We start from the raw sequence: 144,179 nt of genomic DNA on the forward strand, positions 1-144,179 counted from the left end.
TCTTGGGTAGATGCTACAATCTTGGCACACCTGCATTTAGGGAGTTTATCCCTTTCTTTTCTGCAGATCCTCTCAAGCTCTGTCAGGTTGGATGGGGAGCGTTGCTGCACAGCTATTTTCAGGTCTCTTCAGAGATGTTCGATCGGGTTCAAGTCCCCAGGCTCTGGCTGGGCCACTCAAGGACATTCAGAGACTTGTCCCAAAGCCACTCATGCGTTGTCTTGGTTGTGTACTTTGGGTTGTTGTCCTGTTGGAAGGTTGAATTTTCGCTCCAGTCTGAGGAGTGGCTTCCGTCTGACCACTACCATAAAGGCCTGATTGGTGGAGTGCTGCAGAGATGGTTGTCCTTCTGGAAGGGTCTCCCATCTCCACAGAGGAACTCTAAAGCTCTGTCAGAGTGACCATCAGGCAAAACGGGGCAAGCAAACTTGATGGAATAATGAGTAAGTCATATTGCCATTTAGAGTGATTTACATTGCTGATGTTACTGTATCACATATACACACTGTTAACCTTAGATCTGTAATTTTTTACTGACAACTCACAGGTGTTGGTTTTGAGATTATCTGTATTATTGATGCTGCAAGTTACAGGGCTAAAATTGTTTTTGCACACTTCGACACTGTGAAGAGGACTGAAAATGTCGCCCTCTGTAGTCTACTACTTGTACTTCTTCTCTACATGAGGTTTGAACCTGATAGTCACAACGATTCAACAATGTGTGGAGTTAGACCATGAAATAAGGTGGCTCATATATGATTACTCAAGTTCATAGGCAAATATGTCTCACCGCCATGGGATTTACTGCAAATAGGCCAAGTGAGCTCAGACCTGTTCTGCAGACCTGGGTCAAATACATGTAATATACTTTCAAATATAGAAAGTATTTGAGGTGTGCTTGATTTAGCTCACTCATTTAATTAGACTATTCCCTTGGTTCCATTGAACAGGTCAAACTAAATAAACTACTCATGTACAGTTATTATACTGATTGATGATGAATAACTTTTTTGTAGATGCATGCATACAAATGAAATGACCTGGCTTCTGTGGCCTCATGAAAGTTAGCAAACTCATATCAAAGGTAAAATGAAATATGTGTTTGCATATATGACAGTAAATTATAGCTTTGTATAAATAACAGAGAAATAGTCAAGTTCAGACAATATTTATGTCGTTTTTTTTCTAGTGGTGTATAGCCTTGAAGAAAAGGGCTATAGGTGCAGTGAAAGGTGTTGTTTTACAGAGTCAGCCATAGTAGTACAGTATGACGAGACAATCAGCTTCACCTACAAGTGAGGGCACCTTTTAAAAATGTAAACATAAGAACAAGACAAATTATGAGCTTTCAGAGAAATTAAGAGGCACTGTTGCAGAGTGCCCACACCCTTAACAGCTCAGGCTAATAGCTTAATGTTCCAGTATTCACCATTTTTTTTACAAAACATATTTGACCACTGTCAAATTCATTTTTGACCCCATTCAACCCTCATCATAACTACATTCTCCCAGACAGTACATAGGATCATAATTTGACCTATATTGTCACAGCAAAATAATCCTGCAGCAACAGGATTTGAATGTTTAGTCCACAATGTTGCTTGATCAGTGGTTAGGCTATTAGCTGGCCAAAAGTAGTCTACATGAAAGTGCTGTTAATATAACCATGTGTTATAGTATGGGTTTTCAGTGAATTTATGGGTTTCACTAAGCTCATCTGCATTTCCTGCTATGCAGGCAGATCTCAAAAGAGTGATCAAATTCATCCCAATTCACATAACTGTACTGTGTAGTGTGTTAAATGCTCAAGTAAAAGAATCAACAAATACTAACCAAAAGCACCTACTCCTGGTAGGTACAATATATCATTTCTTCATGATTTATTAATCCAGCAACAGAGTAATTCCTGTACCTTCTGCCTTGATCTAATTTCAGAGACATTTTCTTTTCAAGTTTGAAATGTTATTTCACAGTTGTATACCTGTATATGATGTTTTAAGTATACAGTATTCCATCATCATATGTCCAGTCTTTGTTTATACTATATACAGTGTATTTAGCTTTATGTTACTGGAAAATAATGATAGTGACATTATAATAAGGGTTCAATATATGGGCATGTGTATGTGTATTGTACAAATAATGCTGTTATTATTAGCATATATACCATCAAATAAGTATTATATTGGGAATAACAGCTATGGTTGGGGGAGTATAGGCTCATTCAACTATTATGGCTGAATAGGCCCCAAAATAAAATAAATGTTCCCATCATAACAGAAGATTTTAATTAGTCTCACAACACAAAACAACTTCCTGAATTGTCACACATTAAAGCCTTAATAAAAGTAATGAAAACAGTTTGAATATATCTGATTCAATTCCGGATTAGTTGCATGCGCGAAATTTGTATGTTGTCACTTCTTTTCTGACCTTAAGTAGGGATGATCACTTTCTGCATTGAAAGCCATAAAGGATTTTCTGAAATTAACTGGCTAGAGAATTTTTGGTCTTGCTTCCATTCGCAAGTAAACTACTTTTCAAATGACCTACCAGACTCTATATGCTGACTGGCGCAGATAAAACTGAGCTGGACCTGGACTCTCGTGTTTTGCGTGTGGGTATGGTAACGACACAGCATGAGATGCCAACTGTAGCCTCTGGCAACTCATCGTCCTCAGTCCATTCATTGAGGTCAGGGTTATACACCTGGATGCATTTCTTGTACTTCTTCTCAATCTCGTTCCAGCCTCCAAGAAGATAGATCTTATTATTCATGCTGACGATACCAGCAGTGCTCACTCCTGTGTTCAGGGGGGCAGAGTAGCTCCACTGCCCATTGTGAGGGTTGAAACACTCAACAGCTAAGACATCCACCCTCTCTCCACGGCCACCCAGCTGGCTGCCACCAATCACGTAAGCCCGTTCTCCGACTGTAGCAGCGGAATGCCAGCCTCTAGGGGAGCTCAAACTGTTCTTATCCTGCCACACATCAGTGGAAGGATCATAGCTGCACACAGCCCTGGAGTACGCATTGTTGATGTAACCACCGCTAACAAGGATTTTACCATCAATGACGGAGCTGGCGTGGCAGCACCGGGGGATTTCCATGGGGGCTTTCATCTGCCATTGGTTCGTGGAGGGCACGTAGCACTCCATTGAAGCCTGACATCCATCAGAGTTACGACCACCAATAGCGAACAAGAGGCCATTGAAAGTGTTGAGACTGAAGTGGGTGCGCTTCTGGATCATGTTGGTCAAATGAATCCAGGTGTTGAATCGAGGATCATACCTAATTGCCCCAAAAAATCTATTAGATACATAGTATTATTCAATACACAATTGAATGTACAGTACAATAGCCTATCATGGTCTGTGTAATATCGGCCATACTTTAAGAGCAGAGAAAATACATTTACAATAGAATAAGCTTACATAGAATCAAATCCTCACCTGCAGAAGTTGCTGACAGCATGTTTAGCCTGGTTCCTGGCATCATTCTGGTCTTCACCACCAGCAACATAAAGGAAGCAATCCAGGACTGCCACACACTGATTGAAGCTCTTGGCTGGCATCTCTGTGAGCCTATTCCATACATCGTCATCATCCCTGTAGAGGACCTCTTTGCTGAGAGACTTCTCCGTCAAGGCCGGTCGTCCACCCACTGTCAGCATGACCCGGATGCCACCACGTACCTTTGTTCTGCGGGACTGCAGAATGTTCTGCTGGTAGGGTAGCAGGTGGTAATTCATTGCGTCCACTAGAAGACGATGGCACTCGGGGTCCTGCATCATTCTGGGCACACTCTGGACATGGTTGACCAGGTCCATGGCTGAGATGGTCCCGAAGCGGATGTTGGTCAGAAGATCTGGGGCGTATTTCAGCCTCTTCTCGTTGAAGTCCAACCACTTCATGGCTATCTGAAAGGCTGTAATCTCAGAGGGCAACTGCAGGGAATCATCACTGAGGAAGTCGTTGATCTGCTCGTAAGTGAGCTTCAGGAACTGCTCCATCTCAGAGAACTCTATAAAGTTCTCCCTCATGAACTTCTGGGTGGCCTGCTTTGTTTCTTTGAGGTTGTAGGTGTCGGCGATGTTGGCCACGTACATGCAGTTCTCCGCACTGAGCTCCTGCATGAGGAAGTCGCTGCACATCTTCACCAGGGTGTTGATCTGCAACAACATGGCTGCTGCGATGGTGCTGCCAATGCTGTACAACGACAGGGTTAGTTTCCCTGAGTAGGCGTATGTGATGGCTGTGGCCAGGCCTGTGGGTGAAAGGTCGTTCAGGTCGATCTTTGTGAGGGCGGAATCGCTCTTTAAGATATTCTGAATGTACTCACTGCAGGAGGCCATGACAACTTTGTGGACATCGAAGGACTTTGACTTGGTGGAGACGGTCAGGTCACAGAGGAAACTGTCCTGCCTCATGGTAGTAAGACCCTCCAAGAGATTAGGAGCATAAACAGGGTCAGTGACTTCACTTGAGATGCAGCTGAAGCCGTTTCCTCCCTCCAACAAGGTATTCAGCCCATTGATATTATTGATCGGGCTATCCTCGACCATTATGGTTATTTCATTGATATCCCCTTTGTTTTTTTTGGCAGTCTTGTTCTTTTTGGGAGCCATGTCTGCAGCAGAGGACCACAGCCCAGATCTACTGTAAAGAAAATAATAATATGACAGAGAGAGAGCTACCTTTTGATATTAACAATCACAATCGCAACACCAAATGGTAAATAATACATTGAAGGCAAATCTGACCTGTATTACCTGTATTTGTGGTTATAAGTAGGTCTGCTTTTAGAAAATATCAGTCAAATCAAATCGAAGTTTATTTGTCACGTGTGCCGAATACAACAGGTGTAGAAGACGTTACAGTGAAATGTTTACTTACAGGCTCTAACCAATGGTGCAAAAAAAGCTATTAGGTGAACAATAGGTAAGTAAAGAAATACTGCATTTATGCTGCATTTATGCAGTACTGCATACTGCATTTATGCATGTTATATATGTTTCTGATATGTTGCTGCTGCCATTTGACAATGTATGTTGTAGAATAATTGACTAAGTGGTTGAATAAATCAAATCAAATTTGCGCCAAATACAACAGGTGGCCTTATAGTGAAATGCTTACTTATAAGCCCTTAACCAACAATGCAGTTTTTAGAAAAATAAGTGTTAAGAAAGTATATATTCAAATAGACTGTGAATAAGGGAATGAAGTGGCTACATAAGGCTGTCTGAATAATAAATAAAAAATTGTATGCATTTATACTGCAATTTGGATATTTTAACCAAAGTTCAACACGTTAATGAAAATATAACCTTTTTTTTCTTCTGACATTTGGAGAGGATTGTGACAAGGGCATTACATTCCCAAACCACGTGAAGGCCTATTCTATCTTAGTTGCATTTTTGACATTTATATTTAATACAAATTTAAAGCAATTTTGTTAGGCAATCAACGTCAATATGATTACTATAAACTGCCAACTCCCCCCACCCATCAAATAAATTAAAACAACAGTAGGTATAGTAGGACTATACTGGAATAATGCTATAGCCCAAGTCAGCAAGACAACATTCCTCTCTCTGCATCTGTCATGATTTATCAGTACCATGTCCAGGAATAGCAACGCTTGATAGTTCAACCATGACGTTCCTTTTATAGACTTTGTGGCATGAGGACCTGGCCTAATGTCCTTCTAAAAAGTTCTGTTATTATTACGATTCTTTTTACAGAAGCCCTAATGAAATATCAATGAAATAATCCACGTTTGTAGAAATTATAAATATGAAATAATCCCAAACATTATTGAAAAAGTCATCAGATCTACAGCCAATAATAATACCAGCCTACAATAAAATATTGAGCCTATAGTAGAAACTTGCCTAGTTATTTGGAAATCTGATGGAAATACACTGACAATACAACTATGGTTGCAAACTTACACATTAGGCTACTGTAATGTGTCACTGTGCCAATATCAAACCAAACCGGTTGACACACATATCGGCAACTTTTTTCATTGACAGACACAGAGAAAATTCAGTGACATAGGAATAATATGGCCTAAACGGGGACTTACTTACCAAAGATATGAGAAGCCGGTGAAGAAAAGACTTGCACCTCCAGATAGTGTGCAGGAGAGAGAGACTCGCTATACTCAATGGTGCCAGAAGAGCTGGGCAAGCTCCTCCTCTGAGCATATGCGAATAGAAGTATTGCACAATACGTGTGAGGAAGACTCATGAGTTTGGAGACTCTGAAGGCTGAAACCAATCCGACACCCTAACAAGAGTATATTGATTTGTAATATGACAGCTGGGATCACCCTGAATAACTTTTCATATAATGTACTACATTAAAACCCATCTTTCTGGCTTGATATCACAGGCCTAGTTGTCAACCAATTTTAATACCTCAAGAGCATCGAGAGCATCCTGACCGGTTGCAGCAACTGCTCGGCATCTGACCATCTTTACTCCACACACAGGGATGCATACAAAGCTCTCCTCCGCCCTCCATTTGGCAAATCTGACCATAATTCTATCCTTCTGATTCCTGCTTACAAGCAAAAACTAAAGCAGGAAGTACCAGTAACTCGCTCAATACGGTAGTGGTCAGATGACGCGGATGCTACACTACAGGACTGATTTGCTAGCACAGATTAGAATAAGTTCCGGGATTCATCCAGTGGCATCTAGGAATACACCACCTCAGTCATCGGCTTCATCAATAAGTGCATCGATGACGTTATCCCCACAGTGACTGTATGTACATATCCAAACCAGAAGCCATGGATTACAGGCAACATCCGCATCGAGCTAAAGGCTAGAGCTGCCGCTTTCAAGGAGCGGGATACAAATCCGGACGCTGATAAGAAACCCCTCTATGCCCTCAGACGATCCATCAAACAAGCAAAGCGTCAATACCGGATTAAGATTGAATCCTACTACACCAGCTCTGACTCTCGTTGGATGTGGCAGGGCTTGAAAACTATTACGGACTAGAAAGAGAAACCAAGACGCGAGCTTCTCAATGACGCGAGCCTACCAGACGAGCCAAATGCCTTTGAGGCAAGCAACACTGAAAGCTGGGACCGAGAGACTGAAAAACAGCTTCTATCTCAAGGCCATCAGACTGTTAAACAGCAATCACTAACATTGAGTGGCTGCTGCCAACATACTGACTCAAATCTCTAGCCACTTTAACAATAAAAAATGGGATGTAATACATGCACTAGTCACTTTAACCTCTTACACTTATGGTGGCGCTATTTCATTTTTGGAAGAAAAACGTTCCCGTTTTAAACAAGATATTTTGTCACAAAAAGATGCTCGACTATGCATATAATTGCTACTGTTCGAAAGAAAACACTCTGACGTGTCCAGAAATACAAATATCTTCTCTGTGCGTGCCCTTTAACGTGAGCTTCAGGCAAAACCAAGATGACTTGGCATCCAGGAAATGACAAGGATTTTTGAGGCTCTGTGTGGCTCAGTCGGTAGAGCACGGCGCTTGCAACGCCAAGCATCGTGGGTTCGATTCCCGCTAGGGCCACCCATATGTAAAAAGTAGTGGCCCCAGCCGACTTGTAAGTCGCTTTGGACAAAAGCGTCTGCTAAATGGGATATATATGATCTCCTTATATGGCTGTGAACGCAAGAGGAATGAGTCTGCCCTTTCTGTCGTTTCCCCAAGGTGTCTGCAGCATTGTGACGTATTTGTAGGCAGATCGTTGGAAGATTGACCATAAGAGACCACATTTACCACGTGTCCGCCCGGTGTCCTGCGCCGAAATTGGTGCGCAAAAGTCACCTGCCAGTATTTTTCCATGGGGCACAGAGAGAGAAGCAAGCTTCCACGAACTGCATGTCAATGAAGAGATATGTGAAAAAACACCTTGAGGATTGATTCCAAACAACGTTTGCCATGTTTCGTCGATATTATGTAGTTAATCCGGAAAAAGTTTCACGTTGTAGGTGACTGCATTTTCGGTTCGTTTCGGTAGCCAGGCGCAATGTAGAAAACGGAACGATTTCTCCTACACACAGACGCTTTCAGGAAACACTGCGCATTTGGTATGTGGCTGGGAGTCTCCTCATTGAAAACATCAGAAGCTCTTCAAAGGTAAATGATTTTATTTATTTGGTTATCTGGCTTTTGTGAAAATGTTGCGTGCTACATGCTACACAAAATGCTATGCTAGCTTTGCATACTCTTACACAAATTAGTCAATTTCTATGGTTCAAAAGCATATTTTGAAAATCTGAGATGACAGTGTTGTTAAGAAAAGGCTAAGCTTGAGAGCAAACGCATTATTTTAATTTTATTTGCGATTTTCAGAAATCGTTAACGTTGCGTTATGCTAATGAGCCTGAGGCTTAGTCACAATCCCGGATCCGGGATGGGGAGTTTCAAGAGGTTAAACAATGCCACTTTATATAATGTTTACTCATCTCATATGTATATACTGTACTCTATACCATCTACTGCATCTTGCCTATGCCGTTCGGCCATCGCTCACCCATATATCTATGTACATATTCTTATTCATTCCTTTACACTTGTGTGTATAAGGTAGTTGTTGTGAAATTGTTAGATGACTTGCATTGTCGGAACTAGAAGCACAAGCATTTCGCTACACTCGCATTAACATCTGCTAACCATGTGTATGTGACCAATAAAATTGTATTTTATTTGACTCTGGGACTAAACACCTCCCTCTGCAACTGGATCCTGGACTTCCTGACAGGCTGCGCCCAGGTGCTAAGAGGAGGCAACAACACGTCTGCCACGCTGATCCTTAACACTGCGGCCCCTCAGGGGTGTGTACTTAGTCCCCTCCTGTATTCCCTGTTCACCCACGACTGCGTGGCCAAACACGACTCCAACACCATCATTAAGTTTTCTGACGACACAACAGTGGTAGGCCTGATCACCGACAAGGATGAGACGGTCCATATGGAGGAGGTCAGAGAATTGGCAGTGTGGTGCAAGGACAACAACCTCTCCCTCAAGGAGAGCAAGACAAAGGGCAGGCCGAACATGCCCCCATTGACATCGACAGGGCTGTAGTGGAGCGGGTCGAAAGTTTCTAGTTCCTTGGTGTCCACATCATCAACGAACTATCATGGTCCAAATATACCAAGACAGTCGTGAACGGGGCATGTGTCACGCCCTGGCCTTAGTATTCTGTGTTTTCGTTAGTATTTTGGTGAGGCCAGGGTGTGACATGGGGATTTATGTGGTTAGTTTTGTCTGGGGTTGTTTGTAGTTGGTATTGTGGTTAGAGTAGTACTCTAGGTAAGTCTATGGTTGTGCCGGCACCCCGCACCAGGCTGTCTCTCCGTCCCATCAACACAGGTGCTCCCACCTGTCCGGCGCTACCGGAGTTTCCGCCCCTCAGTCCAGCGCTGCTGGAGCCTTCCTCTCCAGCGTTGCCGGAGCTTCCCGTCTGCCCAGAGCCGTCTGAGCTACCCGTCTGCCCAGCGCCGCCATTCTGCCCAGCGCCGCCAGTGCCGCCAGTCTGCAAGGAGCCGCCAGCGCCGCCAGTCTGCAAGGAGCCGCCAGTGCCGCCAGTCTGCAAGGAGCCGCCAGTGCCGCCAGTCTGCAAGGAGCCGCCAGTGCCGCCAGTCTGCAAGGAGCCGCCAGTGCCGCCAGTCAGCCAGGAGCCGCCAGTGCCGCCAGTCAACCAGGAGCCGCCAGTGCCGCCGGTCAGCCAGGAGCCGCCAGTGTCGCCAGTCAGCCAGGAGCCGCCTGTGCCGCCAGTCAGCCAGGAGCCGCCAGTCTGCCAGGATCCGTCAGATCCACCAGTCAGCCAGGATCCGCCATTCAGCCAGGATCCGCCAGTCAGCCAGGATCTGCCAGAGCCGCCAGTCTGCCAGGATCCGTTAGATCCGCCAGTCAGCCAGGATCCGCCATTTAGCCAGAAGCCGCCAGTCAGCCAGGATCAACCTGCCTGAGCTTCCTCTCAGTCCTGAGCTTCCCCTCAGTCCTGAGCTTCCCCTCAGTCCTGAGCTTCCCCTCAGTCCTGAGCTTCCTCAGTCGTGAGGCACCCCTCAGTCCAGGTGGGCCCTTTGTTGGGGTTAGTAGGCCTGGGTCGGCGGCGAGGGTCGCCAATCAAGGGACGCGAAGGAGGTGGACAGAGACTATGTTGGAATGGGGTCCACGTCCAGCGCCAGAGCCGCCACCGTGGACAGACGCCCACCCAGACCCTCCCTTATGGATTTAGGTGGCGGCCGGGAGTACGCTCCTTTGGGGGGGGGGGGTACTGTCACGCCCTGGCCTTAGTATTCTGTGTTTTCGTTAGTATTTTGGTGAGGCCAGGGTGTGACATGGGGATTTATGTGGTTTGTTTTGTCTGGGGTTGTTTGTAGATATGGTATTGTGGTTAGAGTAGTACTCTAGGTAAGTCTATGGTTGCCTAGAGTGGTTCTCAATCAGAGGCAGGTGTTTATCGTTGTCTCTGATTGGGAACCATATTTAGGCAGCCATATTCTGTAGGTCTCTTGCGGGTGATTGTTCCTGTCTTTGTTTTTGTGGCACCAGATAGGACTGGTTTGGGGTTTTCCATGTTTCTTGTTTTGTAGATTGTTGTATTTTCATCTTTATTAAAGATGTACAAAACTAACCACACAGCATTTTGGTCCGCCTCTCTTTCACCAGAAGAAAACCGTAACAGCATGACAAAACCTTTTCCCCTCAGGAGAGGGTCCCCATATGGCAACTGCTCTGCATCTGACCGAAATGCGCTACAGAGGGTAGTTTGAATGACCATTACATCACTGGGGCCAAGCTTCCTGCCATCAAGGACCTATATAATAGGCAGTGCCAGAGGAAATCCCATAAAATTGTCAGAGACTCCAGTCACAGTTGCAGTTAAAACTTATGCTCAAAGAATCAAAGAAGCAAGGAAGGTATTTTAGACGCACTAACAACAAGTGTAATTGCCTGTTTTAATCTGATTCTTTATTGTACAATTACTCACATCCTGGACAGTAATAGATTGACACCAATGATTCAAATTTGGCAGCCCTCGTTTGCTTTGTCGACTGAATCCCAATTATTCTACATTAGGCTACTGATTTACGAAAGAAATCACATGGCCGATTTATATTTTAAACACGCATATTGTCTGTAAAGCTGCTTCCTAAATCAATTCATGAAATGCTTGTTTTGTTTGACACTAATGAATGTTTGAAAGAGTTTACTAACAACTATAGTTAAAGTTTACATGGGAGTTTCTTGTGACTGATTGTATGCTGCTGTGTCTGAGAAGGCATTGGGAAGGCACCACTTTAGATTGGATTGGGAGTGTGGAGAAGCAGGGGTAGACATAACAAAGTAAACGGAAATCTGGGACACGCCAATTAGTATGATATGTTACGTTTCATATGGTACGCATTACTTTGTGGATGTCCATCATCCATTTTGTATGATATGTTCCGAATTGCAATTCGTACAATATGTTACGAATTTGCAAAACATATGATATAATAAGAATTCCAAATTGCTGTGGCTGACAGTGACTAGGTGGCTGACGTTAGCTAGGGGGCTAACATTAATTAGGCTAGTGGTTACGGTTAAGGTTAGGGTTATGGGAAGGGTTTTCTAACATGCTAAGTAGTGGCAAAGTAGCTAAAAAGTCATAAGAGCGTGCAAAGTTGCTAAAATGCAAAAGTTGTCCGTGATGTGTTTTGAACATGCAACCTTTGGGTTGCTAGACAGTCGCTTTATACGACCACCCCGACCAAGCATCCTACTTTCAATTTTGTCATAAGTGACCTTTGGACTTATGTAACAATACCAAACGTAACATATCACACTAATTTCAGTTTTTCCCAGATTTAAGGTTACTATGTTACATCTAGCCTATGAGACCAAGTTGGGGTGGAGGAGAGTGTTGGATGGAAGGGGAGATGCTCTGGTGCTATAATTAATAACCCAGTCAGTTGCCCAACATGTGGCTGCTGTCGGTCAATTCAGCACTGAGTTGAAGAAACACTTACTGGATTGGTTTTGTTTGAGATAATTATGAATGCAGATGTAGCGCTCACCATCTGTCATGTGTGAAGACCTTGTTTTAAGTGTGTGCCTTGTGTTTCTGGGCTGCATGTTCGGGCCTCGGCTGCAAACATGCATGCAGTAGGCTACGTAGGCAGCCACATTTTACAACCGAGGTGGATGCAGGCATTGCCCATTTATAGTTCATAGTAAAAGGAGTAGCCTAGCTGGGCGGGGGGTGTTCCCATACATAGCTCCTTCTCGGAATGCACCTTCAGCAATTCTGACTTTCGAGTCAACCGAAAAAAGGATTACCATTTTGGGATGTATGTCAATTTGGTTCAGCTTTCATACACATTTTCATTTGTACTTTTTCAGACAAATTCTGCATGATGTCCATGGTAGATCATGATAAACAATAATGTTGGCCATTATAATCGTGCAAGGACAGTATTATAATGTACCCTAATCACAGGTGATTGGGCTCATGTTAATGGCTGGAGCGGAATTGGTGGAATGGTATCAAATACATCAAACACATGGTTTTCATGTATTTGATGCAATTCCATTTGCTCCACTTCAGACATAATTATGAGCCACCCTCTCCTCAGCAGCCTCCACTGATCCTAATGTAAACTGAAGGTTTATGCTAAACATTATAGTTTATGCATAGACATCTGTTTATTTACAGATCCTGAAAACCATAAAGAAACTATAGGAGTTGGCTGTAACCCTAGACATTCTTGCAGTAAGACACTCCTATACTTAATTTTTTGTGTTACTATATTATATATAATTTAGCATGAAGAGTTGTGGCTTGCATGCACCGATTTTTAATCAATTGAATGTATGTTTGTCTTGATTCTGATTAGGAGACCGGAATCAGTAAAGCTGGAAACTGTTTGCAGGAGAAGCAGTCAGGCTTATTAGTCAGACACTATAAGAAATTGGTTCTAAAAGAGACCTCAAGGTACTTAACGTACTTGCTTTGACTCATTTGGAATAATTTGTCTAATGATTGTGTCCACTGTCCATTATCAGCATGTTTGAATTTCTCCCTAATACAGACACGGATGATGCTTTGCAGAACAAGTTTTTGAAAACTGAAGTGGAGGTTCAAAACAGCTTAAAGGAGGAGTGCTCAAAACAGTTTCTTGGGTATGATGCTACAAGCTTGGCACATCTGTATTTGGGGAATTTCTCCCTTTCTTCTCTGCAGATCCTTTCAAGCTTTGTCAGGTTGGATGGGGAGCGTTGCTTCACAGCTATTTTCAAAAATGGAAATATCACATTTACATAAGTATTCAGACTCTTTACTCAGTACTTTGTTGAAGCACCTTTGGCAGCAGTTACAGCCTTGAGTCTTCTTGGGTATGATGCTACAACCTTGGCACACCTGCATTTAGGGAGTTTCTCCCATTCTTTTCTGCAGATCCTCTCAAGCTCTGTTAGGTTGGTTGGGGAGCGTTGCTCCACAGCTATTTTCAGGTCTCTTCAGAGATGTTCGATTGGGTTCAAGTCCCCAGGCTCTGGCTAGGCCACTCAAGGACATTCAGAGACTTGTCCCGAAGCCACTCCTGCGTTGTATTTGCTGTGTGCCTAGGGCCGTTGTCCTGTTGGAAGGTGAACCTTCGCTGAGCTCTTGAGCGCCCTGGAGCAGGTTTTCATCAAGGATCTCTCTGTACTTTGCTCTGTTTATCTTTCTCTCGATCCCGACTGGTCTCCCAGTCCCTGTCGTTGAATCCCCACACCATGATGCTGCCACCACCATGCTTCACGGTAGGGTTGGCACCAGGTTTCCTCCAGATGTGACTCTTGGTATTCAGGCCAAAGTGTTCAATCTAGGTTTCATCAGACCAGTGAATCTTGTTTCTCATGGTCTGAGGGTCCTTTAGGTGCCTTTTGGCAAACTACAAGTGGGCTGTCATGTGCCTTTTACTGAGGAGTGGCTTCTGTCTGACCACTCTACCATAAAGGCCTGATTGGTGGAGTACTGCAGAGATGGTTGTCCTTCTGGAAGGTTCTCCCATCTCCACAGAGGAACTCTGGTAGCCTTTCAGGGTGACCAAGAGGTTCTTGGTCACCTCCCCGACCAAGGCCCTTCTCCCCGGATTGCTCAGTTTGGCCAGGCGGCCAGCTCTAGGAAGAGTCTTGGTGGTTCCAAACTTCTTCCATTTAAGAATGATGGAGGCCACTGTGTTCTTGGGGACCTTCAATGCTGAAAACTTTTTTTGGTACCCTTCTGCAGATCTGTGCCTCGACACAAGCCTGTCTCGGAGCTCTACAGACAATTCCTTCAATGTCATGGCTTGGTTTTTGCTCTGACATGCATTGTCAACTGTGGTACCTTATATAGACAGGTGTGTGCCTTTCCAAATCATGTCCAATCAATTTAATTATGCACAGATGGACTCCAATCATGTTGTAGAAACATCTCAAGGATGATCAATGGAAACAGGATGCACCTGAGATCAATTCCGAGTCTCATACCAAAGGGTCTGAATACTTACGTCAATAAGTTATTTCTGGTTTTTATGTTTAATCAATGTGCAAAAATGTCTAAAAACCTGTTTTGCTTTGTCATTATGAACCAGAAGAGGCAGGTATATTCTGGTTCCATGTGCTTTTCTGCCAACCATGATGTCCTTGCACCAGCAATGTATCCGGGAACTGCAGAACTGTGACTGCGAGTATGGCTCAGGCAGGGAACCAGAGCTGACTCAGCCAGTACTAGAGCACTGTACACCTGATCAGCTGCTTCATTTTGAAGAGTGCAACCCAGTAAGAATCCCAGTCTTAGGCTGATTTTGAAGAGTCCTGATTTAAGTGTTATGCCTGTAAGGGTTAATGCTTGAAAGACCTCTGATAACCTAACTAGACCCATACTTAACCCATAATCTAACTTGATCCATTCTTGACCTATACCCTAACTTGACCCATACATGGGTAAAATGTATGCATGCATTACTGTAAGTCGCTTTGGATAAAAATGTCTGCTAAATTGCATATATTTATTATTATATTTACCCCTGCGTGCCTACTCACAAGTACTTCCTGTATATCTGATAGTATTGCATAGGTAATGGCTTCACCTTGGCATGTGATAGGCTTGGTGATGTTTTTTCATGTTTCTTCCACCAAGTTCTTCCACCTCATTGCTGTGAATAGTGATGGCTTAGATTTGTAAGGTTTTGTAAGAAATATTTTGTCAGTATCTACTGTGAGCAGATTTGTCGTTGCGACTGATTAGCCAATGCTCTCTGACAGGTGTACGTTGGATTGACTGATCACTTATGGGAAAATCACTGTCAGCAAGACTTTAGGAATACCCAGCTGGAAGAGTACGAGTCCTGGATAGAGATGCACATGAGGCGATATGAGGAAAAAGAGTGGAAGCTCCAAGGACTGACAAAAACCATAGCCTCTGCCCATTCAGGAAAACTCAAAGGTGTGTGAAGTTGCTGTTTATGAATAATTGTATTACTTTTTTATTGATTAATATAATTCACAGGAAATCCTTATCGTTCAAGCTCTTGGACAGGTCAAAACGGAGCCCTAGCTATCTTACCAATCAGCCATGTGATTGGTAAGTTGCTCAGCTGATGTTCATTTGTTACTCTATTTTTCAACTGAGATTCTCCTCTTCTTTACAAACTCCGGTCACAGTTTGAAGTTACTTATTTATATTTATTTAACCTTTATTTTAAGAGGGAATACATATTGAGACCTAGGTCTCTTTATCAAATGCACCGTGTATGATACAACATAAATATACACATAAAACACAATATATACTGTATAGACAGTACCAGTCAAAAGTTTGGACACACCTACTAATTCCACTTTTTTTCATGTGTCTCAAGCAAAACACCCCCACACAATCACACCTCCTCCTCCACTCTTTACGGTGGGAACCACACATGCAGAGATCATCTGTTTACCTACTCTGTTTCTCACAAAGACATGGTGTTTGGAACCAAAAATCTCACATTTGGACTCATCAGACCAAAGGAAAGATTTCCACTGGTCTAATGTCCATTGCTCATGTTTCTTGGCACAAGTCTCTTCTTATTGGTGTCCTTTAGTAGTTTTTTGTTGTGTGCAGCAATTCGATCATGAAGGCTTGATTCACATAGTCTCCACTGAACAGTTGATGTTGAGATTTGACTGTTGAACTCTGTGAAGTATTTATTTGGGCTGCAATCTGAGGTGCAGTTATTCTAATGAACTTATCCTCTGCGGCAGAGGTAACTCTGGCTATTCCTATCCTGTGGCGGTTCTTATGAGAGCTAGTTTCATCATAGGGGAGGCAGTGTAGCCTAGTGGTTAGAGCATTGGACTAGTAACCGAAAGGTTGCAAGTTCAAATCCCCGAGCTGACAAGGTAAAAAATCTGTCGTTCCCATTGTTCCTAGGCTGTCATTGAAAATAAGAAATTGTTCTTAACTGACTTGCCTAGTAAAATAAAGGTAAATAATAAATAGTACTTGGTTGTTTTTGTGACTGCACTTGAAGAAACTTTCAAAGTGCTTGACATTTTCTGCATTGACTGATGTCTTGAAGTAATGATTGACTGTCATTTCTCTTTACAAATTTGAGCTGTTCATGCCGTAATATGGACTTGGCCTTTTACCAAGAAGAGATATTTTCTGTATACCCACCCTACCATGTCACATCACAACTGATTGGCTCAAATGCATTAAGAAGGAAAGAAATTCCACATATTAACTTTTAACAAGGCACACCTGTTAATTGAAATGCATTCCAGGTGACTACCTCATGAAACTGGTTGAGAGAAAGCCAAGTGTGTGCAAAGCTGTCATCAAGGTTAAAGGTGGTTACTTTGAAGAATCTCAAATATATTTTGATTTGTTTAACACTTTTTTTGGTTACTACATGATTACATATGTGTTATTTTATAGTTTTGATGTCTTCACTATTATTATACAATGTAGGAAATAGTAAAATAAAGAAAAACCCTTGAATGAGTAGGTGTGTCCTAACCTTCGACTGGTATTGTATTTATATGAAAATACAAAAACACAGACACGGGAATGTCATGGACCAGGGCGCAGCGTACGTAGAGTTCCACATGTTTAATCAGATGAAACTCACAATAATAATAAACAGCAAACGAAACGTGCCGTTCTGTAGAGCTCACAGGCATCAACACAAAAACAAGACCCCACAAAAACCAGTGAGGAAATGGCTGCCTAAATATGATCCCCAATCAGAGACAACGATAAACAGCTGCCTCTGATTGGGAACCATACCAGGCCAACATAGAAATCAACACACTAGATCACCCACCCTAGTCACACCTCGACCCAATCAAAATAGCGTGGCCACCTGGGCGTGGCTACTGACTGTGCATAAGTTACCATAAAACAACCAATTATCATTTAGAAGACTACATCACATTGTTAGATTTTCAAAAGTATTCTTATACTTATTCATTAATTTTATACAACATTCAGATGTAAACCTGACAGCTGGGAAATTTACACTTTAGGAGATACAGTTATGTGTGATTCCTGTCCTTCATGGTATCACCAAATGAAACACACTCGACATGACTGTCCCTTAATGTCCCTTAAGTGTCCACGGACCATTCCAAAACTCTCAAAAATATAAATATTGTTTAATTCTCCCATTTTGGGGATGAGGAGTTATGGCAGGAGAAGCACTTTGTTCTCCATATACTCTCCCTCAATACAGCATGGCAGTTTCTACCAGGTATTTATGACCGTTGTAAAACCTGATGTTGGAGAGCGAGTGAGAGAGGGGGGGGAGCCACGATATACACCCCAAAAGGGCCATGTTATGAAACCGGGGTCCTTGGAATATGTTGCCTCCTCTGGATTTGAGGTCTTACCAATGCCTTGCCCAGCTCCTCGACAAAGAGCCAACTGGAGCTTCCCTCTATTCCAATCTGGGTTCAATGCCATGACAAACGCTGTCACGACTTCCACCGAAGTCGGTCCCTCTCCTTGTTGACCTCACCGGCCTTCTAGCCATCGCCGATCCACTTTTCATTTTTCATTTGTTTTGTCTTTGTCTTACACACCTGATTTCAATCCCCCAATTACTTGTTCATTATTTAACCCTTTGTTCCCCCATGTTTGTTTGTGAGTGATTGTTTCTTGTATTGCGGTCCGTTATGTGTTGACGTGTATTGTATTATTGTTGAGTACATTACGTACATTACTCTTATCTGCTGTCCTGCGCCTGGCTCATCTACACCAGCTACACACAGACGCATTACAAACACTTTGCAACCCGAGATGTCCAAGATGTTGAAGAATATCACAAGTGGCCAGCGTAGGGTTCTTCTTTTGCAGCTATAGTCAGTCACTAGCTTGTCTAAATTGTCCACCCATCCTTCGGTAGCATTGCAATCCATTATGATTTCTGGTTTTTGATGTTCCTGGCGACAGATTCTCCCATCCCTATACAGCATACTCATGAGTACCACATTTGTGCCTTTCTTTGGCACGTAGGACACTATGGACTTGTTGGCCGTGAACACAAACTTAGAGGAATTGATAGGCTTGTTCCGTGTATTCAACAGTTAAGGTGGGAGCTCTGGCTTGCTTTTTTATACTGTTGCTACCATCATCAGATTTCTCTTGAGGAGCTCCCTTTGTCACGTTCAGGACAACCCGCATCCCTTGGTTCTTCTCAGAGGCTCCTCCATCTTGCTTCCTCGTATACACTTGCAAGTTCCATGCATACGATGAAGCAGCGTCACAGGCAACCCAGATCTTGATTCCGTATTTTGCGGGTTTCGATGGTATATACTGCCTGAAGGGGCAGCGGCCCCTAAATGGCATAAGCTGCTCATCAACAGTAACGTTGGGCCCAGGGTTGCAAAACAGGGGAAGGCGGTCCACCCACTTGTCACACACTGACCTGATTGCAGCTATCTTGTCTCTCTGCCGTTGTATTAGTTGTGTCCCTTCTCCAATTTGCACATGGCTGGGGTAGAGTGTGGGAAAGTACTGCATTTTTTTAACAACGTATCGAAATAATGTATTGAAATAATGTATTGTAATGACATTGTGCAAGTTCCCGCAAGACATTGTGTAGTTTCACACACTACAAAGGGTAAAGAGTGCGAGAAAAGCGGGAGACAGGCAGGTTCTTGGTGCTATGTTGGAACAGCAGGCCCAGGGAGGAGGAAGACAGAGTGAAGGCACACACACACTTTTCCACACTTTTATTACCCTCAGGTCCAGTGGACCCAAACACCACATATGTAAAATAAATGTGTAGGCGGGTGCATAGTGTGCACTCAATGAAAATGTGTTATTTTACATGTTCTTCACAGAAAATGTGCCAAGCGGTTGAGATTATTTTGACAAACAATTTGAAATTAAATTAAAATATGAATTTTGTTTGGCATATTTTATTTCTCAACCAATGCCATTTAATAAAATTATAATTTGGTTTTCATTATCGGACTCCTGTATTTTGAAAACCAGGAAGTGAATTTTAGCAAAACCGAACCTCATTAATCACATGTTTTCAGTACTAATTGTGCATAAAATGGGAAATTACAAGACTGTAAAATGTTGTTGACGTCTAAAACATTTTGGAATTATGAAATTATTAAAATGTTGCTTCATAATTTTAGGAACTCGTGAAAAATATGCTCTACCACGTGGTTGAGTTGCCCATTAAAGGAATGCTATTTACTCAAAGCTAGCTATTATGGACAATTTTTTGGTCTGTGCAAATACACACACATTTTCATATTCATATCAGTATTTACAGGACGTTTTGTACATGGTTCTCTAAAATGGGAGGACTAAAAGTATTTGGACAATTCACTTGTGTATTAAAGTAGTCAACTTTAGTATTTGGTCCCATATTCCTAGTATGCAACGACTACATCAAGCTTGTGACTCATGAATACACACCCCTTCCCTGTTATTGGTAATGGTGAGATGTTATCATGTCTTGGGGTTATGATCTTTGTGCCTCATCATTATTCATCATTCATTCAGGATGATCAGTTCTCATGGTAGCATCCACATTAATGTACAACTGTTCAGAAAAATATTCTCTTCTTATTCGCAATAAAAGTGTCAGGATTTGGCCAGGGTTGTTCCGGGTTTTGGTCAGTAGATGTCCCCATTGTGCTTTTTGTCCCTATGTTTTTCCCTTGATCCCCATTATTTGCACCTGTGTCTCGTTTCCCCTGATTGTATTTAAACCCTTTGTTTCCCTCAGTTCTGTGCTCTGTGTTTGTATGTTAGCACCCTGCCCTAGTGTTCTGTGTGCTCTTGTCGATTCCGGGTGAAGTTCTTGTGGTTTTTTGTTTTTGTTTATTTTTGGTGAGTTTCTTTTGAGGTCTTTTTGTGTTTTTCCTACCACCTTTTGGATTTGCCATTTTTTGCATTTTAGGATTTTTTCTTTATTAAATACACCGTCTTAAGTACTGCTGTGTCTGCCTCATCTTCTGGGTTCTGCTGTCTATTCGTGGCTCAGTTGGTTAAGTGACTGTTTCTCACTCCGGAGACCCAGGTTCGAAACCGGGTCCTGACAGAAACACAGAGCCAAAAATGAACCCAGAGGCAGCCAGTTCCCAGGACCTTTTTGCCACGCTGTCCCACCACCAGGAGACTGTCCAACGCCACGAAGCCGCCCTGGTTCAGCAAGAGGCCTTAATGGCTAGACATTCTCATCTTCTGTCGGAGATGCTGACTTCCATTAAGCAAATATCTGATCGACTTACCCCGGCAACAGTTTCCGTCCCAGTACCTCAGGTTCACGTACCCATGGCAGTTAACCCCCTGGCTGAACCTCGTCTTCCACCTCCCCAACGGTTCTCAGGTGATCCAAATGCTTGTAAAGGCTTTCTCACTCAATGTTCTCTCTCCTTTGAGCTGCAACCCTCGTCGTTTCCCACCGACCGGTCTAAGATCGCATATATCATCACCCTGCTGTCGAAAAAAGCCCTGGCCTGGGCTACTGCTGTGTGGGATGCCCATAGTTCCTGCTGTGCCAGCTACTCTGCCTTTGCTGAGGAATTCAAACGAGTGTTTCAAGGCCCAAGCAGTGGTTCTGACTCAGCCAAACAGCTCCTGACTCTCCATCAAGGTTGGCGCAGCGTGACGGACTATGCCATCCAGTTCCGCACGGTGGCAGCAGCGAGTGGCTGGAACAACGAGGCGCTCACGGTGTGCTTTCTGAAAGGCCTTTCCGACACTATCCAAGATGAACTGGCCACTCGGGAACCACCGGACAATCTCGAGTCCCTGATCAAGTTGGCCTCACGCATTGACCAGCGTCTGAGAGAGAGAGAACTCAACCGTAGACCTCTAGCCCCTATCAGTCCCAGCTCCGAGTCCCCACCTTTATCATCACCGGAACCCATGCAGATTGGACGCATCTCCCAGGCTGAGAGAGACCGCCGGATGAGGGAGCGACGCTGTCTATATTGCGGCAAACCGGGCCATTTCCGTTCCACGTGTCCCGGGCTCCAGGGAAACGCTCTGTCCCGTACAGACCGGGGGGAACTGTAACGGGAAACATAACCTCCTCCCATCCGTCCAACTCCCGTCTGCTCATTCCAGTCACCCTCTCCTGGGACAACCACAAGCTTCACCTTCAAGCCTTGGTAGACTCTGGAGCCGCAGGTAACTTCATGGATGGTGTCTGGGCGAAGGAGAATGGCGTTCCCTCTGAACCTCTAAGTGACCCCATGAGGGTTACTACATTGGATGGAAGCCCTTTGGGATCTGGACTTGTCACTCATGTCACTACCTCCTTGAGACTTTCAGTTTCACAACACCAGGAATTGATGAACTTTCATTTGATCTCCTGTTCCGAGTTCCCTCTCGTCCTTGGATACCCCTGGCTTCACAGCCATAACCCTCACATCGACTGGTCTGTGGGCACTATCAAGCAGTGGGGTCCTACGTGCCAAGCTACTTGTATTTTCCAGAATTCCCCGAGTTCTACTCCCGAGTCTTTAGAATCCATCGACCTGACCCGAGTTCCCGAGTGTTACCATGACCTCAAACTGGTGTTTAGCAAACAGAGGGCCACCATGCTACCACCCCATAGATCTTACGATTGCCCCATCGACCTGTTTCCGGGCACTTGCCCCCCAGGGGTCGGATCTTTTCCCTATCTCCACCCGAACGAGCTGCTATGGATACCTACATCAAGGACTCTCTGGAAGCAGGCCTCATGCGTCCATCAACCTCCCCGGCGGGAGCAGGGTTTTTCTTTGTGGCCAAGAAAGACGGTGGATTACGTCCTTGCATCGACTACCGGGGACTCAATGACATAACCGTCCGTAACCGTTACCCGCTACCCCTTATGGCCACAGCCTTCGAGCTGCTCCAGGAAGCAGTTGTTTTCACTAAGCTTGACCTGCGGAACGCATACCATCTTGTGCGGATCAGACCTGGTGACGAGTGGAAGACCGCTTTCAACACGCCTACTGGTCACTATGAATACTTGGTGATGCCCTTCGGCCTGACCAACGCCCCAGCGGTGTTCCAAGCGCTCATAAACGATGTGCTTAGGGATATGCTTAACATATTTGTGTTCGTTTACTTGGAAGACATCCTCATCTTTTCGAGCTCCCTTCAAGAACACACTAAGCATGTCAGACAAGTACTCAAACGCCTCCTGGACAGCCATCTGTACGTTAAGCCGGAAAAATGTGAATTCCATTCATCCCGAGTACAATTCCTGGGATTTGTAGTGGAACCCGGTCGAGTCCAAATGGACCCTAGGAAGGTAGGGGCGGTAGCGGATTGGCCCACCCCAAATCCGTTAAGGATGTTCAGCGTTTCCTGGGCTTCACAAACTTTTACCGCAAGTTCATCAAGAACTTCAGTTTGGTGGCAGCTCCTCTCTCAGCTTTAACCAAAGGTGGCAATGCAAGGTTTTTGTGGGGAAGAGAAGCTGAGACGGCCTTCCAAGGACTCAAGCAGCGCGTCCTCTCTGCTCCCATCCTGATACTACCGACTACGGATGAACCATTTGTGGTGGAGGTAGACGCATCAGAGGTTGGTGTTGGAGCTGTCCTGTCTCAGAGGGGTGAAGACAAGAAGCTTCATCCGTGCGCTTTCTTCTCACACCGGCTTACCCCGACTGAGAGGAACTACGATGTGGGGGATCGTGAACTCCTAGCGGTTAAGATGGCATTGAAGGAATGGAGACACTGGCTCGAGGGGGCTTCTCACCCGTTTCAAGTGCTTACGGACCACAAAAATCTGGAGTATATCCAGCAGGCGAAGCGATTGAACTCTAGACAAGCTAGATGGTCTCTTTTCTTCAATCGATTCCAGTTTATCCTCACCTATCGGCCCGGGTCGAAGAATCTCAAACCGGATGCCCTGTCCCGAGTCTACGCTCCTGCCATTCGAGATGACACGGACATGCCTGTCCTTCCTGCTGCTAAGATTGTGGCTCCGATCTCGTGGCAAGTTGAGGATACCGTGAGACGTGCTCAAGCTAGCGAACCGGACCCTAAAGGAGGCCCTGCCAATCGGTTGTTTGTCCCCAAGGCAGTGAGGACTCAGGTCCTTCTGTGGGGGCACTCCTCTCGCCTCACCTGTCATCCGGGCGTAGGTCGCACCTTGGAGTTCATCCAGCGTAAGTTCTGGTGGCCTACCATAAGAGAAGACGTTGCCACTTTCGTCAATGCCTGCCCCGTGTGCTGCCAGGGCAAATCTTCTCACCTCCGCCCTCAAGGACTCCTTCACCCTTTACCTGTTCCCCACAGACCCTGGTCCCATATCTCATTGGACTTTATTACTGGACTTCCTCCATCCCATGGCAATACTACTATCCTAGTCATGATCGACAGGTTTTCAAAGGCGGCCAGGTTCGTCCCTCTGACTAAGTTACCTTCTGCCAAGGAAACGGCTGAGTTGGTAATTAATCATGTGTTCCGAGTCTTCGGCATTCCTCAAGATGTGGTTTCTGACAGAGGTCCCCAGTTCGCCTCAAGGTTTTGGAAGGCCTTCTGCCAACTCATGGGGGCTTCTGCCAGTCTATCTTCAGGGTACCATCCGGAGTCCAACGGCCAAACAGAGAGGATGAATCAAGAGCTGGAAACCACCCTCCGATGTATGACTCGTGACAACCCGTCCACATGGTCATCCTTTATTGTTTGGGCCGAATACGCGCACAACACCTTGCGCTCCTCCTCCACTGGTATGTCCCCGCACGAGTGTCAGTTTGGCTATGCTCCTCCATTGTTCCCGGACCAGGAGGCAGAAGTCAGAGTGCCTTCAGCCTTGAGGTTCGTCAGACGCTGTCGGCTTATGTGGAGGAAGACCCGTCTTAATCTGATGCGTTCCTCACAGAGGTATCAACAACAAGCCAACAGACGTCGCCGTCCCGGGCCTACCCTGCGCCCCGGCCAGAGAGTCTGGCTTTCCACAAGAGACTTACCTCTACGGGTGGAGTCTCGCAAGCTGTCCCAAAAATACATCGGTCCCTTCAAGGTTGCCAGGAGAGTTAACCCAGTTTCTTATCGCCTACACTTACCCAGATCCCTTAAGATTAATCCCACATTTCATGTGTCATTGTTAAAACCTGTTGTTTTTCTCCCCTTGTCCCGGCAGACAGACCTCCCCCTCCGCCTCGTGTCATTGGAGGCCAGCCGGCTTATACCGTCCACCGGATACTGGATTCCCGCCGGGTGCAGCGGTCCTGGCAGTATCTGGTGGACTGGGAAGGCTACGGTCCTGAGGAGCGCTCCTGGGTTCCTGCCAAAGACATCCTGGACCCTGACCTCATTCGTCAGTTCAGGGTCCTCCACCCTGAGAGAGCTGGTAGGAACGTCAGGAGCCGTTCCTAGGGGGGGGATTCTGTCAGGATTTGGCCAGGGTTGTTCCGGGTTTTGGTCAGTAGATGTCCCCATTGTGCTTTTTGTCCCTATGTTTTTCCCTTGATCCCCATTATTTGCACCTGTGTCTCGTTTCCCCTGATTGTATTTAAACCCTTTGTTTCCCTCAGTTCTGTGCTCTGTGTTTGTATGTTAGCACCCTGCCCTAGTGTTCTGTGTGCTCTTGTCGATTCCGGGTGAAGTTCTTGTGGTTTTTTGTTTTTGTTTATTTTTGGTGAGTTTCTTTTGAGGTCTTTTTGTGTTTTTCCTACCACCTTTTGGATTTGCCATTTTTTGCATTTTAGGATTTTTTCTTTATTAAATACACCGTCTTAAGTACTGCTGTGTCTGCCTCATCTTCTGGGTTCTGCTGTCTATTCGTGGCTCAGTTGGTTAAGTGACTGTTTCTCACTCCGGAGACCCAGGTTCGAAACCGGGTCCTGACAAAAAGTAACCCTAAAATGACAACATTATTTACCGTTAATTTCTATTGGGCACAAAATAATCTGAAACACAACCAAAACAAGCTGCAAATGCAACCAACAAGTTTGTTGAGTCACAAGCTTTTTGTAGTCATTGCGTGCTAGGAATATGGAACCAAATGCTAAATGTTTGACTACTTTAATAAACATAAAAGTATCACAACTCAGGATATGCAGATTCACGACTCAGGATATGACGCAGATGCCAGGTCAGAGTTCGGCAGGTACAGGACGGCAGGCAGGTCAGATCCAGGAAGACTAGAAAACAAAAACTTGAGAACAGGAGAAACGGGAAACATGCTTGTAAGACCTGACAAAACAAGACGAACAGAAAACGCAGGTTTCTCACCTTGTCAGGAAAGTTTGCGGGATTCCACCCGGAGGGGCAGATCCCGAGTGGAAATTCATACACTCTGCCCGAGGTGATAGCAGGGAGCAGGGGTCCGGTGGCGGTCCGCATGTCGCCGATACCTAGAGGTGGTCTTGAGAAGAGGGGACCGGGTTCTCTTCCAGGTTAGTTGACATCGGTGGACAAACATCTGGGCAGAGCGTATGCTGACTTCTTTCTCTTGCTCTGGGATGAGCTGGGACTGATATCCCAAGGAACACTCGAAGGGCGAGAGACCAGTGGCCGAGCAAGGAAGGGTGTTGTGGGCGTATTCCACCCACACAAGTTGCTGGCTCCAGGCGATGGGGTTGGCGGAGACTAGGCAACAAAGAGCCGACTGGCCGTTAAACTGGGGATGAAAACCGGAGGATAGGCTTGCCAACAACCCAATGAGGGTGCGGAACGCCTTCCAGAACCGGGATGGGAACTGAGGACCACGATTGGAGACCATTTTGACTGCAAGTCCATGGATCCAGAAGACGAGCTGGGCCGGGTAACTTGGGAAGGGGAATGAATTGGGGAGCTTCGGAAAACCTATCCACCACCGCAAGAATAGTGGTGTTGCCATCTGACAGAGGGAGAACAGTGACTAAGTCCAGGGATATATGTGACCAGGTGCGGTGAGGAACAGGGAGTGGTTGAAGGAGGCCAGCTGGAGCTTGTCGTGGAGTTCTATTCTGTGCACACATGCAGGCGGTGATGAATACAGAGACATCAGGAACCATGGTGGGCCACCAAAAAGGTTGTGGGATGAAAGCCAGGGTCCGACGGGAGCCTGGATGGCCGGTCAGTCTAGAGGAATGTGCCTATACCAGGACCAGGGAATATGCAGACCCCCCCACCCCCCACTTGGGGTCAGATGGTGTAGCATCGGGGCTATACAGGCGTAAGAGCGTGTCAGGCTTCACATTCTTGGACCGAGGGCGGTAGGAGATAGTTTAATTGAACAGAGTGAATAACAGGGCCCATCGAGCCTGCCTTGAGTTGAGGAGCATAGTGGTGTGGAGATATTCCAGGTTCATATAGTCAGTCCACACTAAGAATGGATGTTCCGCCCCCTCTAACCAGTGCCTCCACTCCTCCATTTCCCATGTCATATTTCCTCTCAGCAGGGTTAAGATGATGGGAAAGGAAAGCACAGGGATGCAGCTTTTGGTCTTGCGCAGAATGCTGGGCCGGGACGGTCCCCACTCCAAATACTACTTGAGATCCGAGAATGCCCGGTCAGCTGCTGGAGACCACGTGAAGCCAGGGTGCTGTAACCCCGGTTGAAACGGCGGTAGAAATGAGCAAACCCCAGGAAACGTTGCAGCTGTGCTATGGATGTGGGTTGAGGCCAATCCACTACCGCTCTCACCTTGTCAGAATCCATCTGATTGGCCTGGAACACTGCAGGAGCGTTGGTCAGTCCGAAATGACATAACAAGGTACTCGTAGCGGCCGCTAGCCGCGTTAAAGTCTCCTTCTCGTATTCGAACCATATGGTAGGCATTTCGAAGGTCCAACTTCGAGACAATTGTCGCCCTCTGGAGAGGCTTGAAAGCCAAGGAGATGAGTGGTAGAGGGTAACGGTTTTTAACCATGATGACATTAAGGCCCTGATAGTCGATACACGGGCAGAGGTTTTTGTAATTCTTCTCCACAAAGAAGAACCCAGTGCCGGCGGGGGAGGCAGATGGGTGAATACTACCTGCAACAAGAAAGTCCTCAATGTACCTTTCCATAGTCTTAATCTCCGGACCCAACAGTGAATAAAGCCGCCGCCGAGTCAGTGTAATTCCTTGGAGAAGATCGATAGTGCAGTCGTAGGTTTGATGCAGAAGGAGAGATGTAGTGGGGGCCTTGTTGAAAGCCTCCCGGAGGTCATGGTACTTCGTGGGAATGACGGAGAGATCCGAGGCTTCTCACAAGTCCACAAGAAGACGTCCCGTGGCAGGTTGTGCCGACTTCAGACAATGTGTGGCAGGCTCCAACCCATGATAGAACCAGTAACACAGTTGATCAGGGCATTGTGCCTGTGAAGCCATGAAAACCCCAAAACCACATGCACGTGTGGAGATTCAATGAGCAGGAACTGCTAGACTCACTGTGATTACCTGACACTCACATGTTAATAGGAAACATATTGTGGGTGACTGCCAATAGAGAGCCCATCCAGCGCTCCATGGGGATGGAGAGGGGTTGTGTGGAGATTCCCAGCTCTGACACCAGGATAACGTCGATAAAGGTCTCGTCGGCCTGAGTCAATGAGCACCCAGAGAAATTTGGACTGGTCACCCCAAAACAGGATGACATGGATAGGGGTACGAGTAATGGAGGATTGGACACTCCCCTTACGGCTCACTAGCGTACTAATACCTACTGATGAGCCTGGCCTTCTAATGGACAGGTAGATATATAATGTCCTGTAGTTCCACAATACAAACAGCTCTTGGTGCTCAGTCTGCGTAAGCGTTCAGCAGGAGACAATCTAACCCCGTCCAGTTGCATGGGCTTGGGTGACATCGGATTTTCCCGGTGTTGTAGACGCCAAGGACTTCCGGGATTCTTTGGAGACGAGGTGGGAGCCATGGATGAGCGAGTGTGACCGGGAACGGACTTCCTCCCTCCTACGTTCTCTTAGCCGCCCATCGATCAAGGCTATGAGAGAGTCAAGGTCCATGGGAAGCTCCTGGGCTGAGAGCTCGTCTTTAACCACCTTCAATAATCCATGAAGGAATGTGTCAAACAGAGACTCTGGGTTGCAGGCACTCTGTATAGTCTGCCACACTACGGGGGTCTTGACGCTGTTGAAGTAGCTTCTGAGCAGCCACCCTCCCGGACGACGAAGAATCGAACACCTTTCCAACCTCCGCCTCAAACTCCTCCAGACTGCAGCAAATGGTGGATTGTTGCTCCCACACTGCCGTAGCCCAGGCGTGTGCCCTCCCGGACATCAGCGCTGTCAGGTACGTTATCTTCGAGCAACCGGAGGGAAACGAAGAGGGCTGCAGCTCGAAGATAAGGGAGCACTGGGAGAGAAACGCCCGACAGGTCCCTGGATCTCGTGTAGCACTTTGGAGGAGGTAAGCAGCGTTTTCGGGAAGCTGGGGTAGGCTGGGAAGAGGCTACGCTGGTAGTGGGGTTACTGAGAGTTTGGGTGTTATCGTAGTGGCTTGCTGCCTAGTAGATTATCTGTGGAATTGCTTCAGCAATGCATTGAAAGCGTGATCATGGCATTCTGCCAAGGTCTGGACTCTTTTTCATAAGGTTTTGAAGTAGCTCCTCGTGTCTTCCAATGGTGGCTCCTTGGGAGGAGACAGAGTTAAGAAACGGGTCTGAGTCTGCTGGGTCAGTCAAGGCCAGTTCGTACTATCACGACTCAGGATATGACCCAGATGCAGACACCGGAGGCAGATAATAAATATTCAGAGAATCGAACTATCACAAAGGGGCAGGCAAAAGGCAGGTTGAGGGCAGGCAGAGGTTCGTAAACCAGGTCAGAGTCCGGCAGGTACAGGACAGCAGGCAGGCTCCAGGTCAGGATAGGCAGAAAGGTCAGAACTGGGAAGACTAGAAAACAAGAACTTGAAAACAGGAGAAACGGGAAACGTGCTGGTAAGACCTGACAAAACAAGATGAACTGGCAAAAGACAAACAGAAAACGCAGGTATAAATGCACAGGGGACAAGCACAAGACAGGTGAAATAGATTAGGGTATGACAATACTTTTGGTTCCCTACATTGGTGGGACCATGTACAAAAACTGCTGTAATTTCTAAACGGTTCACCCGATTAGATGAAAATATCTCCAAAAAGACCCCATTTTGGAGGTCACTGTAGTTATTGGACCATTTTTGTCTTTGTACAACAAGCTGTTTGCCCATGCTGTTTGTAAAATAATCGATGTGTATGAATGATGAGCATGTTGGCCAAAATCTAAATTGCACCTGGAATAATAAAATCCTCTTACATTTCAAAGATGATGGTACAAAAGAAATACATAAAAACGTTTGTTTTTTTCTTTCTATTATCTTTTACCATATCTAATGTGTTATATTCTCCTACATTCCTTTCACATTTCCACAAACTTAAAAGTGTTTCCTTTCAAATGGTACCAAGAATTTGCATATCCTTGTTTCAGTGCATGAGCTACAGGCAGTTAGATTTGGGTATGTCATCTTAGGCGAAAATTGAAAAAAAAGGGTCCGATCCTTAAAAGCCACCTGTAACCCCATAACATAAACCCTACAAACACTACCCAATTGATGTTTATACCATGCTTACTGTAAATTGAGCTAACTTAGCCGTCAGATTGTAAATATTTTGGACAATTTACCTTCACCTTGTGGAGAGCTAGGGGTTGGAAGTGTATGTTGGTGGAATTAGATTCTGTACCACCTACAACAAAATACACAACAATACCTAATTTATCCACACCCAGTCTGCTAGATTGGCTAGCTAAGCATACCTAACATGGACATTTCAATATTGCCAGCTTGCTGTTAGCTAACTAGAGCACTAAACTGGCTCCCAGCTGAGACTACATTGCTACCCAGTTGAGACTGGCTGAGAACCAACTAACCTACCATAGACGATTTATACACATTTATCATTGCTACCAACGCACAGAGTGAGTTGGCAATATCGAACATTTTATTTTTAGTTACTTTAGTGTTTTCGAGAAAAAGGTGGAATATATGGCTACCAAATTGATATACTCTTTATTTGGTAACATTACCTAGCTTATGTTAGCTAACGTCAGACAAAGATAGAACGAACAAACAAACAAACGTGTTTACTCTCCTGAAGGTAGCTACCAGTCTAGCATACTACCATGTCATAGGTGAAATTGACTGACAGTTTGTTGACCAAAAGATTGCTATATGATTTAGCTTATGGCTTTCAGAGTTCAATAGAGGACTGTAGTGTTATCTAGCTAGCTAACTTACCCAGCTAAGCTAGCAAACTAGCAAACATTAGGTTACCTCTAATTGAGAATCTTCTGTGTTCTTGTGAAGTAAAAAATTTGCTGATGTCCCATCACTTCTGAGCTGAAATTGAAATGGATTCCATATCAGTTCAGCCTGAAAATCCTTCTGATAATCTTTGGTCTCCGCAGCCATCATTCCCTTTAGGATTTTTTTTTTTGCAGTCAGAGTGCAGTACAACTGCAGTGGACTGCAGTATAACTACAGTTAGAGTGCAATATAAATGCAGTATGCTGCAAATACTGCGTCCTAAATAACACAGCATTTTTTTACTGCAGTAATTTTGCAGTGTAACTGCAGTTAGAGTGCAAAATACACTACAGTTATTCTGCAATTGCTGAGTCCAAAATACCACAGTGGACTGAAGTTACTGCACTTTTACCGCAGTTTCAAAATGGCAATCTTTTTTTGTAAGGGTCTTGATAGCCCAAGGCACTGGCAGAATTGGGGTGAATCTCTGGTCGGTAGAAGATAACTCATTTTCGTGCTTGTTTGTAATTAGCACAGCCAGGCACAGAGCATGATGACAAACAGTCAAAAACAAACGTTTTCCAAAAAATCTTGACTGGAGAAGTTCTGAGATTTACTGTGTGTTGGTCGTTCGAGGTTAACAACTCCATTATTCAAGTTGGTTTGCATGCCACTTCTACCTAGCGGGCGGTATCAGCATTAGCTATGAATGCCGGACTTTGTGGTTCACTATGAGCAGACCAATACACAGGGAGTCGAAACTTCACGATTCTACCAGTGAAATTAAAATGTGCTAGTCCTAGCTTGTGGTTTGGATAATTGTGATGTTTATGATAAAAACATAATGTTGTTGATATAGTAATGACTATATGCCGTGGCAAAGCCAGGGTGAAATTCCCCTTTAAATTTCATAAACCATGCATGATTGTTTTTGGCCTTACATCCACTTGTGGACATAATGCGAGCCTTCTTTTCATGGTGCTAGTGTTGTCATTAAGTAGGCACTAGCGCCTCTTAGTGGATAAGAGAAGAAAATTAGAGGCAAGTCAGTCGTGCCCATCATATTATCAAGGCTCTCATTTTGTCAACTGGCAGTGGTTCTCAAAATGTTTGGTTACTGTATACCCTAATCACATTCTGCTCTACCCAAGGTATCCCATCATATGCAACTGATCATTATGCCTATGCTCTTGAGTCTTCCCAGGTATCACCTGTGGGTATACCATATAACCCCAGGGGCACAAGACCCACTGACCTAGATGTTCACCAAGTGGAGACTAATTATTCATCCTGATTAACAAAGGCAAGCAATGACTTGAGTTCAGATGCTACACCCTCACTATTTAGAAAATGGGTTCTATATTTGTATACATTACTTTTGATATATGTGTAACGGATGTGAAAGGGCTGTATGAGCTTTGCGATTTCTGATGGTCACACCCATATTGATTAGGCCAGACTTCGCCACACCCACCAAACGGGAGCAAACGTAGACCTACCTCAAAGGCGGTTGAAAAATGATGCACACCCTTTTGGTAATTCAGTACACTACAAACCGTCAAACATATCAAACGTTGAACCAAACTGAATGCACCCCAGGTTTACATGTTCAATTCAGACAGGGAGACCATAAAGACAGGTTGACATTTGAGAGAAATGCTTTATTAAAAAAAAAATTGTCCATGCTGAAATGCATTTAAAAAAAAATGTTATTTAGTTATTTGTACTCTACCTACCTACTCTAAAGTATAACTCCAGAATAAACTGTATAAAAAAAGGTCAACAGATATGTATAACTGTAGGCTATTTCAGGTTAAAATAACACTGAGCTGAGGTACAGTAGGCCAACTGAAGAATGAATCAGAAGCCTATCTATAATCCTCTCTGGCTTCTACTTTTCTAGAGGGGGAGGGAGATATACAAAGGGGGGAGCGGTTAGGATTGGTGACGTCAGATTGGAATGAGGGAGTGAATGTTCCGGGTCAGACTGAGAGGAAATTAACTCTGGGACAAGGAAAACAGTAGGTTACACGAAATAAAACAGAGATGTGATCGTTTTCTGGACACGATTAGAAAAACTACTAACATCCCAGTGGCGACGTGATTAAAGGATAAAGAACCAGGCGAAAATCAGGTGCCGACAACTATTCAAAGTGAGATAGACAGCGTATGTGTTCCATGGTGTCCAGTGCAATTTATTCACGCCTGTGGAGGTGGTTTCGATGTTTGTTTTCTTTGAAAATTCGTTCGAATAGCAAGAAGGTGTTTGGCAAGCCATCTAGCTAGTTCAGTTCGAGTAGTAGCTGTCCGTATTCAGTTGCGCCTTCCGTTTATTTTATTTGACGTCTTTTCGGGCTATTTTTTAAGAACGGATTTTGCCATCACCCCGTGATGTTTCAGTGTATACCCCTGTGGCGGTGCAATCGTCATGTTGAATTGATCGATAAGCGGCACTGTTCTCTGTTATACGTTCCGGATGAGATCTACCGCTACAGTCGGAGTTTGGAGGAGCTTTTGCTGGATGCTAACCAACTCAGTGACTTGCCCAAGGTAAGCAGAATGTTTTCCAACTGGCTAAGTTAGCTGCTAAGCTAAACCTGTAGAATGCGAAGTTCACTGATAAGGTTTACATGGTGGCATGTCAGGAAAAAACATAAGTTGTAATTTAAATGTAACCAATGACCACGTGTTGTTGTTCATGTGATGGAAAATACCATAACCTGCAGTTTAAACAGATCGTTAGGTACATGATTGCATCTCAGGGGGGACATCATTACGCAATATCGCCATTCGTCAGGACAGAGAGGGAACGTGTATGTCGTAGGCATTTTCCTTGGACAGATTTTTTTTTACGTGGAATGATGCGCACGCCTTATTATTTGACATTATGCAAACTGCAAAACATCGCCTACTACAAAAATGACACTTTCTACTGTCATGCTATTTGATCTTTATTATGACGAGCGAAGACTAATCAGCTGCAAACTTCTTTATTCAATAACCAATCTACATAAAACAATCCATTATGATCAGCTTGATTGTCACACATATCTGACTATGTGTATACTATATGGTATTTGAAAGATTAAAGGTGAAATAGGCCTGTCACAATGATGAGTATCTCTGGCCCTGTGGTTTTGAAGTGACTACAACAGTTAGGCCTAGTCTTAGCCCAATAATGGACTAAAGGAGCTTAACTTTAGTCCTTATAGTCCAAGGACCTTTACATATTCTGCTTAAAGGTGAATTGTCTATGGAAGACAAAACAGCCAAATACTCCATATAAACAGTAGCAGTAGCATCACAGAGGAAGCCATGTCAGTTAAAAAGCCATATTTACAACCGATGTTGTGATAATGGCATTGTTTACTCTATAACACATTCGTTCATACACCCCCGTGATATACAATAAGACCGTGGCAACAAAAAGACAACAGTCACAGTGGCGCAATGAATTCAACTACATCTACTCTTGTTTCATCACAAAACCGGAGAGCACAAGATCTGTCCGGTGAAGTCCACAAAGCAAATATTGCATACAAACAGTTATATCACCTGCGGCATGGTCAAGCCCGTTAATGTTTTCGACAGTTTACTAAACGACTTCTGATTTAGAAAAACAGAGTCATCACAAAGAGAACAGGAGCACAGCCTCAGCTATTCCAGCAATATTTAAACTTAAACATTTAAACATCATCAAATCAACAAGGCTATATGTGCTTAGTTTAATACACTGAAAACAAATTTTAAAGATACCCCCAAAAAATTGTCTAATCAATTTTGCAAAATATAATGTGGGTGTGTGTGTGTGGGCGATGACTCCCCTACTTATAGACTAGTTGAACGCCAATGCCATCTTCTTCTCTTTCATGTTGTCAACAGTCTATGGATCTTTCATACAGATACAGTACACTTTTATTTTTTGTTGTCACAGGCTACCTAGCGAAAATGCTTGATCGCCTGACTTCCTCCCATGGGCAACAATGAACCAGCTAAGTTAGCTAGCTGGCTAGGTAATGTGAGCCTATTAGGCTACATATTGAACTTCAATCGTCTCAGGCCAGTGGCACAACATATTTACTTATGGTTAGATAAGAAACACTGTCTTAATCATTGGCCTGTACAGAGAATTAAGTCAAAACCACAAGTCCAAATCCCCATCTCCATCCATGGCTTAGGAAAGGGCCAATTTAGCAAGCTAGCTACTGCAGGATATCAACATAAGCAGACTAGAAACAGATAAGTGATTTGATTGGTCTGAAGCCAAATCCCAACTGGCCTCCCTTGGGGGTGTTTTGCTGTACCTGGACAACCCATAGTTGAGCTCAGCTCAATGCTGATTGGCTAATTAAGATTTGTTTTTAATCAAGGGAGACCAAATGCTTGCTGGTATCAATCAATCAAATGCTATGGCAGCAACATGTTGTACTCTTTTGGTCCAGACAGCATCAAATACATGGGCTACACATACTGAGACAGAGGGACACTGTTTCCCTCGCTCGGATGATTTCTCCAGTGAGATTTGGCCACTTGCGAATTGATGGAAAGTTCTGAAAACCCAGAGAGAGATGAAAGATACATTTTATAATTTTAATTTCACAAGTGCAAACTATCTGCGTTTTAACCATTTCACTTGAGTATTTATAGTCAATCGAGTGCTTAAATTGCGTGATCTGGTGAATGCAAATAGTTTTCCTTCACAGAAAATACATTGGTGCAACACATTTGGCAGAAAATGGCTTAGTTTTCATCAGATGACGAGAAGTGCAATGCAATTGGGCTGGCAACCACACAAGTAAATGAGCTTCCAATGAATAAGCAGTCCTTTTTGCAAAAACGATGCATGGCTGTCATATTTCTAATGTTTATCATAGAATGTAGCCAGCTACATTTCCTAATGTTTTGCAGAAAGTTAATCTTGCAATTTATGTCAGTATTTTAGATCTGCGTTTACAAAATGCAGCAAGATTTAACATGACCCCTGAGTCCACCCTGTCTTTCAACTGTTTTCCATAAATAAGCACTGTAACATGGAAATATGGCTGTGCGGGAACCCTACCTCTGTAAAGGTGCATATCAATTTAACCTTTTGCTTTTTGAAAATTATTTCTCACTGATATGGAAGATAAGGTCCTTTTGCTTCCAAAATCATACCACAGGCGATGAGTGTTAATATTCAGACTGAGAATCGGGGCTCTTACTTATAGCTGAGATCCCGTTAACGGGATCGACTTGACAACAGCCAGTGAAAGTCAATGGCACCAAATTCAAACAACATAAATCTCAATTAAAATTCCTCAAACATACAAGTATTATACACCATTTTAAAGATAAAAAAGATAAACGTGTTGTTAATCCCACCACAGTGTCCGGTTTCAAAAAGGCTTTACGACGATAGCATACCATGTGATTATGTTAGGTCAGCACCTAGTCACAGAAAAACACAGCCATTTTTCCAGCCAAAGAGAGGAGTCACAAAAAGCAGAAATACAGAGAAATGAATCACTAACCTTTGATGATCTTCATCAGATGACACTCATAGGACTTCATGTTACACAATACGTGAATGTTTTGTTCAATAAAGTTCATATTTATATCCAAAAATCTCAGTTTACATTGGCGCACTATGTTAACAGAACTCCCCTGTACAGAAGACTCCTTAGTCCAATGACTAATGTAATGGAACTGAGAGTCATGATCAAGGGCAAAGCTTAGGCCAATATGGCATTGACAAGGCAGTTACTGGAAGAACTGTGCAGATGCAAAGTTTGGTAACAGAATTACGGTAAAATCTCTGTTTTTTTATGGATCACGATTTCCATAAACAAAGATGTCTTCAGAAAAATGGGGTGTCAGTTTATTGAACTACAGTAAGTGAAGTGGATTTACACCCGGTAACAGAGTTTTATGGTAGTGGAATTACATCATGGATCCCTGATCTGTACTACACAGAAAAGCATAATTGTAGACATGATTGTCATTCTCTTCATAGTGCATCCTGAATAGGTTCACAAAGGTAGAAATAAGAGGTCGACCGAAATGGCTGACAAATTAATCGGAATGGCCGACAAATTAGGGCAGATTTCATAACAATCGGAAATCGGTATTTTTCTGGCACCGATTTTGCAGATTTTTAAATTTTTATTTAAAAAAATATGTTTTTACACCTTTTTAATCTTTATTTAACTAGGCAAGTTAGTTAAGAACACATTCTTATTTTCAATGACGGCCTAGGAACGGTGGGTTAACTGCCTCGTTCAGGGGCAGAATGACAGATTTTTACCTTGTCAGCTCGGGGGATTCAATTTTGCAACCTTTCAGTTAACTAGTCCATCAGATGACACTCATAGGACTTCATGTTACACAATACATGTATGTTTTGTTCGTTAAAGTGCATATTTATATAAAAGAAATCTAATTTTACATTGGCGCATTACGTTCGGTAGTTCTAAAATATGCGGTGATTGTGCAGAGAGCCACATCTATTTACTCATTATAAATGTTAATGAAAATACAACTATTATACATGGAATTAGAGATATAATTCTCCTTAATGCAACCACGGTGTCAGATTTCAAAAAAACTTTACGGAAAAAGCAAACCATGCAATAATCTGAGTACAGCTTTCAGACAACAAAGCAGCCAAAAAGATATCTGCCATACTGGGTAGTCAACATTAGTCATAAATAGCATTATAAATATTCACAACCTCTTGAAACTCCCCATCCCGGATCCGGGATCGTGACTAAAGCCTCAGGCTCATTAGCATAACGCAACGTTAACGATTTCTGAAAATCGCAAATAAAATGAAAATAATGCGTCTGCTCTCAAGCTTAGCCTTTTCTTAACAACACTGTCATCTCAGATTTTCAAAAAATGCTTTTGAACCATAGAAATTGACTAATTTGTGTAAGAGTATGCAAAGCTAGCTTAGCATTTTGAGTAGCATTTAGCACGCAACATTTTCACAAACCAGATAACCAAATAAATAAAATCATTTACCTTTGAAGAGCTTCGGATGTTTTCAATGAGGAGACTCTCAGTTACATACCAAATGCGCAGTTTTTCCTGAAAGCGTCTGTGTGTAGGAGAAATCGTTCCGTTTTGTACATCGCATCTGGCTACCGAAACGAACCGAAAATTCAGTCACCTACAACGTCAAACTTTTTCCGAATTAACTCCATAATATCGACGAAACATGGCAAACGTTGTTTGGAATCAATCCTCAAGGTGTTTTTTCACATATCTCTTCATTGATATATCGTTCGTGGAAGCTTGCTTTCCTCTCTGAATCCCATGGAAAAATACTTGCAGCTGACTTTTGCGCACCAATTTCGGCGCAGGACACCGGGCGGACACGTGGTAAATGTGGTCTCTTACGGTCAATCTTCCAATGATCTGCCTACAAATACGTCACAATGCTGCAGACACCTTGGGGAAACGACAGAAAGGGCAGACTTACTCCTCTCGCATTCACAGCCATATAAAGAGACAATGGAAAACAGAGCCTCAAAAATCCTGCTCATTTCCTGGATGCCGTCTCATCTTGGTTTTGCCTGAAGCTCACGTTCTAGGGCACGCACAAAAAATATCTTGGTAGTTCTGGACACGTCAGAATGTTTTCTTTCGAAAGCTATCAATTATATGCATAGTCGAGCATCTTTTTGTGACAAAATATCTTGTTTAAAACGGGAACGTTTTTCATCCAAAAATGAAATAGCGCCCCCAGAGCATCAACAGGTTAACTTTGATCTTCATCAGAATGCACTCCCAGGAATTGCAGTTCCACAATAAATGTTTGTTTTGTTCAATAATGTCCATTATGTCCAAAAAGCTTCTTTTGTTAGGGCATTTGGTAAACAAATCCAAAAGCGCGTTCAGGTCCCGCCGAACATCGGACAAAAAGTTCAAAAAGTTCCGTTACAGCCCGTAGAAACTTGTCAACCTAAGTATAGAATCAATCTTTATGATATTTTTTACATAAATCATCAATAAAGTTCCAACCGGAGAATTCCATTGTCTGTATAAAAGCAATGGAACGAGAGCTAACTCTAATGACCGCGCCTCAGAGCCTGTGGAAATCTGCCAGACACCTGGCTCAAATCCTCAAACAAAGTTCTAAAGAATGTTGACATCTAGTGGAAGCCGTAGGAAGTGCAACATAACCAATATCCCACTGTATCTACAATAGGGGCTGAGTTTAAAAAAAACTACAAGCCTCAGATTTCCCACTTCCTCGCCTGCCATATGAGTTCTGTTATACTCACAGACATCATTCAAATAGTTTTAGAAACGTCAGAGTTTCCCCCCCAATACTACCAATAATATGCATATATTAGCATCTGGGACAGAGTAGCAGGCAGTTTACTCTGGGCACATTATTCATCCAAGGTACTCAATACTGCCCCCCTGTCACCAAGAAGTTAATAAACTTATCTTTATAAAAAAACAATCAATCAATCATAATCACTAGTTAAATACACATGGTTGATGATATTACTCGTTTATCTAGCGTTTCCTGCATTGCATATAATCGATGCAGTGCGTATCGTTGCTCCAATGTGTACCTAACCATAAACATCAATGCCTTTCTTAAAATCAATACACAGAAGTATATATTTTTAAACCTGCATATTTAGCTAAAAGAAATCCAGGTTAGCAGGCAATATTAACCAGGTGAAATTGTCACTTCTCTTGCGTTCATTGCACACAGACTCGGTGTATATGCAACAGTTTGGGCCGCCTAATTTGCCAGAATGTTATGTAATTATGACATATCATTGAAGGTTGTGCAATGTAACAGGAATATTTAAACTTATGGATGCCACCCGTTGGATAATAGTATTTCAAACGTCACTCGCTCTGAGACTTGGAGTAGTTATTCCCCTTGCTCTGCATGGGTAACGCTGCTTCGAGGGTGGCTGTTGTCGTTGTGTTCCTGGTTCGGGCCCAGGTAGGAGTGAGGAGAGGGACGGAAACTATACTGTTACACTGGCAATACTAAAGTGCCTATACAAACATCCAATAGTCAAAGGTATATGAAATACAAATGGTATAGAGGGAAATAGTCCTATAATAACTACAACCTAAAACTTCTTACCTGGGAATATTGAAGACTCATGTTAAAAGGAACCACCAGCTTTCATATGTTCTCATGTTCTGAGCAAGGAACTGTAATGTTAGCTTTCTTACATGGCACATATTGCACTTTTACTTTCTTCTCCAACACTTTGTTTTTGCATTATTTAAACCAAATTGAACATGTTTATTTATTTGAGGCTAAATAGAATTTATTGATGTATTATATTAAGTTAAAATAAGTGTTCATTCATTATTGTTGTATTTGTCATTATTACAAAAAATAAATTAAAAAAATTGTCCGATTTTAATCGGTATCGGCTTTTTTTGGTCCTCCCAAAATCGGTATCGGCTTTTTTGGTCCTCCAAAAATCGGTATCGGTGTTGAAAAATCATAATCGGTCGACCTCTAGTAGAAATATACAATATCCTCCTTCGCATATATGGGTAGTGTTCTTTAAAAAAATGTTTTACCATTTTTTTCTCCCCAATTTCGTGGTATCCAATTTTTTTAGTAGCTACTATCTTGTCTCATCGCTACAACTCCCGTACAGGCTCGGGAGAGACGAAGGTTGAAAGTCATGCGTCCTCCGATACACAACCCAACCAAGCCGCACTGCTTCTTAACACAGCGCGCATCCAACCCGGAAGCCAGCCGCACCAATGTGTCGGAGGAAACACCGTGCACCTGGTAACCTTGGTTAGTGCGCACTGTGCCCGGCCCGCCACAGGAGTCGCTGGTGTGCGATGAGACAAGGACATCCCTACCGGCCAAACCCTCCCTAACCCGGACGACGCGAGGCCAATTGTGTGTCGCCCCACGGACCTCCCGGTCGCTGCCGGTTACGACAGAGCCTGGGTGCGAACCCAGAGTCTGTGGTGGCACAGCTGGCGCTGCAGTATAGCGCCCTTAACCACTGCGCCACCCGGGAGGCTATATATGGGTAGTTTGGGAAAGTTTGGGAAACCCTGGAGTAGAGTTCAATATAGTACAATACAGTGCATTATACTGTACAGAACTATAAAATAGTTTTCTTTACTGTACTCTACTGTGCTTTACTGTGCTGTCCAAACTTGTGAAACATAGACATCTATGATTGGTTCAGATTTGGTCAGTCACCAGTCTGTTTGGGCCAAATCAAGGCCGGTCTGTCCTGGCCCAAAAAACTACATCTGTGGATGTTGAAATCAAGGCCAGGGCAAACTGACCAAGTATCAACTACTTTTCATTGTCCATGGACGTCCGGTGTCAGTCGGCGCTCAGTGGGTGCGGACACTGGTTACAGTCAATGGAAAGAGCGTGCTCATGGGTATGTTTCAGTAAGGGCCGGGATTAACTGGAGAGAGAAGAGATGAAGAAAGGCAGAATTACGAGTTTTAATCACTTAATTTGTAATCAAAAAAGTATATAAGTAAAAACACTAACCAATTGGTAAATCTACCTTTATTTGTTCTGTGAACTTTCATGATCCTCATGAGGGAGATAAATAAAATATGTTAAAATATATATATGTAGGTTTTTGGTAATGGAATTAAAATGCAATGTTTCTTTAATTTACAGAAGGCAAATACTTTCTCAGACTAAATATGTGTTGATATTAGTTGGTAGGGGTCTTTACTTCAATTTGATTGTGTTTTGATCTATATCTAATACTTTAAGACTTTTTTTCTGGTAGGTGTTTTTTAAGACACCAGATGGAAATCTCTTTGATCAGAAATAAAAACAATTACTCATGCCAAAATGTTAAGATATACAATGGTTGAGAAACATACAGTACCAGTGAAAAGTTTAGACACACCTACTCAATCCAGGGTTTTTCTTTATTTGTACTATTTTCTTCGTTGTAGAATAATAGTGAAGACATCAACCTGGATTTTGTGTTAACTCTACAACAAAGCTTTTTTAGTGTCCATTACATTTACATTTAAGTCATTTGGCAGACGCTCTTATCCAGAGCGACTTACAAATTGGTGAATTCACCTTATGACATCCAGTGGAACAGCCACTTTACAATAGTGCATCTATATCATTTAAGGGGGGGGGTGAGAAGGATTACTTTATCCTATCCTAGGTATTCCTTAAAGAGGTGGGGTTTCAGGTGTCTCCGGAAGGTGGTGATTGACTCCGCTGTCCTGGCGCCGTGAGGGAGTTTGTTCCACCATTGGGGGGCCAGAGCAGCGAAGAGTTTTGACTGGGCTGAGCGGGAACTGTACTTCCTCAGTGGTAGGGAGGCGAGCAGGCCAGAGGTGGATGAACGCAGTGCCCTTGTTTGGGTGTAGGGCCTGATCAGAGCCTGGAGGTACTGCGGTGCCGTTCCCCTCACAGCTCCGTAGGCAAGCACCATTACATTTACATTTAAGTCATTTAGCAGACGCTCTTATCCAGAGCGACTTACAAATTGGTGAATTCACCTTCTGACATCAGTGGAACAGCCACTTTACAATAGTGCATCTAAATCATTTAGGGGGGGGTGAGAAGGATTGCTTTATCCTATCCTAGGTATTCCTTGAAGAGGTGGGGTTTCAGGTGTCTCCGGAAGGTGGTGATTGACTCCGCTGTCCTGGCGTCGTGAGGGAGTTTGTTCCACCATTGGGGGGCCAGAGCAGCGAACAGTTTTGACTGGGCTGAGCGGGAACTGTACTTCCTCAGTGGTAGGGAGGCGAGCAGGCCAGAGGTGGATGAACGCAGTGCCATGGTCTTGTAGCGGATGCGAGCTTCAACTGGAAGCCAGTGGAGAGAGCGGAGGAGCGGGGTGACGTGAGAGAACTTGGGAAGGTTGAACACCAGACGGGCTGCGGTGTTCTGGATGAGTTGTAGGGGTTTAATGGCACAGGCAGGGAGCCCAGCCAACAGCGAGTTGCAGTAATCCAGACGGGAGATGACAAGTGCCTGGATTAGGACCTGCGCCGCTTCCTGTGTGAGGCAGGGTCGTACTCTGCGGATGTTGTAGAGCATGAACCTACAGGAACGGGCCACCGCCTTGATGTTAGTTGAGAACGACAGGGTGTTGTCCAGGATCACGCCAAGGTTCTTAGCGCTCTGGGAGGAGGACACAATGGAGTTGTCAACCGTGATGGCGAGATCATGGAACGGGCAGTCCTTCCCCGGGAGGAAGAGCAGCTCCGTCTTGCCGAGGTTCAGCTTGAGGTGGTGATCCGTCATCCACACTGATATGTCTGCCAGACATGCAGAGATGCGATTCGCCACCTGGTCATCAGAAGGGGGAAAGGAGAAGATTAATTGTGTGTCGTCTGCATAGCAATGATAGGAGAGACCATGTGAGGTTATGACAGAGCCAAGTGACTTGGTGTATAGCGAGAATAGGAGAGGGCCTAGAACAGAGCCCTGGGGGACACCAGTGGTGAGAGCGCGTGGCGAGGAGACAGATTCTCGCCACGCCACCTGGTAGGAGCGACCTGTCAGGTAGGACGCAATCCAAGCATGGGCCGCGCCGGAGATGCCCAACTCGGAGAGGGTGGAGAGGAGGATCTGATGGTTAAACAAGCTTTCTCTGCCCTTAACCTTATTCTGAACACCTCCAAAACAAAGGTAATGTGGTTTGGTAAGGTGAATGGACCTCTCCCCACCGGTGTGATTACTACCTCTGAGGGTTTAGAGCTTGAGGTAGTCACCTCATACAAGTACTTGGGAGTACAGCTAGACGGTACACTGTCCTTCTCTCAGCACGTATCAAAGCTGCAGGCTAAGGTTAAATCCAGACTTGGTTTCCTCTATTTTTTTAATATTTTTTTTATTTTTACATTTAACCTTTATTTAAGTAGGGAAATTAGTTAAGAACAAATTATTTTTTACAGTGACGGCCAAACCTGGACGACGCTGGGCCAATTGTGCGCCGCCCTATCACGGCCGGATGTGATATAGTCTGGATCGTAATTGCTCCTCTTTCACCACAGCTGCCAAACTAACCCCGATTCAGATGACCATCCTACCCATGCTAGATAACGGAGCAGTAATTTATAGATCGGCAGGTAAAGTTGCTCTCGAGTGGCTAGATGTTCTTTACCATTCAACCATCAGATTTGCCACCAATTCTCCTTATAGGACACATCACTGCACTCTATACTCCTCTTTAAACTCGTCATCTCTGTATACACGTCGCAAGACCCACTGGTTGATGCTTATTTATAAAACCCTCTTAGGCCTCCCTCCCCCTATCTGAGATACCTACTGCAGCCCTCATCTTCCACATACTACACCTGTTCTGCCAGTCACATTCTGTTAAAGGTCCTCAAAGCACACACATCCCTGGGTCGCTCCTCTTTTCAGTTTGCTGCAACGAGCTGCAGCAAACACTCAAACTGGACAGTTTTATCTCTTCATTCCAATACTCAATCATGGATAATCTTACTGACAGTTTTGGCTGCTTCGTGTGATGTATTGTTGTCTCAACCTTCTTGCCCTTTGCTGTTGTCTGTGTCCAATAGTGTTTGTACCATGTGTTGTGTTGCTGCCATGCTATATTGTCTTAGGTCTTTCTCGTTATGTAGTGTTATGGTGTCTCTCTTGTTGTGATGTGTGTTTTGTCCTATATTTTTTTGAAATCCCAACCCCCGTCCCCGCAAGAGGCCTTTTGCCTTCTCGTAGGCCATCATTGTAAATAAGAATTTGTTCTTAACTGACTTGCCTAGTTAAATAAAAAATGAAATAACACATATGGAATCATGAAGTAACAAAAAAAGTGTTAACAAATCAAAATATAATTTAGATTTGAGATTCTTCAAAGTAGCCACCCTTTGCCTTGATGACAGCTTTGCACACTCTTGGCATTCTCTCAACCAGCTTCATGAAGTAGTCACTTGGAATGCATTTCAATTAACAGATGTGCCTTGTTAAGTTAATTTGTGAAAATTTATTTCCTTAATGCATTGGAACCAATCAGTTGTGTTGTGACAAGGTAGGGGTGATATACAGAAGATAGCCCTATTTAGTAAAACACCAAATCCATATTATGGCAAGAACAGCTCAAATAAGCAAAGAGAAATGACAGTCCATCATTACTTTAAGAAATGAAGGTCAGTCAAGTCACAAAACCATCAAGCACTATGATGAAACTGGCTCTCACGAGGACTGCCACAGGGAAGGAAGACCCAGAGTTATCTCTGCTGCAGAGGATAAGTTCATTAGAGTTAACTGCACCTCAGATTGCAGCCCAAGTAAATGCTTCACAGAGTTCAAGTAACAGATACATCTCATCAGCTGTTCAGAGGAGACTGCTTGTATCAGGCCTTCATGGTTGAATTGCTGCAAAGAAACCACTACTAATGGATATCAATAATAAGAAGAGACTTGCTTGGGCCAAGAAACACGAACAATAGACATTAGACTGGTGGAAATGTGTCCTTTGGTCTGATGAGTCCAAATTGGAGACTTTTGGTTCCAACCGCTGTGTCTTTGTGAAATGCAGAGTAGGTGAATGGATGATCTCCACATGTGTGGTTCCCAACATGAAGCAAGGAGGAGGAGGTGTGGGGATGCTTTGCTGGTGACACTGATTTATTTAGAATTCAAGGCACGCTTAACCAGCATGGCTACCAGAGCATTCTGCAGCGATACGCCATCCCATCTGGTTTGCGCTAGTGGTTAGAGCATTGGCCACTGTTCCCCGGGCGCTGAAGACGTGGATGTTGATTATGGCAGCCCCCCGCACCTCTCTGCTTCAGAGGGGATGAGTTAAATGTGGAAGACACATTTCAGTTAAATGTGTTCAGTTGTGCAACTGACAAGGTATCCCCATTTTGTTTTTCAACAGTGCAATGACCCAAAACATACCTCCAGGCTGTGTAAGGGATATTTGACCAAGAAGGAGTGTGATGCAGTGCTGCATCAGAAGACCTGGCCTCCACAATCAACTGACCTCAACCCAATTGAGGTGGTTTGGGATGAGTTGGACTGCAGTGTGAAGGAAAATCAGCGAACAAGTGCTCAGCATATGTGGGAACTCCTTCAAGACTGTTGGAAAAGCCTTCCAGGTGAAGCTGGTTGAGAGAATGCCAAGAGTGTGCAAAGCTGCCATCAAGGCAAGGGTGACTAATTTGAAGAATCTCAAATATATATTTTGATTTGGTCAACACTTTATTTGATTATTACATGATTCCATTTGTGTTATTTCATAGTTTTCTTCATTATTATTCTACAATGTAGAAAATAGTAAAATAAAGAAAAACCCTTGAATGAGTACGTGTGTCCAAACTTATTGGTACTGTATTTCTGCCTTCATTTCCCAAAAATGTAGACCCGTAGCTTTCATTTGACACCCAATTTGATATACGACTATGAACTTCACATGTTGGTGCTCATGGGTCATTTTTACATGGAAATGACCCAAGGTAAACATTAGGGAACATGGAGAAAACATGCTTTTTCATCCCATTCATCATTCTCTAAGCTTTCATTTAATATCTTTCTGTGAGAGTAGAAGAGGGGAGCTCCCTTGCTTTGCATGCTATGCTGTAAGAAAGACCACAACCATAGTTGCTGGTGCTCCTTGGCATGTAACTAATACGATCTAGGCTAGCTGAGTGAGCGCAAGACAAGTCAAACAGAATAAAACCTCCAGATCACTGTTGTACTGTAATGTGCTCTGCTCATTGTGTGGTCCCATCACATTTGCTATCAATGTGGTGATGTAACACTTGCCTTAACACAAGACAGGCCTATAGTATTTACATTTGGTCATTTCCATGTAATAGGACCCATGAGCAGCAATGTGAAGTTTATAGGAGCATTTCAAATTTGGAAAGCTAGGAGTCTGTATTTTTGGGAAATTAAGGCATAGATGCATTTTTCAACCGTGTTACATCCCAGAAATGTGTAAAAAGCAATGGCTTTGATTTCTGGTCACTCAGATGGGGAACGGGGTCTTTAAAAAAATATACTAGAAAACATCTAAGATATTAAAAATACACCAACACAATAATGTTGAAGAAACGGCCCCTGACAATTAATATCAACATTTTATATTACGTTTTTCAGAAAGTATTTGTCTACTGTAAGTTTAAGAAATGTTGCCTAATGTCTTGTCACAGATATTTTCAGGAAGGATTATGAGAGTTCACAGAAGTACCAAGTAAAGGTAGACCTACAAATGTAGTTATGATTAAATAATAATATTTAATAGTGTTATAGTTAACACTATTAAAGCTGACCCCCCCCCCACACACAAAAAAGTTCGTGTTTTTACGGATAACTATTTTGTTAATGAATTATAAAAGCGCTTCACTCTGTTACCAAACCGGTAACAGTGACCGCATTTGAATTGGCCACAATGGGGGAATCAGAGTATTCACAAAACACAGCAAGGGTCGGGCAAACCACTGTGGCGGGTAGATGAAAGAAAAAATAAAAAATAAAAAATATATATATATATACACACACACACACACACACACACACAGTGGGGAAAAAGTATTTAGTCAGCCACCAATTGTGCAAGTTCTCCCACTTAAAAAGATGAGGCCTGTAATTTTCATCATAGGTAGACTTCAACTATGACAGACAAAATTAGGAAAAAAATTCCAGAAAATCACACTGTAGGATTTTTTTGGAAAATAGGTATTTGGTCAATAACACATTTCTCAATATTTTGTTATATACCCTTTGTTGGCAATGACAGAGGTCAAACATTTTCTGTAAGTCTTCACAAGGTTTTTACACAATGTTGCTGGTATTTTGGCCCATTCCTCCATGCAGATTTCCTCTAGAGCAGTGATGTTTTGGGGCTGTTGCTGGGCAACACAGACTTTCAACTCCCTCCAAAGGTTTTCTATGGGGTTGAGATCTGGAGACTGGCTAGGCCACCCCAGGAGCTTGAAATGCTTCTTACGAAGCCACTCCTTCGTTGACCGGGTGGTGTGTTTGGGATCATTGTCATGCTGAAAGACCCAGCCATGTTTCATCTTCAATGCCCTTGCTGATGGAAGGAGATTTTCTCTCACGATACATGGCCCCATTCATTCTTTCCTTTACACGGATCAGTCGTCCTGGTCCCTCTGCAGAAAAACAGCCCCAAAGCATGATGTTTCCACCCCCATGCTTCACAGTAGGTGTGGTGTTCTTTGGATGCAACTCAGCATTCTTTGTCCTCCAAACACGACGAGTTGAGTTTTTACCAAAAACTTATATTTTGGTTTCATCTGACCATATGACCATCTCCCGATCTTCTTCTGGATCATCCAAATGCTCTCTAGCAAACATCAGACGGGCCTGGACATGGACTGGCTTAAGCAGGGGGACACGTCTGGCACTGCAGGATTTGCGTCCCTGGGGGCATAGTGTGTTACTGATGGTAGGCTTTTGTTACTTTGGTCCCAGCTCTCTGCAAGTCATTCACTAGGTCCCCCCATGTGGTTCTGTGACTTTTGCTCACCGTTCTTGTGATCATTTTGACCCCACGGGGTGAGATCTTGCGTGGAGCCCCAGATCGAGGGAGATATCAGTGGTCTTGTATGTCTTCCATTTCCTAATAATTGCTCCCACAGTTGATTTCTTCAAACCAAGCTGCTTACCTATTGCAGATTCAGTCTTCCCAGCCTGGTGTAGGTCTACAATTATGTTTCTGGTGTCCTTTGACAGCTCTTTGGTCTTGGCCATAGTGGAGTTTGGACAGGTGTCTTTTATACTGATAACAAGTACAAACAGGTGCCATTAATACAGGTAACGAGTGGAGGACAGAGGAGCCTCTTAACTTCTTGCGTCGAGCAATCCCGGATCCGGGATCCTATTTATAGCCTCAAGCTCATTAGCATAACGCAACGTTAACTATTCATGAAAATCGCAAATGAAATGAAATAAATATATTTGCTCTCAAGCTTAGACTTTTGTTAACAACACTGTCATCTCAGATTTTCAAAATATGCTTTTCAACCATAGCTAAACAAGCATTTGTGTAAGAGTATTGATAGCTAGCATAGCTATAAGCCTAGAATTCAGCTAGCAACATTTTCACAAAAACAAGAAAATCATTCAAATAAAATCATTTACCTTTGAAGAACTTCAGATGTTTTCAATGAGGAAACTCTCAGTTAGATAGTAAATGTTCAGTTTTTCAAAAAATATTATTTGTGTAGGACAAATCGCTCCGTTTTGTTCACGTTTGGCTATGAATAAAACCTGTATCCAGTTATAGCCTCAAGTTCATTAGCATAACGTAACGTTAACTATTTATGAAAATCGCAAATGAAATGAAATGAATGTGCAAGCTCTCAAGCTTAGCCTTTTCTTAACAACACTGTCATCTCAGATTTTCAAAATATGCTTTTGAACCATAGCAAAACAAGCATTTGTGTAAGAGTATTGATAGCTAGCGTAGCATTTAGCGTAGCATTTAGCGGGCAACATTTGCACAAAAAACAGAAAAAGGATTCAAATAAAATCATTTACCTTTGAAGAACTTCAGATGTTTTCAATGAGGAGACTCTCAGTTACATAGTAAATGTTCAGTTTTTCCTGAAAGATTTTTTGTGTAGGAGAAATCGCCTCGTTTTGTACATCACGTTTGGGTACCAAAATAAACCCGAAAATTCAGTCATCAAAACGGTGAACTGTTTTCCAAATTAACTCCATAATGTCGACTGAAACACGGCAAACACTGTTTAGAATCAAGCCTCAAGGTGTTTTTCACATATCTCTTCATTGATATATCGTTCGTGAATGTCTACTTTCTCCTGTGAATCGCTTGGAAAAAGACGTGCAGTTGAAGATGACGCACCAATTTCGACGGAGGACACCGGGCAGACACCTGGCAAATGTAGTCTCTTATGGTCAATCTTCCAATGATATGCCTACAAATACGTCACAATGGTGCAGACACCTTGGGGAAACGATAGATAGGGCAGGCTCATTCCTGGCGCATTCACAGCCATATAGGGAGACAATGAAAAACAGAGCCTCAAAAATCCTGCTCATTTCCTGTTTGAAGTTTCATCTTGGTTTCGCCTGTAGCATCAGTTCTGGGGCACTCACAGACAATATCTCTGCAGTTTTGGAAACGTCAGAGTGTTCTCCTTCCAAAGCTGTCAATTATATGCATAGGTGAGCATCTTTTTGTGACAAAATATTGAGCTTAAAACGGGCACGTTTTTTTTATCCAATAATGAAATAGCGCCCCCATAGATGTAACAGGTTAAAGCATAAGTTACAGGTCTGTGAGAGCCAGAAATCTTGCTTGTTTGTAGGTGACCAAATACTTATTTTCCACCATAATTTGCAAATAAATTCATTAAAAATCCTACAATGTGATTTTCTGGAATTTTTCCCCCTCATTTTGTCTGTTATTGTTGAAGTGTACCTATGATGAAAATTACAGGCCTCTCATCTTTTTAAGTGGGAGAACATGCACAATTGGTGGCTGACTAAATACTTTTTCCCCCACTCAAGGCCATTCAGAGACTTGTCCCGAAGCCACTCCTTCGTTGTCTTGGCTGTGTGCTTAGCCTTGTTGTCCTGTTGGAAGGTGAACCTTCGCCCCAGTCTGAGGTCCTGAGCGCTCTGGAGCAGGTTTTCATCAAGGATCTCTCTGTACTTTGCTCCATTCATCTTTGCCTCAACCCTTTACTAGTTTTCCAGTCCCTGCCGCTGAAAAACATCCCCACAGCATGATGCTGCCACCTCCATGCTTCATAGTGGGGATGGTGCCAGATTTCTTCCAGAAGTGATGCTTGGCATTCAGGCTAATGAGTTCAATCTTTGTTTCATCAGACCAGAGAATATTGTTTCTAATGGTCTGAGAGATTTTGGGTGACTTTTGGCAAACTCCAAGTGGTCTGCCATGTGCCTTTTACTGAGGAGTGGCTTCCGTCTGGCCACTCTACCATAAATGCGTGATTGGTGGATTGCTGCAGAGATGGTTGTCCTTCTGGAAGGTTCTCCACAGAGGACCTCTAGAGCTTTGTCAAGAGTGACCATCAGGTTCTTGGTCACCTCTCTGACCTCTTGGTCAGCGAGGTCACCACTTATTCCTTCTCTCCCGATTGCTCAGTTTGGCTGGGCTGCCAGCTCTAGGAAGAGTTTTGGTGGTTCCAAACATATTCCATTTAAGAATGATGGAGGCTGCAGTGTTCTTGGGGACCTTCAATGAAGCAGACATTTTTTACTACCCTTTCCCAGATCAGTTGAATTTTCCAAAGGTGGACTCCAATCAAGTTATAGAAACATCAAGGATTATCAATGGAAACGGGATGCACCTGCTCTCATAGCAAAGGGTCTGAATACTTATAAGGTATTTCTGTTTTTAATACATTGGCAAAAAATAGATTTTCACTTTCATTATGGGGTATTGTGAGTAGATTGTATTTTTTCCCCAATGAAATCCATTTTAAAATGCGTAACATAACAATGTGGAAAAAAGTCAAGGGGTCTGAATACTTTCCGAATGCACTGTATACCACCTTCACTTATTTCCTTAACCAGAAACCAATTAACCAAATTGTCTGTACAGACAGAGATTCAGTGAAACAAAATCACATTAATTGATTATCAAACAAGTCGGTGAAGTCACAGGCTTTTGGTCGGGAGTACGCCTAGGCTACTAGGCGACTGCGAGTGTAGAGCAAAATAATCCATTAGTTAATCTCCATAACATGGCAAAATGTTCTAATAAATGAGCATACTAGACAAGATGATCATGGGCAGCACTCACCTCAATTTAGGTAACATTTTCCCAGCCTAAATGTAGCCTAAACAATATCCAAATGGAGATTCGGGGAAAACAAAAATCTGAGTCCCCACGCTTGTCTCACAGCATGATGGTACTGTCCTAATCAAGACGGTGCTGCATTTATAATCTAGTTGATCACACGCAGGTAGGCTATTGCTTCAAATGTATTACAAGGAGTGGATGACTTTGGGAGTTTCAGTAAGCAACAATTTGATACATGCCTTGAATTGCATTTGCCTACTTTATTCCAATATTTCAGTCATTCAGGGATATTTATTGCCATATAAATTATTTCATGCATCCATCTAGTTGTGGTTAAGAAAACAGTGGTGGGTAGGGCTGTTGTGGTGACCGTATTACCGACACACTGGCGGTCACGAGTCATGAAGGCAGTCAAATTCCACATGACCATTTAGTCTCAGTAATTAGGCTTCTCCAAGCTCTGATGCTACTGCTGGTCATTAGTAGCCTACCAAACGTGCTAACTGCCTGGTACTTAGCACTCTATTGTCCCTCTAATCACTCGGACATCAATGCAAAGGTATTCAAAATCGAATCAAACACATCATGAGAGCCCTTGAGCTCATGTTGTGCAACATTTCTATAGGTTATGCAATTGCGGGAGAATACAGAGTTTTGATGGCCTCTTAAAAAGTGGATCCCATCTTTCTATAGGCTAGGCCTACGATTATTTTATTTATTAACTTTCCTAATATTAAGCACAGAAGTTATACTCCTGTTGAAAATATAAGCAACCTGGCTGGCATAAAAATAAACCAGGGGGAAAAGCATCCACCATTCACTATTTAAGTGCATAGATGACATGTTATTTTTCCCACTGCCCCTGTTTCGATACAGGTGCATATGTTATTTAGTATATGTAAAGACAAGATTTAAATCAAGAATAGCCTGATGGGTGACAATATTAGCCTATCACTTGTGAATTATATATTATCACTTGTGAATGATGCCCAGCATAAGAAACAATGGCTTTTTTTTTGCAACTTGTTTGAACCATAGTCGCCTTTAAGGTTTGTATCACAACTAAAGTGGCCAAATAACTTCTTAATTAAGCACATTAATCTGCTTTACAAGGGGTGTAGAGCCTAACTGGCATACATTAACAGCGAGTTTCAATATTACGATATTAGCTAAAAATGCCAACATCGGTATCGGCCCGACGTCTAGTTTAAAGCCGACGTTAAAAAACTTTTTTTTTTGTTGACCCAAAAAATTCTGGGTGGATTTTCCTCTGGTTTTTGCCTGCCATATCAGTTCTGTTATACTCACAGATATTATTTTAACAGTTGTAGAAACCGCAGAGTGTTTTCTATCCAATGTTACCAAGTTTTTGCCGCCTCGGCATTACGGCTATGTTTCATACTAAGCCGTAGGCAGAACTTTACCGAAATGATTACTAGGTTGGTTGTTTGGTGGAAATAAAAACTTTTGCTTTGATACTGTCAATACCTTTCAGATATAAAGAAAATGCAGAAAAAAGTTGATTGTGTAGTAAAGTTTGTGGAAAAATGTCTTAGTATGAAAGGGATAATATTGTTATGGGTCAACATGATTGTTTCTTTGTTCTGTTGTACTCTAGTCCTAGCATCACACCTGAAGTTTATTGCCATTGTCTTATGTTAAGTTAGATGCTAACTTAGCCTAATATACAAAAGACAGTACGAGTCAAAACCGGACCCCTTTCTCCAATATGCAAGTTTTAAAGATCTAGGCTAGCGTGCTAGACCAGACCTAAACACCTTCATCTATGTAATAATCTCCCCCTTTTAAAAACTGAGCCAGCAGAGATGTTGTACAAGGTAACCATGTCAAATGGCTTGGAATGTTTGACATGCCCTTTTACCCCTAGCCATGTTGGTTAGTGTGTCCTCTTGGTGTCCCTCATTTAGAGACTGAGTCAGTACCAGTAGTTTGTGAGGTTAATTAATTTGGCAGCTGTTTGAACAAGTCTTCCTTGAGGATCTGTGACTTCGACTGGTCTTAATTATGCTTGTACAGTTGTTTAGGAAACCTTTGTTAGGCCACAGGAAAATGCCTAGGTTAAGCTAAATGTAGGCTAGTTTTGGTTGTCTTCAGTTTTCAAGCTAATACCTTTTGGGTAATATTATGTTCAAGGTAGAAGGTAGACACTAAACTTCACTATGTTATAGCCTAAATCATGAAATTGACTATTAGTGATGTTCAAACAGCCTAGCTCACAGACCAAACTAGCATATCACGCTAACCATGCTGTGCATGTGTCTATTAGATTTGTTCTATTTTGTTGCCACCCCCCCCCCCACCCACCAATTTCGTGGTATCCAATTGTTAGTAGCTACTATCTTGTCTCATCGCTACAACTCCCGTACGGGCTCGGGAGAGACGAAGGTTGAAAGTCATGCGTCCTCTGATACACAAGCCGCACTGCTTCTTAACACAGCGCACATCTAACCCGGAAGCCAGCCGCACCAATGTGTCGGAGGAAACACCGCCCTTCACTTCTTCGATATAGGGGGCGCTCTTTTAATTTTTGGATAAAAAAACGTTCCTGTTTTAAACAAGATATTTTGTCACGAAAAGATGCTCGACTATGCATATAATTGAAAGCTTTGGAATGAAAACACTCTGACGTTTCCAAAACTGCAAAGATATTGTCTGTGAGTTCCCCAGAACTAATGCTACAGGCGAAACCAAGATGAAATTTCATACAGGAAATGCCCCAGATTTTGAATGCGCTGTGTTCCAATGTCTCCTTATATGGCTGTGAATGCGCCAGGAATGAGCCGACACTTTCTGTCGTTTCCCCAAGGTGTCTGCAGCATTGTGATGTATTTGTAGGCATATCATTGGAAGATTGACCATAAGAGACTACATTTACCAGGTGTCCGCTTGGTGTCCTCCGTCAAAATTATTGCGCCATCTCCAGCTGCGTCCACTTTTCCATTAGGTTCAGAGGAGAAAGGCAATTGCCACGAATGATTTATCATCAAATAGATATGTGAAAAACACCTTGAGGTTTGATTCTAAACAACTGAATGCTAGGCTTAATGCTATGCTAGCTATCAATACTCTTACACAAATGCTTGTGTAGCTATGGTTGAAAAGCATATTTTGAAAATCTGAGATGACAGTGTTGTTAACAAAAGGCTAAGCTTGTGAGCCAATATATTTATTTAATTTCATTTGCGATTTTCATGAATAGTTAACGTTGCGTTATGCTAATGAGCTTGGGGCTATGATTACGCTCACGGATACGGGATTGCTAGAGGTTAACCACTGCGCTACCCGGGAGGTCCACCATTTTCTCTTTTTAAACAGTTGCTCTTCTTTTTGAAAAAGAAACTGGTACCGAGACAAATTAGAAGTTTAGTTTGTTGGAGTCATTAGGCTATCCCTCAGTCTGACTTAACCCAATTAGATTCCAAATATTGACTTAGTAGTGGAGAACGGTTTAAGTATAACCTATTTGTGAGTTTCTGTCTGCATGGTGTGGAGGGTGGTTTAGAGGGCTGCGGGTCCAGACCGAGATCATTGCGGCATGGTTGATTTTTTTTTTCTTCATGCTGCGGGCGGGAGCTGGGGGTCACACTGACAACTTTGGGAAGATATTAGAGGTTGATTAATTAGGGCCGATTTCAAGTTTTCATAACAATCGGAAATCAGTATTTTTGGACACCAATTTTGTCTTTTTTATTTTTACACCTTTATTTAATCTTTATTTAACTAGGCAAATCAGTTAAGAACACATTCTTACTTTCAATGACGGCCAAGGAACGGTGGGTTAACTGCCTCGTTCAGGGGCAGAATGATAGATTTTCACCTTGTCAGCTTGGGGATCCAATCTTGCAACCTTACAGTTAACTAGTCCAACGCAATAACGACCGTTGCACTCCACAAGGAGACTGACTGCCTGTTACGCAAATGCAGTAAGCCAAGTTAAGTTGCTAGCTAGCATTACATTTATTTTATAAAAAACAATCAATCATAATCACTAGTTAACTACACATGGTTGATGATATTACTAGATATTATCTAGCGTGTCCTGCGTTGCATATAATCTGACTGAGCATACAAGTATCTAAGTATCTGACTGAGTGGTGGTAGACAAGCAGGCGCGTAGACATTCATTCAATCAGCACTTTCGTGCGCTTTGCCAGCAGATCTTCGTTGTGCGTCAAGCAATGCGAAGTTTATGACTTCAAGCCTATCAACTCCAGAGAAGAGGCTGGTGTAACCGAAGTGAAATGGCTGGCAGGTTAGCGCGCGCTAATAGCGTTTCAAACGTCACTCACTCTGAGCCTTGGGGTGGTTAATTCCCTTGCGCTGCAATGGTTAACGCTGCTTCGAGGGTGGCTGTTGTCATTGTGTTCCTGGTTCGAGTCCAGGGAGGAGCGAGGAGAGGGACGGAAGCTATACTGTTACACTGGCAATACTAAAGTGCCTATAAGAACATCCAATAGTCAAAGGTTAATGAAATACAAATGCTATAGAGGGAAATAGTCCTATAATTCCTAAAATAACTACAACCTAAAACTTCTTACCTGGGAATATTGAAGACTAATTTTAAAAGGAACCACCAGCTTTCATATGTTCTCATGTTCTGAGCAAGGAACTTAAACGTTAGCGTTCTTACATGGCACATATTGCACTTTTACTTTCTTCTCCAACACTGTGTTTTTGCATTATTTAAACCAAATTGAACATGTTTCATTATTTACTTGAGGCTAAATTGATTTTATTGTGTATTATATTAAGTTAAAATAAGTGTTCATTCAGTATTGTTGTAATTGTCATTATTACAAATAAAAAATAAGTTTAAAAAAAATCGGCCGATTCATCGGTGTCGGGTTTTTTAGTCCTCCAATAATCGGTATCTGTTTCGGCGTTGAAAAATCATAATTGGTCGACCTCTAGAAGATATTTTTTGTCCCGCAGATTATTTTGAAATGATTGTTTCTGCTGTCTGTGTTAGCCTACCTGCTGTATTAAAATGTTTGTTGCTTTGTTCACACACTCAGATTTTGCTGCTTTAAGTGAAGTAGCGTTCCTCTCTTCTCCTAGTTGGACATGCAAGATCAAGTGTCCCGACAGTAAACGTTAAAACGTAATTGGGATCCTTAACATAACAAAAATCCCCAGCGAACCCCCTTTAAAATATTTTTTTTTGATGTACAATTTTAATCACTGCAGTTGTCACAAAACTACCACTAACAGGTCCCAAACATCATATAACAAATAACACAACAATGCTGTAATAATAGTAAGAGGAGGAAAAAATGACATTTTAGCTACTTTATTAACCGTCTTGAAGCAGCGCAGCAGCTTAAATGTGAATGAAGAGGTGAGCAGGGAGGGGGAGAGATGGCAGCGAACTTAACTTGCACTGGTACACTCAATTTTGCTAGTTATTTATCTGATTATGTAGTACCTGTCTTGACTGCATCAAATTGAGAGAAGGTAGTTAAGCTAGCGTTAGGTAGACTAATTGAGACTACTTAACTTTTAACTGTTTGCTTTCTCCTCAACCACTCCGTTCAAATTATTAAGTAGCAGCCTACCTGTTGGCTTTTGGTGTTGTAGCTTGTCCTTCTCATTTAACTTTTAGATCTGTCATTTTAATTCCATCTTCCTTTAATTAGCCTAGATATCTCCTAATAACTACACAGGGGCTCTATAACTGAAGCCTAGTGCTGGTTTGACTCGTGATTGAACGATAACAACAAGCTACATGCGTCACTCTCGTGAAACTCAAGAGCAGCAGCAGCATAAATGATACAATTTTCTGCTTCTGCTGGATGCGCAATATAAACCAGTTTAAACATAAAGAAAAACAATTTGTCACATCCCTGGTGTCGAGGTTCAGCTTGGGCGGTATACCAGGATATTTAGAAATAGCCACGGGATGGTTTTTCAATAGCGTTTAAACTTTTGTTTATTTTAAATTTCCAATGTATTTTTATATTTGTAGATACTTGTGCAATACGTTAGATAAATCAGATTGTGTTCTTCATTTTCACCTGTAATATTATTTAACATTATGAAGCTTACCGTAGTTCCCCAGAACAGTTGAGCCAGTTACATGTTTGTTTGTAAATAGTACAACGGGAGAAGGCGGGAGCAGGTGAGTCCAGCTGTGTATTGACGGGTTGTGTTTTATATTGACAGTCAAGTGTCTTTTTGCAGTGATCAGGGATGTGCAACTATGGTTTTCCTTCACGGGAAATACATTAGTGCAACACAGTCGGCAGAAAATAGCTTCATTTTCAACAGTAAATAAGCTTACAAAAAGCAAGGTATTTTTTATTGTTGCAAAGAACGATGCATGTCCATATTTCTAATGTTTATCATAAAAATAATGTAACCAGTTAATTTTTTTAATGTTTTGCTTAAAGTCAATCTTGCAGGCTGGCTACACTGAGAAAAGTAGCTACACCAGTCAGAGTGCTGTGTTTTGATAGAATGCCCATTTGTGAATTCTCATCTGAGTGGAGAAGTGCAACTGAAGCACAAAATGAGTTTGATGCTGAGATTAAATTAAAATAAGAATAAGAAGAAGCATTTTAGATCTGCGTTTAAAAAAACGCAAAACGATATTTCTTAATCATGAAAATCGAATAATTCTGCTTTAGGGCGACCCTTAACAAGCATGTTAAACATATCTAAGTTAGTGGCTGAATTAATAAGCTCACGGGGCATCATATTGTGTTAGCTTTGACATGTTTGAGAAGTCAACGCCTGTTGGATGAGTAATATGTGCAGCTGCCACTGCAGCTTGATTCCCTTGCATTTTTGCCCCTCTCCTCTCAGTTCTAGGCCCGTCTGCTCCTCCCCTATCTTCTCTGAGCAGGCAGGCCCGTTGCCCAGACTCCACACAGACCGTGTGTATATAGTACTGCTCTTCCTTCAGACGAGCATGCATCAAACTTTGTTCATTTGCACAATGTTTCTCGTTCACATTCGCTTGTAAATGTCCAAACTCAACCAAAATGACATTTGGTAGTAAGACACTGTGACTTTTTCCACATTGTTACGTTACAGCCTTATTCTAAAACACATTTTCCTCAGCAATCTACACACATTAACCCATAATGATAAAGCGAAACCAGGGTTTTAGATTTTTTTTTAAATGTATTCAAAAATAAACTCAGCAGAAAAAGAAAGGGTCCTGAAAAAGCAACTTGTCTTTTCAAAGATAATTCGAAAAATCCAAATACAGATCTTCATTGTAACGGGTTTAAACACAGCTTCCCATGCTTGTTCAATGAACCATAAAAAATGTATGAACATACACCTGTGGAACGGTCATTAAGACATTAACAGCTTAAGACTGTAGGCAATTCAGGTCACAGTTATGAAAACTTAGGACACTCAAGAGGCCTTTCTACTGACTCTGAAAAACACCAAATGAAAGATGCCCAGGGTCTCTGCTCATCTGCGTGAACGTGCCTTAGGCATGCTGCAAGGAGGCATGAGGACTTCAGATGTGGCCAGGGCAATACATTGCAATGTCCGTACTCTGAGACGCCTAAGACGGTGCTACAGAGAGACCGGACGGACAGCTGATCGCAGTGGCAGACCACGTGTAACAACACCTGCACAGGATCGGTACATCCGAACATCACAGCTGCAAGACAAGTACAGGATGGCAACAACTCAACTCCAGCCACTTTAATAATGGAAGTTGATGGAAATTGATGTAGAAATGTATCACTAGCCACTTTTTAAACAATGCCACTTAATATAATGTTCACATACCCTACATTACTCATCTCATATGTATATACTGTACTCTATATCATCTACTGCATCTTGCCATCTTTATGTAATACATGCATCACTAGCCACTTTAAACTGCCACTTAATATAATGTTCACATACCGTACATTACTCATCTCATATGTATTTACTTTACTCTATACCATCTACTACATTTTGCCTATGCCGTTCTGTACCATCACTCACTCATTCATATATCTTTATGTACATATTCTTTATCTCTTTACACTTGTGTGTATAAGGTAGTAGTTGTGGAATTGTTAAATTACTCGTTGGTTATTACTGCATTGTCGGAACTAGAAGCACAAGCATTTCGCTACACTCGCATTAACATCTGCTAACCATGTGTATGTGACAAATAAAATTGGATTTGAACTGCCCGAGTTACATCAGGAATGCACAATCCCTCCATCAGCGCTCCGACTGTCTGCAATAAGCTGAGAGAGGCTGGACTGAGGGCTTGTAGACCTGTTGTAAGGCAGGTACTCACCAGACATCACAGGCAACAACGTAGCCTATGGGCACAAACCCACCGTCGCTGAACCAGACAGGACTCGCAAAAAGTGCTCATCACTGATGAGTCGCGTTTTTGTCTCACTGGGGGTGATGGTCGGATTCACGTTCATCTTCGAAGGAATGAGCATTACACCGAGGCCTGTAACCTGGAGCGGGAGAGATTTGGAGGTGGAGAGTCCGTCATGGTCTGGGGCAGTGTGTCACAGCATCATCGGACTGAGTTTGTCATTGCAGGCAATCTCATTACTGTGCGTTACAGGGTAGACATCCTCCTCCCTCATGTGGTACCCTTCCTGCAGGCTCATCCTGACATCACCCTCCAGCATGACAATGCCACCAGCCATACTGCTCGTTCTGTGCATGATTTCCTGCAAGACAGGAATGTCCGTGTTCTGCCATGGCCAGTGAAGTGCCCAGATCTCAATCCCATTCAGCACGTCTGGGACCTGTTGGATCGGAGGGTGAGGGCTAAGGCAATTCCCCCCCACAAATGTCTGGGAACTAGCAGTTGCCTTTGTGGAAGAGTGGGGTAACATATCACAGCAAATACTGGCAACTCTGGTGCAGTCCATGAGGAGGAGATGCACTGCAGTACTTAATTCAGCTTGTGGCCACACCAGATACTGCTACTTTTGATTTTGACACATTTTTCGATTTCTGTTAGTCACATGTCTGTGGAACTTGTTCAGTTTGTCTGTAGTTGAATCTTATGTTCATACAAATATTTACACATGTTAAGTTTGCTGAAAATAAACGCAGTTGACAGCGAGAGGACATTTCTTTTTTGGCTGAGTTTGTATACCTTATTTACATAAGTATTCAGACCCTTTTGTTATGAGACTCAATTGAGCTCAGGTGCATCCTGTTTCCATTGATCATCCTTGAGATGTTTCCATGACTTGATTGGAGACCACCTGTGGTAAATTCAATTGATTGGACATGAAAGGACATGAAAGGCACACACCTGTCTATATACGGTCCCACAGTTGACGGTGCATGTCAGAGCAAAAACCAAGCCATAAGGTTTAAGGAATTGTCCGTAGAGCTCCGAAGCAGGGTTGTGTTGAGTCACAGATCTGGGGAACTGTACCAAAAAATGTCTGCAGCATTGAAGGTCCCCAAGCACACAGTGGCCTCTATTATTCTTAATTGGAAGAAGTTTGGAACCACCAAGACTCTTCCTAGAGCTGGCCACCCAGCCAAACTGAGCAATCGGAGGAGAAGGAACCCGATGGTCACTCTGACAGAGCCCCAGAGTTCCTCTGTGGAGATGATTGTCCTTCTGGAAGGTTCTCCCATCTCTGCAGCACTCCACCAATCAGGCCTTCACGGTAGTGGCCAGACAGAAGCCACTCTTCAGTAAAAGGGACATGACAATCAGCTTGGAGTTTGCCGAAACGCACCTAAAGGACTCTCAGACCATGAGAAACCGCATGGTCGTGGCCCTCCTCTAGCTGATTCCACTACTGCCCTTATGGAACTTCACTGGACTTCATTCAAACTGGAAACCATATATCCTGTGGCTGCATTTATTGTAGCTGGGGACTTTAACAAAGCACATTTGAGGAAAAGGCGACCTAAATTCTAACAACTTATTGACTATAATGCTCGCCTGGAAAAACACTGTGTTGTCCATTGTTATTCTGACTTCCGGGATGCATACAAGGCCCTCCCCCGCCCTCCTTTTTGCAAATCTGACCATGACTCCATTTTGCTCCTCCCTTCCTATAGGCAGAAACTCAAACAGGATGTAACCGTGCAAAGGACCATTCAATGCTGGTCTGACCAATCAGAATCCACACTTCAAGATTGTTTTAATCACGCGGGCTGAGATATGTTCCGGGTAGCTTCATAGAATAATATTGATGTGTATATACTGAGGCAGTTACTGAATTCATCAAGAAGTGTATTGGAGATGTTGTTCCCACTGTGACTATTGCAACATACCCTAAGCAGAAACCGTGCATACAGTTGAAGTCGGAAGTTTACATACACCTTAGCCAAAGACATTTAAGTCAGTTTTTCACAATTCCTGACATTTAATCCTAGTGACAATTGCCTGTTTTAGGTCAGTTAGGATCACCACTTTATTTGAAGAAAGTGAAATGTCAGATAAATAGTAGAGGTTATGATTTATTTCAGCTTTTATTTCTTTCATCACATTCCCAGTGGGTCAGAAGTTTGCATACACTCAATTAGTATTTGGTAGCATTGCCTTTATATTGTTTGACTTGGGTCAAAAGTTTCAGGTATCCTTCCACAAGCTTCCCACAATAAGTTGGGTGAATTTTTTTTAGCCCATTCCTCCTGACAGAGCTGGTGTAACTGATTCAGGTTGAAAGGCCTCCTTTCTCGCACACACTTCATCAGTTCTGCCAACAAGTTTTCCATAGGATTGAGGCCAGGGCTTTGTGGTGGACACTCCAATACCTTGACTTTGTTGTCCTAGAGCCATTTTGTCACAACTTTGGAAGTATGCTTGGGGTCATTGTTCATTTGGAAGACCCATTTGCGACCAAGCTTTAACTTCATGACTGATGTCTTGAGATGTTGCTTCAATGTATTCACATAATTTTTCTGCCTCATGATGCCATCTATTTTGTGAAGTGCACCATTCCCTCCTGCAGAAAAGCACCCCCACAACCTGATGCTGCCACCCCCGTGCTTCAAAGTTGGGATGGTGTTCTTCGGCCTGCAAGCTTCCCCCTTTTTCCTCCAAACATAACGATAGTCGTTATGGCCGAACAGTTCTATTTTTGTTTCATCAGACCATAGGACATTTCTCCAAAAAGTATCATATTTGTCCTCGTGCAGTTGGAAACCGTAGTCTGACTTTTTTATGTGGATTTTGGAGCAGCGGCTTCTTCCTTGCTGAGCGGTCTTTCAGGTTATGTCGATATAGAACTTGTTTTACTGTGGATATAGATACTTTTGTACTTGTGAAGATACTGGAGGAAACAAGGTCCTTTGCTGTTTTTCTATGATTGATATGCACTTTTCGCACCAAAGTAAGTTTGTCTCTAGGTGACAGAACGTGTCTCCTTACTGAGCGGTATGACTGCTATGTGGCCCCATGGTGTTTATACTTGCGTACTATTGTTTGTACAGATGAACGTGGTACCTTCAGGCATTTGGAAATTGCTCCCAAGGATGAACCAGACTTGTGGAGGTCTACAACTTTCTTTCTGAGGTCATGGTTGATTTCTTTTAATTTTCTTGTGATGTCAAGCAAAGAGGCACTGAGTTTGAAGGTAGGCCTTAATACATCCACAGGCACACCTCCAATTGGTCTCAAATAATATCAATTAGCCTATCAGAAGCTTCTTTAGCCATGACAATATTTTCTGGAATTTTCCAAGCTGTTTAAAGGCACAGTCAACCTAGTGTATGTAAACTTCTGACCCACTGGAATTGTGATACCGTTAATTATAGTGAAATAATTTGTCTGTGAACAACTGTTGGAAAAATAACTTGTGTCATGCACAAAGTAGATGTCCTAACCGACTTGTTAAAAACTATAGTTTTGGCAAGACATTTGTGGAGTGGTTGAAAAATGAGTTTTTTAATGACTCCAACATAAGTGTATGTAAACTTCTGACTTCAACTGTAGATGGCAGCATTCGCGTAAACCTGAAAGCGCGACCCACCACATTTAACCATGGTGAGGTGACTAGGAATATGATACAAACAGAGTAGTCATTCCCTCCTCAAGGCAATCAAACAGGCAAAGGTCTGTATAGAGACAATGTGGAGTTGCAATTCAACGGCTCAGACACGAGACGTATGTGGCAGGGTCTAAAGACAATCACGGACTACAAAAGGAAAACCAGCCACGTCGCGGACATTGTCTTGCTTTTGGACAAGTTAAACACGTTCTTTGCCCGCTTTGAGGATAACACAGTGCCACCAACGTGGCCAGCTTCCAAGGACTGTGGGCTCTCCTTCTCCATGGGCGATGTGAGTAAGACATTTAAACGTGTTAACCCTCGCAAGGCTGCCGTCCCAGATGGCATCCCTAGCAGCATCCTCAGAGCAAGCGCAGACCAGCTGGCAGGTTTGTTTACGGACATGTTCAATCTCTCCCTGTCCCCTATCTGCTGTCCCCACATGCTTCAAGATGGCCACATTGTTCCTGTACCCAAGAAGGCAAAGATAACTGAACTAAATGACTACTGTCATCATGAAGTGCTTTGAGAGACTAGTCAAGGATCATATCACCGCACCCTAGACCCATTTCAATTTGCTTATCGCCCCAATAGGTCCACAGATGATGCAATCACACTGCACACTGCCCTATCCGATCTGGACAAGAGGAATACCTATGTAAGAATGTTGTTCATTGACTACAGCTCAGCATTCAACACCATAGTCCCCTCGAAGCTCATCATTAAGCTCGAGGCCCTGTGTCTGCACCACGCCCTGTACAATTTGGTCCTGGGCTTCCTGATGGGCTGCCCTAGGTGGCGAAGGTAGGAAACAACATCAACACTGAGCTGATCCTCAACACTGGGGCCACATAAGGGTGCGTGCTTTGCCCCCTCCTGTACTCCCGGTTCACCCATGACTGCGTGGCTATGCACGCCTCCAACTCAATCAAGGTTGCAGACAACTCAACTGTAGTAGGCTTGATTACCAACAATGACGAGACCGCCTACAGGGAGGTGGTGAGGGCACTGGGAGTATGGTGTCAGGAAAACAACCTCACGCAATGTCAGCAAAACAAAGGAGATGATCATGGACTTCAGGAAACAGCAGTGAGAGCACCACCCCATCCACATCGATGGGACAGCAGTGGAGAAGGTGGAACGTTTAAAGTTCCTCGGTGTACACATCATGGACAAACTGAAATGGTCCACCCACACATAGTGTGGTGAAGAGGCTGAAGAAATTTGTTCTGTCACCTAAAACTCTAAACTTTTACAGTTGCACAATTGAGAGCATTCTGCCAGGCTGTATCACCGCCTGGTATGGCAACTGCACCGCCCACAACCGCCGGGCTCTCCAGAGGGTGATGCGGTCTGCACAATGCATTACCGGGGTCAAACTACCTGCCTTCCCGGACAGCTACACCACCTGATGTCACAGGAAGGCCAACAAGAACATCAAGGACAACAACCACCCGAGCCACTGCCTGTTCACCCTGCTATAATCCAGCAGGTTAAGTCAGTACAGGTGCATCAAAGCTGGGACCGAGAGACTGCTACAGTGGGGAGAACAAGTATTTGAGACACTGATGATTTTGCAGGTTTTCCTACTTACAAAACATGTAGAGGTCTGTAATATTTGTCATAGGTATACTTCAACTGCGAGAGACGGAACAAAAATCAAGAAAATCACATTGTATGATTTTTAAGTAATTAATTTGCATTTTATTGCATGACATAAGTATTTGATCACCTACCAACCAGTAAGGATTCCAGCTCTCACAGACCTGTTAGTTTTTCTTTAAGAAGCCCTAATGTACTCCACTCATTACCTGTATTAACTGCACCTGTTTGAACTCGTTAACTGTATAAAAGACACCTGTCCACACACTCAATTAAACAGACTCGAACCTCTCCACAATGGCCAAGACCAGAGAGCTGTGTAAGGACATCAGGTATAAAATGTAGACCTGCACAAGAATGGGATGGGCTACAGGACAATAGGCAAGCAGCTTGGTGAGAAGGCAACAACTGTTGGAGCAATTATTAGAAAATGGAAGAAGTTCAAGATGATGGTCAATCACCCTCAGTCTGGGGCTCCACGAGATCTCACCTCGTGGGGCATCAATGATCATGAGAAAGGTGAGGTATCAGCCCAGAACTACATGGCAGGACCTGGTCAAAGACCTGAAGAGAGCTGGGACCACAGTCTCAAAGAAAACCATTAGTAACACACTACACCGTCATGGGTTAAAATCCTGCAGCGCACGCAAGGTCCCCCTGCTCAAGCCAGCGCATGTCCAGGCCCATCTGAAGTTTGCCAATGACCATCTGGATGATCCAGAGGAGGAATGGGAGAAGGTCATGTGGTTTGGTGAGACAAAAATAGAGCTTTTTGGTCTGAACTCCACTCGCCGTGTTTGGAGAAAGAAGAAGGATGAGTACAACCCCAAGAACACCATCCCAACCGTGAAGCTTGGAGGTGGAAACATCTTTTTTTCAGGATGCTATTCTGCAAAGTGACTGTGCCGTGTTGAGGATGGATGGGGCCATGTATCGCGAGATCTTGGCCAACAACCGCGTGGCTGGGTCTTCCAGCATGACAACGACCTGAAACACACAGCCAGGGCAACTAAGGAGTGGCTCCGTAAGAAGCATCTCAAGGTCCTGGATTGGCCTAGCCAATCTCCATACCTGAACCCAATAGAAAATCTTTGGAGGGAGCTGAACGTCCGTATTGCCCAGCAGCAACAGCCCCGACACCTGAAGGATCTGGAGAAGGTCTGTATGGAGGAGTGGGCCAAAATCCCTGCTGCAGTGTGTGCATACCTGGTCAAGAACTACAGGAAACGTATGATCTCTGTAATTGCAAAAAAAGGTTTCTGTACCAGATATTTATTTCTGCTTTTCTGATGTATCAAATACTTATGTCATGCAATAAAATGCAAATTAGTTACTTAAAAATCATACAATGTTATTTTCTGGATTTTGTTTTAGATTCCATCTCTCACATTTGAAGTGTACCTATGATAGAAATTACAGACCTCTACATGCTTTGTAAGTAGGAAAACCTGCAAAATCGGCAGTGTATCATACTTGATCTCCCCACTGTATCTCAAGGCCATCAAACTGTTAAATAGACATCACTTGCACAGAGAGGCTGCTGCTTACATACAGACTTAAAATCATTGGCCACTTTAATAAATGGAACAGTAGTCACTTTAATCATGTTTACATAACTTCGTTACTCATCTCATATGTATATACTTTATTCTATACGATCTACTCTTAATATATGTTGCTCTGACATTGCTGTGTGTGTGTGTGATATATAATATTCTTAATTCCTTTGACTTGGTATTTGTTGTGAAGTTTGTTAGATATTGCTGCACTGTCGAACTAGAAGCGCAAGCGTTTCGCTACACCCGCAATAACATCTGCAAAACACTTGTATGTGACCAATAAAATGTGATTTGATCTGGCAGCATCATGCTGTTGGGATATTTTTCAGCGGCGTGGATTGGAAGACTTGTCAGGATCAAGGCAAAGATTATCAGAGCAAAGTACAGAGATCCTTGATGAAAACCTGCTCCAGAGCACCCAGGACCTCAGACTGGGGCGAAGGTTCACCTTCCAACAGGACAATGACCCTAAGCATACAGCAAAGACGCTTCGGGACAAGCCGCTGAATGTCCTTGAGTGGCCTAGCCACAGCCCGGACTTGAACCCAATCACACATCTCTGGAGAGACCTGAAAATAGTTGTGCAGCGACGCTCCCCGTCCAACCTGACAGAGGTTGAGAGGATCTGCAGAGAAGAATGGTAGAAACTCCCCAAATACAGGTGTGCCAAGCATGTACCGTCAATCCCAAGAAGACTCGAGGCTGTAATCGCTGCCGAAGGTGCTTCAACAAAGTACAGAGTAAAGGGTCTGAATACTTACGTTAATTAAATAGTTCAGTTTTTTTTTTATACATTGCAAACATTTCAAAAACTTTGTTTTTGCCATGTCATTATTGGGTGTTGTTTAGTTTGATGATGGGGGGAAAACACTTTAAACCATTTTATAAAGAGTCAAGGGGTCTGAATACTTTCCCAATGCACTGTATGTATAACTTTGAGCTGGATTCCCTGTCTTTGCAATTAGTTTATTTTTGTTTGCGTGTACATTAGCATTTTTGTGCTAGCAGATTCCATGGAAATTTGCTATTACGTGTGCTAATTTATTTAGCGCTCTGGTAATAAATGCCCAATTGGCTTTTTTTTTGTGGGGGGTTTCGTTGCCCCCTTGTGTACTAAGCCAGTAACCCCGGTGTGATTGAAGGACGGAATGAGGATATGAAAATCTGGATACCGCCCCATCCTAGTCGAGGTGCAATCAAAAAATTGTGAAAAGGCGCGGCGTGCACATAGGCTACCATGTTAAGTGAACAATTGCAAGATCGAACGGTTGCAAGATCGAATCCCCGAACTGACAAGATTTAAAATCTGTTATTCTGCTCCTGAACAAGGCAGTTAACTCACTGTTCCTAGGCAAATAAGAACTTGAAAATAAGAATTTGTTCTGAACCGACTTGCCTAGTTAAAGGAAGGAATGTGCAAGTGTCCGCAGTCTGTCCAACTCTGCTCTCTTCTAACTGTATAGCCTATTGGCTGATATAGACTATACCGATAACTTAATATAATGGGCCACATAAGAATCACAGGTAATTTAATATTTCTTCAGTTATTTGTGTGCATTTTGATGTTGCCTATTGGGTGCAAAATAGCTGGCACCATGGCTGGCAAGTGAGCTGGCACATTCGCCTAAAATAACATTGCGGGACTGGGGGGAAGCGGTCGGACAGAAAGCCAGCAGGAGCGGGCGGGTACGGTATGAACAGCTGCGGTTTTGGGCGGCAGCGGGATGAAGAAATCTGTCATGCGCAGACCTCTTGATGGGTTCCTTGTGTTGGGTGTACTCTGGGGGTGAATAACGGTAACAGGAAGAGCAGGTTAGGCTAGCTGACATTGTATTCTGGAGCAGCTGATTGACCTGTCTTGTCGGGACATTGGAATAGGCCTAGTCTATAATGAACACACTAGAGGCTTGTGTGCTCCTCTGTCTGGCCAAAGGATCATTGAAACCATGTTTCAGGCCAGGACAAACATTCTATGAAACCAGTGTAGGTTTTATCCACACATCAGATGGCAAAGGTTGTATTGTCCGGGTGTGTGTGTCTGTGCCTCCATCCCAAGAATACCAGTTTAAAGTTCAGTTATCATTAGGCTCGGTTTGTTGTTGACATAGCAGAATGTGTTATTGTGAACAGGAAAATGTACATTTCCAAAGAACTCAACCACAATGTAATATTTTTATCAGTTAACCACACACAGTCAACAAGAAAGGCACATGTGGACCTATTAGCTTGCCTATTTCATTCTCTAGTTTACATTTTAGCATATCATTGTCTCCTCTATTTTATTATTATTATTATTATAAGTAGGCCAAATCTCACAGCCTGGCTACCATTCAAACATAAAATTCAGTTGGTGTTGAAGCTGTTGGCCTAGAAAGTCCCAGTATTGATCTACTTTCCTTCACGTGAAGATGGGCAGGCCTTTGTCATAAAGACAACCTGCAATAGTTATGAAAGTTATATCAATGGTAAAGGATGATCTAAACATTGATGGATTTGAAGGACTCCTTATTACCTTTTGAGTTCATAGCACCTAAGAATCACTAGGCTATTTAGCCTTCTGTCCTGAAGTTATAAAACATTGAACATTTCTGGAAGTTTACTTACCGGTAGAAGGTCGAGGCTACATTTTAATTTTAAATGAATGTAAAATATGGAAGCCTAGATTGAGTGTGCTCTTGAAAATGCAAATTGGAGTCCAGTTCACCATCACTGATTGCATTGTTTGCAATCAAAGTAAGCTACTTGTCCTTAAAATAGGCCTACTTCAATAGAGATTTTTTTTATACCTGTTATGCTGTTGCTTATTATTCATATTCAATTAAGGTGGAGGGCTATTCCCTCACGACTTCTGTTAGTCTCACTATAGGTCTCTACTCCTAGGGTCGATGTGCATTTACACAGGCAGCCCAATTCTGATCTTTTTCCACTAATTGGTCTTTTGACCAATCACATAGCTCTTTTGCCCAAACGTGCAAAATCTCACAATTGTCCTGCCTCTGAAAACGAAGCCTAATTCAGAACTTTTGCCAATTATTTGCATATCTCATACCCATTCAATTTATACCACCTTTACACAAACAGCCAAATTCTGATCATTTTTTCACATTGTTATTTTATACAGTCAAATCAATCGATAATCAGAGGCTACACCAGTGTGAATCTGCATCTCTGATATGGTTCATGTAAAACTGAAATTAGGCCTAGATATAGAAATAAAAAATCTGATTTTGAGTTTTTAGGGTGGCTGTGTAAACACTGCATTTTCAAGAACACCATGGTTGTATGTTTTTGAAACAAGTCTTTTTTGGTTAATGTTAATATTTATGAAACAGAGATGGTGTCAGGATAAGACAGCATCCAAGTAGGTCATCATCCAGATAAAAGAACAGGCTAGTTTATTACATCAGAGAACTGGGTAGAAACTGAACAATATTTGCCAGACCACTTACCATCACTCTTAAGCCTAATTGCTTAACTTTTTGCTGGTTAAAACTTATTTAGTGAGTTGATTGTAGTCAAGTATGGTCTTTCAGTTAGCCTGTTATTGCATATGTTTAACAGTAGCTAGGTGTCCATCCAGTTGGCGACAGATTTTAATGCAACTAATGTAAAACCTATGCTCATTTTCCCACCAGACATTTTTCCATCAAACTGACTTGTTGTTGATAAGTCTATGTATGAGGACGTAGTGCACATAGAAATAACTTTTGCAGTAAAATTCCCATATCCCGAGAGAACTCTACTCTGTTTTTATAGCAAATGTGCCCAGTCTGGTCTTGGCACGTGCGCTGAAAAAAATTGTTTACAGATAACAACCTCATCATGTAGGCTATGAATAAGAGCGAGATTATTTTTGTTAGTTAAACGGCAGCCAAGCATCCATCAACATGTCACCAGAACAGAACCCTCAATATTTATTGGAAAGGAGCCTCAAGCTCATCACCGTGTGCTTTCACCACCCTGTGAATTTCATCTTAACTTATTGCATTTTTGTAGCCTTATAAACTGCATGCTTTCCCAAGTCGTAGTGGGATAACAACTAACAAATTGTCTATCAACATTTAAAAAATTGTACTGACATTCCCTGTTTCCATCAACCCCGTTGTGATTTTTTATTTTTTTCACGCGTCAGGTGATTCATCCACATGAAATGGTTGGATGGAAACCTGGTTAGTCACTCAACATTTAAAGTGGCAATCAGCAGTTGAAACAATAACAAAGCATTTCCCTGCCCCCGTTTTGGTAAAAAGTTGAGGCATGGGGCTGGAGACGTGACCACTCTCAAATTAAAAGACAGAGGTATTGACTCAAGGACTGACCATCCATGATATCAAATGATAGTTTTAACCATATTTTGAGGTGTTTGTTTAAATGTTCTTTGTTTACTAACATTTGACTAAACAAGCTTATATTTTGCATTCTGATTGACACTTCTTGTCTACTTGCAGTGTTTTAGGTTTTGTATGCACCCTAGGAATAATAGCTGCTACTTCGGCAAAAGCTAATGGCAATACGAATAAACCAATAAAAAGACAAGTTATATTTTTCAAGAATCAAGTGGTACATCATTCATTTTATAAGCCCCAAAATGGATGTACAGTGGGGCAAAAAAAGTATTTAGTCAGCCACCATTTGTGCAAGTTCTCCCACTTAAAAAGATGGGAGAGGCCTGTAATTTTCATCATAGGTACACTTCAACTATGACAGACAAGATGAGAAAAAAAATCCAGAAAATCTCATTGTGGGATTTTTAATAAATTTATTTACATATTATGGTAAAAAATACGTATTTGGTCACACAGACCTGTAACTTATTCTTTAAGAGGCTCCTCTGTCCTCCACTCATTACCTGTAGTAATGGCACCTGTTAGAACTTGTTATCAGTATAAAAGACACCTGTCCACAACCTCAAACAGTCACACTCCAAACTCCACTATGGCCAAGAAGAACGAGCTGTCAAAGGACACCAGAAACAAAATTGTAGACCTGCACCAGGCTGGGAAGACTGAATCTGCAATAGGTAAGCAGCTTGGTTTGAAGAAATCAACTGTGGGAGCAATTATTAGGAAATGGAAGACATACAAGACCACTGATATCTCCCTCGATCTGGGGCTCCACGCAAGATCTCACCCCGTGGGGTCAAAATGATCACAAGAACGGTGAGCAAAAATCACAGAACCACACGGGGAGACCTAGTGAATGACCTGCAGAGAGCTGGGATCAAAGTAACAAAGCCTACCATCAGTAACACACTACGCCGCCAGGGACTCATCCTGTAGTGCCTGACGTGTCCCCCTGCTTAAGCCAGTACAAGTCCAGGCCCGTCTGATGTTTGCTAGAGAGCATTTGGATGATCCAGAAGAAGATTAGGAGAATGTCAGATGAAACCAAAATATAACCTTTTGGTAAAAACACAACTTGTCGTGTTTGGAGGACAAAGAATGCTGAGTTGCATCCAAAGAACACCATACCTACTGTGAAGCATGGGGGTGGAAACATCATGCTTTGGGGCTGTTTTTCTGCAAAGGGACCAGGACGACTGATCCGTGTAAAGAAAATAATGAATGGGGCCATGTATCATGAGATTGTGAGTGAAAACCTCCTTCCATCAGCAAGGGCATTGAAGATGAAACGTGGCTGGGTCTTTCAGCATGACAATGATCCCAAACACACCGCCAGGGCAACAAAGGAGTGGCTTCGTAAGAAGCATTTCAAGGTCCTGGAGTGGCCTAGCCAGTCTCCAGATCTCAACCCCATAGAAAATCTTTGGAGGGAGTTGAAAGTCCGCGTTGCCCAGCAACAGCCCCAAAACATCACTGCTCTAGAGGAGATCTGCATGGAGGAATGGGCCAAGATACCAGCAACAGTGTGTGAGAACCTTGTGAAGACTTACAGAAAATGTTTGACCTCTGTCATTCCCAACAAAGGGTATATAACAAAGTATTGAGCAACTTTTGTTATTGACCAAATACTTATTTTCCACCATAATTTGCAAATAAATTCATTAAAAATTCTACAATGTGATTTTCTCAAGTTCTTTTCCTCATTTTGTCTGTCATAGTTGAAGTGTACCAATGATTAAAATTACAGGCCTCATCTTTTTAAGTGGGAGAACTTGCACAATTGGTGGCTGACAAAATACTTTTTTGCCCCACTGTACAGTAGCAACTGCAGCTTGCCCCTTTTAATTGGGTTCATAGGTTTCTTGAAAGTGTTTTTTGTTTTATCAATGATACTGTTCCATCACATTTTCAGGATGGGACAAATAGTAGGCCATTGAAAACCATATTTTATCTCATTTGTTCACACTGAATGCTTTACTATGTCCATGTCAACTATACAGCCAGTCTAATATGTGTGTTATTGTCTTTTTCAGCCATTTTTTCAGCTGCTAAAGCTACGAAAGCTGGGCCTGAGTGACAACGAGATCCAAAGACTTCCTCCAGAAATTGCAAACTTCATGCAGCTGGTAGAACTTGATGTCTCTCGTAATGGTGAGAAGAGAGAACCACTGGTCATAAACACTGTTGGAAGGATCTTCAACCCCACCAAATAAACTCACATTGATTAAACCATGGGTGCTATGAATGAACAAACATTTTAAAACTGCTGATATTTTGATAACAATCAATCCATCAAATGTATTTTTAAAGCCCTTTTTACATCAGCAGATGTCACAAAGTGCTATGCAGAAATCCAGCCTAGAACCACAAACAGCAAGCAATGCAGATGTAGAAGCACGGTGGCTAGGAAAAACTCCCTAGAAATGCAGGAACCTAGGAAGAAACCTAGACCTTGGTTATAAGATGTTATTACTATAATAGGCCTATATGTTAGAAAATGTAGCGAGTAAGTGCTAGACAAGCAATAGAAGTAGCTCAAACCACCAGTCATGCTCAGCACTATCCATCCTCTCGCTTTCTCTGTACACATCAAACATATTCTCAGAGCCATAATGGTGTGGTTTCTCTCAACGTCTGGACTAAAAGGGTTAACATTCCTCAAAGAAAGCTGCCATCACAGAGCTTCCTAGCAGGACCAAATCCAGAATGCTTCCCAGCAGGACCAAATCACATGCAACTCTCCATGTTTGGCGCAACAACCATGATAATTTAGTGGCGATTCAAATTATTTTAAATAGACAGTTCTCCTTTATGTATGTTTTATGTCTATCTGTTTACATTGTCTGGATCAGTAGCTCTTAGTGTAATGCCTAGTTGGATGGACTTTCTGAACTATTTTGTAATCTTGATTGAGGGATGTTATAGTTTGGTCAAGAAAGCTTGTCTTCACAACTTGTCTTCATTTTATGTCCAATGTTTGATACTCGATACCAGTGGTTCCCAAACTTTTTATAGTCCCGTACCCCTTCGAACATTCAACCTCCAGCTGCGTACCCCCTCTAGCACCAGCGTCGGCCGACTCTCAAATGTTTTTTTGCCATCATTGTAAGCCTGCCCCCACACACTATACGATACATTTATTAAACATAAGAATGAGTGTGAGTTTTTTTCACAACCTGGCTCGTGGGAAGTGACAAAGAGCTCTTGTAGGACCAGGGCACAAATAATAATATCATTCTAATCAATAATTTTGCTCTTTATTTAAACATCTTGCATATCAAACATTATTTGTTCATTGAAAATTATTGCGAATAACTCACCACAGGTTAATGAGAAGGGTGTGCTTTGATGGATGCACATAAATCTGCAATGTTGGGTTGTATTGGAGAGAGTCTCTCTTAAATCATTTTCGACACACAGTCTGTGCCTGTATTTAGTGTTCATGCTAGTGAGGGTTACAAATTCACTCTCCCATAGGTACGTGGTTGCAAAGGGCATCAGTGTCTGAGTAGCGCGATTTGCCAAGGAAAGATACTCTGAGCACAGCCCAATCCAGAAATCTGGCAGTGGCTTCTGATTTAAATTCAATTGTCACAGAACCACTTGTTGCAATTTAGATGAGGCTCTCTTGTTCAGATATCGGTAAGTGGACTGGAGGCAGGGCATGAAAGGGATAACGAATCCAGTCTGTGTCATCTGTTTCAGGAAAGTACAGTGAGTGGGAAAAGTATTTGATCCCCTGCTGATTTTGTACGTTTGCCCACTGACAAAGAAATGATCAGTCTGTAATTTTAATGGTATGTTTATTTGAAAAGTGAGAGACAGACTATCAACAAAAAAATCCAGAAAAACGCATGTCAAAAATGTTATAAATTGATTGGCATTTTAATGAGGGAAATATGTATTTGACCCCTCTGCAAAACATGATTTAGTACTTGGTGGCAAAACCCCTGTTGGCAATCAGAGGTCAGACGTTCCTTGTAGTTGGCCACCAGGTTTGCACACATCTCAGGAGGGATTTTGTCCAACTCCTCTTTGCAGATCTTCTCCAAGTCATTAAGGTTTCGAGGCTGGAGTTTGTCAACTCGAACCTTCAGCTCCCTCCACAGATTTTCTTTGGGATTAAGGTCTGGAGACTGGCTAGGCCACTCCAGGACCTTAATGTGCTTTTTCTTGAGCCACTCCTTTGTTGCCTTGGCCGTGTGTTTTGGGTCATTGTCATGCTGGAATACCCATGCACTACCCATTTTCAATACCCTGGCTCAGGGAAGGAGGTTCTCACCCTAGATTTGACGGTACATGGCCCCGTCCATCGTCCCTTTTGATGCGGTGAAGTTGTCCTGTCCCCTTAGCAGAAAAACAACCCCAAAGCATAATGTTTCCACCTCCATGTTTGACAGTGGGGATGGTGTTGTTGGGGTCATGGGCAGCATTCCTCTTCCTCCACACACGGCAAGTTGAGTTGAGACCAAAATGGAGCTCTTTGGCATCATCTGACCACAACACTTTCACCCAGTTGTCCTCTGAATCATTCAGATGTTCATTGGCAAACTTCAGATGGGCATGTACATGTGCATTTTTGAGCAGGGACACCTTGCGGTGCTGCAGGATTTCAGTCCTTCACGACGTAGTGTGTTAACAATTTTTTATTTTTTTGGTGACTATGGTCCCAGCTGCCTTGAGATCATTGACAAGATCCTCCTGTGTAGTTCTGGGCTGATTCCTCACGGTTCTCATGATCATACCAACTCCACAAGGTGAGATCTTGCATGGACGACAGGGGAGAGTGACAGTTCTTTTGTGTTTCTATCACCGACTGCTGTCACCTTCTCACCAAGCTGCTTGGCAATGGTCTTGTAGCCCATTCCAGCTATGTGTAGATCTACAATCTTGTCCCTGACATCCTTGGAGACTTCTTTGTTCTTGGCCATGGTGGAGAGTTTGGAATCTGATTGATTGCTTCTGTGGACAGGTGTCTTTTATACAGGTAAGAAACTGAGATTAGGAGCACTCCATTTAAGAGTGTGCTCCTTATCTCAGCTCGTTACCTGTATGAAAGACATCTGGGAGCCAGAAATCTTTCTGATTGAGAGCGGGGCAAATACTTATTTCCCTCCATTAAAATGCAAATCAATGTATAAAATCAGCATTTTTTTGGGGATATTTTTGTTGTTATTCTGTCTCTCGCTGTTCAAATAAAGCTACCATTAAAATTAGAGACTGATCATTTCTTTGTCAGTGGGCAAATGTACTAAATCAGCAGGGGATCAAATACTTTTTTCCCTCACTGTACCTGCGTAATTTTGCACCCAACTCAATCAGGTTTTTACAATTTGACATGGTCCGTAAGGTTGAGTATATTTTCACACAAAAAATCAGTGATGGAAAGACCTGTGTGTTGTCCTTGTTAATGCAGACAGAGAAGAGCTCCAACTTCTCAATCAGCCTCAATTTTGTCCCGCACATTGAATATACATGCGGAGAGTCCTTGTAATCCTAGATTCAGATCATTCAGGCGAGAAAAAACATCACCCAGTTGCCAATCGTGTGAGAAACTTGTCATCATGCAAATGGTCAGACAAGTGAAAATTATGGTCAGTACAAAGAACTTTAAACTCGTCTCTATTCAAAAAAGTGTCAATACTTTGCCCCTTGTTAACCAGTGCACTTTTGTATGTTGTAAAAGCATTACATGGTCGTCTGTCAGGCAATCCCTTGGCAGCAAGAGCTTCTCGGTGGATGCTGCAGTGTACCCAAGTGGCGATGGGAGCAACTGATGGCACGCTTGTTACCACTCCACTATTTCTCCCTGTCATGGCTTTTGCGCTAGTACAGATAACAACATGAGCAGCAGCTACGTTTGGCTACATATGGACCGTCAGTGGAATTCCTGCAAGAGAGTAACGGTTGTGATTGGATAATAATTATTTGACTATGCTACCTGTATTTGACATTGTAATGTTATTTCGCTGAACTCTAAATGGTTTCATTTTATTTTTGGCAGTGAAACGAGGCTACTCGGGCGAGAAAGAAACCTCACCCAAATGCATAGCCAAGTTGGAAAATATAAATGGACAGTGTGTGCTGATCAAGATGTACCTAACATGTATTTCTTTTCAACCCTCATATAGACATCATGGAAATTCCAGAGAGCATTTCTAACTGTAAAGCTCTCCAAGTAGCAGACTTTAGTGGAAACCCATTAACAAGGTAACTGATCTTTGAATTCATGTTGCCATAAATGTTTAGCAAATGGGAGTGAACAAAACAAACATACCGTAGCAGCACTGTAGTAAGTTATATCTAGGAACTTTGCATGACAACTAGAGAAGGAGTCGTTCAAACACAAACAGAAAACAAGCTATATTGATAGGAAAATGGAGTAACTTTTATAAAGGTATTTTCAGGCAGTATTTCTTTTTTGCTCGAACTGCTATCCGATGGACCCGTTTTAGTGACAATTTCGTTGATGACATTGAAGAACTACAGTATTAGATCTAACAGGTAATTTATACTAATGCATATTGTATGGGACATTTTTTGCTCCAGTTTGCCTGTCAGCTGTCTCATGGTGAGGTCTGTATAGTTTGCATCCTAGTAGAGGCCGTCACAATACCATATGGTTCAGTTTGGGACTGGCCATGCCCTGGGATGTGCAATTTGCCTACCTAGTAAACATAGCCTAGATCTCTCAAACTCAACTCTGGACCTCAAAGCCAGTTCCACTGCATTTTTACATAGTTCCCCTGTGATCAGGGACTCATTTAGACCTGGGACACCAAGTGTGTGCAATGAATTACCAAGTAGAACAGAAAAACCAGTAGGCTCTGGACCTCGTAGGGTAAGAGTTGAGTACCCCTGGCTTAGATGTTCTTGTTAGACAGCTTTACAGCTACTCAGTCGGGGAAGGGAATATGTAGTGCTCTGACCTGCAGATGATGTAATATGGTTAAGCGTTGTGCTTTGGATTGTAATGTGGTACGGCATTACAAACCTTTCACACTCCCACACTGACAGAATCATTGTTTGTCTGAGATTGTCTCTGGGTGACCATGTTAGATAGAAGGGAATCGTGTCATGAAGGCTTAAAACTTTACAGTGCATTTGAAATATATCTATAATCTAATTGTTATATATAATATAATTCAATCAGATTTACATAGTTATTCAGATCCTTTACTCATGAAGGCTTAAAACTATACAGTGCATTTGAAATATATCTATAATCTAATTGTTATATATAATATAATTCAATCAGATTTACATAGTTATTCAGATCCTTTACTCAGTACTTTGTTGAAGCACCTTTGGCAGCGATTACAGCTTTGACTCTTCTTGGGTATGACGCTACAAGCTTGGCACACCTGTATTCGGGGAGTTTATCCCAGTCTTTCAAGCTCTGTCAGGTTTAATGGGGATGGTTGCTGCACAGCTATTTTCAGGTTTCTCCAGAGATGTTCAATCGGGTTTAAGTCCGGGATCTGACTGGGCCACTCAAGGACAGTTGTCCCGAAGCCACTCCTGCATTGGCTGTGTGCTTAGGGTTGTTGTCCTGTTGGAAGGTGAACCTTCGCCCCAGTCTGAGGTCCTGAGTGCTCCAGAGCACTTTCATCAAGGATCTCTGTACTTTGCTCTGTTCATCTTTCCCTCGATCCTGAATAGTCTCCCAATCCTTGCCGCTGAAAAACATCCCCACAGCATGATGCTGCCACCACCATGCTTCACCGTAGGGATGCTGCCAGGTTTCCTCCAGATGTGACACTTGGCATTCAGGCCAAAGAGTTCAATCTTGGTTTCGTCAGACCAGAGAATCTTTTTTCTCATCGTCCTTTAGGTGCCTTTTGGCAAACTACAAGCGACCTGTCATGTGCCTTTTATTGAGGAGTGGCTTCCTTCTGGCCACTCTACCATAAAGGCCTGATTGGTGGAGTGCTGCAGAGATGGTTGTTCTTCTGGAAGGTTCTCCCATCTCGGGGCGGCAGGGTAGCCTAGTGGTTAGAGCGTTGGACTAGTAACCGGAAGGCTGCAAGTTCAAACCCCCGAGCTGACAATGTACAAATCTGTCGTTCTGCCCCTGAACAGGCAGTTAACCCACTGTTTCTAGGCCGTCATTGAAAATAAGAATTTGTTCTTAACTGACTTGCCTGGTTAAATAAAGGTAAAATAAAAATAAATAAAAATCTCCATGGAGGAGCTCTTTCAGAGTCACCATCAGGTTCTTGGTCACCTCCCTGACCAAGTCCCTTCTCCCCTGATTGCTCAGTTTGGCCAGGTGGCCAGCTTTCTGTGTTCTTGGTGACCCTTCCCCAGATCTTTGCTTCAACATAATCCCGTCTCGGAGCTCTACGGACAATTCCTTCGACCTCATGGCATGGTTTTTGCTCTGACATGCTCTCTCAACTGTGGGACCTTTTATATAGACAGATGTGTGCCTTTCCAAATCATGTCCAACTAATTGAATTTACCATAAGTAGAAGGAGAAACATCTCAAGGAAGGTCAATTGAAACTGGATGGACCTGAGCTCAATTTCAAATTTCATAGCAAAGTGTCTGAAAACGTATGTAAATGAGGTATTTATAATTTCTAAAAACCTGTTTTCGCTTTGTCGTTATGGGGTATTGTGTGTAGATTGAGGATTTCATTTATTTTTTAAATCCATTTTAGAATAAGGCTGTAACGTAACAACAAGTGAAGGGGTGTGAATACTTTACAAATGCACTGTCATCAAATGGAAAGAAAAAGTTAGATGAAACTTTCCTGTCAGAGAGGAAAGTAGTAAGCCTGTATTAGCTTTATAGTATATTTTATAGTATTCGTATTGCCTATATATACAGTTGGATCCATTAATTTTTCAGGAATCTGCCACCATTTATTTTAGCTGCAAAGATCTGATTTTGATTTGAATTCCTCTTGTTTTTACAGATTGCCTGAGAGTTTTCCAGAGCTTCAGAATTTAACATGCCTTTCCATCAATGACATTTCGTTGCAGGCTCTTCCCGAAAACATTGGAAAGTAAGTGCTTCTTTCTGGCATTAAAAAAATAAATAATTTGCTTTATTGTCCTGTCATACAGAAACGTGTTTAATGGGTTGGAATTTAGTTCTCACTTATGCGCTTTTGATGTTCACATGGTCTGTGACTTAACATAAAAAGAATGAGCAAGAAATTGTATGCTACTGTCGGTCATATTTCTTAGTCACAGGTGGTTATGAAACTGCTTCCTGTTTTTAAGTTCTGAACAATGTAATGACATACTGTGACTACAAATTGTCTGTAACTGACATTTTTGGAAGTTGCTGGCACTCACACCCTCCTTCAATGGACGTGGTTTGGAGCTGTGTGTTTCCATGACGATCTATTTTAATAAATACTGCTATGTTACTGTGTAATATCTTTTGGTAGTTTTCATGATGATCCAGGGTATAATTTCATGGTGTTATTTGATTTATGGCATAATAACTTACAAGGGTAGTTGTATCAGTAAGTTCTGCTTCTTTCCTGTCCCCCTCTATCCCCAGCGACCCTGAAATTTCCTGTGTAATTTCCTCCAGCCTGCCAAGTTTGTTTACGTTTCACTTGCAAAAGAATGCCAAATGCCAAAAGAATGCCAGCCCTCTCTCCCTTCAAATAACTGAATAATATATCATGCAGTTATCATGCAGTAGACTGTATGTTGACTACCGTCTACAGACAGCAGCTTCAGTCATAATCTCTCTTTAGGCTCCTACTAGGATTTATCATCATCAGATGAGGCACTAATATTATACGACGCCTCCAACACTCACCGGCCGTATATCGTTCTATACTCGTTGACAGGCCCCTTTTGTGTTATGCACAACGCAGCAACAGATTTTGAAGGAACACTTGAAAAAATTGAACTAGTGTAAAACTAAAAAGGCCTCTGTTTTGACTTGACATGTTTCTGTAAATTAGGGATTACTGTATGTAGCATAACCTTACATGGTTAATGTAAATATGGTGTTTTGCAGAATGATTCAGCTGTTTCTCTCTGTGATAAGTAGGTCTAGATTATAGACTGAGTAATGTTACTTATTGTGCTCGATTAAGTTATATTAAAGCTGTGTTGATCTATGAGTTACCATGGTGACCTAGTAAGAGCTCTGTGACAGTTGGTGAAGATGTGAGAAGACAGACCTACTCGTGCATAAATGCACAGTATTAGGCCAGATATTGATTGTTCAGCCATTCACTCACTCGCTCGTCTAGCTGTGGAGGGCTGAAATGCTGTCACCCAAATGGTGTAGGCTTAATGGATTTGTAGGGGGAAAAATATTTTCTACACCTCTGTTAATCTCTCGTTAATCTCTCGTGGACAGACGCACGTAACATAAATGGTATCGTAGTGTCTGTCAACAGACTGTGGGATGCGACGAAGGAGGAACTTTGTTCCGATGTGCAGTTTTTTCATCACTGATCATTTGAACAAATCACAGTTTTGCATCTTTCAAAATTTCAAAGGGAATCGGACATTTGACCCATATACTTGCCTGTAACTTCAGAGAGGGGAGGGTGGAGCTACCCCTTGACTTTTTCCACGTTACAGCCTTATTCTAAAATTGATTCAACTGTTCTTTCCCCTCATCAATCTACAGACAATACCCCATAACTACAAAGCAAAAACAGCTTTCTTGAAATTTTAGCAAAAAAAAAAAAAAAAAATGAAATTACATTTACTTACAGTACCAGTCAAAAGGTGGAGACACCTACTCATTCAAGGGTTTATTTCTATTTTTACTATTTTCTACATTATAGAATAATAGTGAAGACATCAAAACTATGAAATAACACGTTTTGAATCATGTAATAACCAAAAAACATGTCAGACAAATCAAAATATATTTTATATATTTGAGATTCTTCAAAGAAGCCACTCTTTGCCTTGATGACAGCTTTGCACACTAAGCATTAAGTAGCTAGGTCACGAAAAGCAATCAAATTAATCGTTTACCTTTGATCTTCGAATGTTTTCACTCACGAGACTCCCTGTTACACAACAAATGTTCCTTTTTTCCATAAAGATTATTTTTAAACCCAAAATACCTCAGTTCTTTTGTCACGTTATGTTCAGAAATCCACAGGAAAGAGCGGTCACGACAACGCAGACGTATATTCCAAATTATATCCATAATGTCCACAGAAACATGTCAAACGTTTTTTATAATCAATCCTCAGGTTGTTTTTAAAATATATATTCAATAATATATCAACTGGGTGTGTAGGTTTTTCAATAACAGCGGGAGAAACGATGGCCGCTTTACTCTGTAGCGCAAAACTCACCCTGAGAGCCCCCACCTATCCACTTACTCAATGTGATCTTTCACGCTCATTTTTCAAAATAAAACCCTGAAAGTATGTCTAAGTAGAATATGCATATTCTACTTTCTTGGGCTGATAAATAGGCCGTTTCAAATGGGTACGTTTTTTTAGACAAAAAACGAAAATACTGCCCCCTACACGGAAAAGGTTAAGACATGAAGGTCAGTCAATCCAGAAAATTTCAAGATCTTTGAAGGTTTTTGCGACTGCACTTGAAGAAACTATCAAGCACTCATGAGGACTGCCACATGAAAGGAAGAACCAGAGTTACACCTGCTGTGGAGGATAAGTTAATTCGAGTTAACTGCACCTCATATTGCAGCCCAAATAAATGCTTCACAGAGTTCAAGTAACACTGCTTGAATCAGGCCTTCATGGTTTAATTGCTGCAAATAAACCACGACTAAAGGACATCAATAAGAAAAAGAGACTTGCTTGGGCCAAGAAACACAAGCAATGGACATTAGACCGGTGGAAATCTGTCCTTTGGTCTGATGAGGCCAAATTTGAGATTTTTGGTTCCAACCTGTCTTTGTGAGACAGAGAGTAGGTGAAATGGATGATCTCCGTGTTTGTGGTTGCCACCGTGAAGCAAGGAGGAGGAGGTGTGGGGGGCTTTGCTTGTGACACTGTCAGTGATTTATTTAGAATTCAAGGCACAGTTAACCAGCATGGCTACCACAGCATTCTGCAGTGATATGCCATCCCATCTGGTTTGAGCTTAGTGGGCCTATCATTTGTTTTTCAACAGGACAATGACCCAACACCTCCAGGCTGTGTAAGGGTTATTTGACCAAGAGGGAGAGTGATGGAGTGCTGCATCAGATGACATGGCTTCCACAATCACCCGACCTCAACCCAATTGAGATGGTTTGGGATGAGTTGGACTGCAGAGTCAAGGAAAAGCAGCCAACAAGTGTCCAGCATATGTGGGAACTCCTTCAAGACTGTTGGAAAAGCCTTCCAGGTGATGCTGGTTGAGAGAATACCAAGAGTGTGCAAAGCTGTCATTAAGGCAAATGCTGGCTACTTTGAAGAATCTCAAATATATAAAATATGTTTTGATTTGTTCAACACTTTTTTGGTTACTACATGATTCCATAAGCGTTATTTCATAGTTTTGATATCTTCACTATTATTATACAATTTAGAAAATAGTAAAAACATTAATAAAAAACCTTGAATGAGTAGGTGTGTCCAAACTTTTGACTGGTACTGTGTACATGTTTACTTTTTGCCATTTGATTCGCAATAACCCATGATTGATTTTAGGCTTTAATTTTCCAGTCCACAAGATTTTTAGATTTCTCTGCTCCTCGTTTAACTAATGCAGTTAGGCCTATATTTCACCACTGATGTCCAAGCCATATCTTCTGAGACTGGAAGCAAATATTTGCCTAGTTCAATAAAGGTTAAATAAAATTTAAAAAATATACCTTGGCAAGAAATGTCTAGATTGTGCATAATAATTTATTCTCAGCAGAGCTTCATAGCTCCGCTGCTGTGATTACTAATTACAACTATTTTCCTTTCTTTTGGCAACAAAGACATTACCTCCAAGCCATTTTGTGCTCCTAAAAGCCTCAATTCTTGGAATTCATCAACTCTGTCCTAGATGGCTTCAATCAGTAATCCTCATGAAAAGGATTACTGTATTTTCTGTTGTTTGTGATCATTTGGGGACAATGACAAACACCAAATGGCCCTCCCTCTTTTGCCTCTCCACAGCCTCTCCAACTTGGTATCACTGGAACTCAGAGAGAATCTGCTGACATATTTACCAGAGTAAGTACTTACCCTGGATAGATACTGTATGTTTCAGGGCAAAAAAATAATTGGAGGCAGAAGACAAATAGGCCTGCTTTTATTAGTCCATGCGAGATAGAAATTCTTATTTCACTCTGCTCCCAACCCCCCAGACATGTTCCACAAAGTGTAAGAAGTCTGTGTGGCTACATTACAAGCATGTAACAAATTTGGTAGACCACAGATGAAGCCTTATGTGTTGTGTGTGTAGACTTTAGAGGTGATATAGAATGCATTGTACCCTCTAAAGAGTTGTTGGTCTATATTCAGCCAATGCGCGACTATTATGTTGGCACAACAACAGTCTCCCTATGTGGCCAATACACACATGGTTCAAATTAAACAGCAGTGAAACCGACTGAAAATGAGAAGCAGATACAATATAAATCCGTCACTGTATGATGATTATTTAATTTTTTTCAAAGCCTATATGTCATCTTCAAAAAAAACTTTAGAACCCCTCTTGTGCATTCCACAGGTCACTATCGCTACTTCACAGACTTGAAGAACTTGACCTAGGGAACAATGAACTTTACAATTTGGTGAGTTTCTGGCTTTACGAATCTCGGTAAAATGTTGATTTCTTGGAATAGCATTCACACAGAAGAAAACAATTTGCATAGCTATGCATGTGTAGAATGGGCAGCCCTCAAATCTGACTCAACACTTTTCTTGTTATGTGAAACATAATTGGGTGTACTGATAGAAATTCCTCCCTCTTATCATCCTGAAGGGGTAGTGTGACAGGGACGTTGAGTTTTTAAGTTATAGTCTGTTACAACATAATGTCAGGTTTGATGTTTATAAAAAGGTACCTCTGAGACGGAGGCACACTCCCTGAGAGAGTGACTGAAACAGACAAGGCTAGGGAATGACAGTTTACACAGGGTTGAAATTATTCCACAGTCTTGTTTACATTTGCCTCAGTCGTGTATAATTGTCTCTATTTCTCTCTCTCACCCTTTTTTCTCGGTCTCTGTCTCTCTCTCGCTCCCTTTTCTCGGTGTCTTTCTCTCTCTCTGTGTCTGTCTCTTGCCTCCAATCCTTCCTCCCACACAGCCAGAAACAATAGGATGTCTTGTCAGCTTAAAGGACTTGTGGCTGGATGGAAACCAGTTGGCTGAAATACCTGCAGTAAGATTTTTCTGAGATATTTAGACTAATTGTCATTTTTTTAAGTGCCTTGATATTATGGGTCTCCCGAGTGGTGCAGTGGTCTAAGGCACTGCATCTCAGTGCAAGCGGCGTCACTACAGTCCCTGGTTCAAATCCTGGCTTTATTACTTCCGGCTGTGATTGGGAGTCCCATAGGCCCAGCGTCATCCGGGTGTGGCTGGGGTAGGCCGTTCTTAGGGCTGCAATCCCATTAACGGGATCGATATGACAACAGCCAGTGAAAGTGCAGGGCTCCAAATTCAAAACAACAGAAATCTCACAATTAAAATTCCTCAAACATACATGTATCTTACACCGTTTTAAAGATAATCTTGTTGTTAATCCCGCCACAGTGTCCGATTTCAAATAGGCTTTACAGCGAAAGCACCACAAACGATTATGTTAGGTCACCACCAAGCCAAAGATAGGAGTCACAAAAAGCAGAAATAGAGATCAAATGAATCACTAACCTTTGATGATCTTCATCAGATGACACTCATAGGACTTCATGTTACACAATATATGTATGTTTTGTTTGATAAAGTTCATATTTATTTTTAAAAATCTGAGTTTACATTGGCGTGTTACGTTCAGTAGTTCCAAAAACATCCAGTGATTTTGCATAGCCACATCAATTTGACAGAAATACTCATCATAAAGTTGATGAAAATACAAGTGTTAGACATGGAATTATAGATATACCTCTCCTTAATGCAACCGCTGTGTCAGATTTCGAAAAAGCAAACCATGCAATAATCTGAGAACGGCGCTCAGAAAAAAAATACAATTCTCCGCCATGTTGGAGTCAGAAATAACATTTTTAATAATCCCTTACCTTTGATGATCTTCATCAGAATGCACTCCCAGGAATCCTAGATCCATAATACATTTTTAATTTGTTCGATAATGTCCGTTATTTATGTCCAAGTAGCTACTTTTGTTAGGGCGTTTTGTACACAAATCCAAATGCTTGTGCAGGTCCAGCCGAACGTCGGACGAAAAGTTAAAAAAGTTATATTACAGGTCGTAGAAACATTTCAAACTAAGTATAGAATCAATCTTTAGGATGTTTTTATCATAAATCTTCAATAATGTTCCAACCAGAGAATTCCATTGTCTGTAGAAAAGCCATGGAACGCAGTTCGCTCTCATGTGAAATGTGCATGACAAGGACGTGGCTCTCTGCCAGACCACTGACTCAAAGAGCTCTCATCTGGTAGAAGCCTCATTCAAGTTTCTAAAGATGGTTGACATCTAGTGGAAGTCCTAGGAAGTGCAACTTGAACCATATCCCACTTATTTTTTTTATTTTTTTTACCTTTATTTAACTTTATTTAACTAAAAAAAAAAAAAGGCAAGTCAGTTAAGAACAAATTCTTATTTTCAATGACGGCCTAGGAACAGTGGGTTTAACTGCCTGTTCAGGGGCAGAACGACGATTTGTGCCATGTCAGCTCGGATTTGAACTTGCAACCTTGAGGTTACGAGTCCAACGCTCTAACCACTAGGCTACCCTGCTGCTGTCAATAGGGCTGAGTTCAAAAACTACAAACCTCAGATTTCCCACTTCCTGTTTGTTTTCTCAGGTTTTTGCCTGCCATATGAGTTCTGTTATACTCACAGTTTTAGAAACTTCAGAGTGTTTTCTATCCAAATGTACTAATGATATGCATATATTAGTATCTGGGACTGAGGAGCAGGCCGTTTACTCTGGGCACATCTGGGCACCTTTCATCCAAGCTACTCAATACTGCCCCTGCAGCCATAAGAAGTTAACTGACTTGCCTAGTTAAATAAAGGTAAAAAAAGTATAAAATTACAGTTGAACTTGTATGATATGGTTTGATTCCCCAAAAAGTGAAAGGCTAACCTATTTTTTTAGGCTAAATTAATATTGCGACTTCTGTTGATATAATGCAATCACGAGATGCACCATTATCGTTAGTCACTAACACAGACTGTGAAATGTATTTACAATTGAAGTGTGTTCAACCCGTAGGAGATGGGCAGCATGAAAAGCCTCCTGTGTCTAGATGTATCAGAGAACAAGCTGGAGCACCTTCCAGAGGAGATGGGTGGCCTGGTCTCCCTTACTGACCTGCTGGTGTCCCAGAACCTCATCAATGCTCTGCCAGAGGGCATAGGTCAGCACGCTGCTGCACTGTACACGACAATAGTGTGTGTGTTTGTGATTTTACTATCTTTGTGGGGATCAGAAGTCAGAAATTCGGACAAGTGGGGACATTTTGCTGGTCCCCACAAGGAAAAAGGGGGTTGGGGTTAAGGGGTTGGGTTTGAAGTTCGGGTTAGGTCAAGGTTGGGGAAAATATAGTTTTGAATGGGAATCAATTGTTTTGGTCCCCACAAGGATAGTAAAATAAACGTGTGAGTGATGTTTGTGTGCAGTCATGCATTTGTATGCATGCGTGTTTGTGTACATGTTTGTTATTGGCCACTTGTTTCACCATGTCATGCATTGGACCATGCTGAAACTGATTAGGTCAAAGATGGGATCAACATCAATGTAAACTGAGCATAAACCGGAAGTTAATCTGAACAGATGAAACCATGTTTAGTACATTTACCAAAAGAGATTGTGAATCACATAATAAGAGAGTCCACATTTGGTAACTGAACTTATTTAATAACATAGGCACAATATAACTTTGGATGAATGGAAAATGAAATGTGACAGTCATTAAATCCATATAAAATTATTTGATGTTTTATTGATCTGTCGTTTCATTAGCCATAGGCTCTAGTGTTGGTTGCAAATCAACTAACTTGTTTTAGGAATTGTATTGATTGCCATGCTATCCTCACTACTCTCATATGTCTATATCAAAGTATGTAACGTTGTTTTTTTGCTCTGCAGGAAAACTAAGGCGACTGTCGATATTGAAAGCAGACCAGAACCGGCTTGCCCAGCTACCAGAGAGCATTGGCAACTGTGAGAGTCTCACTGAACTGGTGCTCACTGAGAATCGGCTACAGGTGAGTTTGTGGTTGCGCTATACTTGCTCATATATACATATCAAACCTGCCCTCATAATAATAAGTAAGACCCAATTACTTTTCTTTTATGTAATTGAGATCACAAGACACATGACTTTTTCAGCCCACGACAAACACTTTAATTTGATAAAACTCAACTCTAATGGCTGCCCTCTTTGGTCCTTTGAAAGACCTTGTGACTTAGTGTCGCATAACAAATTGTATTTTTACTTCTGAAGGGATGTATTCTCTTATTATTGTGTAACCTTTGACCTCCATTATGCCCTTAGTCTTCACTTCCTAAGAGGCTAAAAACATCTAAGTGTGCGCCAGGAACTTATCCTCTTTACCACTAGCCAATCAGATATGTTTATGTCATCCTCACAGTGGGACTGTGCAGGTAATCCCCATGCTCAGGCCACTAGCCGGTCTACTGTCACTGCTACACCTATTACTGTATGTGTGAACTGTAGATGTTTAATGTATTATTTCTTAATTGTTGTTTCTCTCTTTAGAGTTTGCCAAGAAGTATTGGTAAACTAAAGAGACTTTCCAACTTCAACTGTGATAGGAATCGACTAGCGTCATTGCCAAAAGAGGTATGCTATAGTCTTTCAACATGTAATCATTTGAAGCAAATGTGAAACTTGTTGATGAATGGTAGGTCCTTCATGCTTCACAGAAAAAACAACAGTCCATAGTCTAGTGCAGGTATTCCCAACCTGGGGTACGGGTATGCGCAATGCCATCGGAGGTACGCCAATACAAATGTGGTTCACATAGAAAATAACTTTTTTAATATTTTAAAACATTTTCAAACAGTCCATATATATATTTTCCCACGGGGCTGTACATTTGGGTGAGTTTTTCTCTCTCGCCTGAGTAGCCTCGTTTCACTGCCTAAAATTAAACCATCTAGTGTTCAGCAAAATAACAACAATGTCAAATACAGGTAGCCTAGTCAAATAATTAACATCCAATCACATCAACCGTTACTCTCTCGCGGGAATTCCACTAATAGTCCGTATGTAGCCAAACGTAGCTGCTGCTCATTCCGTTGGCTTGAAAACTGATAAATGGTTAAAAACAAGTAAGGCCTTGTCCATACCAGTAGTACTACACCTGCACCTGTTGACGACACACGTTGTTCTGTTTCCACAAGCACATCCAATGCTAGCATCAGTAATTCTATATTTGTTGTTAGCCCAGCTGGCATGGACACTGACAGTTGTGAATCTGATGCAGCCGAAGAGCTACTACCCACTTACAAGGGAAAGCACCAAACAACAGACAAGGACGTTGGACCATCAAATATGTGCAAATAGGATGAGAACTACATTGATTTGGGGTTCACTTAGATACCATTAATAAGAAGGGGCTAGAAGTGCCTTACATGGTGAGCTGCTGAGTGGCTAGGACAGGCAAGCCCCATACTGATGTGGAGGACTTCATTCTTCCTGCTGCCCCGGATATGGCTGAGACAATGCTGGGGGGAAAGGCAAAAAAACTATACAGACAATATTTTCATCAAACAACACTGTTTCACGACACATCAGTGACATGACAGGAGATGTTTTGAAACAATTACTGCTTCGCATACAAGGCCAGTGAATTCTGTGCGTTACAGCTGGATGAGTCAACAGATGTGGTGGGCCTGGCACAGCTCCTGGTATATGTTTGTTATGTTTATGGGGGTCAATTAAGGAAGACATCCTCTTCTGGAAACCAGGACAACAGGAGAGGATATTTTTAAAGTATTGGATAGCTTTGTGACATCAAATGGACTTTGGTGGTCAGGATGTGTTGGTATCTGTACTGATGGCGCAAAAGCCATGCCAGGGAGACACAGTGGAGTGGTAACACGCGTGCAAGCAGTTGCTCTCGACGCCACTTGAGTACACTGCAGCATCCACTGAGAGGCTCTTGCTGCCAAGGGAATGCCTGACAGCTTAAAAGACATTTTGAACACTACAGTGGATAACTTTGTTAACTTTGTTAACCTCTTGAACCTCCCCATCCCGGATCCGGGATCGTGACTAAAGCCTCAGGCTCATTAGCATAACGCAACGTTAACGATTTCTGAAAATCGCAAATAAAATGAAAATAATGCGCCTGCTCTCAAGCTTAGCCTTTTCTTAACAACACTGTCATCTCAGATTTTCAAAATATGCTTTTGAACCATAGCAATTGACTAATTTGTGTAAGAGTATGCTAAGCTAGCTTAGCATTTTGAGTAGCATTTAGCACGCAACATTTTCACAAAAACCAGATACCCAAATAAATAAAATACGTCACAATGCTGCAGACACCTTGGGGAAACGACAGAAAGGGCAGACTTACTTCTCTCGCATTCACAGCCATATAAGGAGACAATGAAAAACAGAGCCTCAAAAATCCTGCTCATTTCCTGGATGCCGTCTCATCTTGGTTTTGCCTGAAGCTCACGTTCTAGGGCACGCACAGAAAATATCTTTGCAGTTCTGGACACGTCAGAGAGTTTTCTTTCGAAAGCTATCAATTATATGCATAGTCAAGCATCTTTTTGTGACAAAATATCTGGTTTAAAACGGGAACGTTTTTCATCCAAAAATGAAATTGCGCCCCTAGAGTTTCAACAGGTTAAAGCAAGGCCCCTGAACTCTCGTGTATTTTCTGCACTATGTAATGATATGGGCAGCGACCATGTAACGCTTTCACAACATACAGAAGTGCGTTGGTTATCAAGGGGGAAAGTATTGACACATTTATTTTATTGAGAGATGAGTTTAAAGTTCTTTACTCACCACAATTTTCACTTGTCTGACCGCTTGCATGATGATGAGATTCTCACATGACTGGTCTATCTGGGTGATGTTTTTTCTCACCTGAATGACCAGATTCTAGGATTACAGGGACTCTCCACAATTATATTCAATGTGCTGGACAAAATTGAGGCTATGATTAAGAAGTTGGAGCTCTTCTCTGTCTGCATTAACAAGGACAACACACAGGTCTTTCCATCACTGTATGATTTGTTGTGCAAATGAACTCAAGCTTACGGACAATGTCAAACTTGATTTAGCGAAGCACCTGAGTGAGTTGGTTGCGCAATTACGCAGGTACTTTCCAGAAACGGGTGACACAGACAACTGGATTCGTTATCCCTTTCATGCCCTGCCTCCAGTCCACTTACCGATATCTGAACAAGAGAGCCGAGCGGTTCTGTGAAAATTTGAATTTAATCAGAAGCCACTGCCCGATTTCTGGATTGGGCTGTGCTCAGAGTATCTTCCCTTGGCAAATCGCGCTATTCAGACACTGATGCCCTTTGCAACCACGCACCTATGTGAGACTGGATTCTTGACCCTCACTAGCATGAACACTAAATACAGGCACAGACTGTGTGGAAAATGATTTAAGACTGAGACTCTCTCCAATACAACCCAACATTGCAGAGTTATGAGCATCCTTTCAAGCACACCCTTCTCATTAACCTAGGATGAGTTATTCACATTTTTCGATGAACAATTAATGTTTTATATGTAAGATTGTTAAATAAAGAGCAAAATTATTGATTATTATTTGTGCCCTGGTCCAATAAGAGCTCTTTGTCACTTCCCACGAGCCAGGTTGTGACAAACTCACACATTCTTATGTTTAATAAATATATCGTATAGTGTGGGTGTGTGTGGGGCAGGCTTACAATGATGGCAAAAAACAACATTTGAGAGTGCACTGACCCTGGTGCTAGAGGGGGTACGCAGCTGGAGGTTGAATCTTTGAAGGGGTGCGGGACTATAAAATGTTTGGGAACCACTGGTCAAGTGTATTTGTGCCAAGCTTTTATTATCTTAGCTATATTTTTTATGTTGTCAGGACATGAGGCTGCTTCCTTCTAAGTTTCTTTCTGGGATACAAGCACTTTTCCTTTTTTTGTTTTATGGCTCAAAGTTTTATTCCATCTCCCGTTGTGATCTTACCGTATCGATCACGTTTTGTGATACAGCAGTGAAGTAGTTCCACTGGACATTGTGATTTACAACCCCGTTCTTGTATTATCTGAATGAGTGCGGACTGGATCCAAAGCAATTTCTTCCCTTGCTACGGTGAGCCACTTATTCTGTGGGTGCTCTAGAATCAATGTGTGAGTGAAGTTGCTTATTTTTATGTAATGCTATGTTAACCATTTTACCCCAATACTGTAAGCAAAATGCTTGTGCATGCTAGGTCTGAACATGCTCAGAAAAAGCTAACATAAACCTTGATTGCATCTCATTTTGCCTTCATGATTTACCCTGATGCTCGGACAAATGGATGTAAAATCATAGAAGCCTCAGTCATGAGTCAGAGGAATCTGGTTAGTGCATACCCCAGTGATCACTGTATGATTTGCATGCAGAGCTTTGCTGGACTAAACCTGACCCCCTCTGATTTTAATGGGTATTGTAAAAAGGCTAATCCTTACACCTGCTAACCAGCAAATCTGGTCTCTGTGAGCTGAATCCCATTCAGTGGAAGCGTATGCCACAGTGGTACTATGCAGGCAAAGGTCGATTTGTCATATCGACCTGACCTGGAGCACTCTCACAGGCACAAAATCCATCTCCCACTGTGACTGTCTTCACCCTAGACATGGCTGTGTGACTCTTCATTGTGTGTGTGACTCTCTGTCTGTCTGTACTTTAGCATGATTTCAACTCTCCGGCTTCAGCTCTCCGGCTGTTGGCATGCTATCTTTTGTTTCCAGGGGATTCAAGCACAGACAAAACAAGCGCACACACACTGACTGCAGTTCTCTGGTGTATTCAGCACTGGTTTATTGTCCCAGAATGCCTGCTTCGTGCGTGTGAGAGAGATACTGTTGTTGATTCTAGCCTCTTGTCTATTAAAGCGAAGGCAAGCTCCCTCTGGTTAAAGTTTAATCTGAAAGAGCCCTTTAGTAGTTATACAATGCCCCTGTGTCTCAGTGTGAGTCCACAGAACTTTGCACAGATAATGTCATTGTTTTATTATCTCTAACCATTAACATTTCAAACAGTAACAATAGTACTAGACAACTACTTGTTTACCACAGGTGTCGGGATGTAGCTATGTTCTTTTTAATTAATAGTCATGACTGATAATTGGCTAAAAGTTTCAAAACCTGATATTGTTGTGATTTTAAATCCACACATTCAAGGTAAGATATCCGCTGGACCTTGGCTTATTTCCATTTTAATTGAACAGTTGCATATTAATTTGGTAATTACCCCCCCCCCCCCCCCAAATAAAAAGGTCTGCAATTTGTTCATTTTTCCAATGCACAATTCTAATGAATTTCATAGACAAAACAACCTACCCGGTATTGACATTGTTTAAGCGTGGGCCCATGCATGTAGTACTTTGTTAATTCTACTTCTGAGGTAATGGCTAGACTTTGAGTAGAACCTGTGTGTTGCCTACTAACTGTAACTCCTGCTGATATTTGGACTTCTCTTCGAGGCACCTCTTTAAATCAATCTTTAGTACTCCAGTGAGAGCATCAGCTTAGCCAGATCCTTTTAACATGATGAGACTCCATTACTGTATTTGGTCCCTGTTCAGGTCTGTCTGGCCGCTGGCTGATAGTAGATTACAGTCTGACTACAGCACTTTAGCTGGCCCATCCGGTCCCTACTTCAACACACTACTAATTGCAGCTAATTTTAGCTCCTACTTTGCCAAACTCCATAGCCCAATTCCATCAAGATGCCCAATTCTGTGGCAAAGCTCCCAAATGCTCTTAATGGTTTACCTATCTATGCCCATTATGCTAAATAGATTTTAGCATTTTTTTAATACGTTTTTATAAAGATAAATTAATTTTCTGTGATTTAGAAAATGTTAAGGTATAAAGGTAAATACTTAATTTCTATTATATTTTTTACATGAACTGTTCTTACCAAAGCCTAATGCTCAAGATGTTTGTGTGCCTCAAAGAACACCTTCTCTGTTCGTATATGGAATTTTGTGGGTGTGTGATGATAAATTAAAACAGTGTCTTTTTAGAGTTTTAAATTGTCTTATTTGTATGCCTTTCTTCCCTAATCCAGATTGGAGGCTGCAGTAGCCTGAATGTCTTCTGTGTTCGAGGGAACAGGCTGACAAGAATTCCCTCTGAGATCTCTCAGGCCACAGAACTGCATGTGTTTGATGTGTCTGGAAATAGGTAGGCTACATAGAAATTAAAAATTCAATGTATATTTATTAGCCTATGATCGTATTCACATTACATCATATACACAACTGGTCAAAGTTTTAGAACACCTACTCATTCGAGGGTTTTTCTTTATATTTTTTTTTACTATTTTCTACATGGTAGAATAATAGTGAAGACATCAAACTTATGATATAACACATGGAATCATGTAGTAACCAAAAAAAGTGTTAAACAAATCAAAATATTTATTTTATTTTAGATTCTTCAAATAGCCACCCTGTGCCTTGATGACAGCTTTGCATACATACTATTGGTATTCTCTCAACCAGCTTCACCTGGAATGCTTTTCCAACAGTTTTTGTTGGAAAATATTTCCCACATATGCTGAGCACTTGTGAGCTGCTTTTCCTTCACTCCAACTCATCCCAAACCATCTCAATTGGGTTGAGGTCGGGTGATTATGGAGGCCAGGTTATCTGATGCAGCATCATCACTCTCCTTCTTGGTAAAATAGCCCTTACACAGCCTGGAGGTGTTGGGTCATTGTCCTGTTTAAAAACTAATGATAGTTCCACTAAGCCCAAACCAGATGGGACGGCGTATCGCTGCAGAATGCTGTTGTAGCCATGCTGGTTAAGTGTACCTTGAATTCTAAATAAATTACAAGCAGTGTCACCAGCGAAGCACCCCCACACCATTACACCACCTCCTTCATGCTTCGTGGTGGCAAATACACATGTGGAGATCATCCGTTCACCCACACCATGGCTCACAAAGACACGTCGGTTGGAACCAAAAATATCCCATTTGTACTCTAGACCAAAGGACAGATTTCCACCGGTCTACTGTCCATTGCTCATGTTTCTTGGCCCAAGCAAGTCTCGTCTTCTTATTGGTGTCCTTTAGTAGTGCTTTCTTAGCAGCATTTCGACTATGAAGGCCTGATTCACACAGTCTTCTCTGAACAGTTGATGTTGAAATGTCTGTTACTTGAACTCTGTGTTAAAATGGTGCCGGAAGAGATGGCTGCCATTTTACGGACTCCTAACCAATCGTGCTATTGTGTGTTTTTATTTTCACATTATTTGTAACTGTGACATAAAATTTGATTTGAAGCATTTATTTGGGCTGCAATGTCTGTGGTTGGTAATAGAGGTCGACCGATTATGATTTTTCAACGCGATACCCATTATTGGAGGACTAAAAAAAGCCGATACCGATTAATCGGATGTTTTTTTTTTTTTTTGTAATAATGACAATTACAACAATACTGAATGAACACTTATTTTAACTTAATATAATACATCAATAAAATCAATTTAGCCTCAAATAAATAATGAAACTTGTTACATTTTCTTTAAATAATGCAAAAACAAAGTGTTGGAGAAGAAAGTAAAAGTGCAATATGTGCCATGTAAGAAAGCTAACGTTTCAGTTCCTTGCTCAGAACATGAGAACATATGAAACCTGGTGGTTCCTTTTAACACAAGTCTTCAATATTCCCAGGTAAGAAGTTTTAGGTTGTAGTTATTATAGGAATTATAGGACTATTTCTCTCTCTACCATTTGTATTTCATTAACCTTTGACTATTGGATGTTCTTATAGGCACTTTAGTACTTCCAGTGTAACAGTATAGCTTCCATCCCTCTCCTCGCTCCTACCTGGGCTCGAACCAGGTAGGAGCGAGGGGAACAACCACTCCAAGTCTCAGAGCGAGTGACATTTGAAATGCTATTAGCGCGCACCCCGCTAACTAAGCTAGCCATTTCACATCGGTTACACCAGCCTAATCTCGGGAGTTGATAGGCTTGAAGTCTTAAACAGCGCAATGCTTGACGCACAATGAAGAGCTGCTGGCAAAACGCACGAAAGTGCTGTTTGAATGAATGCTTTTGAGCCTGCTGCTGCCTACCACCGCTCAGTCAGACTGCTCTGTGAAATCATAGACTTAGTTATAACATAATAACACACAGAAATACAAGCCTTAGTTTCCGGATTTGACCATATTAATGACCTATCATCTCGAAAACAAGATGTTTATTCTTTCAGTGAAATATGGAACCGTTCCGTATTTTATCCAATGGGTGGGATCCATTAGTCTAAATATTCCTGTTACATTGCACAACCTTCAATGGTATGTCATAATTATGTAAAATTCTGGCAAATTAGGCGGCCCGAACTGTTGCATATACACTGACCCGCCGTGCAATGAACACAAGAGAAGCGACACAATTTCACCTGGTTAATATTGCCTGCTAACCTGGATTTCTTTTAGCTAAATATGCAGGTTTAAAATATATATACTTCGGTGTATTGATTTTAAGAAAGGCATTGATGTTCATGGTTAGGTACACATCGGAGCAACGATACGCACCACATCGATTAAATGCAACGCAGGACACGCTAGATAAACTTGTAATATTAACCATGTGTATTTAACTAGTGATTATGATTGATTGATTGTTTTTTATAAGATAAGTTTAATCCTAGTTAGCAACTTACCTTGGCTTACTGCATTCGCGTAACAGGCAGTCTCCTCGTTAAGTGCAATGAGAGGCAGGTGGTTAGAGCGTTGGACAAGTTAACTGAAAGGTTGCAAGATTGAATCCCCTGAGCTGACAAGGTGAAAATGTTTTTTCTGCCCCTGAACGAGGCAGTTAACCCACCGTTCCTAGGCCGTCATTGAAAATAAGAATGTGTTCTTAAAACCTCTTGATACTCCCCATCCCGGATCCGGGATCGTGAATAAAGCCTCAGGCTCATTAGCATAACGCAACGTTAACGATTTCTGAAAATCGCAAATAAAATGAAAATAATGCGCCTGCTCTCAAGCTTAGCCTTTTCTTAACAACACTGTCATCTCAGATTTTCAAAATATGCTTTTGAACCATAGCAAATCAATCATTTGTGTAAGAGTATTGCAAGCTAGCTTAGCATTTTGCGTAGCATTTAGCATGCAACATTTTCACAAAATCCAGATAACCAAATAAATAAAATCATTTACCTTTGAAGAGCTTCGGATGTTTTCAATGAGGAGACACTCAGTTACATAGCAAAAGAATCTTTGTGTAGGAGAAATCGCTCCGTTTTGTACATCACATTTGGCTACCAAAACGAACCGAAAATTCAGTCACCAAAACGTCAAACTTTTTCCGAATTAACTCCATAATATCGACCGAAACATGGCAAACGTTGTTTAGAATCAATCCTCAAGGTGTTTTTTCACATATCTCTTCATTGATATGCCGTTCGTGGAAGCCTGCTTTCCCCTCAGAATCCCATGGAAAAATACCAGCAGCTGAAAATGACACACCAATTTCGACGGAGGACACCGGGTGGACACCTGGAAAATGTAGTCTCTTATGGTCAATCTTCCAATATGCCTACAAATACGTCACAATGCTGCAGACACCTTGGGGAAACGATAGATACGGCAGGCTCATTCCTCTCGCATTCACAGCCATATAAGGAGACAATGGAAAACGGAGCCTCAAAAATCCTGCTGATTTCCTGGTTGCCGTTTCATCTTGGTTTTGCCTGTAGCTCCCGTTCTAGGGCACCCACAGACAATATCTTTGCAGTTCTGGAAAATTCAGAGTGTTTTCTTTCCAAAGCTATCAATTATATGCATAGTCGAGCATCTTTTTGTGACAAAATATCTTGTTTAAAACGGGAACGTTTTTCATCCAAAAATGAAATAGCGCCCCCAGAGTTTCAAGAGGTTATTAACTGACTTGCCTAGTTAAACAAATATTTAAATAAAGGTATATTAAAAATTAAAAATCGGCCAAATCGATGTCCAAAAATACAGATTTCCGATTATGAAAACTTGGAAATCAGCCCTAATTAATCTGCCATTTGATTAATGATTAATTAACAAACAAGTCAACAAACAGGTCACTGACCATCTCGAATCCCACCGTACCTTCTCCGCTATGCAATCTGGTTTCCGAGCCGGTCACGGGTGCACCTCAGCCACACTCAAGGTACTAAACGACATCATAACCGCCATCGATAAAAGACAGTACTGTGCAGCCGTCTTCATCGACCTTGCCAAGGCTTTCGACTCTGTCGATCACCATATTCTTATCGGCAGACTCAGTAGCCTCGGTTTTTCGGATGACTGTCTTGCCTGGTTCACCAATTACTTTGCAGACAGAGTTCAGTGTGTCAAATCGGAGGGCATGCTGTCCGGTCCTCTGGCAGTCTCTATGGGGGTGCCACAGGGTTCAATTCTCGGGCCGACTCTTTTCTCTGTATATATCAATGATGTTCCTCTTGCTGCGGGCGATTCCCTGATCCACCTCTACGCAGACGACACCATTCTATATACTTTCGGCCCGTCATTGGACACTGTGCTATCTAACCTCCAAACGAGCTTCAATGCCATACAACACTCCTTCCGTGGCCTCCAACTGCTCTTAAACGCTAGTAAAACCAAATGCATGCTTTTCAACCGATCGCTGCCTGCACCCGCATGCCCGACTAGCATCACCACACTGGATGGTTCCGACCTTGAATATGTGGACACCTATAAGTACCTAGGTGTCTGGCTAGACTGCAAACTCTCCTTCCAGACCCATATCAAACATCTCCAATCGAAAATCAAATCAAGAGTCGGCTTTCTATTCCGTAACAATGCCTCCTTCACTCACGCTGCCAAGCTTACCCTAGTAAAACTGACTATCCTACCGATCCTCGACTTCGGCGATGTCATCTACAAAATTGCTTCCAACACTCTTCTCAGCAAACTGGATGCAGTTTATCACAGTGCCATCCGTTTTGTCACTAAAGCACCTTATACTACCCACCACTGCGACTTGTATGCTCTAGTCGGCTGGCCCTCGCTACATATTCGTCGCAAGACCCACTGGCTCCAGGTCGTCTACAAGGCCATGCTAGGTAAAGCTCCGCCTTATCTCAGTTCACTGGTCACGATGGCAACACCCACCCGTAGCACGCGCTCCAGCAGGTGTATCTCACTGATCATCCCTAAAGCCAACACCTCATTCGGCCGCCTTTTGTTCCAGTACTCTGCTGCCTGTGACTGGAACGAATTGCAAAACTCGCTGAAGTTGGAGACCTTTATCTCCCTCACCAACTTCAAACATCAGCTATCTGAGCAACTAACCGATCGCTGCAGCTGTACATAATCTATTGGTAAATAGCCCACCCATTTTCACCTACCTCATCCCCACAGTTTTTATTTATTTACTTTTCTGCTCTTTTGCACACCAATATCTCTACCTGTACATGATCATTTATCAATCCAGTGTTAATCTGCAATATTGTAATTATTCGCCTACCTCCTCATGCCTTTTGCACACATTGTATATAGACTCCCGCCTTTTTTTTCTACTGTGTTATTGACTTGTTAATTGTTTACTCCATGTGTAACTCTGTGTTGTCTGTTCACACTGCTATGCTTTATCTTGGCCAGGTCGCAGTTGTAAATGAGAACTTGTTCTCAACTAGCCTACCTGGTTAAATAAAGGTGAAATAAAAAAATAAATAAAAAAAATCGGTCGACCTCTAGTTGGTAACTTTATTGATCTTTTCCTCTGCAGCTGGGTCTTCCATTCCTGTGGCGGTCCTCATGAGAGCCAGTTTCATGATAGCACTTGATGGTTTTTGTGACTGCACTTGAAGAAACTTTCAAATTTCTTGAAATGTTCCGTATTGACTGACCTTCATGTCTTAAAGTAATGATGGACTATCATTTCTCTTTGGTTATTTGAGTTGCTCTTGCCAAAATATGGACTTGGTCTTTTACCAAATAGGGCAATCTTCTGTATAACCCCCTACCTTGTCACAACTCAACTGATTGACTCAAATTAACTTTTATTTAACCTTTATTTAACTTGGCAAGTCAGTTAATAACAAATTCTTTTTTACAATGATGGCCTATCAGTGCCTTTTAACAAGGCACACCTGTTAATTGAAATGCATTCCAGGTGAGTATCTCATGAAGCTGGTTGAGAGAATACCAAGTTGACAGCTTTGCACACACAAGTCCTAGGGTTGCTATTTGGAGAATAGCCACCTTTTTTGGTTACTACATGATTCCATATGTGTTATTTCATAGTTTTGATGTCTTCACTATTATTCTACGATGTAGAAGATAATAAAAATGGAAATAAACCCTTGAATGAGTAGGTGTCTCCAAAGAAAAACCCCTGAACGAGTTCTAAAACCTTTGACCTGTAGTGTATATTATTATACTCCAGACCCAGTAATGCTTTTAGATGTAGCAAAGTAAGTCATAATATTTGACACCAATGTAGACTGAGCTGTCCACAAATCAATAAGGGTCACGAAATATTCTCTGCAGTCTTTCAATAACACATTATCATCTCTCTCCAGACTACTCCACCTACCCATATCTCTGACCATGCTGCGACTCAAGGCCCTGTGGCTGTCAGAGAACCAGTCTCAGCCTCTACTCACCTTCCAGAATGACATGGATCCAGAGTCGGGGGAAAAAGTGCTCACCTGTGTTCTCCTGCCCCAGCAGCCTTTAGAACCTGACAGTAAAGGTAAGGTCTTGTCATGTACTACCAACTCTGTGGTCTTGTGGATAGAGTATCTGTCCTGATATTGGAAGATTGGGAGTTCGATACCCGGCCGAGTCATTTTTATTTAATCTTTTATTTAACTAGACAAGTCAGTTAAGAACAAATTCTTATTTTGCAATGACGGCCTACCCCGGCCAAACCCTCCCCTAACCCGGACGATGCTGGGACAGTTGTACTCCGCCCTATGGGACTCCCGATCACGGCGGGTTGGGAAACAGCCTGGGATCGAACCAGGTTTTGTAGTGACGCCTCTAGCACTGATTCAGATTCAGACCGCTGCGCCACTCGGGAGCCTAAAGACTGTAAAAATGTGACCTGATGCGTCTCTGCTTGACACTCTTCATTAAAGGGAAGATTTGTTTTGTCCTTCCAATATGACATATCACTTTACATTTGTATTTCGGGAGAAATGTATATTTGATAGAATTTGTATTTATTTATTTCACCTTTTAAATAACAAGGTAGGCTAGTTGAGAACAAGTTCTCATTTGCAACTGCGACCTGGCCAAGATAAAGCAAAGCAGTTCGACACATACAACAACAGAGTTACACATGGAATGAACAAAACATGCAGTCAATAATACAGTAGAAAAAAACAGAAAACAAAGTCTATATACAGTGAGTGTAAATAAGGTCAAATAAGGGAGTTTAGGCAATAAATAGGCCATGGTGGCGAAGTAATTACAATATGGCAATTAAACACTAGAATGGTAGATGTGCAAAAGATGGATGTGCAAGTAGAGATACTATGGTGCAAAAGGAGCAAAATAAATAAATACAGTATGGGGATGAGGTAGATAGATGGGCTGTATACAGATGGGCTATGAACAGGTGCAGTGATCTGTGAGCTGCTCTGACAGATGGTTCTTAAAGTTAGTGAGGGAGATGGGAATCTCCAGCTTCAGTGATTTTTGCAGTTTGTTCCAGTCAGTGGCAGCAGAGTACCGGAAGGAAAGTAGTAATTGGCTTTGGGGGTGACCAGTGAGATATACCTGCTGGAGCGTGTGCTACAAGTGGGTGCTGCTATGGTGACCAGCGAGCTGAGATAGGGTGGGGCTTTACCTAGCAGAGACTTGTAGATAACCTGTAGCCAGTGGGTTTGGCGACGAGTATGAAGCGAGGGCCAGCCAACGAGAGCATACAGGTTGCAGTGGTGGGTAGTATATGGGGCTTTGGTGACAAAACGGATGGCACTGTGATAGACTACATCCAGTTTGTGTGTTGGAGGCTATTTTATAGATGACATAGCCGAAGTCGAGGATCAGTAGGATGGTCAGTTTTACGAGGGTATGTTTGGCAGCATGAGTGAAGGAAGCTTTGTTGCGAAATAGGAAGCCAATTCTAGATTTAATTGTTTATTGGAGATGCTTAATGTGAGTCTGGAAGGAGAGTTTAGTCAAATGTAAAGAGGAGCACTAGACGAGCAGGAGTGAAGCCACTGTCCACATAAGACGGTAAAGACCCACATATCGAGTCCTCGTTGTTTTTGCAAAAATAAATTGGCACTCTGAATAAAGCCAATTTATCATTTGACCATATCCTGGGATAAAAAAATAAATAATTGACAGCTAAAAAAAGTTGCACTTATACCGTGCGCAGGCTTTTAGCATAGCCCCTTTTACACTTCTGCTTGCTTACCCCTACTAGCTAACCACTAGCAGCCTTGAAACGCATCACTTATTAGTAGTTCAGTTTCTTTACATAGTAGACATTGAATGTCTATAACCAAACTGGCAACAACTCTGTTGTTGGTCGATGGTAGCTATAGCTAGCCGATCTAGAAGAAAAATAAACGCACACCTATTAAGACGAGGTGCTGGCTAGCGGAGTAGAAATGTGAAAATAATACCCTATATATCCAATAGTACCCCTTCAAACCACACCCGTTGCTGACAGGTGTATAAAATTGACAGGTGTATAAAAACATTGGCAGTCGAATGGCCTTACTGAAGAGCTCAGTGACTTTCAACGTGGCACCGTCATAGGATGCCACCTTTCCAACAAGTTAGTTTTTTCACATTTCTGCCCTGCTGGAGCTGCCCCGGACAACTGTTAGTCAAGTTATTTTCAAGTGGAAACATCTAGGAGCAACGAAAGCTCAGCCGCGAAGTGGTAGGCCACACAAGTTCACAGAACGGGACCGCCGAGTGCAGAAGCTCGTAGCACATAAAAATCGCCTGTCCTCGTTTGCAAGCCTCACTACAAAGTTCCAAACTGCCTCTGGAAGCAACGTCAGCACAATAACTCTTTGTCTGGAGCTTTATGATATGGGTTTCCATGGCCAAGCAGCTACACGTAAGCCTAAGATCGCCATGCGCAATGCCAAGCGTCGGCTGGAGTGGTGTAATGCTCGCCGCTATTGGACTCTGGTGCAGTGGAAATGCGTTTTCTGGAGTGATGAATCATGCTTCACCATTTGGCAGTCCGACGGACGAATCTGAGTTTGGCGGATGCCAGGAGAACTCTAGAACTCTCATAGTGCCAACTGTAAAGTTGTAATGGCCTTGGGTTTTTTTCATGGTTTGGGCTTTGTTCCAGTGACGGGAAATCTTAACGCTACAGCATACAATGACATTCTAGGCAATTCTGTGCTTCCAACTTTGTGGCAAAAGTTTGAGGAAGGCCCTCTCCTGTTTCAGCATGACAATGCCCCCGTGCGTGATGTTTTTGTCACACTGCTTTGCTTTATCTTGGCCAGCTCACCAGCATGGTTACCACAGTATTCTGCAGCAATACGCCATCCAATCTGGTTTGGGCTTAGTGGGACTATGACCCAATACACCTCCAAGCTGTGTAAGGTCTATTTGACCAAGAAGGAGAGTGATGGAGTGCTGCATCAGTTGACCTGGCCTCCACAATCATCTGACCTCAACCCAATTTGAAATGGTTTTGGATGAGTTGGTCTGCAGAGTTTTTTTAATTATTTTTTATATTTTTTGTTTCACCGTTATTTAACCAGGTGGGTCAGTTGAGAACAAGTTCTCATTTGCAACTGTGACCTGGCCAAGATAAAGCAAAGCAGTGTGACAAAAACAACAGCACGGAGTTACACATAAATAAGCGTACAGTCAATAACACAATAGAGTGAAGGGAAAGCAGCCAACAAGTGCTCAGCATGTCTAGGAACTCCTTCAAGACGGTTGGAAAAGCATTCCAGGTAAAGCTGGTTGAGAGAATGCCAAGAGTGTGCAAGCTCTCATCAAGCAAAGGGTGGATACTTTGAAGAATCTTAAATATATTTTGATTTGTTTAACACTTTTTTTTGGGTTACTACATCATTCCATATGTGTTATTTCATAGTTTTGATGTCTTCACTATTATTCTACAATGTAGGAAATAGTCAAAATAAAGAGGAACCCTTGAAGGAGTAGGTGTGTCCAAACTTTTGACTAGTACTGGACATTTAATTAATCAGTGCACTGCCGCCACCACCAGGCTGTTTCTCTTGAAGTTGGTATATTCGTTTTTGATAATTGTATTTCACATTGTGAAAATAAGTGTGTATGTAAAATGTTTATGAACTTTTGCATAAAGACATTTTTAGGAAGACTATCATCAATCTACATTGCCGTCTTTTCTTTCAAATCTAACAAACATCCATTTTCATCACCAGTAACAAAATGCTAACATCTAAGAACTGCTAGCAAACTTGCTAGCACAACAAGTGAGGGCAAGCTTGCCAAATAGAGACCCCTGGAAATCATCCCACGAAAGTAAGAACTGCAATTAAACCGAAAATATACGGTCAGAGGAGAATTATAATTCTGATAAAGGAATTTTGGGTGGGGGGTGAAATGGAGGCATGCTAGAACAAAAGAAATGCAACGCCATGTGTAAATTAATAACAAATGAGTGCAGGAAATTTAAGAAAGTCATGAAAATTCAGGAATTTAACAAATAACTATGCAAATGGAAAACCATTGGTTGAGTTCTGGAATTTGAGGCTACAAAAAGGGATTTTAATTCCTATGCAATGTACTACAAATAGGACTAGTTCACTGTCAGTTTTGTCCTCCTATTATTTTTGTTGAAGTTTTGTTGAACAGTAAAAAGCAATCAGAATGGAGAAAATCCCATTCAAACCACTTGGAATTAATGTGTTGCCATCCTTGGGCCATGCACTACCCATAAAGCATATTTAGAACTTTTATTATTCATAAACCTCAAATACCGTCCTACCTTTAAAAATGCCAGGATATTATATTTTAAGCTGTCACTGAGCTTTGTATTTTCTACTGTCAAAACCACTATGACCACCGCAGCTGCCTACATTAAAAAGAGACCTGTAATGTCAGTGATTCTTTCTATATGGGTTTCAATTTGTATTACGTGATCTTGGTCATTGGCAATTTCATTACCTAAAAGCTTTCTCAGGGGTCACTGGCCTCTCTATACACCTACTGTATGTAATCATTTATAGATCAGCTATAAGCGCCTTTACTTCAAATTCTACCCCATAGTGAAATTAGTTTAATCCCACAGGTTATATCCTATTCCCATTCTATGTCACTCCTTTGCATATTCTCCAGAGTCCTACAAGCATTAGATTTGGTCCGTGATTTATTAGATGTGATCAAAACCGTGGGGCACTTATCACACACCTACTTCAATTTCTGAAGCTGATAACTCGAATGAACTTGTCCTCTGCAGCAGAGGTAACTCTGGGTCTTCATTTCCTGTGGCGGTCCTCATGAGAGCCAGATTCATGATGGTGCTTGATGGTTTTTGTGACTGCACTTGAAGAAACTTTCAACGTTCTAGAAATGTTCCGTATTGACTGACATTCATGTCTTAAAGTAATGATGGACTGTCGTTTCTCTTTGCTTATTTAAGCAGTTCTTGCCATAGTATGGACTTGGTCTTTTACCAAATAGGACTATCTTCTGTATACCCTCCTACCTTGTCACAACACAACTGATTGGCTCAAATGCATTAAGAAGGAAAGCAATTCCACAAATTCATTGAAGCTAGGGGGCACTATTTTTATTTTTGGAAAAATAACATTCCCAAAGTAAACTGCCTATTTCTCAGGATACTAGAATATGCATGTAATTGACAGCTTAGGATAGAAAACACTCTAAAGTTTCCAAAACTGTAAAAATATTATCTGTGAGTATAACCGGACTGGTATTGCAGGCGAAATCCTGAGAAAAATCCAATCAGGAAGTGACTCTTATTTTGAAACCCCTGTCTTTCTATGCATCCCTATTGCCCATTGAAAGGGATATCAACCAGATTCATTTTTCTGTGGCTTCCCTAAGGTGTCTACAGCCTTTAGACGTAGTTTCAGGCTTTTATTTTGAAGAATGAGCTTAAAGTCCACATTGCGTAAGTGGTCAGTTGTTTGCTCTGTGTGATTTTTGCGCTAAACAGAGAGGTAGCCATTTTTCCTCCCGGTCCTAGTGAAAAGCCAACTGTCCCGGTTGATATATTATAGAATAGATATTTGAAAAACTCCTCGAGGATTGATTATAAAAAACGTTTGCCATGTTTCTGTCGACATTATGGATATAATTTGGAATTTCTGTCTGCGTTGTCGTGACCACTATTTCCGGTGGATTCCTAGGCATAATGCATCAAACTGAGGTATTTTGATATAAAATATATCTTTATGGAACAAAAGGAACATTTGCCGTCTAACTGGGAGTCTCGTGAGTGAAAACATCCGAAGCTCATCAAAGGTAAACGATTAATTTGATTGCTTTTCTGATTTTCGTGACCAAGTTACCTGCCGCTCTGTGTACATAATGTTTTGCTAGTATATCGATAAACTCACACAAAACGTATTGTTTTCACTGTGAAGCATAATTTCAAAATCTGAGATGACAGGGTGATTAACAAAAGGCTAAGCTATGTTTCGCTATATTTCACTTGTGATTTCATGAATATGAATATTTTCTAGTAAGATTATTTGACCGTTGCGCTATGTTATTTAGCATAGTTGATGACAATTATCCCGGATCCGGGGGGGGGGGGTTCCTAGAGGTTAACAAGGCACACCTGTTAATTGAAATACATTCCGGGTGACTACCTCATGAAGCTAGTTGAGAGAATGCCAAGAGTGTGTGAAGCTGTCATCAAGGCAAAGGGTGGCTATTTGAAGAATCTCAAATATTACATTTTTTGATTTGTTTAACACTCTTTTGGTTACTACATGATTCCATATGTGTTATTTCATAGATTTGATGTCTTCACTGTTATTCTACAATGTAGAAAATAGTCAAAATAAATGAAACACACTTGAATGAGTAGGTGTTCTAAAACTTTTGGTGTGTGTGTGCGCACACTTGGAAAGTGTTCAGAGATCTTGACTTTTTACACATTTTGTTATGTTACATACTTATTCTAAAATGGATTAAATAAAATAGAAAATCCTCATCAATCTACACACAATACCCCATAATGACTAAAAACAGGTTTTTAGATTTTTTGCTAATTTATAAAAAATAATAAACCGATACCTTATTTACATAAGTATTCAGACCCTTTGTTGTGAGACTCGAAATTGAGCACAGGTGCATCCTGTTTCCATCCATCATCCTTAAGATGTTTCTTCCTGTGGAGTCCACCTGTGGTAAATTTCAGTTGATTGGACATGATTTGGAAAGGCACAGACCTGTCTATATGAGGTCCCACAGTTGACAGTGCATGTCGGAGCATATCCCAAGCCATGAGGTAAAAGGAATTGTCCGTAGAGCTCCGAGACAGGATTGTGTTGAGGCACAGATCTGGGAAAGTGTACCAAAAACTGTCTGCAGCATTGAAGGTCCCCAAGAACACAGTGGACACCGTCATTCTTACACTGAACCCAAACCGGCTGCGTGCGTGCGCCATCGGGCATAAATGTATTTTGTCCGACCACAACAAACGCTATCACGACACACAGCTTAAAATATCAAAACAAACTTTGAACCAAATACATTAATTTGGGGACAAGTTAAAAAGCAGTAAACATTTATGGCAATTTAGCTAGCATTTGTCCTATTTAGCTAGCTTGCTGTTGCTAGCTAATTTGTCCTGGGATATAAACATTGAGTTGTTATTTTACATGAAATGGACAAAGTCCTCGACTCCGATTAATCCACACAAAACGGTCAACCGAATTGTTTCTAGTCATCTCACCTAGGCTTTTTCTTCTCTTGACTTTATATTGCGATTGGCAACTTTCATATATTAGATGCATTACTGCCACTGAACTCGCTCATCTTTCAGTCATCCACGTGGGTATATCCAATGAGATGGCACGCGACACGAGCGTTGTAGTCAGCCTGTTAAATGGGAGAAGTTCGGAACCACCAAGACTGTTAATAGAGCTGGCCGCCTGGCCAAACTGAGCAGGGGGAGAAGGGCCTTGGTCAGGGAGGTGATCAAGAACCCAATGGTCACTCTGACAGAGCTCCGGATTTGCTCTGTAGAGATGGGAGAACCTTCCAGAAGGATAGCAATCTATACAGCAGTCCACCAATCAGGCTTTTATGTAGAGTGACCTGACGGAAGCCACTCCTCAGTAAAAGGCACATGACAGCCCGCTTGGAGTTTGCCAAAAGGCACCTAAAGACTCTCAGACCGTGAGGAACAAGATTCTCTGGTCTGATGAGGTCAAGATTGAACTCTTTGGCCTGAATGCCAAACGTCACATCTGGAGGAAACCTGTCACCTTTCCTATTGTGAAGCATGGTGGTGGCAACATGTTTTTCAGTGGCAGGGACTGGGAGACTAGTCAGGATTGAGGGGAAAGATGAAAGATCTAAAGTACAGAGAGATCCTTGATAAAAAAAATCTGCTCCAGAGCACTCAGGACCTCAGACGAAGTTCGAACATTCACCGTTGAACAGGACAACGACCCTAAGCATACAGCCAAGACAATGCATGAGTGGCTTCGGGACAAGGCTCTGAATGTCCTTGAGTAGCCCATCCAGAGCCCAGACTTTAACCCGATCAAACATCTCTGGAGAGACCTGAACATAGCTGTGCAGCGACGCTCTCCATCCAACCTGAAAGGGGTTGAAAGGATCCGCAGAGAAGAATGGAAGAAACTCCCCAAATACAGGTGTGCCAAGCTTGTAGCGTCATACCCAAGAAGACTTGAGGCTGTAATCCCTGCCAAAGGTGCTTCAAAAAAGTACTGAGTAAAGGGTCTGAATACGTTTGTAAATGTGATGTTTCAGTTTATAAAAATAAAAAGTGCAACCTATCAATATAAAATGTGTCATTATGGTGTATTGTGTGTAGATTGATTAGAAAACAAATATATTTAATTCATTTTACAATAAGGCTGTAACAGAATGTAGAAAAAAATCAAGGTGTCTGAATATTTTCCGACTGCACTGTATAACAATTTTATAGCATTTTTATTCAACCACCTGTGGGCCGGATTAAGTGGGATCCCATGCCTTGAGTTTGTCACAAGGTCTAATCGATCTTGATCTGATCCTATGCTGCCACCAAGGGCCTGCTCCTTTGCTATGTATTGGAAAATAAAAAGACCTCAGTGGATTGGACAGCTTTTTAAAATTATTATTTTTTTATTTTATTTAACTAGGCAAATCAGTTAAGAATACATTCTTATTTATAATGACGGCCTAGGAACACTGGGTTAACTGCCTTGTTCATGGCCAGCGCGACAGATTTTTACCTTGTCAGCTCGGGGATTCGATCTCGCCAACTTTCGGTTACTAGCCCAACGCTCAAACCAGTAGGCTGCTTTCTGCCCCAGATAAAGAGGCTTAACTCCCAACTGAACTTCTGCCATTAAAATCTTTCTCTGCTGGGCGAGGAGAGGCTCGCTCTCTGACTCAGCTGAGGACTTGTGGAATCTAGGCCTGATCCAACTGTTGATAGTGATTATTTTGTGCGATCTCCACAACCTGGTTGCTGCACCCATATGTCATGTTTTTATTTTATTTGAATCATTGAGTGAATGACTACGGAGCATGTTCCTTGTTATGCCCATCCCCCTTAGTCCCTGACGTGCCTCGGAATGAGAGGACTATGTTCTTATGTTCCATTACATGACCCTCATTCACTTGTGGAGCAGCAGATGAGGATCTACAACTTGTGGAGGTCAAGTCAGTGAGCTCAAATTTGGGGGGAGATTGTCTCGCTCTAAGCTTGTGACTAAGCTGGGATTTAAAACTGTGATCTGGATGTTTCCAAGCACTTATCTGAGGGGTGGGGGGTTGGGGGTGCAGATTGAGTGATGCAATCATACCAAACACATTGATTTTAATCCGTTGGTTAATTCAGGCCACTTTTGTGTTCGTTTTTACACAGGTCTTACATTTCAAGCATGCATGTGAACATAATTTTGAAAAGCCAATTATTAACCTTTACGGTAGCGTCCCACCTCGACATCAGCCAGTGAAATTGCAGGGGCGCCAAATTCAAAACAACAGAAATCCCATAATTAAAATTCCTCAAACATACAAGTATTATACACCATTTTAAAGATAAACTTCTTGTTAATCCAGACGCTGTGTCAGATTTCAAAAAGGCTTTACGGCGAAAGCAAACCATACGATTGCGTTAGGTCAGCGCCTAGCCACAAAAACTATACAGCCATTTTTCAAGGAGAGGTGAGGTGTCACAAACGTCAGATATAGCGTTAAAATTAATCACTTACCTTTGATGATCTTCATCTGGTGGCTCTCCCAGGACTCCATGTTACACAATAAATGTTTGTTTTGTTCGAGAATGTCCCTCTTTATGTCCAAAAACCTCTGTTTTGTTGGTGCGTTTGGTTCAGTAATCCAAAGGCACAAAGTGCGCTCTCAACATCCAGATGAAAAGTCAAAGCACAGTAAAAGTTCGTAGAAACATGTCAAACGATGTTTAAAATCAATCCTCGGGTTGATTTTGTCATAAATAATCAATAGTATTTCAACCAGACAAAAGCTTTGTCAATAGATCACACACTGGACTCGTGTCTGGAAATATCCACTGTCCACTCATTGAAAGTGCTGTATCTCCCTCATTTTTCAGAGTAAAAGCCTGAAACAATGCCTAAAGACTGGCCACACGTAGAAGAAGCCATAGAGATTGTGAACTGGGTCCTAAGTCTTATGGATAGGTGGATAGGCTTTCAATGGAAAAACAGCCTTTCGAAATAATAGTACTTCCTGGATGGATTTTCCTCAGGTTTTCGACTGCCATATCAGTTCTGTTATACTCACAGACATTATTTTAACAGTTCTGGAAACTTTTGAGTTTTCTATCCAAATCTACCAATTATATGCATATCCTAGCTTCTGGGCCTGAGTAGAAGGCAGTTTAATTTGGGCATGCTTTTCATCCAAAATTCCGAATGCTGCCCTTTACCCTAGTGAAGTTAATAAAGATATGAATGATTACTATCCTCACACACACATCAAATGTATCCTGTTTTAGGCTCAGACAACCTTGCTCGCTGCGGTGCTCTGGAAAGCCTGGTGAATGACGTGGTGGATGACACCTGGGATGACAGGGCCATGAACAGGATCAGTGCCATCCACTTCCTGGATGATAATGATGACGAGGATGATGAAAAGGTGAGGTGAAGCGCTAGAAGTGTGTGAAGGGGAATGACAGGAGGCGATGAGGTCGAAAAGACCATTCACCATTCACAGGGGTCGTTTGAAACGTCAACTGTCAATACTCACTAAACAAGGAATAGAGATTTAAAGATATATGTATTCAACTAATATAAAGCGTTGTTGAGTCCATTAACTGGTTGAACTCTGTTTGATCTTTCAGATCTTTTAAATTACAGTCGGGTCCGAAATCATTGTTAGCCTTGATAAAGATAAGCAAAAAAACACTGTATAATACAAATACTGAGCTATATTGTATGTAAAAGGGAAAAAAAGACAATTGCTCAGATAAAGATTTTGTTTAACAATTTAATATTATTTTTCCTCAAAGATAAGTCAAAATTATTGGCACACTGGTTTTCAATAATACCTTTCAATAACTCACTGCACTGAGCCTTTTAAAGGGATCTTAGACCATTCCTCCATACAGTTTTTCCTGATCCTTGATATCCTTCGTCTGCGCTTATGGACTTGCCCTCTTCAATTCAAGTCTCATAAAATATTTTTAGAAAAGGGGTCAATTCCATTAATAATAGAATATACCATTTAGACGCATTTATCTAAAGCCGACTTAGTCATGCGCGCATTTTTATTTTTACGTATGGATAGTTGTTATCTTCGGAAGGTAAGGTATTGAAAACAGAGGTGCCAATAATTTTGAACCCTAGCCTTTTGAGAAAAAATGACTTGATTTAACAAAATCTCTTTCTCTGTGCAACTGTATTAGTATAAAATAGTATCCCCATTTTCTTTAGCATACAATATATATACAGTATTAAAGAAAACTATTTTATCAAAGGTGTCAATAATTTTGGAACTTAATGTATGTCCAAGTGCATATGTACACTCAGTTGCCAGTTTATTAGGTAGACCCATATAGTACCGGATCATAACCAATGCTTCCAGAACAGCCTGAATTATTTGGGGTCATGGAAATGTTGCTCAAATGGTATCAAGGGACCCAAGGTGTACTAGGCCCTGGACTCATGCTGCTTACACCAAATCCTGACTCTGCCATAAGCATGACACAACATGAACCGGGATTTGTCGGACCAGGCAAATATTTTTTTTTCCACTCCTCAATTGTTCAGTGTTGGTGATTGCGTGCCCGCTGGAGCCACCACTTATTTTTAGCTGATAGGAGTGGAACCTGGTGTGGTCATTTGCTGCAATAGCACATCCGTGACAAGGACTGAGATGCGAATTTCACACCACTGTTGTTCTGCGCCGTTATTTGCCTGTTTGTGGCCCACCTGTTCGCTTGCACGATTCTTGCCATTCTCTTTCGACCTCTCATCAACAAGCTGTTTTCATCCACGGGACTGCCACTTACTGGATGTTTTTTGCACTATTTTCATGAAAGCCTAGACACTACCGTGGATGAAAAGCCTAGGAGGCCGGCCGTTTCTGAGATACTGAATTATACCACAGTTAAAGTTGCTTAGGTCACCCGTTTTGCCCATTCTAATGTTCAATCGAACAGTAACTGAATGCCTGTCTGCCTGCTTTACAGTATATAGCAACTCATGGCCATGTGACTCACTGTCTGTAGGAATGAACCATGCATAAACTGGTGACTGGGTGTATAACACATTATATACGTTGCTATGAAGGTAATATAATACATGACAGAATGACAGACCTGTTGATTAATCTGGGTCCATTCAGTCTTACAGATCCGTCTCACTGTTTCTCCTCCCTGTCCCTCTTTATTTCCTCCCCACAGGGAACGCTGATGCGACGGGCCACTCCTCACCCAGGCGAGCTGAAGACTATGAAGAAAGCAGCGGAGAACCTCCGCAACGACCTGAACGCTGCCAAAGGCCTGGATTCCAACAAAAACGAGGTCAATAATGCTACAGTCACCACGTCTGTGTGACTCTTACCTCAGAAACATTCTTACCTCTTGTGTCTCTCACCATGTTCTCCTGCACAACCCCTTGAACCTACTTTTCCCCACAAACCCCTCTGCGATCTACCTACCCCTCCTGCAGCTCATCCCTGGGACTCTGCTGTGATCCTTTTGTCCAGTATCTTACTTCATCTCCAATACCCTGCACGGTATCTGGCTAAGACTACCAGGGCCCATGTGCCTTCTTTTCAAACTATTGTGCTATCTTTTCAAACAGCAATAATATGCACAGGTGTGTTCCTTTTTAAAGGTATTTTTTAAAGTTAGTGCTTTTTAAAGATGTATTTTTTCCTTTTTTTTTACAGACAATAGGTAGTTGCACTACTGTAAGTCTTAAGTATATTAAATATTGTTGACATCTTTATATATATTTGTTTTATTTTTTAAATACTGGGGGAATATTTCTTTTTACATTTTGGGAATACTTAGTTTTTGGACCTACTGATTTAAGGATTATTGTATAGTCATTTGTGAATATCGATACTTTTATACTTTTTGGCAGCTCAGATGGTGTAAATTAAAACAATGTATAGCAAGTTTCTTAAACTATCGCAGAATTTAAAAAATGTTATCTTGGTATTTGGTACGTATTTTATTTCCTTTTTAGTGTTTTCCTTTTTAAGTAAAAAAAATAAAAAATGCAGTTGCTAATGTCTTATCAAAACAATATAATTCCCTTTGGGTGAGTAGACAGCCTCGAATCTTCTTTTCTACTCCATTGTCTAACTTCTTAATCAAATCCTAAACTCATTTTTATATAGACATGTTTGGTAATTTTGTAATTAAGTTTGGAACATGTACCATAACCACTCTCCCACAACAGATTGAGTGGAAGTGACAAGGCTGTCTTACTTTCTTTCATTGCGATTCACTGCTTTGAAATGTTTTCTTAATACCAGATACCAGAAACAGCTGCATTTTAACATTTGCCACTTTCTCCCTTTAACACATGAACTTAGACTTTCAATGGCCAATTTCAATACAAACAAGGTAATAAGAACCAGGGTGGAATCTTTTGAAAATGCAGTTTAAGCATACACTAATGCACTTCTTAGTTTATTGCGTCTTAATAAAACGGAATGTTCTTCAAATGGTACACTACAACATTGATTTAACTTTTTTTGTTTTAAATGTATTTCATGGAGAGGACCATATAAATTTGTTTTAATGTGGATTTCATCTTTCTTTTTAAATTATTTTCTTTTAATGATCAAGCTGCACAAAAAGACAATTTGAAATTGGCATGGACACTGAGCCTACAGATTTGGATGACTTTTAACCACTGATAAAATAAAATGGGTTTAAAACCAAACATGATTCGTTATTCCCCTTAACTTCGTTTTTAGTCCATTAGTGTTTCAGCCTTTAGTCGTTTATGAAAAATGTAGACCTTCTGTTTTTGCTTCACCATCTCACAATTGTTAACACGTCATCTAACGTCTCATAACTGTTAACATGTCAAATCATAAATGCCATATTTTTTGTATTCAAGCCGCACATGCCCGTTATCATTGATTATTCTTAAATACTGTATGTATTTGCCATTAAAATTGGATTAGATTTTAAACGTTTAATTTCAAAAAAAAAATTAAAGGAAATCACTCATAGTTTTAACAAAGCCCATTGATAAAAAGCTCATCAGGGTGGTCATTCACACGTTAGTACTTTTTCCTCAACCATTCATCTCCTGTTTTGTCCATCCAACTTGCATTGCATGACTTGTATATATAGTATGCAACACCTCACCTAACTGTCATGTGCTGTATGTGAAGTCTGCTTGTCTTGAAATGAGAGTGTAAGTATGGACTGCATTCAATGTTGCATTCACAAAGTTTAAATTCCATGTGTTTATCTCAAGTAGATGTTTATATTGTATTAATGCAATGAGTATCGTTATCCCTAACTGTTCCCTGGTTTTATTTAGGCTTGTAAAGGCAAATTATACATCGCCTGAACAGCGTGTATGATTTTCAAGTCTACAGTACCTTCAGAAAGTATTCATACTTCTTGACTTATTCCACATTTTGTTCTTACAGCCTGAATTCAAAATGGATTAAATATATTTTCCCCACCTATCTACCTACACACAATACCCCATAATGACAAAGTGAAAGATGTTTTTAGACATTTTTGCTAATTTATTGAAAATGAAATACAGAAATATCTCATTTACATAAGTATTGACCCGCCCGAGTCAATACAAGTTAGAATTACCGCTGTGAGTCTTTCTGGGCAAGTCTCAGAGCTTTGCACACCTGGATGGTACAATATTTGCCCATTATTCTTTTCAAACCGCTTCAAGCTCTGGCAAATTGGATGTTTATCGTTGCTAGACAACCATTTTCAAGATTTGCCTAGGGTTTCAAGTAGATTTAGGTCAAAACTGTAACTCAGCTATACAGGAACATTCACTGTCTTGGTAAGTAACTCCAGTATAGATTTGGCCTTGTTTTAGGTTATTGTCCTGTTGAAAGGGGAATTAATCTCCCACTATCTGGTGGAAAGCAGACTGAACCAGGTTTTACTCTTGGATTTTGCCTGTGCTGATAGGTGAATTAATCTCCCCGTTTCTTGTGGAAAGCAGACTGAACCAGGTTTTACTCCAGGATTTTGCCTGTGCTTAGCTCCATTCAGTTTCGTTTTGTATCCTGAAAAACTCCCCAGTCTGTAATGATTACAAGCATACTCATAACATGATGCAGCCGCCACTATGCTTGAAAAATATGGAGTATACAGATAGCTTAGTGGTTAGTGTTGGCCAGTAACCGAAAGGTTACTGTATCAAATCCCGAGCTGACAAGGTAGTTAACCCACTGTAGGCCATCATTGTAAATAAGCATTTGTTCTTAACTGACTTGTCTAGTTAAATAAAGGTTCCTCTTTTTTAAAAGAAATAAAAAAGTGTTGTATTGGATTTGCCCCAAACATAACACTGTATTGAGAACAGGATGCATGTTTTGGAATAGTTTTCTGTACAGGCTTCCTTTTCACTCTATCAATTAGGTTAGTATTGTGGAGTAACAATGTTGTTGATCCATCCTCAGTTCTCGTATCGCAGTCATTAAACTCTGTTTTAAAATCCCTGGGTGGTTTTCTTCCTCTCCGGCAAGTGAGTTAGGAAGGGCGCCTGTATCTTTGTAGTGACTGGGTGGATTGAAGCACCATGCTCAAAGGGATATGTTTACCCATCTACCAATACTGTAGCTGCCCTTCTTTGTGAGACATTGTAAAACCTTCCTGTCTTTGTTGTTTAATCTTTGTTTGAAATTCACTGAGGGACCTTAAAGATAATTGTATGTGTGGGATACAGAGATGAGGTAGTAATTCCAAAATCATGTCAAACGCTATTATTATTAAACAGGCCATGCAGTTTATTATGTGACTTGTTAAACAAATGTGTACTCTTGAACTTATTTAGGCTTGCCATAACAAATGGGTTTAATACTTAATGACTCAAGACATTTCAGCTTTTAATTTTGAATTACTTTGTAAACATTTCAAACAACTTCATTCCACTTTGACATAATGGGGTATTGTGTGTCGGCCAGTGACCATAAATCCCATTTTTAATTAATTTTAAATTCTGGCTGTAGCACAACAAAATGTAAGTCAAGGGTTTGTGAATACTTTCTGAAGGCACAATATCACCCTGCTTCTGAAGTGTTCTGGTCCTTAATAGATAACCAATAGAACTGTATAGCTTACTTTTCCTTATCTGCCATCTTGTAAAGGAAATGTGTACATCTCCCAAAGGGACTGTCTCTCTGATTTCATCATTCCTGGAAAGGCAGAGCTCACTGTTTCCTGCCATGTCAGTAGACTTCTATAATTGATTAAAGCCTCTAGATTGCTACAATATCCCTTGGTCTTAACAGCTGCAATGATGTACGTGGTGCTTTGTCTCTGAAACCTAACAGAAATGAAATACAATTATCTACTGATAAATATGCATAGAGCTGGTCGTGACCGGCACTGAATTGCATGAGCATGCAGTTCTTAAGTGTGTAAAATGATTAACAAGAATGTAAACTAATTGAGACTGGAGAACAAAGTTTCCTTTCATCTGAAATGTAGACAGATATACCGTCCGGTAAGAATATAATTTCACAAGAACTAATTATCTCTGAAAACAGTACTGCTACATTAATTAGCATTCCTCCTCATGCCATGGTGCTTGTTTTGGCAGCTTGTCTAGTGCCTGCACAGTGAACTCACTTTGTCATGATTCCATTTTAATCCTTCAAAAATACAAATATTTAATCTGAGCATTATTAGTGCCAATGATCTAAAGGTACATTTACATTTAGTTCATAATCAAATAAAGTGTATTGTTGCTTAACAATACATAATCTAACACATTTTTCTGTGTTAAATTGTAATTTATGTGTATTGTGCATCTGGTTTCCTCCTGGCTTTGTATTCTTATTGTGCAATAACTTCTGGATTTATCTCATTTTGAACAGCAATGCCTTAAATGTTCAATTCAGCTATTTTGACATTATCAATTCTTTTCTGGGTAACAATTAAGTACCTGATTTGTTTTTAAATTAAAATCGTAAAAAATAAACAAATTGCTTCTTAGCAAAGAAAAACCTCTCAAACAAGGATTTTGCTAGGAGTGGTTTGAGTGGGCAAGGTAAAACTGATAATTAGCTGTTATTGGCAGAGAGTTTTGGAACTCTTTCTTATTGGTCTATTAACTACTTTACTGCATGTGTTACCATGAAAGGCCAAAACTCCCTCCCACAAAAACAGGCAGATATTTCAGCTGGACTTTTCAAACATCTCTTACACTAAAAGGGCATTATCATTTTCACAATTTCAGTATTAATAAACCTCAATAGTGTGGATATATATATATATATATATATATCACAGAAAAATCTTGTTTTTGACTGCTCTAGGCCTTTAAGATGGAGCTACTTGGAATGTTCAAAATTAAATAGCTTTTGGGGTCTTGGCTATTTCACAGCACTTGGACACAGTTCACATACACTACATGACCAAAAGTATGTACAAACATGCTCGTTGAACATCTCACTCTAAAATCATGGGCATTAATATGGAGTTGGTCCCCCTTTGCTGCCTTAACAGCCTCCACTCTTCTGGGAAGGCTTTCCACTAGTTGTTGGAACATTGCTGCGGGGACTTGCTTCCATTCAGCCATGAGCATTCGTGAGGTTGGGCACGGATATTGGACGATTAGGCCTGGCTCGCATTCGGCGTTCCAATTCATGGGGTTGAGGTCAGGGCTCTATGCAGGCAAGTCAAGTTCTTCCACACCGATCTCAACAAAACATTTCTATATGGACCTCACTTTGTGTTCAGGGGCATTGTCATGCTGAAACAGGAAAGGGCCTTCCTCAAACTGTTGCCACAAAATTGGAAGCACAGAATTGTCTAGAATGTCATTGTATGCTGTAGCGTTAAGATTTCCCTTCACTGTAACAAAAGCGCCAAGCCCGAACCATTATTCCTCCTCCACCAAACTTTACAGTTGGCACTATGCATTGGGGCAGGTAGCGTTCTCCTGGCATCCGCCAAACCCGGATTCAAGCATGATTCATCACTCCAGAGAATGCATTTCCACTGCTCCAGAGTCCAATGGCGGTGAGCTTTACACCACTCCAGCCGACACTTGGCATTGCGCATGGCGATCTTGGGTTTGTGTGCGGCTGCTTGGCCATGGAAACTCATTTCATGAAACACCTGACAAACAGTTATTTTGCTGACGTTGCTTCCAGAGGCAGTTTGGAACTTAGTGTGTGTTGCAACTGAGGACACAATTTTTATGCGCTACATGCTTCAGCATTTGGTGGTCCCATTCTGTGGACTACCACTTCTTGGCTGAGCTGTTGTTGCTCCTAGACGTTTCCACTTCACAATAACAGTACTTACAGTTGACTGTGGCAGCTCTACCAGGTCAGAAATTTGATAAACTGGCATCCTATTACAGTGCCACGTTGAAAGTCACTGAGCTCTTCAGTAAGGCCATTCTAATGCCAATGTTTGTCTATGGAGATTGCATGGCTTTGTGCTCAATTTTATACACCTGTCAGCAACGGTTGTTGGCTGAAACAGCTGAATCCACTAATTTGAAGTGGTGTCCACATGCTTTTGTGTATATAGTGTACATTCCTGCTTATGAACTTAAAAGAAAAATAAAGGCAGGTTGTAAGCTGACTGGTATATACAAATGTTTATTGTGTTACTGTGAGTACACTAGTCTAAAACTGTGCATTATTTCAGTTTAAAACTAAATGACACAATTTTAAAGTAGATTTATTTGTCTTAAGTGTAATCTCAATAAACAAAATGAGTTCTGATCCACAATCATTGTAGACTAATCATAACATGTTTAGCTATGCATGATATTTTCTGACTCTCCAGGGGTGTAGAAATGCTCAGGCTAACACATCCTCCAGTCGCAGCAGTAGCCACAACTGGCCCATCTCTGGCCTGCGCTGGGTGGGAGCCTCCAAGGAGCTCCTGCATGGGGGCCTCAACCTGTTCCCCGTCAATGACAGCGTGAGGGGACGCTGCTCCAGTCCAGAGAAGGATGCTGAGCAGATCGAGGAGGAACAGCTTGAAGACGTGAGCATACTCTTCCGTTGACCTTATCTGTCTCATTGTTGTCTTTGATTTGATTCAATTTTCTTTAGATTTTGAGGTCTCACCTTGTTGACGTCCCACTTATTGGGTATATTGTTTTCTGTCTCCAGAGGTCAAGATCAAAAGGTTGTACTTAAGCTGCTGAAAGCTACAGATTGGAACTTGTTCCTTTCTCTCGCTCTTCCTTCTCTCCCTCCCTTCTCCCAGGATGGTTCTGTCCATTTCTCTGAGGGAGAGGGGATGCCCAGGAGGTTCAGGCATGACAGAGGAGACGTCCAGGAGGACAGGAAACTGCAGCGATGCAGAGCTCAGCAAGCAGGGCCCAGTCCCCAGTCCCCCCCACATAGCACTGAAAAGTTTGCTAGCTCCGGGAAACAGGTCCAAGCTGGGGCTGCCGACAGGACCTCGTCACACGACTCGGTCATCTCCAAAGTGCCCTTAAGAGTAAATCTGCACGCCCTATGATATAATGTATTCCATTTGTTTTTCAAACTTCAGTTCCTATTAGTGCTAAAATGCAAGTCCCATGGTATAGATGCTTTGTGGTGGAGGTGTACCATCATTTTTAATTTTGTATGCAGGCCAAGTTCTTTCTATAGGTCGCTCTGTTGAGATACAGGCTCATTTGTACACTAATTGTGTTTTTCCCCACTTAGCTACAGATCAAAGTTTGCGGCCAGAGGGGCAGTCTGGGAATCAGCATTGCAGGAGGGAAGGGCTCTCTGCCTTACAAGGAGCGTGATGAGGTCAGCCTTATCGCAGGAGCAGCAGTCCTGTCAGACTTGATGCGGCACTGCTGCAACTCCAATCGAAGCACCAACTCCTGCATTATAACCATAGCTAATAATAATATCTGTGGAGTGGCATTTATTAATGGCAGAAATGTTAGTCAGCAGTAATATAGCAGAATAGTTACTTAAGTAGTTGATATTACATTTCAGTGGTAGTTCTCAGCTGACTTATTTAAGAAGCATGAGAGATGCAGACAAATCCAGATTCAGATTATTGGAGGCGCAGTGAAACCACAGTTGATTAAAAAATGTCCTTTGATCATGTTCACTATTTAAATGCCAGTTGTTGTACTTCTACTAGTGTATATTTTCCTTTTTCAGGGCATCTTTATTTCCAGAGTGTCGAAAGGAGGGCCATCAGAAAAGGCGGGGGTCCACATTGGAGACAGAGTACTGGAGGTTGGACCCAAACATCCTGCCATGTTTATAGTCCCTGTAGTTTTAGCCGTTCTGATTATTTACATGTAGGTCTTTTGACCACCATATGATAAATCACCAGCCCACATCCCCTCCATACCAGGCTTAGTAAAAGAGGCAATTGCATTTCACCTCCTAGCCAGCGGAGGGCGCCATTAGATGGACACAAACTGTTGGCTGCAGTGTTAGACAGCCTCTTTTTCTGCATGTACAGTGAGGGGAAAAAAGTATTTGATCACTGACAAAGAAATTCAGTCTATAATTTTAATGGTAGGTATATTTGAACAGTGAGAGACAGAATACAACAAAAATCCAGAAAAACGCATGTCAAAAATGTTATAAATTGATTTGCATTTTAATGAGAGAAATAAGTATTTGACACCCTCTCAATCAGAAAGATTTCTGGCTCCCATGTGTCTTTTATACAGGTAACAAGCTGAGATTAGGAGCACACTCTTAAAGGGAGTGCTCCTAATCTCAGTTTGTTACCTGTATAAAAGACACCTGTCCACAGAAGCAATCAATCGATCAGATTCCAAACTCTCCACCATGGCCAAGACCAAAGAGCTCTCCAAGGATGTCAGGGACAAGATTGTAGACCTACACAAGGCTGGAATGGGCTACAAGACCAACATCAACTCAACTCACCTTTTTTGGAGGAGGAATGCTGCCTTTGAACCCAAGAATACCATCTCAACCGGTCACAAATGGAGGTGGAAACATTATGCTTTGGGGGTGTTTTTCTGCTAAGGGGACAGGACAACTTCACCGCATCAAAGGGACGATGGACGGGGCCAGGTACCTTCAAATCTTGGATGAGAACCTCATTCCCTCAGCCAGAGCATTGAAAATGGGTCGTGGATGGGTATTCCAGCATGACAATGACCCAAAACACACGGCCAATGTAACAAAGGATTGGCTCAAGAAGAAGCACGTTAAGGTCCTGGAGTGGCCTAGCCGGTCTCCAGACCTTAATCCCATAGAAAATCTGTAGAGGGAGCCGAAGGTTCGAGTTGACAAACTCCAGCCTCGAAACCTTAATGACTTGGAAAAGATCTGCAAAGAGGAGTGGGACAAAATCCCTCCTGAGATGTGTGCAAACCTGGTGACCAACTACAAGAAACGTCTGACTTCTGTGATTGCCAACAAGGGTTTTGCCACCAAGTACTAAGTCATGTTTTGCAGAGGTGTCAAATACTTATTTCCCTCAATAAAATGCTAACCAATTTATAACATTTTTGACATGCTTTTTCCTGGATTTTTTTGCTGTTATTCTGTCTCTCACTGTTCAAATAAACCTACCATTAAAATTATAGACTGATCATTTCTTTGTCAGTGGGCAAACGTATAAAATCAGCAGGGGATCAAATACTTTTTTCCCTCACTGTATAGGCTACTGTTACAACAAAGTTATGCTGGTTTGTAGAACAAACAATATCTTGCTCTTAAAGCAAGTATACAAAAATATCTATATCTAGAGAGTAGATATCAATATATGAGTGATATTGATATTGGTCAAAGAATTGACCTTTCATTGGCACCAGAAATGAAATATCAAAGTAGACCAAATGTGAATATGAATTGTGGGCCCATAAATATACCTGTTTTATTTTCAGTGAATGCACATTTTGATGCGATAGCTTCTATTACCCACCCTTGACCCTTGACCCCTGCTTCTATTTTTGTTGGCATCCAACCGGATCATTTGTCACTTGTCCATCCAGGTCAATGGCCTGGACATGCAGCAGGTCAGCCACCATGAGGCTGTCACTGTCCTGAGGAATGCTGGGAGCTGCATCAAGATGAAAGTCATGAGGGAGAGGACTATCCCGCGCCTCCATGCCTGCCGGGCCCAGCAGGAAAGCACTGTTGCCGTCACCGCGGAGACGGACATTCTCATGAGCTGGCAGCTTGTTGACCTGGAGGATGGACGCCAGCGACCCAAGGCCAAGCAGCCAGGTTCGGAGCCCTCTGTGGATTGTGACCTGACCAAAAGGATTGCGGCTGGAATCTGTAACGGCAATGGAGGGGTGAGTGGAGTTGACCACTAATGGCTCTAACTATAATTGTGTTGACAAAATAAAGGTGAGGCAGAACAATCATTTTAGGTTGGATATTTCACAGGTATCAGAAAGTCCACAAGATGTCCTTTTAAAACGACTCCATTATTATACTGTCTTGTGTTCTCTGAATATTCTCTCCAGCTAGGTTATGGTTTTCATTATTGTTTGTGTCTTTGTTTCTTTTCAGTCTGATCTGCAGAGCGATCTTAATTGGTCCTTCTTAAAAGGAGAACCGGAGGACTCGTTTAAAAGCAATGCACTTCAAGTGGTGAAAAATACCATGACGGTAAGCAAAAGGATCTTCTCAGGGGTCAAAAAAATATGTCCTTTCCTCACCCCCTCTCCTTTATTTGCACTAGTCTGAAAAACTGACAAGGTGAAAGCCAGCTAGTGGAAGCTCATCATTAGGCTGGTTTTCACCTGGTCAAGTCTTTAACAACCAGTCCAGTTAATGGGAAGGAGACAAAGGCAGGACAGATTATGATATATATATATATAGCCTCACAAGACTTTCTGATGCACATAGCTGTGGGAAGTAGGGGTGCTGGGGGTGCTGTGGCACCCCCTTATAAATGTAAATGATCTTGCCAAAATGTGTCAAAAAAATATTTTCCTCAAAACTCCTGTCTGAACAGTCATTAAGAAAACAAAAATACTACACCAGAGAGTGTAATTCAGCTACAAAGGATCAATAGCTTCTAAAAAAATTGCTGTGGATTAAGTTTTATCACAAACACTTACAGGCGGGAAGGCCACAATTTGGGCGCTAAATGTAGAACAGCTTGTTGCATTGTGGCCATAGACACAATCCATACAATGATTTTGGAACCTCTAACCCTGGCACTGACTGTTAAACTGATGGGTACACTAGCAATAGCTGCCAGTCTTGACTTGAATGGGAACTGCCATCTATGGATTCTATTTGTATGGCTGTCAGTTTGCCCTTCACACATTTCAAAATACAATAGCGAGAAAAACAGACCTACTGTTTGGAAAGCAAATGACTACGAATCTGTCAATTCTCAACAACGTTTGAGCTATTCTGAGTGAGCAGCACTGTTTTTCAAAGTAGCTTATCTTGATATATTGGAACAAGTGAAAGTTTATTTGTAGCATACTATATACAGTATATATCAGGATGTCAGATAGGAGAATTTGGTGCCAGACCAGTCATGCATATGCATCAGGTGTGTAACCCATTAGGGAGTACACCTACGCCGCCATCAATAAACAAGTCATATTGTCCAAATAAGCCATGTCCTTAAAAACAGCCTTTAAACAAATTACAGAAAGACTATTCCTTGTTTCAATTGTGGCCATTCTGACCTTGAGCAAGTCAGTTAACCCCCAATAATAACTGCTCCCTGGGCGCTGATGACGTGGAAGTTGATTAAAGCACCCCCTCTCTGATTCGGAGGGGTTGGGTTAAATGTGGAAGACGCATTCAGTTGTGCAACTGACTAGGTATGTCCTTTCCCTGACATTTTTGTTTGTTTTTACATTCCTAAAACAATAATTGTCCACCTCATGGTTCAGCTGTCAGAGATTTGAGCACTAAATGCATCAAGACATTACATACATAAACATGTTTTTTTTACCTTTATTTAACTAGGCAAGTCAGTTAAGAACATTTTTTTATTTTTTTCTATAGGCTTAGGCATCCACTGTATGATATTAATCTAAAAAATAATATATATTAAACCCACAAATGCTGATGCTCCAGATACTCAACTGTATTGTATTGCTTCTTTAATCAGCACAACCGTTTTCAGCTGTGCTAACATAATTGCAAAATGGTTTTCTAATGATCAATTAACCTGGTTGCTGATAATGGGCCTCTGTATAACTATGTAGATATTCCATTAAAACCGTCCGTTTCTAGCTACAATAGTCATATACAACATTAACAATGTCCACACTGTATTTCTGATCAATTTGATGTTATTTTATTGGACAAAAAATTTGCTTTTCTGTCTAAAACAAGACCATATCTAAGTGACCCCAAACTTTTGAACGGTAGTGTATATAAATAAAGGAAGAGAAGCCCAGAGAGAGAGATAGATATGCAACGACACCAACATGCATTTCTTAATCCATGTCAGATAGGCTATACAGATATAGGCATGAAGAGGGAGGCTAATTTGTTAATCAAAATATTATATTGTTAGATTATAGGAATAACTCTGGTAGTCCTCAAACTTTCTTCCTCATCTCAAGTTCAACTGTCGGAGTCAGTTGGAGGGCAAGTGTGCACTGCCTTCATATCATAGGCCTGCAGTATAATAGGCTAATAGCCATACCATACCAAACCTTCACAAAAGTTTCTAAACTTTATTCGGGTAATATCAAAAGTAAGTCAAGCCGTTGTTCATAGTGAAAATACGAGCAGGATATTATATTGCGGCAAACACAACATTACAGTTGAAACTTCATTTGGCCTAAGAAAATGTCCCAACAGAATAAAACAAAACACGTTTTGCTTTTTTAGATTTAGGTTATTAAGTAGGCCTTTAATAATAACAATGATATACAATAATAATAAATACAAGAAATTGTATCCTACCTGAATAGTGAGTCACACAGTAGAAGTCCGCATTTGGCCATTTGTGTGGTATTAAAAAATATTCTGCTAATGTAGTCGATCATGTAAATTACGTAGAATTGGATGAAATGCGTTTATAAAACGCACAAAAAAAATCCAGACCCTTCCAGACCCACCTCAACACATCTTTCCACCGTGTCTATGCTGATGCAATCTTTGCATCTCGTCAGTCATCAGTGTCCCTTAGATTTACACTCTTGTTGAATAATTCATCATTTACAGTATGAGCACTATCAAACGCCCTTAACGGGATTCTTCACTTCAAATGTTTGTCAGATGTGTTCTAAGCTCATAAGTGGTGTAATATCAAGTTTAGGTCATGTCTCACACCATCTGTTGTTTAGATCCTATTATAGTATAACTCAACCCCAGATGAATCGAAAAGATACACACCGTCAACTTTCCACATTTTATTCAGTGTGTCTTTTCCATTAATTTGGGATTGGGGTGTACATTTAGACAACAGATAGTCAGATGTGGACTCATCACAACAATTGTGAAATGTCAGTATGCCTTCAAACTAACTCATTTTATTTCCCACCCATTAATGTTCAATTTCTGGGCAATTTCCTGCTAGATACCTCGGATTATCCTCACCCACCCCTCCACCTCAGACGAGGATGTAGAGCCCTTGACACAGGACCCTGGCAGTGAGCCATTAGAGGACTTTGAAGATCCTGACAGCCACATCCACTCTGAGTGCTTTAACAGTGCGTTCTACCCCCCTTGACCACATGCCTAAAGTTTGCAATGTTGAAAACAACTCACTTGTTATACACAATCCACTGGGCACAGATGTCAGTTCAACGTGTAGTTTTGATTTACATTTGGTTGAGTTGTAAAATCAACAAAAAAATGGCACCATGTCATTGGATTTAGGTTAAAAGTTGGGTGAAAAAAATAAGAAATTCCCTTACGTTGATGACTTTTTCCAATCAGTTTTCCACATTGATTGAAAGTCAACATATTACATTATTTTGGTTGAAATGATGTGAGAACTGTCTTTCTCCTGTCTTTTGTATAGATTGACTTGTTTAAAAAATGATATTCCAGCAAAAGATTTGTTTACATGATTAAAAAACTAGTAAAAATGGCTGTTGTCTTTGCACTGCTATTTTGGGATGATTTACACCACTGTTTTGTTGAATTAATGTTGATGGCTGCTACAGTAAATGTTAAGACCATGGCAGGAATTAACTCATTAACTTGTGCCAAAACTCTTTGTTTTGGCACAACAATAGACTTGCTTTGCATTGCATCAGCCATGTGGGAGACCAACCACAATGAATCAAGACAAAAAATAGTATTGTTACACTCCAGCTTCTCTGTCTCTGAAAGGGAGATTCACAAAACAAAGGATAGTTATTTAGAGGAAAAATATCTGTACGACACTTAAAATCTGTTGTGGACTTTCAATTTAGAGGTTTGTGTTCAGTTGGGCAAAGTGTTATTCTTCTAGCTACCTCTACCAATGAGCCACTGAAGCAGATGTTTTGGCAAATGTTATGCCCCCCTAGCCATGAGAGAGAGATGTCCTTTTACTCTCCCCAATAGGAGCTTAGATAAAATGTCACATGCCTGGTGTGACTATACAGTGGGTGTGTCCCTACCGAGGCTCTGGAGACAGTCTGAACCCTGACCCCCTTCTCCTAACACCTGCAACCCAATGCTGTCTTTTCACCTGGTGTCAATATTTCTAATGTATGAAAGGCCAGTCAGTCTAATGTCATAACCTCTTAATACTTCTATACTGGTCTGAGTCACTCGGGAAGGAGTCTTTCATGTAGTAGTTGTGGTGATGTCTTCAAATGTACTTTGAATTAAGATAGTGTGATGTTGCTAAAGAGATAGCAAATCAATTGATTTCACACTTCTCAGGTTTGATGCCTCACCAATGCCTTTGGTATTCTCACCACCGTGTGTACACGATGGCCACTGCTAATGTTATTTCTAGAAAATTGTGTATGAAGACTCTCGCCTGAGAGAATATTCTTGCTTACTCTTCAGTCCACGCCGAAAAGCACCAATGTTCAGGTTATGATATGTCAGTTGCGACAGAAATCATTCTAGGCAGCAAAGCAATAAACCTCAGTCTTCCTTTAACATTATTCCATCAAGTCTCTGCTGTCACTGAAAGGTAGCATTGGTATACCAGCAGAGGAGAGGCTTATTGTGGAGATAATGAAATATTTATGTTGTGGCCACATTTTCTGCAAGAATCTTAGCCAGAGTTTTTAGTTATGCATTGCCTCTGAATAAACATACCTTGTTTACTGATTCCAATCTGTGTAAAATCAAAGAAAGAATTGTACTTAACTGGTTACCTGCTACTGTACTAGAATGTGGAACACTTTAGACCTCACTTTCCTTGTAAGATATTATTTTATTTTGATGTTCATTCTCACCATTCTTATATTGCCAAATACTTAATTTCTCAATAAAAAGTTATCTGAAAGTTGTTTTGCAAACTTTTTTAAAGCTCTGTGAAACCTGTATTTTTTTCAAGTTAGAGGTACAGTGCCTTGCGAAAGTATTCGGCCCCCTTGAACTTTGCGACCTTTTGCCACATTTCAGGCTTCAAACATAAAGATATAAAACTATATTTTTTTGTGAAGAATCAACAACAAGTGGGACACAATCATGAAGTGGAACGACATTTATTGGATATTTCAAACTTTTTTAACAAATCAAAAACTGAAAAATTGGGCGTGCAAAATTATTCAGCCCCTTTACTTTCAGTGCAGCAAACTCTCTCCAGAAGATCAGTGAGGATCTCTGAATGATCCAATGTTGACCTAAATGACTAATGATGATAAATACAATCCACCTGTGTGTAATCAAGTCTCCGTATAAATGCACCTGCACTGTGATAGTCTCAGAGGTCCGTTAAAAGCGCAGAGAGCATCATGAAGAACAAGGAACACACCAGGCAGGTCCGAGATACTGTTGTGAAGAAGTTTAAAGCCGGATTTGGATACAAAAAGATTTCCCAAGCTTTAAACATCCCAAGGAGCACTGTGCAAGCGATAATATTGAAATGGAAGGAGTATCAGACCACTGCAAATCTACCAAGACCTGGCTGTCCCTCTAAACTTTCAGCTCATACAAGGAGAAGACTGATCAGAGATGCAGCCAAGAGGCCCATGATCACTCTGGATGAACTGCAGAGATCTACAGCTGAGGTGGGAGACTCTGTCCATAGGACAACAAAACAAGTATATTGCACAAATCTGGCCTTTTATGGAAGAGTGGCAAGAAGAAAGCCATTTCTTAAAGATATCCATAAAAAGTGTAGTTTAAAGTTTGCCACAAGCCACCTGGGAGACACACCAAACATGTGGAAGAAGGTGCTCTGGTCAGATGAAACCAAAATTGAACTTTTTGGCAACAATGCAAAACGTTATGTTTGGCATAAAAGCAACACAGCTCATCACCCTGGACACACCATCACCACTGTCAAACATGGTGGTGGCAGCATCCTGATTTGGGCCTGCTTTTCTTCAGCAGGGACAGGGAAGATAGTTTAAATTGATGGGAAGATGGATGGAGCCAAATACAGGACCATTCTGGAAGAAAACCTGATAGAGTCTGCAAAAGACCTGAGACAGGGATGGAGATTTGTCTTCCAACAAGACAATGATCCAAAACATAAAGCAAAATCTACAATGGAATGGTTCAAAAATAAACATATCCAGGTGTTAGAATGGCCAAGTCAAAGTCCAGACCTGAATCCAATCGAGAATCTGTGGAAAGAACTGAAAACTGCTGTTCACAAATGCTCTCCATCCAACCTCACTGAGCTCGAGCTGTTTTGCAAGGAGGAATGGGAAAAAATGTCAGTCTCTCGATGTGCAAAACTGATAGAGACATACCCCAAGCGACTTACAGCTGTAATCGCAGCAAAAGGTGGCGCTACAAAGTATTAACTTAAGGGGGCTGAATAATTTTGCACGCCCAATTTTTCAGTTTTTGATTTGTTAAGAAAGGTTGAAATATCCAATAAATGTTGTTCCACTTCATGATTGTGTCCCACTTGTTGTTGATTCTTCACAAAAAATAGTTTTATATCTTTGTTTGAAGCCTGAAATGTGGCAAAAGGTCGCAAAGTTCAAGGGGGCCGAATACTTTCGCAAGGCACTGTAAGTGCAACTCCAAAAGGGTGTACATGTACAAATGACACAGTTACACATTTATTTTCCTTGTTTGAAAGGGACCTTTTATTTGACCTATGATTAGTTTCTGCTGTGCCGGTGTACCTCTTGTATCCCATTGGCCACAACAGCTTGGTTTTCCCAGCTTGTCTGCAGGATGCTCAATACTCTGCTCAAATAGCTGGAGTAGCAAGGTCACGACCTCCGGGGTGCCCGCCTTTTTACCTTGTCTTCCACACACACTTTACATGTTTTAAAATATGTGTAAGGGTTTTGACTCTGCAATGCTGTACATGAAATAAACTTGTAAGGGTGGTGCTCCCTGACTTAAATGTAAGATTGCCATTTTTTCAAAGAAAGCTGTCATTTCTACTGTATATAAACAGATGGCAGAGTATCATATTACTACAGATTATGTGTGCTTTTGTATTGGATTTAGACGTTATGTAATTACATCTGAAGTGAAAATATACTGAATCTGGTTTAGTGAAACTGTCTTGGGTAGGGTGGAGAAGCTAGCAGGTGTTTTAATAAATTGTTACGGTATGAGTCCTGAGACTGATGGGTATAGCAGTGCAAAGTAATTATTGCCAGAAAGTTTACAAATTTGATGATAGATCATGTTATTGTCAAAGCATTATTGGTTTAATACATTGTCATTAATTTTTCATTCTCACATAGACTAATGTCTCACAATGACTGATATGTCGAGCTGCACGATGATATGTCTGGACAGACGCTGACTGATGACACCACAAGGGAAGGAAGGGCTGAGACAGAGCTCTGATGTTTTTGTTCACATTTCTTGGAAACAGCTATAGAAAGGATGAAGGTCTGCACTCAGCAATTTGAAGTGGAAGAAAATGTTATCCATATTTCTCAGGAAATACACACCACAATAGATCAAAATGCAGTGGAGTGAGGGATAGCCTGTTGGTCAGGGTTATTCCTTAGTGTTCCTTCTGACAGAAGCAAGTTGCTGTGCATTCATAGTGTTACCATGGTGCAGAGAACATCCCCACAGCCACATACACAAGAGAACATCAATTACTACTGGGTTGGGTTGATATTTGCTGACACTAACATATCACTTTCTTTCGAATCAAAAAAGTCAAACGTATCGCTAAAATTATTTTGGAACTAAATAATGTAGATAACTGGTTCAAAGCAAATAAGTTGTCCCTAAATGGAAAAACAAGATCATTATAATTATATTCCAATTCAAACTGAACCTTTTCCCTCTTTCTTTTCAAATTCAGGTTAATCATTTTCGCCTTGAACTGCCACTGATCTGAACACCCCTTTTCTGTATCAGATTAGGGCAAGATGTCCATCACTTACAGAAGTCAGTTTTTATGGAACAGTCTCTCGGACCACCTCAATAACTGAAACAATTTCAACTCCTTCAAATACAAAATGAAAAAAGATCTACTGGATATTCCATACAATGACTCATCCCAATAATCGTCTGCCGATCTGTCAATGTTGATTTGACCGTAATCGATCAAATTTATTTTTATCCCTGATCCATCATGTTTTTCTTTGTGTAAATCCCCAACTATTTGCTTCTCTGTTTTAATAATCATGATGTCATTTTTTGTTTTGCTCTATAAATATTTGAAACTTGCCCTTACATGCCCCTCAAGTAGTTTTCTTTTGTTTACCTCTCCTGCACATGCACTTTTCACTTGGCTTTTAAACTCACATTGGTCACGTTCTCCTGCTCAGACGTTATGTGCCACATCATTGACTGTGCAGTCGGGTACCAGATTGCTTTAACATGATGGGGTTAGCTGATGCGTAAAATACCTATCCAGGCATTGTAAGATCTGGCAGGCGTCAGCAACCTGCATGCGCCCCTTGTCTTGTATTTTCTTGTGTGCAATTGTTTTTTAAATAAATGTCGACATGTGACTCAAAAGACAAAACCAATCAAAAACTGGATTCCTGGAAGAAGAAAAAAATACCCTAAAGCGAAAGAGCTTGTTTACAATTTATTTATATTGTATATACTACCTATCAAAAGTTTGGGGTCACTTAGAAATGTCCTTGTTTTTGAAAGAAAGTGCTTTTTTTGTCCACTAAAATAACATCAAATTGATCAGAAATAGTGTAGACATTTTAATGTTGTAAGTGACTAATGTAGCTGGAAGCGGCTGATTTATTATTATTTATTTTTTAATGGAATATCTACATAGGCGTACAGAGATTTATCAGCAACCATCACTCTGGTGTTCCAATGGCACATTGTGTTAGCTAATCCAAGTTTATAATCTTAAAGGCCTAATTGATCATTAGAAAACCCTTTTGCAATTATGTTAGCACAGCTGAAAACTGTCGTGCTGATTTAAAGAAGCAATAAAACTGGCCTTTAGACTAGTTGAGTATCTGGAGCATCGGCATTTGTGAGTTCGATGACAGGCTCGAAATGGCCAGAAACAAAGAACTTTCTTCTGAAACTCGTCAGTATATTCTTGTTCTGAGAAATGAAGGCTATTCCATGAGAGAAATTGCCAAGTAACTGAAGATCTTGTACAAAGATGTGTAAGAGGACAAGTACATTAGTGTCTAGTTTGAGAAGCAGACTTCTCAAGTCCTCAACTGGCAGCTTCATTAAATAGTACCCGCAAAACACCAGTCTTAACATCAACAGTGAAGAGGCGACTCTGGGATGCTGGCCTTCTAGGAATCATTTCTCTGTCCAGGGTATGTGTTCTTTTGCCTATCATAATCTTCTGTTTTTATTGGCCAGTCTGAGATATGGCTTTTTCTTTGCAACTCTGCCTAGAAGACCAGCATTCCGGAGTTACCTGTTATGCCTTGGACCCCCCTCCCCCCAACACCACGTAAAGTATATTTGGTGAAAGATAAAAATCCAACTAAAATCGTAGCTGAGAGAGAACTTAGTGCTTTTGAAATTATACACTGTGTGGGGCATTAAACACTGTCTGCTGACATCTGGCATTGCACATGTAAACACAATTACTATGACAGAAGGGGCAGGCTTGTCAGCTCTATTGTTAGTAGATGTAATGTACAAATGATCTGACATTTAGCAGACGCTGTTATCCAAAGCGTCTTAGTCATATTTTACATATGCCTGGTCCGGGAATTTAACTCCCTACCCTGACGTTTCAAGCACCATGCTCTACCAACTGAGCTACAGAGGATATAGAGTACACACTTCTTCCTCTCAAATTGCAGTTCCAGTCCTAGACAGGGGGAGGGAAATGATTGGGCAGAGGTGGACAGGGACAGCTGCGACAGGAATGAGGAATGTGACATGCTCAACGCTAAACTCCACTCCCAAGGATCTGCTTTCGTTGGCTGGTCAGGAGTGACACAGACTGGCCGGGTGGGGGAGGGCACATTTTAAAGCCTAACTTGTTTTGAGCCACCTGATGAGTCATTATTCGGAGACACTCAGTCAGGAGCAACAGTCTGCTGTCTCGATTTACTGTCAGATTTCTGGTGGATTTGACTTGTCATGGGTAGACGAACAGGTCTGCTCTGTCTGCTCCCTCTACTCCCGAATAAACTAAACCAGTTCTACTGCAGATTCACCCCCCCATCATCATCTACCACCAACCCCCCACTGTCTTCCCTCCCCAACTCCTCTACAGGCTCCCCTCCCCTCTGTCCCAATAGAGTTCAACAGATTTTAGTCCTAATACCCAGACATTGTTTACCTCTGGTTCATTCAGCCATTCCTATGGGGAAATTAATGGTGAAAGAATAGAGTTTTGGGATAACTGCAGAAAATAAGGTCCGAGGTTAAAACACAGGCTTAGGAGATCTTATAAGTTTTGTTATATGAGATATCAGTCAGTTAACATTACTTTTATGAATTAGATAGCCTTTGTGCTATTTTAAAATGAGAAATGTTTCAAAATTCACAAAAATGACAGGGTAGCCTAGTGGTTAGAGCATTGGACTAGTAACCGAAAGGCTGCAAGTTCAAATCCCCAAGCTGACAAGGTACAAATCTGTCGACTTAAACTTGCAGCCTTTCGGTTACTCGTCCAATGCTCTAACCACTAGGCTACCCTGCCGCCCCGAAAACACCAAAACTATGAAATAACACAAGGTATCATGTAGTAACCAAAAAGTTTTAAACATATCAAAATATATTTGATATTCCTGATGACAGCTTTGCATTCTCTCAACCAGCTTCATGAGGTAGTCACCTGGAAGGCATTTAAATTAACAGGTGTGCCTTGTTAAAATATAATTTGTGGAATTTATTTCTTTATTAATGCGTTTGAGCCAATCAATTGTGTTGTGACAAGGTAGGGGTGGTATACAGAAGATAACCCTATTCAGTAAAATACAAAGTCCATATTATGGCAAGAACAGCTAAAAACAGCAAAGAGAAAAGACAGCCGATCATTACTTTAAGCCATAAAGGTCAGTCTATACGGAACTTTTAAAGTTTCTTCAAGGGCAGTCGCAAAAACCATCAAGCGCTATGATGAAACTCTCATGAGGACGGCCACAGCAAAGGAAGACCCAGCGTTACCTCAGCTGCAGATGATAAGTTCTGTCCTTTAGTCTGAGTCCAAATTTGCGATTTTTGGTTCCATGTCTTTGTGAGACGCAGAGTAGGTATGTCACACATTCAAAGTCATAGATGCATAGTCACTCATCCTGGCACTGCATATGGTGACGGGTGTCGGTTCTGTTTTTGTCTCATGTCTATTTACTTTATTTTGAGTTTTTTTCTCATATTATATCTGTGAAAAGGTGATCGCATGTGTGGTTCCCACTGTGAAGCATGGAGGAGGTGGTGTGGGGGTGCTTTGCTGGTAACACTGTCTGTGATTTATATAGAATTTAAAGCACACTTAACCAGCATGGCTACCTAGTGGGACTATCGTTTGTTTTTCAACAGGACAATGACCCAATACACATCCAGGCTGTGAAAGGGCTATTTGACCAAGAAGGAGAGTGATGGAGTGCTGCGTCATCAGATGACCTGGCCTCTGCAATCACCCAACCTTAACCCAATTGAGATTGTTTGGGATGAGTTGGAGTGAAGAAAAAGCAGCCAACAAATGCTCAGCATATGTGGGAACTCCTTCAAGACTGTTGGACAAGCATTCCAGGTGAAGCTGGTTGAGAGAATGCCAAGATTGTGCAAAGCTGTCATCAAAGCAAAGGATGGCTACTTTGAAGAATCTAAAATATATAGTCTATTTGTTTAACACGTTTTGGGTGACTACATGATTCCATATGTGTTATTTCATAGTTTTGATGTCTTCACTATTATTCCACTATGTAGAAAATAGTAAAAAATAAAGAAAAACCCTTTGAGTAGGCGTGTCCAAACTTTTGACTGGTACTGTATGTCATTTCTTTGATTGGTTATTTCTTACCTCACCTTTGATGGGATCACTTTCTCAGGTGCTCACCTGAAGCATCATCAAACAAATCTGAAGTAATAGCTTCCCATTCCATTTAACTTGGTCCTCTGCATGTTCTCTCCATAACACTGTGAATGGCAACTAATGCACCCTACAACATACAATACAGAGTGGATCATATAAGATTTCGGTGTGTACACAAAGCACAGTAATTAGGGGGCAACGGAAAGGTTGCGGTTCTTTCTGTAAATGTCTTACTATTTTAATGGAAACAGACTTACTCGTCCTTGGTCATGATTGCACCTTCTGAGACTGTTGCTCCAGGGACCCCTCGGACAAACTCTGTTTACATTGAGAGAAGAAGAGCAAATACAATTGTGGCCATGCGTTCCCCGGGAAACATAGCACAGTTACTGGCGATGTAGGTATCATTATTGTTATCGGTGCTCTGCGTGCTGGATGCTGTCTGAAAGCTATGTGTCTTTTGTGTGTCTGTAAATGGAAGCCAGCACTTCTCTGCACTTATCACAGGGTAATACATGTTAGGACTCCATATGTACTTCAGAACTTGGAATTACCAAGTTGAATTACAGTGCGCAGCCGAATGGACCTCTATAGCCCTGAGAGCATTTTACCTTTACCTGGAAATAAGCAATGTCTAGACGCAGAGAAGTGTGACACTTTAGTGGACAGCTCAAATGAGAAGGTAAGAAGAGACTCAGAATCTTAATAATTGTACCTCACTAAAGAACAAAGATAATATTAGCTAAGTGATATTATGGAGAGATTTTACATACTAAGGTAACACATTTGTGTATGTTTGTGCTGCCAACAACCTTCATGATTAAAAAACTTTCCCAGCATTCAATTTTATTTGCTCTCCCATTTGTGACACAGCTTTGTTTGGGGAATATTTTATCTTAAGAGTGAGCATTTCACTGGGAATTGAAATATATAAATGATTTTGCTTCAATTGAATGGAATGAAATTGCTAGTACAATTGCGCTGTGGTTTATACAACTAGTGTCAACAGCGTTAGACTAACACACATCCCCATGGCCAGATGCACTAACTGACATCTTCAGGACAATTTCATTGGATATTGTTGCAAAATCACAATTTAAGTATGTGTTTTAATTCAGTAAAAGCAGATACTGTATGGACTGTTAATATTTTGTTTGATTTTATTCACAATACACTATAATTGAAATCCGGCCTACGACTACTGTTTTGACGTTTGGTCTAGAGTACTATGTTTAATGTGGTAGGCCAAATGATTCATGTGGTTTTAGTTTTCTTTTAATTTAGCCATTTTCACGTTCGGATGAAAAGCATGCCCAGAGTAAACTGCCTGCTACTCAGGCCCAGATGCTAATATATGCATATTATTAGTAGTATTGAATAGAAAACACTCTGACGTTTCTAAACCTGTTTGAATGATGTTTGTGAGCATAACAGAACTCATATGGCAGTTGAAAACCTGAGAAAAATCCAACCAGGAAGTGGGAAATCTGAGGTTTGTAGTTTTTCAGCTGATTGCCTATCGAATATAACGTTTCTATGTGGTCATATTGCACTTCCTAAGGCTTCCACTAGATGTCAACAGTCTTTAGAACCTTGTTTTGGGCTTCTACTGTGAAGTAGGGGGGAATAAGAGCTGATTGAGTCAGGGCTCTGCCAGAGTGGCATGAGCTGATCACGCACGCTCACGAGAGAGCGACCTGCATTCCATTGCAATTCTACAGACAAAGGAATTCTCCGGTTGAAACATTATTGAAGATTTATGATAAAAACATCCTAAAGATTGATTCTATACTTTGTTTGACATGTTTCTACGAACTGTAATAGGCCTTTTTGTCTGAACTTTCGCCTAGACTTGCCCATGCCTCGTGAGTTTGGATTGTTTACTAAACGCACAAACAAAAAGGAGGTATTTGGACATAAATTATGGACTTCATCAAACAAATCAAACATTTATTGTGTAACTGGGATTCCTGGGAGTGCATTGTGATGAAGATCATCAAATGTAAGTGAATATTTATAATGCTATTTCTGACTTCTGTTCTTCTTCACAACATGACGAATATCTGTTTGGCTTGTTTTGTTGTCTGAGCGCTGTACTCAGATTATTGCATGGTGTGCTTTTTCCATAAAGTTTAAGCGCCAATGTAAACTGAGATTTTTGGATATAAATATGAACTTTATCGAACAAAACATACATGTATTGTGTGGCATAAAGTCCTATGAGTGTCATCTGATCAAAGGTTAGTGATTAATTTTATCTCTATTTCTGCTTTTTGTGACTCCTCTCTTTGGCTGGAAAATGGCTGTATGTGTTTTGTGACTAGGCTCTGACCTAACATAATCATATGGTGTGCTTTCGCTGTAAAGCCTTTTTGAAATCAAACATGATGGGTAGATTAACAAGAAGTTCAGCTTTAATTTGGTGTATTGCACTTGTGAATGTTCCTAAAAAATATTTTTTAATTTCGCGCTCTGCCTTTTCAGTGGATGTTGTCTTGGTGAACCCCTAGCCAGAACAAATTCTTATTTATAATGATTGCCTACCAAAAGACAAATGGCTTTCTGCGGGGATGGGGGATTAAAAATATAAATCTAGTAGTATATTCAACGTTTTTCAGTTTTCATTACATCTCGAGGGGACATTTTTTATTCGATCATTTACCAGTCTTTCTAGGTATTCTATTTTATAAACTTGATAACTGATTTGTTGAATTATATGATTTAAATACAATTAGATTCATGTTGTTTCATGTAAATCTTTACAACTTGGTTTTCCTGTGTTATATATATATTCACACTATGAGATTGGAATAATACTGTTAAATTGTAAAGATTATGATAATGCTCTTTTAGTGTAAGAGCTGTTTGGAAAGACCACCTGACATTTCAGCCTGTTATGGTGGGATGGAGTTTTGGCCTGCCTGGTGACATCAGGTGGTATATTAGTTAATATACCAATAAGATAGAGGATTCCACACCTCTCTGCCAATAACACCTAGTTCTTTGTTTTTCCCTCCCTACTCAGACCACTCCCAGAAGGTCCTAACAAAATTCTTGCTTTAGAAATGGATCTTTGCTAAGAAGCTGTTTCTTTTGACCATTTGAATTGAAAACAATCACAGTACGGTACTTAAATGTTACCCAGAAATGATTTGATATTGAGATAAAAGGTCCAATGCAGCTGTTTTTAACTGTAAAATAATATGCACTTAATGCATTTAAAGCGGCAATCTGCAGTTCAAACAGGCCTAATAACAAAGCGGTCACTCAAATTCATTGACCAAGCTATGGATGAAAGGACTGACCACCAATTATATCAAAATTGTAATATAAAATACTTGCTAGAAATATAATTCTCAATATATGGGGCATCGAACAGTCAACCTTGTGCCGACTCTGCCACGACGAAACAGAATCAATAGAACATATTGTTTTGGTACTGTGGCTTGTGGCTTGCTTTTGGAGTCAGGTCCAGGAATGGTTGTCATAAAATGAGGGTTCAGATGGACCTGCAAACTGTATTGTTAGGGGATCTGAAAAATCTTGATCAGTCAATAGGAAATATTACTATGTTCTTGGTAAAGCCGGTAGAAATTTTACAAATAGGGAGTTTAAGAACCCTCTTCAGCGATCAACACCATAGTACCCTCAACTCAACTCAAATTTTATTTGTCACATACACATGGTTAGCAGATGTTAATGCGAGTGTAGAAAAATGCTTGTGCTTCTGGTTCCAACCATGCAGTAATATCTAACAAGTAATCTAACAATTTCACAACAACTACCTTATACACACAAGTGTAAAGGAATGAATAAGAATATGTACATATAAATATATGGATGAACGATGGCTGAACGGCATAGGAAAGATGCAGTAGATGGTATAGAGTACAGTATATACAGAAGAGATGAGTAATGTAGGGTATGTAAACATTATATAAAAAGTGGCATTGTTTAAAGTGGCTAGTGATACATGTATTACACCCAATTTTTAATTATTAAAGTGGCTAGAGATGAGTCAGTGTGATGGCTGGTTAACAGTCTGATGGCCTTGAGATAGAAGCTGTTTTTCCAGTCTCTCGGTCCCTGCTTTGATGCACCTGTACTGACCTCGCCTTCTGGATGATAACTGGGTGAACAGGCAGTGGCTCGGGTGGTTGTTGTCCTTGAAGATCTTTTTGGCCTTCCTGTAACATCAGGTGGTGTAGGTGTCCTGGAGGACACCTAGAGGTCTGCGTTGTGCAGACCTCACTACCCTCTGGGGAGCGTTATGGTTGTGGGCTGAGCAGTTGCCTTACCATGCGGGGATACAACCCGATAGGATGCTCTTGATTGTACATCTGTAAACATTTGAGTGTTTTTGGTGACAAGACAAATTACAAATTTCTTCAGCCTGCTGAGGTTGAAGAGGTGCTACTATGCCTTCTTCACAACGCTGTCTGTGTGGGTGGACCATTTCAGTTTGTCCGTGATGTGTACGCCGAGGAACTTAAAACTTACTACCCTCTCCACTACTGTCCCATTGATGTGGATAGGGGGGTGCTCCCTCTGCTGTTTCCTGAAGTCCACGATCGTCTCCTTTGTTTTATTGACATTGAGTGTGAGGCTATTTTCCTGACACCACACTCCTAGGACCCTCACCTCCTCGCTGTAGGCCGTCTCGTTGTTGTTGGTAATCAAGCCTACCACTGTTGTGTCGTCAGCTAACTTGATGATTGAGTTGGAGGCGTGCGTGGCCACGCAGTCATAGGTGAACAGGGAGTACAGGAGTGGGCTGAGAACGCACCCTTGTGGGGCCCCAATGTTGAGGATCAGTGGGGTGGAGATGCAAATTAATTACTTAAAAATCATACAATGGGATTTTCTGGATTTTTGCCTTAGATTCGTCTCTCACAGTTGAAGTGTACCTATGATAAAAATGACAGACCTCTACATGCTTTGTAAGTAGGAAAACCTGCAAAATCGGCAGTGTATCAAATACTTGTTCTCCCCACTGTATATATTGTGTTTTATACTATCTATTGCATCTTGCCTATGTCGCTCTGTCATTGCTCATCCATATTTTTTTATGTATATATTCTTATTCCATTCCTTTACTTAGATTTGTGTGTATTAGGTAGTTGTTGTGGAATTGTTAGATTACTTGTTAGATATTGCTGCACTGTCGAAACTAGAAAGACAAGGATTTTGCTACCCTCGCAATAACATCTGCTAACCATGTGTACGTGACCAATAAAATGTGATTTAATTTGTGCTGACCCCAGTAAAAGCGCTGATGGAGGCGTCGGAGGGTTTTTGGGACCGCAAAATGTCCAGTCCCTACTCCTCCCGCAGTACTTTGGGGACCACCACCTCCCCTCTCCTGTACCTGACTCCTTCCATGCTCGTTGTAGCAGGCCATCAGCCAGCCACAGATCCTGGGAATGAGAGCCAGGGGTCTGCACCGCCCTGTCTATGCGGACCCTGAGCCCTCTCACAAGATATTAACTGTGGCTGGTATTAAATCAATTGCAGACAATGCATTTTAAGATAGAACTTTCAAAAGTATGTTTGATTGGCACAGCACCTATGCCAATCAAACATTTCTGAAAGCACTCTCTGGAAAGACATTATCAGCCATTGATTGAATACCGGTTGTGTTTTACATAATTATTATTTTTTTGCTGTAATTTTACACTCATAATTCAACGTCTTGCAGCAGTAGAGAAAGGGAGAGAAAATCATTTGTAGCCACAGTCTTTGGTGCTCAATGGAATGTACTGAAGTATCAGTTGTGTATCAGTGTTTGTGCCAAGTTGAAGTCTTTCCTCGTAAGTTAGCTATGGTCTCATGATAAACCCAGCCTCACTTGGCAATGGAGAAGATAAGAGAGCATGAAATAAACAAGGCTATTTCTGTCTGCCAACATTAAAGGGAGGAGTGGACACCTGCTCGTTGAACATCTCATTCCAAAATCATAGGCATTAATATAGAATTTGTCCCCCCTTTGCTTCTATAACAGCCTCTATCCACTCTTCTGAAAAGGCTTTCCACTAGGTGTTGTAAGATTACTGCAGGGACTTGCTTCCATTCAGTCACGAGCATGAGTGAGGTCGGGCCCTGATGTTGGGCAATTAGGCCTGGCTCGCAGTCAGCGTTCCAATTCATCCCAAAGGTGTTCGATGGGGTTGAGGTCAGGGCTCTGTGCAGGCCAGTCAAGTTCTTCCACACCTATCTCGACAAACCATTTCTGTACGGACCTCGCTTCGTGCACAGGGGTATTTTCATGCTAAAACAGGATAGCGCCTTCCCCAAACTCTTGCCACAAAGTTGGAAACACAGAATCAGCTAGAATGTCATTGTGATGCTGGAGCATTAAGATGTCCCTTCACTGGAACTAAGGGGCCTAGCCCGAACCATGAAAAACAGCCGCAGACCATTATTCCTCCACCACCAAACTTTACAGTTGGCAATATGCATTGGGGCAGGTAGCGTTCTCCTAGCATCCTCCAAACCCAGATTCGTCCGTCGAACTGCCAGATGGTGAAGCTATATTCATCCCGCCAGAGACCGTGTTTCCACTGCTCCAGAGTCCAATGGCGGAGAGCTTTACACCACTCCAACCGATGCTTTGCCCTGCACATGGTGATCTTAGGCTTGTGTGCGGCTTCTCAGCCATGGGAACCCACTTCCTGAAGCTACCGACAAACAGTTCTTGTGCTACTTCCAGAGGCAGTTTGGAACACGGTAGTGAGTGTTGCAACACTCACTACGCACCTCAGCACTCTGCGGTCCCATTCTGTGAGCTTGTGTGGCCTACCATTTCTTCGCGGCTGAGCCGTTGTTGCTCCTAGACATTTCCACTACAAAAACAGCACTTACAGTTGACCAGGGCAGCTCTAGCTTTGACGAACTGACTTGTTGGAAAGATGACATCCTATGACGGTGCCATGTTGAAAGTCACTGAGCTCTTCAGTATGGGCCATTCTACTACCAATGTTTGTCTATGGAGATTGCGTGGCGGTGTGTTCGATTTTATACACCTGTCAACAATGGGTGTTGCTGAAATAGACGAATCCACTGATTTTGAAGGGGTGTCCACATATTTTTGTAGTCAACTGCGAATTTGCAAAAGCTTACAGTATTTTGTCAGCTCTTATATGTAGCATAGTGTCGGAACTAGAAGCACAAGCATTTCGCTACACTCGCATTAACATCTGCTAACCATGTGTATGTGACAAATAAAATTTGATTTGATTTGATTTAGTAAAATACAAAGCTGTGTCAATTCAGAAAAATGACTAATAAAGCCAGCACTCCCAATATAAGCAAGTTGGTGGCATGGCATCATTGTGCTACCTAATGAAATGAAAGACCATGGATTGCAGTGCCATTTATTTATACCAGCATGATCCAGCTCTCTTAACTGTGAGTAAGGGACTGTAATAATTTACTTCATGTTAATTTCCTCAGGACTTTTTAAGCATGATCCAGTACAAGTGCAATGCTTCAATATTAAACACTCATAGTCTTTGTTCAGTTGTAATTAATACTGTAGGCTACACACACTTCCTCACCATTTAGCTTTTGTGAAGTTATAGGGTAAGGGAACAGATTCATTGGATGGATAAAAGGGAGACCGATAGAATGAATATACATTTATTTCGTTTTGACATAGATAGTACAGAACATGTTTTTATTTCTAAATTGAGGGGAAAATTAACTTGTCTGCATTTATTCTCTGTTCTTTGCTCATTCAGCCAACAAATATTAACTGTGAACAGGGCAGGGCTCTTTTCTCCCACCTACATATTCATACAGTCTGAATGAAGCTTCTGTTCTGATGCATTCCATTTTGAGAACTACATCCCAAAAGTAATTTGGAAAAACACACAGCATTATTCTCTTGAGCAGCTTTGGGCTTATTTCATGCAGCTCTGACCAGAATAACTGAAGCAGGCAGAAGGTAAACCACATCTCAGGTCTTCTTTACTCCATTGCAAGTTCTTTTTAAATGTTAAAAATAAATACTTAATAGGTATAACTAATCACGATTGGTGTATTACTAGTGTGCAACAGTGCTACAGCAATCTAAGTTAACTTTCAACTCATATCATTTGATTTGAACTGTTATTGAATATGAAGATCATGGACATACGATGAGAAGAAAAACGTGTTCCGTAATAAACAAAAACACTTGGTTCCTTTCTCATTTTCAGGTCTCAGAAGACTTCTCATGCAAGCTTCTGTCTTATACATTTGTGCCGGTGCTGAAGACATTGCCAGTTAAAAGCATGGTCACTGAGGCTGTGAGAACAGGACTACTTAAAAGAAAACCCAAGGTGGTACCTGCCAACCACTTCCGTCAGTCACTTTTGTGTGCTCTCTCATCAATTTCTATGCATAAATACAAGCATGTTTAACATTTAAAATAATGTCCCTGTCAAACACAGGAGGTTGGTGGCACCTTAATTGATGAAGACAAGCCCGCAGTAACGGCTGCAGCGGCGTCAGTGGAATGGTATCAAATACATCAAACACATGGCTTGATGCCATTCCATTTGCTCTGTTCCAGACATTATTATGAGCTGTCTTCCCCTCAGCAGCCTCCACTGCAGTGTCAAACCTTATTAACAATGCACCAACTGAAGAGGAGGAAATTGTGTTTAAGTCAATACAGCTACTTCAAATGTCAAGCGAAATGTCATAAGTTCATCAGATCAGAAAGAAATAGAAAATGTGTTTGACCTATGCCATGTTTGCATCCATTTCCATAG

At 41.6% G+C, this 144,179-nt stretch overlaps 3 protein-coding genes across 5 annotated transcripts; 2 read left to right on the forward strand and 1 right to left on the reverse strand.

Moving 5' to 3' along the window:
• Positions 1-2,265: 2,265 nt before the first annotated feature.
• LOC135512144 (kelch-like protein 31) lies at positions 2,266-6,196 on the reverse strand. 3 transcript variants are annotated; one of them, XM_064933851.1, is made up of 4 exons: positions 6,096-6,196; positions 4,343-4,659; positions 3,454-4,267; positions 2,266-3,292 (listed from the first exon to the last, which is right to left on the reverse strand). In XM_064933851.1, the coding sequence occupies exons 2-4, from the start codon at positions 4,626-4,628 to the stop codon at positions 2,560-2,562; spliced, it is 1,833 nt and encodes a 610-aa protein (XP_064789923.1). In that variant the 5' UTR covers positions 4,629-4,659; positions 6,096-6,196; the 3' UTR covers positions 2,266-2,559. The 3 variants fall into 3 exon arrangements, with proteins under 3 accessions (XP_064789923.1, XP_064789922.1, XP_064789921.1); XM_064933850.1 differs by having other exon boundaries at positions 3,454-4,656; XM_064933849.1 differs by having other exon boundaries at positions 3,454-4,659.
• Positions 6,197-32,649: 26,453 nt separating this feature from the next.
• Positions 32,650-114,712, forward strand: LOC135512145 (leucine-rich repeat-containing protein 1-like). The gene is made up of 14 exons (XM_064933852.1): positions 32,650-33,230; positions 72,928-73,045; positions 77,026-77,104; positions 79,818-79,907; positions 83,961-84,017; positions 84,517-84,580; positions 85,098-85,172; positions 87,193-87,337; positions 88,069-88,187; positions 88,703-88,786; positions 94,238-94,353; positions 100,709-100,881; positions 111,307-111,446; positions 113,215-114,712. The coding sequence occupies exons 1-14, from the start codon at positions 33,072-33,074 to the stop codon at positions 113,365-113,367; spliced, it is 1,572 nt and encodes a 523-aa protein (XP_064789924.1). The 5' UTR covers positions 32,650-33,071; the 3' UTR covers positions 113,368-114,712.
• Positions 114,713-119,004: 4,292 nt separating this feature from the next.
• Positions 119,005-128,334, forward strand: LOC135511379 (membrane-associated guanylate kinase, WW and PDZ domain-containing protein 3). The gene is made up of 8 exons (XM_064932912.1): positions 119,005-119,010; positions 119,791-119,994; positions 120,220-120,456; positions 120,669-120,758; positions 121,125-121,202; positions 122,945-123,250; positions 123,471-123,569; positions 126,463-128,334. The coding sequence occupies exons 1-8, from the start codon at positions 119,005-119,007 to the stop codon at positions 126,613-126,615; spliced, it is 1,173 nt and encodes a 390-aa protein (XP_064788984.1). The 3' UTR covers positions 126,616-128,334.
• Positions 128,335-144,179: the final 15,845 nt, after the last annotated feature.

Source organism: Oncorhynchus masou, chromosome 24 (genome assembly GCF_036934945.1).
Source record: "Oncorhynchus masou masou isolate Uvic2021 chromosome 24, UVic_Omas_1.1, whole genome shotgun sequence".
Classification (NCBI taxonomy): domain Eukaryota; kingdom Metazoa; phylum Chordata; class Actinopteri; order Salmoniformes; family Salmonidae; genus Oncorhynchus; species Oncorhynchus masou.

Excerpts from the sequence above, each read along its gene's own strand:
- LOC135512145 (XM_064933852.1), top strand. The coding sequence starts at position 33,072 with ATGTTTCAGTGTATACCCCTGTGGCGGTGCAATCGTCATGTTGAATTG. Across the intron at positions 33,231-72,927 it reads AACTCAGTGACTTGCCCAAG|CCATTTTTTCAGCTGCTAAA; the intron begins GTAAGCAGAATG and ends TGTCTTTTTCAG. Across the intron at positions 84,581-85,097 it reads ACAATGAACTTTACAATTTG|CCAGAAACAATAGGATGTCT; the intron begins GTGAGTTTCTGG and ends CCTCCCACACAG.
- LOC135512144 (XM_064933850.1), bottom strand. The coding sequence starts at position 4,628 with ATGGCTCCCAAAAAGAACAAGACTGCCAAAAAAAACAAAGGGGATATC. Across the intron at positions 3,293-3,453 it reads GCTGTCAGCAACTTCTGCAG|GTATGATCCTCGATTCAACA; the intron begins GTGAGGATTTGA and ends TGGGGCAATTAG.
- LOC135511379 (XM_064932912.1), top strand. Across the intron at positions 119,995-120,219 it reads AGGAGGAACAGCTTGAAGAC|GATGGTTCTGTCCATTTCTC; the intron begins GTGAGCATACTC and ends CCCTTCTCCCAG. Across the intron at positions 121,203-122,944 it reads TTGGAGACAGAGTACTGGAG|GTCAATGGCCTGGACATGCA; the intron begins GTTGGACCCAAA and ends TTGTCCATCCAG.